Raw genomic sequence first — 140,008 nt, 5'->3', positions numbered from 1 at the left:
GCAGTTCAATATCAGTCCGTTTAACGGTTACTTTAGAGCCATTTCACAGTTGATATAAGTTCAAATTCCATAATTTATCATTTGTTTTAAATAGAAGTCACTGGAATTTTTTTAGATGGATTGGCAGTATTTCAGCTGAGCCACTGGGGAGGCAGTGGTGCAGCTCGGTTATTATCCACTCAGAAGTGAGAGACAAAATATTACATCTTTCAGTATCTGCTCCGTTATGCTAGAGTGCATTAGTATACAAATCAGCACATCTCTGAACTTCAGCTGTCAGCAAATTTTCCTGCAGTATTGGGAGTGTTTGAATCTACTTTTTCAAGTGCTAATTAGTCCTTGCCTGCCAGTGACTAACCTCATTTGCTTTAATACTGTTATATCAGTCTGCTACATCTAAGGCAGAAAATATCTGATTATCATTTGGTTGAGAAAGTGCTATGCACCAAAAAATACTCACTTCTGATGTACTACAGATCGCTGTATTTAGTATTATCAGTAAAGCTTAGTTTCTGATTCTTATTACTGAGTCATTAGGCCAACCAAATTTGAAGACCAGAACTAACTGTTAGAAATGATAGAAATAGAAACCTTCACACATCTACTATATAGAAATTTTAGAGGCCCAAATTGCACAATCAATTCTCATTCCAACCTTGCAGTGTAAACTTTACATTTACTCTAATATTAATAAATAATAATTGTTATTACAATTATTATTGGTTAGAAAGTTTGGTTAGATAAAAATTGTCAAAGCTCTTCACTCTGCAACATGCGCTTTGATTTCACATTAGGTATTTCTGTAACATTTACCATTAATCATTGACAAAAACAAAGATTTTCATATTTCATAGTGCTTTTTGTTTCTGTGAATTTCTGTCTGCTTAGCACAGCAATCTTAACTTACAATGCCACAAACAGCTTAGAAGGTCCGCACTTACAAAACAGCCCTGCATTATTGCATGCACAATGTTGTGCTTTTATGGCTCCCAGGAGAATCCGAGCTCTGTAACAGCATTGGCTGATGGATTATCTATGCTTTATGCATAAATTACATTTTAGCACAGGATTTCACCGTTACATCAGTATACAGTACCTTTATTACCTCTTCACCAGCAGGCTGCAATCCAATAACAGCAAGTTACTTGAGTCAAAAGTGTCAACCAACTGAATAACATAAATAAATAATGCAAAACATCATAGTGCAAAATATGCTGTCTGATCTACTAATTCTATTCCTTTTTCTGAGCTCTAACTCTCTTACTGTCTTAATGAAAAGTGACCCAAGGTCGAGTCCCTGCTCGAGTTCCTTTCCGAATCCTGTTTCCCTCTCTCCTCTCCCATTACTTTGTGTCTAGACTTCTAATTTATAATGCGAATGAAGGAGAAAGTCATCATCGGTTTTGCATTAAGCAGTACCGAGGCTTACGTGCTTAGAGTGTTATTTCTGTGATATGATTCATGAACAGCACAGTATCATTCGTTCCTGCAGACTACAGAGGTTAACAGTACCATTACAGTGTAATGATGTACAGTGCAAATATAAAGGCCTATGTTCATCTTGATTTCATTTCTTGATTGTGTACTTGCATGATAAAAACAATTCTAAGAAAGAAAAAAAAAGGGTTTCATGTCATGTTGTTGAATCAAAGGCTTATGTTTGACCTTAAATCTATCCATAACATGTTGTTATGACTGATCTTATCGTTCATTATAAAACATTTCCATAGTCAAAAGGAATGCTTTTTGGCATATCAAACTTACTTTTAAAATCAGCAATAATAATAATATAATTTTTGGTGTGGTGAAGATTCCTTCAGACTGTGGAAATGCTTAAAACCCCACTAAATTATACTTTGTATCATTCATCTTAATATGTGCTGACACTCTTGAAATTGGCATTTGAGGCAGAAGAGAGGAGAGATGGCGGTAATGAGAGGGAAGGTGTGACCCAGGGTTCTCATCCTCTACTAATCTATTGTGTGCAAATAAAGAGTCTATTACAGATCAATGAATGGAGGGTTAATAGACTGATGGATAGATTAAAGAGCTGAAAGCTGAGGCAGACAGGATCTGTGGTTTGGATTGGGTTCTCATACATTCACACACTGAAACTCAAAACCTCTTTAGCCTGCTGTGATTGCTTTCACTACATAAGAATGCTCATTAGTCTTTTACTTTGACTTTTAATATATAGCTCTTCCAAACACCTCACCGAATACCAGCTTTAAATAATATTAACAACAATAAAAATAATAAAATGATTATAATTATTACCATTATTATTATTCACTGTAATGGCAATTTTCTGTTTCTGTCTTAAATATATCACAACGAGTCCACACAGGTCAAAAGGCAAGTCATCAAGCTAGTGGAGTGAAGATGAGAGGAAGGCGAAGTGGATCTCAGTCATAAAGACAAAGTCCTTTAACACACAAACACAACCACATCCCTCTATACACATACAGACATTTTTCCTATTCATTTGAACCCAATTCTTTCATTCAGGGCATAGATATAACTGCGATTTTCTTCCAGTGGTCAATATAAGGGAATTAAAATCCAGTTTCTCTGTTGGCAATGCTAAAAGCCAAAGTTAAAGAACTGTGTTTCCAATTTCCATTTATAATTCAAGTTAAAATACTTATCTTAACGAAACAAGAGAAAGTTGTCAAAAAGTCATAATTACATTTAAAAGTGCCAGGCTCTGGGCAAAACTTCCCTACAACATATTAGAAAGAAAGAGTATAAGAGAGATTTTCAAACTTAAATATGTTGTTCAAAGCTAAAAACTATTCAACTTTTGTCAAATATGTACAAAAAAGAAAAAAAAAACATCCATTGAAAGCAAAAAACTAAAGGTAAAGGAAAAAACATTTTATTCTCACACAGTCATGGAATTCTGAGCTCATTTATACTGTAGCACACAGTCAACAACTGATATTTGCATGTCATTATTAGTTGAACAGGGGAATATTTTGGTTCATTTTTAAATCAGTTTTATATAATCCCCCATAATTTGCATAAAGTCACAAAGTCAAACAAATGTCATCTACAGTCCATTCAGACACATTGTTTACAATAACTGGAGAGTGTTTATGGGAATCAGAGAGGGTGTCATTTCTATTATTTAATCCAGAAATTTTGCTGCTTCACAGTGAGGACGTCTAAAAAATGTGGCTCTAAAACAAGGCTCGGGATGTGGATGAGAGATTCATAGGTGTAATAGACCCAGAATGAATTGCTTATTAAAAACGGCTCTTTAAATTTCATTCTCAATTTCACTGTTCTCATGTAGACTGAACTAGATTGAAAATTAAATTGAGTCTCTCTCTGTCTAATGCTGCAGAGATGAGGAGAGAGAGAAGAGAAGAGGAGAGGAGAGGAGAGGAGAGGAGAGGAGAGGAGAGGAGAGGAGAGGAGAGGAGAAGAGAGAAGAGAAGAGAAGAGAAGAGAAGAGAAGAGAAGAGAAGAGAAGAGAAGAGAAGAGAAGAGAAGAGAAGAGAAGAGAAGAGAAGAGAAGAGAAGAGAAGACTTTGTACATCAGTGATCTCATAGCACGGCCTGCAGATCCATGTTTATTAGAGCAACTCTAATATACCTCTCTTGCTTTTTCTGGCCATGTACACACGGCAGCTAAATACATTGTCACTCTTCTTCTGAGTGCTTAATCCCATTCTATACCCTAATTCACTCAGGATAAATCAAATGTTAAGACAACTGTTAGTTTAGTGCCTTGACAGTATTTAAAAGGCCAGAATGTAATTTTGGGATTTTGGGAGTGACTCTTCATATCTGTATGAATAGAATCATAATTTCGAGTGAATACCCACATCCATCTATGCAATGTCCTTTCTAACTAGAATTAAAGTCGTCACAGTGAGTCTCACAGTTTTTGGGCAATAAATTTAAGATGGGCAGCAGCAACATTTCTACACCCACACAAATGTGTCTCGCAGAAGCTCTGAGAAAACATTACATGAGATTCAGACACATACACATATACACAAACTGATCACTACAAACACAGACAGAGAGACAAAGTTAGACAGAAAGAAACTACTCCTTCTCTTAAACAGTAAGTCTCTTTATAATAACAACGATAGTATAGACAAGGACAGGTAGCTATATATTTTACGGTGTATTCATAAAAAAGTGCATTGGTACCAAGGTCATGGATTTGGTTATCAACTGACAAAATAACACTTTTGGATGTATTAAACCTAAATGTACACAATTAAAATTATTATTATTATCATAAAACTACATATAATAATTATTAATAAATAATATAGGCTAGCTGTACTTTAAACCCAATATGGCAATAGAAATAGGAAAAAAATAAGTATATCTATATATTAAGGCTGTCAACAATAATAAAAATTACACTTGTTCATATAAATTCACATGAATATTTAATATTTTATATGCATATATAATGTTAACTTATGTGTATATTTCCTATTTTCTCAACATTAAATGTCTTTTCATCTGAATGCCAGTTCAGAGATGAAGCTACCTGCTCAGTCTGGTTTTTTAACCCACAGCACTGATAGTTTGTAAAGTGTAATGATGACTACTTTAAGCATGCTAAATTAGATAGTGTATATAATGATTTAAAAGCAACATTTCTGGTTTGTTCTCCAAAGCAGTATTGAATTAGGTTTTGAGTTTTACTGTGGGGTACTAGAAAGCCTTTAATTTTCATTTGTTACCTAGAACGCTTCCTCATTTGTGGCAACATGGACAAAATCACTATTATGCATGCAGTGTGACTGTGTGTTTGTGTATGTGTAAGCCCAGAGTTGGCGTTACAACTACAAACAAGGTCTGAGCCTTCAAGCCATGGAACATGATATACAAGCTCTCCTTCACACACACACACACACACACACACACACACACACTAACATGCTACCCCACCCAAAATCCTTCAGTCAAAACAGCCCCAAACCTCACATTCAGGAACACTCATGTGAGGAACAACAGGTAACGCTATAGTCCACCAGTGTGAGTTCTCCTCAAAACCTTGCTCTTTCTTTCATTGTGCCAGAGGACTGTCTGTTCCATCATTATACTTCACAATATCTCACACAGTCTCATAAAAATGTCCCTTGAACTGTTAGTGATGGACACCTGCGGCACTGGCAAATCAGCATTCAACATATCACTCTCCTCACACAGCACATATCTGTTATGAGTGTGCTACCCAGCATGCTTTGTGCAAAGAAGGGGAATAAGGACTCCTCTGTCCACACAGGAAACAAGCCCATGAAACATGCCAGCAGAGACCACACTAGCCATTCAGAGACTGAATGATGCTTCAGAGGTGAAAGTGAGCAGCAAAACACCAAAACAAAATAAAATAGAGTGGTATCCTATATTATATCTGAATGATCAGCAGACTCATATTCATACAAATCTCCAGACGCTGGCAAAATGAACAGCAGCGTATCCACGGGTGAAAAGTGAGGCAGCTAAATGAATGCTAATTCTACGAATACTAATTTCACTGATGTACCATTGTTGAAACAAAATCTTTTCCTTTTGGAGATTTTTTGTTTTTCCCCATTAAAAAGATGGAAACTACATTAACCACTTAATTTGTAAAGTCAATTTGGGGCAAATTTATAATAGTAGGCTAATTCGCCATGGGTTTTAACTGAAGCTCTGTGGTTAATACTGCTTGATGACAGTTTTATAATACAATACTAATTCCACCCAAAATGCATACCTTAACCATGTAATTTGAAAACACTGTGAGCTTTAAAATATGGAATGATATTGCAGACTTTATTCAAAAGGCATAATATCTTGCTATTGTTTATAAGGATGACAACAGTTGTATGACTCATCAAAAACACCAGCTCAAAATATTGTGGTAGTTGTCCTTACTTGAACTTATATTTACAGCAGCTTAAAAAAAACTGTGTGCAATTCATGTTGTACAGATCATATTATACTAAATAACAAGAATATTAATAATTAAATGTTTTAAAAAAATGATGAACTCACTAGCTCAAATTTGCAACCCTCACTGGAATAACGTTCCTGCAAAATGATATTGTGTTGGTTCTTGCTCGTTTCGAGACACTTTTTACACAAAAAGCATGTTTAATTTTACCTGAAATTTGGCAGCATTAATTACATCGGTTGTAAGTATTGATGCAGATCTGAAATGAAACGTCTGGTGAGTGGAGCAAAAAGGTTAATGCTCTATCATTTTTTTTTTATAATGTACCACCTTAACTAAACCCCAAGCTAAACCTTACTATTGAACATCTCCATTAAATACATTAAAATAGCTGCCAAATATTTTTATGAAGATGGCCGGCAGATGAAGTTAAAGGATTTGAAGGGAATTAGGCTAAACACAGCAATCGCAAGAAGTCCCAAGTACATTTCTGTACACGTTATTAATAATAGTAATACAGGCAGGAGAACTGCAGCAGCAGCAGATCTTATACCTCTCAGCTTTCATCACCGACACATATCTAAAGTGGAGTTACACAAATAATGCTTGTACTTCAGTTGCATTTAGCATGCTTTTTCTCACAGTTCACAGCATGTGTGTGTATGTATAAACAGTAGCACAGAAGGCAGGGGCCACGTTCTCTTGAAAGTGCACGTTGTCTTCTCTACTGCACTTCTTTTTACTCGAGTCCACCATCCAACTTGCAAACCTCTTTTTAAGTTCAGAGACAAGTCCATCATTCATATTCCATGCAGGATCTCCTTTTCTCCTTAAGACAGGTGCACGACAAGCTTTGAGAAACTTTTTACATTTGAAGGTGAACAAGAACAGTAGTCAAGTTTTGTAACTGTAACTCGGTAATCCCATTGATATTCACAGTACGAGACTGTGGATCTCTGGATGACGCAAGAGAATTTGACTCTTGCAGCTTTGATTATATTAAAAAGTGTTTTGAGGACACATAGTCACACATACCATGTCATTCCCTTTCTTTATCCCTTTATCTCCTCTTTATATCTCATTGGTAAACTCTCTCTCTCACATGCACACACGCGCACACACACACACACACACACACACATACAGTACTACTATTTAGGGCAGCCAACATCCTCTAGAAAGCTATCCTCTCTGTGTGTGTGACATATAAAGCATATTTCTGGGGCACTCCACCCTGTTCACACTGGGAGATTCGCACACACACACACACATCAATATTTGCACAGAACATGGATGGACGGCATTCAAGAGTGAAAACTCTATCAAACGAGATATGAAACTCAAATAGAAAGCATGGCACGTCAGCCATCCACACTTTATATAAAGCACTTTTAATTCAGTCTGTCTGCAAATGACATCTCTGAGTTGATGTCAATTCATTTTTAAGTCAAATTCACAATATTTTAATTCATTTTCTTTTTTCACTCTAAGACATCCATACATACACATTACGTACACGTAATGTTTGGATTCAGTAAATAAAATGTTTTATGGTTTTAAAAGAAGTCTCTAATGGTTTTTGAAGGCTCCATTTATCTGATCAAAATACAGTAAACACAGTAATGCTATGAAATAGTATTGCAATTTAAAATAGCTGTGTTCTGTTTGAATACATTTCAAAATGTAATTTATTCCTTTTATTGCAAAGCTGAATTTTCATCAGCCATTACTCCAGTTTTCAGCTTCACGATCCTACAGAAACAATTTTAATATGCTGATTTGGTGCTCAAGAAATATCAATGCTGATAATAGTTATGCTGCTTAATATTTTTGTGGAAACAAAGATATATTTTTATCAGGATTCTTCTCACTGACTCCAAGCGATAGTGCAAAGCGATTTGTACAGCAAATATGATGCATCTTGTATACATGAACATTATTACTATTAATCTTGCAGGACATTATGTCATATGCACAGATACTTTATGGACTTGCCTGCATATGCATGTGATGTCAGCACAATTCTGACTTGCTAAGGATTTACGTCTTCCAAGGACAATCACAATAAAGTATAAACTCTACTGACATTTACTCAAAAATCCCAGAGGGAATCTTACCAAACTTTAAAACAACACAGCATTATTCCAGAACACTGATGAAAATAATTGAGATAATAGCATACTGTACAAAACCATGTATGTCAGGAAATTAACAACAACTGATGATGATAAATTCAGCCATCTTGACGTACTGTATTTAACAGTGGTGAGTTTATCACCATACCGATAAGAGAAAATAAATGATGGTCAGCATATTTCCCCTGACCAGACTCGATCACGCAGGTTATTTACAACTGCGACTGGCCCATGCCCCACATACTGAGAAGATGCAAGAGCCGAAACAGATTGTAGCCTCTGTGCTTTTGATTAACAGCGGTAGCCTTGGAGAGAGAGAGTTATGAGAATATATGGTGGTTGGCACACACTACATAACCTACTTCTACAACAGTCTGTGAATCAAAAAAACTTCAAAGGAAATAGCCTGGGTCACACTTCACATTACAAGGTAATCTTATGAGTACGTTCTGAGTAATACTAATGAACAACATGATGAAACCGGTGTTGGCTGGTACGTTTCTTTTCTGACTCACAGCTTGGTGTCACAAAGTTGTGTCCTGATCAAAAATCGGTAAAAGTTTACAACAGGGATCAATTCTGTTTACATTTCTTAAATACATTAGTTAGCATTAACTAACAATAAATATATTTCTAAAGCATTTATTAGAATTAGTTCATGTTAATTTTAATATTTAGTACTAATACATTGAAATCAAAAGCTGTATCGGTTAATATTATTTAAAGGACTAACATTAACAAAGATTAATTATCACCGAAACAACTGTTTTGCTCATTCATGTATTAACTAATGGGACTTCGTTGGAAAGTGTTACTTAAAAAATAATTGGTATTATCATAAAAATAAAAAAAAATTAACTCTTTACATTATAGCTTCAGGATTGATTGGGATATGCAGTATAATATAAGAATAGTTAATTCATATTTGATCTTAACATTGTATGCTAAAAACATGCCTTCACATAACACACTCCCCCCAGTAAACATATATAAGGGCCAAACAATATATATATATATATATATATATATATATATATATATATATATATATATATATATATATATATATATTCAAGGGCTGACTCGGACCAAATGTAATATTTTAAGAATCAAACAGTATATACCTGATTGAGACAATAAACATGAAAAAGCAAAAATAGGTAGCATAATAAAATAGCCTACTACTGTAAAATTGGCAAATTTAATAAATCTTGAAAATGAATTTTCATTTTATCCTATAATATCAATGAATAAGGAACTCTGCACTAAGCTTTAATGTAGTAGATAAAAGTACATTTTCATTACGGATTGAGGCTGGATGATGAGGGTCACTGTATATGTACAGGTATCCTGGAGGCAGGTGCACTATAGTGGGACAGGTGTGTTGCATCTCTGACGGCACTTTCAGCGTCCCGCTGGGAAACACTTACAATGATCCAGCTCTTATGTTTCATCTTAATTATAGAGCTTAAACGGGATTGAGTTGCTGTATAAATTCACAACCTGCACAACAAGTTTGACCGTTATGTGATTGAAATCAATGACAGCGATTCCGCTCCTTCTCGAACACGTTACGGATTTTGTTCCGAAACTGCGCTGTTTTCTCTCAGACAAAATGATTAAGCATCTAAAAGATGCTAATTAAACATTAAACATATAGAATAAGCTATTTATAAATATTAACAATTGACTGCAACCTTTTTGCAAACATCACAATAGAGTAACCTACATGCAAAAGATAAATGCTTACCGTGTATATCGTGAAAGAGAACGACAGAGCGTTTATTGTAATTTCATAAAAACAGAGCCGGCGTAACCGGAAATATCCTCGGATAAGGGGCGATGTGTGGCTTTGGTATCCAAGTGAAGGCTCGGCTGAACCTAGTCACTGCAGATCACTGACTGCGGCGTTGTTTCACTATCCACAAGCGATAGGGCTGCCGTCACTGGCGACAGCAGGGTGGGCGGAGCTTCGCGCGCTCGCGCGCTCGCTCTCCGTAGCGCTCGCGCTGCACAGATGTGTACGAGGATTAGCAAGAGCGGCTCCAGATGATCTCGGACAAAATACTATGTAGCTAAAATAGTGTGACAAGTTTACGCTGTGGATTATAAAAATCAAGCAGAGGGTCTGAACTGAAATAGTACGCCTGGACATTAAAGGTCACTGATATAAAAATCTGAGCACTCATATACATCCTTTGAGTGGAGGATTGACGCTTGGTATAGCGAGATGTTCATTGAGCAGTTGTTTCAAAAGTTTGCGAATTTTGTATTAAAACATTGTTGAAAAACATAGCCTAAAAAACAGCCTAAATTCGTCTGCTGGTGTCCAAGCCTGGGTTTAGTTAGGATTTGCGCTGAAAAGTGCCCAGAAAGCCATCTCATGCTGGTTTAAGTATTAAAAGTATATTAACTAGTCTACTAAAGAGAAAATAAATATTAAATTAATATGTATTTCCTCTTTAATAGTCTTTAATCTGTAGTACAAATTAACAGCTGTGTTTATAATCTAAATCTCAGTTTCTCAGTTAACATTAATCCATGAATTCCATGTTGAAACAACATCTTGAGATGAGTTTTGCTGTTAAAAACTGCCTCTTTCTTTTCATACACACAATTCAAAAGCTTGGGGTCGGTAAGATTTTTAAAATGTTTTTAAATTAAAAAAAAAAAGTATCTTATGCTACCAAATTCTCATTTTTTTTTGTTGAAAATAAAAATAAAAAACAAAAAATGGTAACAGTAAAAACAGTAATATTAAGAATTTTTTATGCATTTAATGATTTCTTTCATGAATAGAAAGCTACAAAAAAAATATCCTTGCTGAATAAAAAGTAATCACATAAAAAAAACTCTTACTAATCCCAAACTTTGAACAGTAGGGTAACTGCAAAATTAGACCACATGAAACAACTTTAATCAATTTAAATACTTTAAATACAGAAGAAAGGTATAATTATTCAGGATATTTTATTTACTTTTCAGACTTCAATATACATTTTCGAACTGTTCTCTGATGCCCTCTATTGCTCAGAGTGACTAATTGCAAGGCAGCAGGACCACTGCATTCTCAACTGCATTTGGAAACACTAATGTTACAAATAAAAGATGATAAACAACTGCAAATAAATAATTGCATTTCTTTTCATTTAAGATGGTTATTTGTAGACAACAACAGCATTGACCTGGTGAGATGCACGTAAAATACACATGTATGACGTAGTCATCTGAATGTATCTCAAGAATCCATTTTGAGGCAAACACCAGAACCACATCAGCAGGTCTCAACAAATTCAGATCCTTTCAGCGTCTTAAAAGCTGTCACCTCAGCCTCATGTCCCTTCAAAGGGATTATCTCTGTCCAGTCCGGAAGAGATTTCTATGGACTGTTCACTTTTTGAGATTTTCCTGTACCTCCTTGAAGATCTGTTCCTCTAGGCTGGATGTGTCATACTCTTTCAGCATATCGTACGGCCTCCACGGTTCTGACCACTTCTGAGCGTGCTCCATCATCTCTGGGGTCAAACATAAGTCAAAGCGGATACCCTTAATGTTAAACTTGGGACGCTCCCAACGTTTAGACCACGGCTTTGGCCTCATTTTTACTTTTAACTACAGGAGAAAGAAAGAAACATACAGGAAAGTATTTAAATTTAGTGGCTGAACACTATATATTAGTGGCTGCAGGTATATATTACCATTACAGATGAAAAATGTTTTACTGGAACGTCTTACCAGATTAACCGGAACATCTCCTGTTATCTCATAATGGACAGGTTGCATGTCAAAGTCGAAGGTGCTGTACTCAGGTAGAGCATCTCTCAAGTACATGAGATTGTCGTCCAGTCTCTTCTCCAGCTTCAACACTTCAATCTTGCGCATACGTGGACTGTACAACTCATAACATATCTCCACACCTACAGTCAACAAAAAACCTATTACCATGAAATTCATAACAAAATGACAACAAAAGTCAAAAAGCATTCGACTTTTTTTCAAAAAGTATTCTCATGTTTAGAACAGCTTGGTTCCTGTAGCTCACTTTGTTTCCTCCGCTATATTTCATATGTGTTTTGTCCACATAAATGTATTATTCACTACTGTAAAGTGACGTGAATGGCAGACTTTTTGGACTAATCATTGTAGATCATTTTCATTTTTGTTAATTTATTAGTTGTCACACCACTACAGAACAGACATTGAAACAAAACTAAAATGTAAAAAGTAAAATTAAATGTGACAAGTTTTTTTTTTTTTACCCTGGCCATCGACCACATTCCTAAGTATGAAAGTAGCACCCAATCCTTTTCCAGAACGCTGAATGCAGATTCCAACGAAGCGATTCAAGTTCCCGTTCACATGAGGATCAGTCATGGTCACTGCTAAAATACTGCCTACATGAAACAATAAAGAAAATATTTAAGGAGGAACAGAGAGTGGCATTTTTCAATCACCCTAAAATGGAGGAGTCTTGCAGTGTGTTACAATCATTAGTATTTCTTACCAGCGTAAAACTCTGGAATGTTGAGAACTTTCCGTCTCTGAATCATGTCTTTCCGTTCTATTGAAAATTTGACAGGGTTTGTGCGCTGACGAGGAGGGATGAACTCTGGACTCAAAAACCTAATCAGACATTTATTTTGTGAAGCAACTGAATCATGAAACATTCTACTAATAACAGTTTGAAAATATAAATATTAAACAGCTGACAGTTATGTATAGTGACGCAAACGTTTTATCAAATTTTGCCATTTTGAGTTGGAATCTTTTAAATGGTTTGTGAGCATCTAACTGCCTCTAATAATAATAATAATAATTGAAAAAAAAAAAATATATATATATATATATATATATGCCTTCACTTTTTCTGTTCTCTTACTTTGGTCCTAGCTTTTTACTTTTATGAATGATGTCTGAAATCTTGTATCACAGGCAATTCTCGTGTTTATTACCATCTTATGATACATTGCTTGTTGTATTTCTCAACTGTAAGGATAAAAGTGTCGGCCAAATGGATAAATGATAATGTAATTAAAAATTTTCTAAAGAACCTGTTATATCTCAATAAGCTGGCAAGTGTAAACTAAAACACAATCATATGCATTTATTCCACACCACACATACCGTCGCAGAGAGGCTTCTTTCTGTGTTTTGTCTATGATAACTGGTTTGGATGGAGGGGTGAACTTTGGAGGTCCATCTGACGTTACATTGTGCCTCAGTACAGACGTCGACAGAAGTCCTAGGAATCAAATAAATATTCTTTATGTGTACACATCATTTTAGGTTTCGGTAATAGTTAACTTATTCAATACATAAGTGCTGTAAACATTATAAACTACCCCAGAGTTATTCACTTTAAAGATCGTCTCATTAGTGCTCTTTTCTGTTTTTACAATCTAATATGGTGATGCTAATGGGGAACATAAAACACAATAACATACGTTCATACTGAGGGAAATTTCTAAAAATCCGTAGTAAGCCCATCATTTGTCTCGTCCTCCCTGTGCACCCCGCCATGTTTGAATTCGGACAGGGGAGCGTGTATAGAAGAAACATTCTGATTGGCTGGCCAACCTCGATAACGATGCCTGTGGCTGGCTGGATGTTGAAAACGTCTTCTTCTTCTTGGCTTTTACTGTCTATGTTTTAAAGGCGGCTGGCAACCACCATAATTAGGTGCATTACCGCCACCTTCTACTCGGAGTGTGGAACAGAGAGTTACGTTCTGCTTATTTATCCCGTCCTTTTAAGAAAATTTATGAAATATTTATTTCACTTGCTCATTTTATAAAATATTTAAAATGTACCATCTGAATTCCATTCTTTTTGATTTCAACTATCATATTACTTCTTTCTTCCTCATATTTGTATTACATTCAAGAATGTTTCTTCTGTTTTGCATTGTTCACATAGTCCATTTGGATGCTTCCCCTAATATTTTGAGTATACTATTAAGATTGAAATGTCCCAACAATATTCTAGTATAGACAACCTTTCTTTCCTTCTTTTACCAATGTCTTATTTTTTTTTAACTTACTTTGTTGATTAAATTGTAGAGAAATCTACCCTTTTCGTTGTTGTTTCGTTTATGTGAAAACTAAAATGCATTATACCATATGAATTATTTTTATGTTAAAACTATGGCGCTCTAAATTAATCGTGTATGAATGCTATAATTACAAAAAGTTGCGACCGTCCCAAAATAAACAAATTTGACTGTAAAAAAAAAAAAAAAAAAAGAAATTAAAAAAGGGATTCTCAAAGATGACAAAAAAATTGTACTAGAATACTAAAATGACGAAAGTGTCAGGGGCTAGTGCCCCTCATGTGACAAATCTACGATCCCCTTACTTTTTTATTTGAAGCGGTCTAAATAAATCTTTCATAGGAATAGCTCTCATTTATAATCAGTATGTTCACTTATTGTTTTCTTTTGGATGAGATACAAACAGTAATATTTCTATGGGTAGGCCTACTACCTAATCAAATACAGATATGTGCGCATGCGCAGTGAGGCTGCTCCTTGTGGCGGAAGGTTCGTGTTTAATCCACTGACACACGTGTTACTGTGTGGCGTCTGCAGTGGTCAACATCAGCACACAGTGGACCTTCTCATATCCGACAAGTCTACCAGCGGGCCACTCGAGCAGCCGTCAAGTAAGATACTTGCTTACCATTTGGAAGTAGAGAAGTTATAAACATAATTGTTTTGCTAAGTTACCATTACAATTTTTATTGTAAATGGCTGTGATTTAATATGCACCAAAACAACCTTCTCAGTCTTCAGTTATTAACGTTACTTATTAGTGTGTGACTTAATACATTCACAGAATGTTTGTTGTGATATTATTCATTTATTCATGTGATTTTAATTTAAGTTGACCTTTCAATCTTTCCCATTATCACTTTTATTGTAACTAAATAGGTTACCTCTGTCTAGGCTGTGATTGTCTGCCTTGTGATGCAACCCACAAATTATTTGTTTAACCCGTTCCTTATTTCATCACTTATTCCCCATAGAAGTCAATGTCTAAAAATTTTCTCTTTGAAATAAATTAACCCAGCTTTTATTGCTGATCATTTTAAGGTAAGACAGGAAATGCTCTGCTATTATCCCCCAGTATGTACAAATGGGGGGGAAAAAAATTGCAGCACAAGTTTCTCTTTCTGTCTTCCTATCAGGATCATGCCTGTCGTGCGGTTTTACAGAAAAGAGGAGACTGGTGAGGGTCGGGTCATACGAAGGATTGCACAACTGTATCCAGATGTCACTATATTAACAGAGCTTTGCTACAATGTAGAGCTGGACGGTGAGAGAATGTTGTATGAAATAGCAATGAGTTTGTGACTCTGTGGCAGGTCAAGTCACATTTATTTTATTTGCGCTGCACAATACATATTGTTTCAAAGCATTAATAAACAGGAAAACAGCATTGATGTTGGAATTTAAAGTTCTTCATTTGTGAAATTAATACAATCAGCTGTAAAGCAGGTCTAAAACAGAACAGGTCATTATTCAGCTCAGTTTAGTTCATTAGAATAAGTTTAGTTCAGTGAAAGTGTCAACATTGCAAAGTTAATTTGTTATGACGCAAAATTATTTCAGTTGATGTCAGTGTTGATACAGTTTAGTTCAATAACAGTGTCAGTGTTGCAGAGTTCACCAATTATGAAACAAATTAATAAAGAAGATCTACAGAAGGCAATAGTGTCATAAGCTGGCTCATTTTTGTTCAAGTGTTGTTTTTTTCATCCAGTAGTGTGAGTGCAGCCATGCTGGGAATATTTCTGAATATTAGGTGTGTTTTTCTGAAACCTCAGCGGTGCCTCTCTTCATCTTTGTCATCTCATCAGCATCATCTCTTTCTCTCCCAGGGTCTGACTCTTTGAGTGTGGAGCAGAAAGGTACATTGTGCTGGTTGTTTAGTCCTCCTTATTCTGTCAGCTTGTTAGAGGAGCCCACTCTAAAACCAGCGAATGGTGCAAGGATGGTGGAGATTGGACCCAGGTAACATCTACCACTGCCTTATCATGATGGTATGGCATTTTAATCTTTAATACACATCACATCTTTCAATTATATCTTGACCTTTATAGGTTGAACTTCTCCACTGCTTGGTCCACCAATGCTGTGTCCATCTGCCGAAGTGCAGGTCTGAGCCAGGTGACGAGAGTTGAACTCTCCCGCAGGCATCTGATCAAGGTCACGAGAATGGCTTTAAATAGCTTTACATTTCAGTGCGATTTTTCTTTTTCCACCCATTTTGATTAAAAGCTCTATTTTTCATTTCCATCTAGCCCCAGAAAAGGAATAATGGTGTTTTGAAGGATGGCGAAATGGAGAGGCTGATTTGCTGCTTGTATGACAGTATGACCGAATGCGTTTACTCCCACCCAATCATGTCGTTTGCTGTTGATATCCAGCCACAGGAAGTGTTTGAGGTGGACATTCTAGGAAAAGGTCGAACTGCCTTAGAGCAGGCCAATGATGAACTCGGTAAGAGATGCTTTTGGAGTCTGGACCACTTTTCCACTAAAAAATAAATAAATAATAATAAACTAGCTTGAAGTACCATTGTAATATCTAGTGAGAGGCAGATTAATCAGCCAATAGTTGGTCTTTACAACATTTTCCACCTCATCTGATTTGCCAAATTGTAAAAATTCCCATATCTGTCAAGTACTAGTGTAACCATCTGACGCTATCTCATCATTTTACCATTATATTAGGAGTACAAGGATATAAAACCAGTAGCAGTATCACATGAACTACATGAAAATGACATTATTCTTAAAGACTAAAGACACTGAAATATTAAAAAAATATGACTTAAATTCCTTAAGAACTGTGTGTGTAGGCACTAATCAGTGATGAGATCTGCGCCTCTTTCTTCTAGAAATAATGATCCAGTATTTTAAGATCACATGCGACTTAACATGATTAGAGAAAGAGTGGATGTCACAAGATAAGAGGAGCCATTTTGATTAGATCACGAGGTGTTTGAAAGGAAAGAATGAATGACTGTGTGAGACACAGTAAACCGGTGGGTTACACCAAAGTTCACTGTCTGCATCTAAGATTAGTGAAGGCCTACTGGGTTAGAAATAAAATTACACTGATTTTTAACTGTTACTTTGACATTCAAGCCTTCATTACAAAGAGATCATTAACAGTCCATTAAAATGTAAAGGTATTTCTTATTTGGGGAATAGGTCATAATAGTTTTTCTTCATTGAATTGGACTTTTTTCAAGTCTTACCTTAGCAAATTTTGCCGCATTGTGTCAGACAAGGTTTTGCTCTTTACTGTTGTTCGGCATCATTTAAAAATTTGGGGAATGTAAGATTTTTTTTTTCTCTTAAAGAAATGAATACTTGTACTTAGCAAGGAGTCAAGGCCACATAAAATGTATCAAAAGTGACATTAAACGTTTACATTGTTATTTGAACATTGTCAACATTGATAATAATAGTAATATAAATGTTTCTTTAGCAACAAATCAGCATATTAGAATGATTTCTGAAGGATCATGTGACACTGAAGACTGGAGTAATGATGCTGAAAATTTAGCTTTCCCATCACACAAATAAATTGCTTTTTAAAAATATATTCAAATAGAAAACTTTTAAATTGTAATGATATTTCACTATTTTTACTGTATTCAAAAACATTAAAATTTTATCCTCAAACTTTTAAACAAAAGTTTATGGAAGATCTGTCTGTTTTGATACTGTAGTTTTAACTGCAATTTTATTTCAATTCTTCAAAAAACTCAAAACAAAAAACAAATTGGTTTCTGGGTCACCTACAGTTGCGAGAAATGTTACTCAAGGTGTTTTCCTGTTCAGTAAGTTTATGTATGTTACTATAATAAGTTAATGTTAATTTAATCATTGAAGTGTTGAAAGTAATAGTTACAGTACCATAATAAATGCATTATGAACAGGATGTCCTGTAAAATGGTTATCTTGTCTGAGTTAACAACAGTAACCAAGGGTGGAGGTGCTTAGCAAAGAGGCAGTTTAGAATATTTTGTTTTGTTTTTTGCATCCATTTCTGAGCATCCTTTTCTTCATTCCATGTTTATCTGGTTGCTGTCTGTGTCTGTCTATATGAGCAGGGTTGGCGTTTGACTCTTGGGATCTGGACTACTACACGGCACTCTTTCAGAAAGTGAAAAGGAATCCTACCAGTGTAGAATGCTTTGATCTGGCTCAGTCCAACAGGTGTGTGCTCTCCAGAGAGTAAACACCACTGGAAAGTGTGACTTTTATCTGCAATAACATGTGCAGTGACAGTCTCATGCTCTCTCTGCCCTGCAGTGAGCACAGCCGCCACTGGTTCTTCCGAGGGCGAATGATCATTGATGGAGAAGAGCAGAAGGAGACGCTCTTCAGTCTTATAATGGGCACTCAGCACCATAGCAACCAGAACAATGTCATCAAATTCTGTGACAACAGCAGGTTAGATGCTTGACCGTGAATGTCAACCCTTTTGAATTGCACTTGGACAGAATGTCTCAATCTGTGGTTCTTGTGTGTTTGTAGTGGCATTAAAGGCATGGACCTGGAGTGTATGTATCCCACAAACCCTGCGCAGGCCAGTCCATATAAAAGGCGACATGCTAGCAGACACATCATCTTCACTGCAGAGACACACAATTTCCCCACCGGTCTGATCCTAAATACATTTAACCTGCTTGCTTATTTATTTACAAATGTGGTATGAGAATTAGAATTAAAATAGTTATTACTTACAGCACGATCAATAAGCAAAATATTAATTGTAGCATGGAAATATTCAAATATTTTTGCAAATATTTTAATAATATAGTACATTGAAAAGTGCTATGTTTTAGTAATAATTATATATATATATATATATAAAATTACAATATTCTTTCTTGCATTTATTTTGTCTCGAATTGGCTTTTATTGGTGTATTTTCAATTATTTTAATTTCTTCAAATACTTTCAGTTTTGTCTTATTTTGATTTTTTAAAATATTTTTTTATTTATGTGTAAACAATTGCCAGTTAATTGTTTTTTTTAATGTAATATATATATATGTGTGTAATAATATTTTATTTTACCTTTGCACCTAATGAAAACAATTTTTTTTTGTTTTGTTTTAAGTTAACAATAAAAACAATAATGTTTATATTTGAGTCATTAAATGCTCTTTAATATGTCCAGGTGTTGCTCCTTTCAGCGGAGCCACCACAGGTACCGGTGGGCGAATCAGAGATGTGCAGAGTGCCGGAAAGGGTGGTTATGTAATCGCAGGCACTGCTGGGTACTGCTTCGGCAACCTGCATATCCCAGGTAAACCTCAAATCATTGGGCTCCTGAAAATGTTAATCCATTTGTTCTGTTTGAAAATTAAACCTCAACAACTTAACTGAGTAGGGCCCTAAAACTCAGTTCATTCTTTTGCCATATTTTGTTTTGTAAGCACACTTTTCCATATCCGGATCTTTTTTCTTCTCAGGGTTTGTGCTCCCATGGGAAGAGGACGGATGGGAGTACCCATCCAGCTTTGCTCCTCCACTCCAGGTGGCCATAGAGGCCAGTGACGGAGCCTCTGACTATGGCAACAAGTTTGGGGAACCAGTTCTAGCAGGTTAAAGCTAGCAGGACAATAGCCATCTGTTTATTTGTGTTTTTTTACAGTTGTTTACCTGTTCTTTTCTTCCACATTAAGGCTTTGCTCGTTCCTTTGGAATGCGTTTGGTTAACGGTGAACGGCGGGAATGGATCAAGCCGATCATGTTCAGTGGTGGGTTGGGCTCTATTGAGGACCAGCACGTGAAGAAAGAACAGGCTGCACCAGGTACACAAGCAAAAATATACACCTGATGCACCATAATCTTTTTAGAATTTTTTTTTTTTAAATACATTTATTCCTGTGATGGCAAAGCTGACTTATTGGAAGCAGTGATGCATTTTTCAGTTCAAAAGGAAAGTGTTTATTTGGAATATAATTTTTTTTTTTACATTCATAAATGTCTTTACTGCCAAAATGAATCGTTTAATGCATCCCTGTTGAATAAAGTATTAATTTCTTTAAAAAAAAATCTTTGTCTTTAATCATTACACTGTTTTTTTTTGTTTGTTTGTTTTTTTCCTCTTGTACTTGGAGGTATGGAGGTGGTGAAAATTGGAGGTCCTGTGTACAGGATCGGTGTTGGCGGAGGCGCTGCTTCTTCTGTACAGGTACACAAAAATATAAAAATGTAATTAATATACAAGCTGCTCTGAAGTTCAGGGTTTTTTTGTGTTTGCAGAGTATGTCTGTGTGTTGCATTTTTCATAGACTGTGATGATGTAACTTAATGCATGTGTGTGTGTGTGTGTGTGTGTGTGTGTGTATGTATTATTACAGGTTCAAGGTGATAACTCCACTGCCAGAGATCTTGGAGCAGTTCAAAGGGGAGATGCAGAAATGGAGCAAAAGATGAACCGGGCGCTCAGGGCCTGCCTGGAGCGAGAGGAAGGAAACCCCATCTGCAGCATTCACGATCAGGGTGCTGGGGGCAATGGTAAATTTTTATAAGTGCAGTATTTCCCTACTCAACAACAGAAACATGTTAACTTGTAAAAACATATTGTTATTTGTGAAGGAAATGTGTTAAAGGAGCTGAGTGAGCCTGCTGGTGCCGTTATCTATACTAGCAAGTTTAAGGTGAGATATTGCCTTTAATAAAACATCTGTATCTTGATTTTTATGTCAATGTTTTATATAAATATTTTACCCTAATGTTTAGAGAGGTGACCCCACCCTCAGTGTTTTGGAGCTGTGGGGGGCGGAGTATCAGGAGAGCAATGCTCTCTTGCTTCGCCCCTCTGAACGGAGCTTCCTTGAGAGGGTGTGTCAGAGGGAGAAATGTCCTGTTGACTTTGTGGGCAAGATAACTGGTGATGGCAAGGTGAGTCAAACTACCTTTTTGTAGCTGAAAGTGTATTTTGGGACACTTCCTGACACCTGCTCATGTGAATGTATTTCTCTATAGATTGTGTTGGTGGACGACCTGTGTAAACAGACCAATGGACTTGATAGTGGGCTGTGCCCTGTGGATCTAGAGCTGGACTGGGTCCTGGGAAAGATGCCACAAAAGGTGCAAAAACAATTTTTTTTTTGTAGATTAAACCCTACCAGATATGGTCTGAATCTGCTCAAGGCTTCACTAAGGGCATTGCTGACAAAGAAATTAGAAATTGTGGTGAAGTGCACCCTCTCTTTGGCTGATTTTTGAATTGCAGTGTCTAGACTCCCAAATTTAAATGATCTTCAAATAATGCTTTTTGGATTTTTACTTTTATGTTGCTTTCTACTCAGTCAGGTCTACATCTCTTTTTAGGAGTTTATATTGGAGCGCACGGCTGTGTCTCTACAGCCTCTCTCTCTTCCTGTGGGTCTTTCTGTTCTTCCAGCTCTGGAGCGAGTTCTCTGGCTGCCTGCAGTGGCCAGTAAGCGCTACCTCACCAACAAGGTACAATACTCACTCCTTAGCACATGCATGGTAATTTATTACTTTTTCATGTTTGAATATTGCAGTGGTATGCAACTGGTAGGCCAGAAATAGGTTACAGGTCTGTTCTCAGTAGTGCAATAAAATGTTTAGTCTTGCCATCTTTAATTTATTTTATTAATAATTAGATTAATAATAATGAATTTAAATATTTAATTTAATTAATTACAATATTTAATCAATTAATTGTCTTATCTAATATACAGGCATTACAAAGGAATTTAATTGAATTTAATACATTTTACACACAACCGTGTTCCAGGTTGATCGATCTGTGACTGGTCTGGTTGCTCAGCAACAGTGTGTGGGTCCTCTTCACACTCCACTGGCTGATGTAGCAGTTGTTGCCCTTTCTCCGTTCAGCCTCCAGGGAGCAGCCACGGCGATAGGCGAGCAGCCGATCAAAGGGCTGGTGTCACCAGCAGCTGGGGCTCGAATGGCTGTGGGAGAAGCTCTCACTAACCTGGTGTTTGCAAGAGTGTCTGCTCTCAAGGTGAAGAAACCTTTGCATTTTTGAACATGTTAAGTGACTGAGTGCATGTAATTTGGAAAATAATGTGCGCGCACACACACACACACAGACAAATCACCCAAGGATATCTGTGCATATCTTCACAGGATGTGAAGTGCAGTGGTAACTGGATGTGGGCTGCTAAGCTGCCAGGAGAGGGAGCGTGCCTGTGGGAGGCGTGTCAGGCCATGTGTGAGGTCATGGTTCAGCTGGGAGTGGCTGTGGATGGGGGGAAAGATTCACTCAGCATGGCTGCACGTGTGAGTGGAGAAACTGTCAAAGCCCCAGGTACCAGTGTTATGCATGTCTGGATAAGGAATGGACAACAGTTGATTTTTCTAATACATAAAAAAATGAGAAAGTGATGGCTCATAAATTATAGCATGACTATGTCCAACATGTTTTAAACTCTATTGTTTACAAGTTTGAGTTTAGTAAGATAAAATAGCTACATTTTTAAGATATATTTAAATAGGAAATAGTCACTTTAAATTATAATAATGTTTGGCCTTGGTTGAGAGACTGAAAATTCTTACCAACCGCAAACTTCTGAACAGTAGTGTCTATATCTAAAATGTTTATGTAATAAATAGAATATTTTGTAAGAATTAAAAGCATTTAAAATTATGCATCAATATTGGATGCATCTAAAGGCACATGCCATCAGCTCTCATCACTACATCATCCATGTCACACATCCACCACAGCACCACCTAAAGCATTCAGTTGTAACTGTGAGGGATTTACTGTAGGTGTGGGATTCAATGATAAAAGCATATTTCATGGTTGCTTACAGCAGGCAAAGATAAAGGTACATAATTCAGAGCTAGTTTTACTTAAGTTAACTTCAATGTGTTAACTAGTTGGGGTCACCACTCACCATTAATAGTGAACTAGACATTTGCCGTAGCTGTATGTTATTTATATTTTACAGTAGGTAAAACATTGCTGCGTGCATTTTATGTCATACTACAAACTGCTCTCCTTGTGTTTTAGGCTCTCTGGTTATCTCTGTGTATGCTGTGTGTCCTGATATCACAGCCACAGTGACCCCTGACCTGGACAACCCTGATGGCAAAGGTTGATCCTGGATCTTTACCACTTTTAGCATGTTTAACCTCTCATATGAGTCTTATACTTCTGCTAATGTAATGTATGTGTGTACATCTCTCACACGCTCTCCCATCCCTTCTCAGGTGTGCTTCTGTATGTGCCTGTGAGCTCAGGTAAATACAGGCTGGGCGGCTCTGCTCTAGCTCAGTGTTATGGGCAACTCGGAGAATGCAGTCCAGATCTGGATCAGCCAGACAAACTCTCTGCTTGCTTCAACACCACACAGATATTGATTCAGGGTCAGTCTTTGCTATTATGATTTTTTTGTTGTTGTTACTTCATCTTATATATAAATACATCAGTAATACTATTTTTCCTATGCTGTACTGTTAAGAATAATAAAAAAAAACATCCATAAACTGATCTAGGGATAGTTTTTGCTCTTCCCAAACTCTGCTGGCCCTATTTGTTGATTCTCAAAGCTCAGCAGCATATGATCTCTATACAATCTGTTGATTTTTACTTCATATTTGCAGATCAACTGCTGGCTGCAGGACATGATGTCAGTGATGGAGGGCTCATTTCCTGTCTGCTGGAGATGGCCTTTGCAGGGAATCGTGGGATAAGTGTAGACTTACCTTTAGAAGGCGTTGAAGGTTGGTAATTAAACCATTTGTTAAAAAAAAAAAAAAAAAAAAAAAGTTTTCTGTTAAAGGTACTGGTGCCAGCCACCATAAGCCAGTTTCCATCCACTTTTTCATTACGGTCGGCAGTGAAAATTCCAACATGCATTTTGCATTTTGGAAGTTTTATTCTCATAAAATCACATGCACTCAATTGTTTTGAATTAGCATTTATTTGTAAAAACAAATAATAATTTGTAGATCAGTGTTTTTACTAGTTAAATAGTCACTTACCTGTGTACATCCTTATTTGTGATTTGATTTTGTTTTTTTTATCCTAGGTAAGATGTTGCATTCTTTTATTAATTATATGATTAAAAATACTATTATATAAATAATTATAATTTTTATAATCTTTTTATATATATTATCATAAATTGTTATATAAAAATTGTTCATTTTAGTTTACATTTAAATTCTTTAGTAAAGCTTTTTTTTATGTTAAACTTTTTTAATCATATACATAAATTGTATTTTATTTAAACTGTCAGTTTATGAAAGTGATTTTTGATAGACTTCCTTTCAGTTAAAAATAACAATACTTTTCCAGAAGTGTTTATTTTGTACTCTTGAGCACACAAGGGAGAAATAAATTTGCAGTTTGGATGGAAACATCGCTATAGATGTAATGCCTCATGTCTTTCCTCATTCCTCTCTTTCAGTGATGGAGGCTCTTTTTTCAGAGGAGCTTGGTCTGGTTTTGGAGGTGTGTGAGCGTAATTCATCAAGTGTCTGTCAGAGATACACAGATGCTGGTCTCCTCTGTCACAGAATTGGCAGAACTTCTGGTTTTGGCCCTGATGCCAGGGTGCGTAGAGTTCTTTTCACTTAAAAGCATATGCATGGACTAAAGGAGCTCAGTGGAATATTATTGGACATCAGTGATTTAAAGGATTAGTTTACTTCCAGAATAAAATTTTCCTGATAGTTTACTCACGCCCATGTCATCCAAGATGTTCATGTCTTTCTGTCCTAAGTTGCAAAAGAACGTGTGGCAGAACTTTTTTTTGTGCGAGTGTGCAAAAAAAAAGCGTTCAATAACTGCTGATTTCTTCTCCATACTGTCTTATAGGTCATAGTGAGTGTGTGTGGACAGGAAGTGCTAAATGAGCGTCTACCCACACTTAGGGCGATATGGGAAGGTACTAGTTTTCAACTGGAGCGACTGCAGGCTAATCCACTGTGTGTCCAAGAGGAAGAAGAAGGGCTTGCTTCTCGGACACAGCCTTACCTCAAGCTCACCTTTGACCCCTCCCAAACACCCATCATTAAAGAGCTCTGTGAGACTATGAAGCCATTTCACAATCCCAAGTCTTTCCCGTATTCATACTTGACTTGTATGTTAAAATATTTGGCTTGCGTTTCAGCTTCTGGGAAACCCTGTGTAGCTGTGGTGAGAGAGGAAGGCAGTAATGGAGACAGAGAGATGTCTGCTTCTCTATTCATGGCTGGATTTGAGGTAAAGATACCTACGCAAAAAAAAAAGATGAAAGTTTGTTTTTAAATATATGTTGGAGTTTGTAGTAGGTAAATTTTTTTGATTAAAATAATTTAGGGATGATATTTGTTCACCAATAGCAGAAATGCTGCTTGTTTGCTATTAAAGTTTTTAATTTTAGCTGCTAGCAGGAATGAGTTTAATTCATTTTGACATTTTACCTTTCTTCTTATATGATGTGTAGGTGTGGGATGTCACAATGCAGGACCTGTGCTCAGGCTCCACGACCCTTGACCCATTCCGAGCCGTGGTGTTTGTGGGTGGTTTTAGCTATGCAGATGTGCTGGGGTCAGCTAAAGGTGAAAATCACACTATTGCATGTTGCAGCAATCTTACATATCACTGCTGAACTGTATGTAAATTCTGCAATCTAATGATAACCAGCATTAACTCATCCCCACCATTAAATGTATATATTATCTTAGATTTGTGACTCAGATCATAGGTTATCTAGAACTGGACTTGGCACTCTGCATACTGAAATTGACTGGCTCTTAGCACTTGTTCTCGAGCTGATAATCAAATGCTTTAACGTTTTCTTATTCAGGGTGGGCTGCCACAGTGACCTTTAACCCAAAGGCTCGTGAGGAGTTTGATCGCTTCCGCAACCGGGATGACACGCTGAGTCTAGGAGTGTGTAACGGATGTCAGCTTATGGCTTTGCTGGGCTGGGTGGGTGAAAGAGAGGATGGAGGTGAGGAGATAAAGCTTTCAGTTTTATTTAGTCAATATCAATCATAGATTTTTCATAAAAAATTTCACTCTTAACTACTCTCACTGTATTTTATTTAATTCATTTTTATTGTAGGTTCTGATGTTACTCTGACCCATAACAAGTCTGGTCGGTTCGAATCGAGGTTTGTGAGTGTAGGTATCCTGCCCTCTCCGGCTGTCATGCTTAAGGGAATGGAGGGGTCTGCTCTGGGCATTTGGGTCGCTCATGGAGAAGGTTAGAAATATGTTCACTGTAACACTGTACTGTACAAGTGCATTTACTTCCAAAAGTCTGAGTCCACTAAAAAAAAAAAAAAAATATATATATATATATATATATATATATATATATATATATATAATTTAAGAATTATTTTCTTCATAAATAGATCTTTAATTCTAAATAAAAGAAAAATATTATTTTTGCACACATATATAATTTTTATTTTTATTTTTTTTAATCCCAAAACTTATGCACTGTATGTTTGTTAGGTGTATTGTTAGAGGCATCATTTTGGCTTAGTTATATAGTTATAGTTAGAAGTATACAAAGGCAAAAGCTCTGTACTGTGTGTTTTTTCCTCTTGAGTGACTTTTTAAAAACCCATCTCTTTTGTTCCACAGGTCTGATGCAGTTTCGTGATCCTGAGGCTCAGAAGAAACTTATTGGTGCCTCTTTGGCTCCTCTGCGTTATGTGGATGACTCGGGGACCCCGACTGAAATCTATCCTATGAACCCCAATGGTTCTGCACAAGGTGTGGCAGGCCTCTGCTCAGCAGATGGTCGTCACCTGGCCATGATGCCCCATCCAGAGCGAGCTGTGCTTGGCTGGCAGTGGGCTTGGGCCCCTCAGCACCTCAGGGGATCCCTGGAGGCCTCACCATGGCTTAGCATGTTCCGTAATGCAGCGCTCTGGTGTCGGAGCTCATAGAGATATGCTAATGTACAGTTGTGATAGACAACTAAACAAATAGGCCAACTTGATAAAGGGATGTTCTTAGACTTTTTGAAATCTTACATTACTACATACAGCTCTAGTTTGTATTCAGGTAGAATTAACATGTAGAGTCCTGCTGAAAACACATACATGCCTCAACACATACATGTCTTAATTCATAATGGGCTCTTTATTGAGCATTTTTGAGATATAATAAAACATTAATGGCCGATTATCTCCATTTTTTATTTAAAAATAATAATTATATATAAGAAAAGTTTGATGAAACACTACACTCTAAATTTGTGCTATTTGAATTGCATTATTAAAAAAATGTAAAGAAAGCTAAATATACATTCCTAACATTATCATTCCACTAAAAGTTTTATTGATGAATCACTGCAAACACATTTCAAAGCATTAAATTCCAAGGATTTAAAAAATTCCTGATTATAAAATGTTTCTGTTGTGTGTGTGTGTGTGTGTGTGTGTGTGTGTGTGTGTGTGTGTGTGTGTGTGTGTGTGTGTGTGTGTGTGTAAGGCATAATGCACAGCATTAAAAATCGTTTAATGCACAGCTAGCAATAGATTATCTCTTAACTAATCCATACCTGCCAGCCAATAAGAATTGAGTATGCAGACAGACAATGGCATTAAAAGGCAAATAAACAATATTTATATAAATATTTATTAGAAACTTGCATATTTACAAAACCACTTTACATTTATTATATTTTATATATATTATATATATTTTATATATTTTATATATTATTTTTGAAACATCAGAACTCCTCTCATCTAGTGCTGTATGTGTATTCTAGACACATCATTGAAAATCCATGTTCAAGAAGACCAAAGTGCAGCAGGTCATAACACTGTTAACCTTTGCCAACAAGGTTGATTAGTGTCATTTCAACATGCAAGTAAGCACATTATCACAGTCTTCTATAAGGAGTCGGTCAGCACTCCCTGTGTGACCGAGTGCGCTCTTGTCCTCTGCGGGCCCATCTGCTGGTTGATGTTAATAATGCAGATAAGAAGAAGGAAGACCACTACAAAATCATCCAGCATGCCCAGCACACTGCTCAGCGGCCCAGGAAGTGACTCCAGTGGAGAGGCCAAGGACATGGCAGCGCCAAATCCACAGACAGCCACCCTCAATAGAAACAGCCACACCAGGCCACCAATGTTCCCCAGCCATCGCACCAGAAAGAGCAGGAAGAGAGGTGTATCGCACAAGTAATCCTTTACCTAAAAAAAGAAACATTAGCATATGACCTAGCACGTGGGATATCAGTGTGGGACGTGTATCTACAATAAAAACATGTTCTTGGGTGTCTTCCAACTGTAGGAAACAATGCCATTCCTGGTCTGAGGTTTCACAACATTTGTGGCATCAGGAACTAAAATAGGTGTGGTGATGTGATATAGTAGTCAAGTCAAGTCTGCTCTATTACAGAGCAAATAAAATGATAAACACTGCAGAGAAGTAATAATGGTACTTGTATGGATTTATTGGGAGCGGCACTAGTTTATCAACAAAAAGAATGGTTTTATGATGTAGTTTTTCAAGCCAGCCGCCATCTGTTTTTCTGAGCATGGCATGTACAGTGCAATGTCCAATTACAGTAGCTACAATAACATTGTCTGTCAGTCTGACTTCACAAAAACCAAACTGGTATGATTTCAGTCAAAGCAAATGTTTGTACCTGTCTTGGTGCTCCAGAGTAGCGCTTGTTATAGTCTCTGACGTGTTTTAGCACTTCTGTCTCTTTACAGTCAGTTCTGGTCTCGCTGAAGAGATGACACATCTTATTCACCTGAGAATAAAAAATAAAAGACAACAAATAAAAAGAGAGCTTTGTCTTCTCTGTATGTTTAGACATATATAGACAGTAAAACAGTAATTATGAAATATTACAATTTTTTAAAACGTTTTCTATTTTAAAATCTTTTAAACTAGTGTATTCCTGCTATGGCAAAGCTGAATTTTAAGCAGCCATTACTCCAGTCCTCAATTGGGGTAAGTTAAAAAAAAAAGAAAGAAAGAAAGAAATAGTCTTATTCAGAACTTAAATGTAAAAAAAACATCAGATAAAATGCATTTCTTTTTTTCTTCAGGAAGCGTGCATCAGCTAAGAAGGCTCTTACCATCTGTCTGCACAAAGGACAGCTGATGGCATCTAACCAGGAGCAATGTTTCCAGTAAGATATCAGGCATGGTGCTGGAGAGGGAAAGAGACAGAAGACAGATTAGCGTGGGTCTCTTCTTTACCATGTGCCAGAAATGTGTTATTTTCAATAGTTTATTCTGAACAACAGCGTTTATCAGCTAGATCTACACAGAAATGCATTGGCTTTGGTGACTCTGAAATGACATTTGGATTCCACCATTCACATTATGTTAAAACAACACAAAAATATTGTTTGTTGCTCTTTATTTTTAGATTCAGGTATATCTGGTAAATCATATTCAATGGAGATTTTCTCAAAAACAATTATTTAACATAAAGTAGCTGCTCAAGTTCACTATATATTTGGTAGAGCTGATGATTAGAAGGAATAATACAAATTATAGTAGGTATTGCACAGATAATCAAATCTGAAAAAGACATGCATGTGTATCAGCACGTTTATTTTATTACTAATTTTTATTGCTTGTATTATCTTATCTTATTAATGTGCTTGCTTAAAGCACCTGCGGTGGAAGAATTACAATGTAATGGAACAACAGTTTAGAATTTTGTTTTAATCTACAAATATTCACTCTTTTAGTGTGTATTCACATGATCTGGGTCTGGTGAGAGGCATGGCTATCGTAACTATGACAACAGAATAATATTAAACTCCATGCACAACACTGTAGAATCACATGACCAGGTAAGTGTTGAGTACTCGCAGTGTAAATGGCCACCACCATCTGCTCTCTCACAGTTCGCCAGTTACACTAGTATCTTTTTTTTTTTTTTTTTTGCAATGATGTGTTTTGAAGTAGGTTGACGCACCACAGAAAAGATGCCCACAGTTGGTCTCTACAGGATAGCTGGCAATCTGTAAACACACAGGGCAGTGATTGTCCCTGTTGCCTGCTGGTAACCATATCTTAGGCAAATCCTGCAAGCATGAAAATAACATTATTATTTTGAATTAATATGAACTTTTCCAAGTTCTTAGAGAAATACTGTTTTAAAAAAAGCAATAAATGATGATTAATAAAATTTTATACTATGTATTTCATGGAAATATTGCTCTATTGCATGTGTCATTTATTTCTATGATAATCTATGACATTATATTATTGCAGTATTTCACTGAAATATACATTTCTAATAAAAATGCTACATTTAATTATACAAAATTAAACAAAATACACAATATAATAATTTTACTGGTACACTAGTTTACTAGTAGGCAAGTGCATGTGTGTGTAGGAACGTGTATGCACCTCTCTGTTGTTCACGTGAGGATTGTGTGGCTGGCCTTGACTCCTTATCTTTGAGTGTGGAGAACACCTTCAAAAGTGAGAGATGCAGTTATTAAAAAGCAATAGTGTGGATTTTATTCCTAGCCATTTTGTCGAACTGAGAGACTAAAGTGTAAAAGGAGTTTAAAAGGTCACCGTCATTATATGTGAAAGATGAGTTAAAACATCATCATTAAAGTATAATTACAGTTTACAGATTTTCTTTTGAAAATCTGAGTTAACTGTATTGGAAAGTACCTAATTACTCTTCATTAGGTTAAAACTGTATTTATCTCAAGATAAACCCTGGTTTATTTATTTTTGTTTACAAAATGTATTACACTTTTTATGTGTTTCTGGACAGGAAGAGTCTGGAAGAGCACGTACAAAATCTAAATTTAGCTGTCTGACACACCTGTGTGTTTTACTCATACAAGATAACATCAGATAGCCTTAACGTTACATCAATCTTTGACAGTACTGAACTAATTTGCCTTTTATATGAAAATAACTATTTGCATCTTATATCATGCAGCTATGTTATCTCATAAAGCTAAACTGTCTGTAAAAATACACAACGTGCTCATGATCCCATGTAAAAGTATTTGAGAATTGTAGGACTGTGAGTTCAATTTAGAATTGAATAAAGTTAGATTGACATGACTGAACTGCCTGATGTCATAATATTTAGTATCTGTGTGGTGCCCCATATTTATTGTCCCATAATACCATAACACAATTAATATGCAGTCTCAGGACTCTTCATCATAACATGTATATTTTAAAAAGATTCTGCGTACCATTTAACTGCTTAAAACAGCATCTATAATATATATTAATGTAATTTCCCAGTTACATAATTTGCTTTGTTCATAATAGCGTCATTTTAACATTCAGTTTACACAGCAGACAGTTCCAAATTGGATTAAAAATGTGCATAAAATGTATGTTTAAATATATAAAAGTTTGTCTCTCTCACCTGTTGTGGATGCTGCGACTTGTAGGCATTTCTTTTTTGTTTTTTAATTCAGTTGCTTTCTCTCGTGGAAGGCAGAGACTGGAATGCTTTCTTACTGCTTCAATGCACACAGTAAATTTGACAGACAGGTTAATCATTAACCAGGGCATCAGTTCTCTTTTCTTTTTTTTTTCTTTTTTTTTGGAGATTAAGCAACTAGACTTTTCCTGTTGGATTTCTGAAATTCAGGAAACTTGCTTGCAATCTTACGGGCCTCTACAATATGTTAATGCATGTTAAAATGTGTTGATTGACTACATTTGCACTGAACAAAGCCATAGCCATTTCTCGGTCTCCAGTGATATATTTTTTGTCATGTGACCACTATCACAGGTTCAAAGACACAGGTTGTAAGTCTTCTCAAGTAGGTTAGGTGTCTGGTAAACCTGTCAATGGTTTACTGTAAGTTTACACAATCTACAGCTGCCCCATAGTAATGACCAAAGAAAGGCATTTCACTGGGATGCCTGGAATAATCATATCCAGGGCAATCCAGCAGATTAAAATAAACTATACCCAATAGGCTTATTATATTAAACATGTCGACACTTAAATAGAGTGCATTATGTGTGGGTTATTTATAAGTTTCTTATTTCTATCAATATTCATTATCGATAAGAGAGCTCTTGTGACTTAGTTACCCAACTTCCAAACTGGCTCCATATCAGTGCATTTGGTCTGGAGATTTCTGCTAAAAATTGCTCAAGGTAATATTTACCTTTCTCATTTTAGCCTGAACTGCAAGGTTATAGTGGCTGAAAATAGCAGCTGTTGATCCACATGGGCCTTGATGGCACAGGGGTGGATTAAAGACCAATAGCCCAGATGAGAACCCGAAGGCTGTCATGGTTTAAAGTCCAGTGTCATGTCAGTCAAGGATTACTCCCACCATTCACACTCTCTCAAGTGTTCTGGTTAACAGGTTGAAGATGCAATAGAACATTTCTTTTCGGCTTATTTTTGGCATGTCCATTCAGCTTTATGGTGAAAATATTAATTGAGTTAATAAAGGAAAGAGTTTATTTAAACTTTAATGGAATGCAGTTTCTCTATTTGTATTTATTTCTATTCTACAGTTGTTTGCAATAAAGGCACACATGTGTCTCTATTTTGTATATGAAGTATTCCCACATGTGCTCTTCCCATACTCGATAAACGCATGTGACTTTGCGTCACAATCTTATCTTATTTTTTTATTACAAAAAAAAAGGTAGGCATCTTGAGAGATGTTAATGTGTAACAACAGAAAACACAAATCAATGTAAATCAGTATTAAATATGTAGCCTACATCCTTATTACAACTCCATTTTACTTCTTTTTTATTTCAATAAAATTTCTTTTACATTTTTTTTTTACTGAGTAAAGTTAATTTGAAGGTTTCAATAGTTACCTCTGTTCAGTACCATTAGTTTAACTGCTCTATTATTTTGTGTAAGTGGCACTAAATCGCTACTTTAAAAAATATATTGTATTTGAAAATTCCTAGCTGTCAAATAAAAAAATTAAAAAAGCACTTAAAATGCTTAATTTTGATTTAACGAATTTTTATTTATTTATTTATTTATTTGGAACATGATTGAATGTTTTCTGGCTGATCATAGCTGTGGTTTCCATAGTGTGGAAACCAAACGATTAAATTACACCAGATGATCCGTGTTCACTGCTCTGCTAGTCTCCTCGGATCTCTGTTTTGATTGGCTACACGGTGTCCTGAACTCAATACACCATTGGTGTTTTATTTCTTGCTGTTGCGCTCTTGATCCCTTCAATCCCCCAATCCTTATCAAAGGAGCACGCGTTGTATCCGCAGCGGACATTCACGAAGCCTTTACGTATCTATTAGTGCGTAGACGCAATAGACGTGAACGTAGCGCTGCTGAGCGCTAGTCAAACACACACGCAGGTGGGGAGGGGAAGCGCATTGTTGACAGGTGGACGGAAATATTTGTCCGATCGCACAGAGAAGATATGGATTTAAATAAAACGGTGCTGTGCGAGAGCCTGATTATTTGGGTAAGATCCTGTCTTTTAGTTTAGCTCTAAGGTCCTTGGAATCAGGAATCGTTTATTTATCTACGATCAGATTTTTGAAGATAGCGTTACCTGCCGCAGGTAGTCGTTTCCTTTGGACACCATGGTCCAAAAATACCGGAAATAAGACATGATGTGTGCACTTGCTCTTGTAAACCAAACGGGCCCGGCGGTGCATCATTACAACATTAAAAAGCGCTAATTTCTCCAAACGCAACCCATCCAACACGCGACACCAGTATATACCAAAATCATAACGAAAACAGACTCAGAATGCTGTTAGACATGTAAACAACACCAACAGTCACCGCCAACTCCATCCTCATCCGATTTAGGCGTCAAATCTGGTTAGCTAGAGTATTTGTGGAATGTGTCTTATGCAATCAGATATTCCCTGTCTCAGTTGAATATGATTGCGTTTTGATTTTTGATCGCGGTATGTGACCGCATGCGGCGCGTGCTCGCGCTCCTCTGCATTTGATCCATATCTGTGTTACACTGCGTTCACACTAGGTCCTCTTCCGAATAGTTTTTTAAAATGACATAAGATGCAAAAACAAACTGTCTTTCCTGGATCATATTCTCTAAACTTGTGGTGTCTCTATAATATAATATTGTCATTCATAATGCTGCAATGAATGATATGTCCATGCTTATAATGATTACCTGAATAGATGATTACCCATATTTTAAATCCGTTATTTGTTGGCTAAAATCCCAGAGTCCCATTTCTATAGTGTTTTCTAAAGTATTAGAGCTGCACACCCAAATTTGCATAATTTTATATATATATATATATATATATATATATATATATATATATATATATATATATATATATATATATATATATATATATATATATATATATTATTTATAAGTTACTGGAGTTTATTAAAAAATGTAATGCAGTGCAAAAGATCTTTATTGAATATAAACCTTAACAGCATGATGGAGCATTTTGTTCATGTTAACTGTATTCTTCTTTAGTGAAAATGCCTTATTATATGTCAAAGCAGATTGGATGGCAAAACTGAGATGTACAAAACATCCGGGATTTTCAGTTAAATATATTACCCTGTTGCACCAGTTGAAAGCCTTTATTGTAATAATAGAGGGTTTTCCAGGTGAGGATTGACAAGTTAATGGGAAACTAATAATTAAATCAAATGTAAAATTAACCTTTGAGCTGTGCTGAAAATCCCTTTTCCAAGTTTGTTGTTCCCAGTCAAAAATGACCAGCCTTTTAAAAATTGCTTGGATTTAATGTTTTTGTCACCTTGGATCTTGGATCCAATCAATTATTATTATTTTTTTACATTAACATAAGCATGGGGAAAAGCAAATCCTCTCTGTGTCAGAATGACCGCACAACAATTAACCAAAAATGAACAAAGCTTTTTTATTAATTACAATTAATAATAATATGACTATTATTAATGTGTTGTTAATTTGTTTTATGTATTAAGAATATCTCAGTCACTGTAGTGTATGATTGTTAATTATTATCCTGTATACGCTTGTTTCTTTTTTTTATGTGTGGCCTCAGCTGCAAACCTTCAAACCCGCAGCCCCCTGTAAGACAGTAGAGGATCTGACCTCAGGGGCAGCCATGTCTCAAGCCCTGCATCAGATGTGAGTGTGTTTACATTTACTTGACATTTATTCAGTGGAAGATGCTTTTATCCAAAGTAACTTTTATTGCTTTCATTGTATTTATTTGATTATAACCATGACTTTGATGTTGCTAGTGTCATGTACTACCAGTCGAGCTGCAGTGTTTCTTTGACTCCTTCATTCACACTTTACTGTGTTTTACATTTCTCACTCACCCTTATTTTGCCTTTCCCTATTTGCTGTACTAAATCAGATTAGTTTTTTTCCAGGTCAGCATTACAGATTTATATCTCAGCTTGTCAGTGTGTGAATATTTTATGACTTGAATTGAGTTGTGGGCAGTCCGCAGAGTCATATTACCTGAAACGTTTTTTTGATGTATATATTTTTTGCTGAATAAACATTCAAGTGTAGAGAAATTTAGAATATGTTGTTATCAGACAGTCTGGAGAGCCTGAGAGTGTGACGTGATTCTGATCACATTAAAGCAGGATGGGATTGGAACAAAATGTATTTGATTTGATTCGACCAACTGATTTGAATGAAAGCATCTGAAAGTTTCTGAATTAGATGAGACTGAACTGCACTGATCAATATATTTCAATTACAGAGATCCTTCATGGTTCAGTGAGAGCTGGCTGGCCCGCATTAGAGAGGATGTTGGAGATAATGTGAGACTCAAGGTAAATATGTTTTTCTTTTAGGCCCTGGTGCTTAAATCTAACTTGGAGAACATACAAAATATAATGTGTTAGTCAATGCTAAAGTCTTTGATTCTCTTCATTTTTACAGATGAACAACCTCAAAAAGATCCTGCAGATGATGGTTGATTATTATAATGAGGTGAATGACACGCTAAGGTTTGGTTTATTAAAATGCTTGCCTTTCATCAGACACAAAGCATTCTGAATTCACACATGCCTACAGTCAAATCAATTTCTAATTCTTGGGTGGTATAATGATATAACTGTGTGAATGCCTGCAAATTTGCTCATTTTTTTTTTCAAAGATACAATGACCATACCTAATCTGATTAATTCTAATAATGAATATGTGTTATAATCACTCTGTGTTCAGGTTTTGGCTCAGAAGATGACAGAATTCCCTCTGCCTGATCTGGTGCGTGTGGTAGAGCAGTTTGATCAGGTAGAGCTGGGACGCCTCCTACAGCTCATCCTGGGGTGTGCAGTCAAATGCGACAGGAAACAAGGTAGTTAGAGGGATAGTTCACCCAAACCTTTAAATATTATTTGTTATTATAATTAACGGCTGTTTTCCCTGTGATGAGTGTATATATAATCATTTTAACCCTGTGTTTTTTGTTTAGAGTATATCCAGATAATCATGACCTTGGAGGAATCTGTACAGCATGTGGTGATGACTGCTATTCAGGAGGTCAGATTCATTTTATTCAGCTTTTTTCATGTGGTCATATGTATTCTTTCATTTATAATGAACAAAAAGGAATTTCAAAGCTTTTTGTATTGGTTACAGCTTATGAGCAAGGAGAATGTGTCTCATTTAGGAACAGAGCATCTTGGAGATGTTGAAGAACAGGTATGAAATACAGACATATAACATCATCATAATGTCAGCTGAGAACGGAAGAGTATTGATATTGTTGTTAGATGTAGTATTCAATGCTGCTGTTTTTGGTAGTTAAAAAAAGCCTTGGAGGATCTGAGTGAAGTCATGGCAGAGAGAGAAGAGTTGGCACAGCGCTGTCAGGAGCTCGATGTCCAGGTGAGATTCCAGTTTCAGTAAAACAGCTGTCAAGGGGTTTTGCATTAATCAAGATACAATAATATTATGAATGTTAAAAGTCAAGTCACATTTATTTATGCAGCAGTTTATATAATACAGATTTCAAAGCAGCTTCACGGTAATACACAGGAAAATAACAGTGTTAAAAATGTATCAGTTATGAAATGACTCATTTGTAAAGCAGCTCTTTAAAAAACAGCAGTGTCATTATTCAGCTCAATTTAGTTGACTTAATTCAGTTCAGCAACCATGTCATTGTAGCAAAGTTGATCAATTATGAGCTCAATTCCACTATAAAGCTGCTCTACAACTGTAGATACTTTTGTTAAGATTGTGACAAAAAAATTTCATGCATAGAAACCAAAATAGCATTCTATTATTATTACTTGATTTAGATATGAATATATACAGGTGCTGAAATATTTACAAGCTGCCTACATAAAGGCATTAGTCAAAGAAATCCAGAGACAGCATTAGTTTTTGTGGCTATGTTTGCAGACAAGTGTCAGCATCTCTGTTTTCTGCTGCACCATCGTGGATGAACAGATTTTGCCTTTGAGTGCAAGTGTTTTTTGTTTGTCTCTGCAGAGGTTGATGTGTTTTTAGCTTTACCAAGAGGTAAAGTAATTTGTCATGTACAGTGTTTTATTAAATATTTTTGGTATATATTTCCCTTTTGGAAATTGTGGTAAATTTAGTACATTTAAAGGTGTTAATTTTCATGTGCACACAAATGGGTTAGAAATTCACGTGTTGCTGATTCTTGACAGATTGAGTTGTAAAAGTATCCATGACTTTTGAGAGGTAAGTCTAAACAAATGCATGATAACCTAGCCTAACTAAAACTAAAAGACTGCGTTGCCACTAACCAATCTAACCACTGAAAAACTGGTCTTATCTGGGGGTTTTGTGTGGCAAAAAAGGTCATGGGGTCAGTGCTGAAATTACTGGGTTATATATTAGCACACACTCTAAAACGAGAATAAAATCCATTTGCTGTTGGGGTGTGAAAGATTTAACATACTTAACATGAACAGTGGATTTGTTTGACTTAATTTGCAAATTAAAAAAACAATGAAAGTTTTTTATTTTTCTTTAGCTGGTTTATTTCCTTTTTTGGTAAGTAGTTGGGCAGCATTTTTTTTTTAATTGCAAATCTCTTATAATTCACAAAATAATGAAAAAAACTTTACATCATGCTCTGTACATACATTACTATTCAAACGTTTGAGGTCAGTAAGTTTTTTTTTTTAAGAAAGTCATTATTTTATTCAGCAAGGATGTGTTAAATTGATTTAAAAAATTCATTTATAATGTAAAAATGGATCACATTTTCCACAAAAAATATTAATGCAATATAAAAAAGTGTTTCTCAGCATATTCAAATGGTTTCTGAAAGATCGTGTGACGTGAAGGCTGGATTAATGGCTGTTGAAAATACAGCTTTGCCATCAAAGGAATAAATTGCATTTTAAAATAAATTAAAATAGAAAACATTCATTTTAAATTCTAAGAATTCTTATTTTTGATCAAATAAATGCAGCTTTGGTGAGCATGGGATACTTCTTTCAGAAACTTAAAAGATTTTACTGACCCCAAACATTTGAACGGTAGTGTAGATCGTACAGTACAACTCTACGTACAATTCTATGTATGTTCAAATATGTCGTATGTAGGTCATACATGCCTTGACACATTAAACATCAGGCTTTCCAGAAAGCCCTGATGTTTGACCTTTTGCCCTTTGAACAGGTGACAATGCTACAGGAGGAAAGGAACAGCCTCCTGGCAGAAAACGACCTCTTGACTGATCGATCCAGTCAGCTTGATATGTTTGATAACCCCAGCACTCCATCAGGGAGGAAGCACAGCCAACTACAGCTACAGCTAGAACAGCTTCAGGAGGAGAACTTCAGGTACAGCTTTATCTGACTACAAGTTCCATCATTCTCCATATCCAAACTAACTGGTCAAATATTATCTGCAACTTGCTTGATATTAACCTGCTGATGTTCTGAATATTGTTGTGGATGCATAAGTAGACAAGCATTGACATAATGAACCAAGCCTGGGTAGAATGCCTCCATTTAAAATAGCTTGCAGTATAAATAATGAATGTGTAATAACCAGACTTGAGGCAGCTAAAGATGATTACCGCATCCACTGTGAAGAACTGGAGAAACAACTGGTGGAGCTTCAGCATCGTAATGATGAACTGACCAGTCTGGCTGAGGAGTCGCGATCGCTTAAAGATGAATTAGACATATTAAGGTTTGCGCTAGATCATACATATCTTAACAAGTCGTTTTTACCAGTATCTTCTTTTGGTGTTTTGGGAAGTTTTATGATTGATTTGTGTTTGTTTAGGAACTGCTCTGACCGGGCAGTCAAGCTAGAGGCCTCTGTTGAGACGTACAGGAAGAAGTTAGAAGATTTAAGTGACCTCAGACGGCAAGTCAAAATTCTGGAGGAGAAGAATATGACCTATATGCATAACACAGTCAGCCTTGAAGAGGAGCTACGCAAAGCTAATGCTGCAAGAACTCAATTAGAGACATACAAGAAACAGGTATAAACATGCTAGCAGTTTTATTTTTAAGAATTATGAGAAAGATTTTTTTATTTTTTTTTAACCATCACATCATGTTTTTTTAAGAAATAATAAGTTTATTCGAAAGGATGCATTAAATTGTTCAAAGACTGGAATAATTGCTGCTGAAAATTCAAAAGATAACCATTACATTGTATTTGGAACTTCAGGGCCAGGAGCTCCACAGGAAACTGTCTGATGAGTCCCGTAGGGCTGATAACCTGGCGTTCGAGATGAAGAAGTTTCAGGAGAAATATGATGCTTTACTGAAGGAGAAAGAGGTAGACCGGCACATTCACCCTGCAATAACTCATACAAATGCCAAAACCTTGGGATAATTGTGTTTCTGTATGATTCATCAGAGGATCAGCATTGAACGGGACACTCTCAGAGAGATTAATGAAGAGCTGCGATGCACACAGGCCCAACAGGACCAGCTATTACAAGCTGGTATGTTTGCAGACCCCACACCTAGAAATGTTGCTCATGAATCGGAGCAGGTAGGCTCTACTGAGTGCGAGTGCAGTTCCTCCACTACTGAGGAGCGTTTGGCTTAGCCAATTTAAATTCAGTCAAATCTGCTAGTTCAGAGGCAGTACAGGCTGTTACATTGATATTCCAACCACAGTGCAGCCTTGAACCCAGCTCGAGTGATCTGTCTGGGTCACTTCACAGCTCAGTAAACACAGACTAAAAAAGTCGTTTTGAAGATGGTATGAAACTTGAACTTGTGTATATTTCACGCTTCACAGGAAAGTATCAAACAGGAAGTCCAAACCATGAAAACCTGGCAGCTGAGATGTTGCCCATTGAGTACAGGTATGATATATATATATATATATATATATATATATATATATATATATATATATATATATATATATATATATATATAGGAGGTAAATCATAAAGATTTATTTCTGATTTAATATGTTTCAAAATGTCATTTATTCCTGTAAGGGTAAAGTCGATTTTTTTTAACATCCATGATCTTTCAGAAACCATTATATTATTCTGATCTAGTGCTCAAGTAACATTTGCTATCAATATTGAAAACAGTTGTGCTGTATAATATTTTTTGTAAAAACTGTGATAATGTTTTTTAATTGAAAGTTGAAATAAATTGTGTGCTGAAAAGTCTTCATAATTGGTAGTCTGATCAATAATGAGTTAAGAACGAGTTGTTAAAATGGTTATTACTACTGTTTTAATATCAATAGCAAGACTAGCATAGTACTGTAGCATGCCATTCTGAACCTAATGCCTTTGTGATTCACATCTTTAGTGCATGGAAAACCATTGAAGGACTCCTTTATTTGTGTATGCTGATTGTATATGTCTGCTTCTCCAGGGAGAAGTTCATCCGTCTGCAGCATGAGAACAAGATGTTGCGATTGCAGCAGGAGGAGTTAGAGAACGAGCGTGTAACTGAGCTGCAGGAGCAGCTGGAGGAGGCCCGGCGCGCACGCAGCCAGCTGGACACTGAGAACAGGTACAGATTGTCATAATACATCAAACATAAACTGACCATACTGTGCAGTAGCTTTTCTACATATAAACATGCCCGTGTGAGAATGTGTTGTGTTGTTTTATATGTATTAAGGTTAAACAGAGAAAGAATTAGTGAGCTCCAGCAGCAGGTAGAGGATCTGCAGAAGGCCTTGCAGACGCAAGGAACCAAACCTGAAGATGTAAGTGTGTGTTTGAGCCACTTGGTAGTGCTGTGTTTGCACATTTTTGGTCAGTGCTGCATGAACATTTAATTTGCTAAATGATCTGGTCTTTTATTTCTTTCTGATAGTGATGATACTGATAGTGATGGTGATACTTTTCATTAAAAGCCACGTTGCTTGTTTCCTTTCATACAGTCTCATCTGAAGAGGAAGCTGGATGCCCATATGTAAGTTTAGCCATTTAAGCAAATTTGTTTTCTTTGTTGTTTTAGCTATGTTTGAGCATCTTATGCTCTTTCTGAAATTGATGGTCCTTATGTTATTTTTTCCCCCCTAGGGTGCAACTGAATAAGGCACAAAATGAAATCATGAAGAAGAAAGAGCTGTTGGAGGACCTTCAGCCAGACGCTACTCAAACCAGTTAGCTTCTTCATTTTGACCTAACCCAATATTTCACCCACATTGCTTTATGCTTTTCATAACCTCATAGACAAAACTGAGTCACACTCACCCACTCAAACCATCAACTTTACATCAAACTGTAAACTTTGATGCCCATGATCTAGAGTGATGTTATGATCCTCTTTGAGTAAGACACAAAATCTTTAAAGTTCCTCTCAATTTTAGAGATAAATGTCACTTTTAGGTGTGAAGATGGATGAACTGATGGCAACGCTGAAGAAGAAAGATGAAGACATGAGGGCGATGGAGGAACGATACAAGATGTACCTGGAGAAAGCCCGTGATGTACTTACATTAACTTCAGCTCTTAAATACTTACTGTCTATTTTTTCTTATGCTCTGGTCTGTGTTACCATTTTGTAGCCAGGTTTCATCAGCCAGTATATGTATTCTTGCCTAATTGTAAGCTCTTTTACAAGCTCTGTTATATAGAGAGTTATTACCTATATGTTCCAATGATAATACATATCATGTGTTTCTAAGGTGATTCGAGCTCTGGATCCTAAGCTAAACCCAGCCTCAGCAGAGATCCAGTCACTGAAAGTGCTGCTCTCTGAGAAAGAGAAGAGGATCATTGCTCTGGAGGTAGAGCAGCCATCACTTCTCTGTTTTACATGTTATTTACATCTAGCAATTTCAGACTTACTTTCTCACTCACATCTCATTCTTTTTGTTGTTTCTTTCTCTTTTAACTCCTGTCCGTTCTCATCCTCCCTTCTTTACTCAGCGGGATTGTGAGCAGGCCAAACTGAGGGAATATGAGGAGAAGTTAATTGTGACAGCTTGGTATAATAAGGTATGATGACACGCTTATAGTGCATGGTGTCAATACATGATGCTGTTTTTTATTCAGTTAAATTAAAGATCCTATAAGCTATTTATTTGTTAAAGATTCTGCAATCTATTTGCAATCTATTTATTTATTTTTTTGTTTGTTTATTCCAATTAAAGATGCTGGATTAAGCTGTCAATTAAATATGCTATTTATTTATTTTTTCATCTGTCAATTATAGATGCTGTAATTTAGTTAATTATGTCAGTTAAGGATTCTGCAAGCTTTTTTGCAATAGAGAACGCTGCAATATTTCATTGTGTGTTGGTTGATTAGTAAAGGAATGTTACTCAAAAATGTTCCTATTGAATTGAAAACTGAATTAGTTGTTTTGAAACATCTATCTCAGTCATAAGTGTACACTCTGTAAAGTTTAAAAGAAAAAAACTTTTTTTCTTAATTGCCACCTTGCTGAAAAATCAACAGTTAATTGCTTTGTGTTCACAATAATTGTATTTTATTTTTTGTCATATTGTGAAAAACATACAGAGTTTGAATTACCAGAAGTTGGCAATGGAGTCACGGCTTAGCGGGCGATCCAACTCTCTAGCGCCGCCCGGCCAGTCCTTCCTGGCTCAGCAGCGGCAGGTGACCAACGCCCGGCGCACCATGTCAATCAACGTGCCTGCCCCTTCTTCCAAGTAACCTTGTCCTGAGTACCTCCCAAACTTCCTGCTCTTCTCCTCCTTCCCCTCACACTTACACTCAAGTGACCTTAAGTACACTTCTAAACAAGGGGACAAGCATGCCATGACGAACGTTAGCGTGTCCCCATGTGATCACTCTCTACACTTACACATGTATAATAATGTACATAAGGGGCTGAACTCTGATGAAAGATATTCATTCAGTACACTATGACGTACAGTAGCAGGCTTTTTCACTTTCAGTACTAAACAAGCACCTATAACATTCTGCAGCAGGGTCATTTCTGAACCAGCATCTATACTAAAGGTCACAGATCCATCTTTGTCAAGCTCACCCAGACTGTGCAGGAACAAATGCATTCAATGCGTCCTGTAATGGTAGCATGCATGCATTTGCTAGAAATGACTTCCAACTATACACTATGCAGCCGTGGAATATATTTGTAATCACGCAGGTATGTCTTATAAAACATTGAAAGTATATGCAGACTGCACATTTTGCCCTAACCAATCAAAATATTTAGATCAGGATGACGATGTGTCTGGTGCTGGACACCAGATTTCTTAGTTTGTTCCTATTACAATGACTTTCTCAAACAACAACAACATGCATCGAAACATTAAAACATTTAAAAAGACATGCATAATAATCACTTTAATTGATTAAATCTGTATCCAGGTGCTTCATTCGGCCAGTTATGGTATTTTATATTCAGTTGACTGTGATAGGACTCTTGCATGCTCTTTTAACAAGCAGAGGGGCCTTTTATAATGTGTCCGGTCTGTAAAAAAAGACCTCAAGTATCAGGATTTGAACACCAGCACAGAATTATATCAGGCCATAGGTAACTGCTGTGACTGCTTTGAATGTGTTGTATACCACTCATAAAAAAAAAACATGCTTGACTTGAGAAACATAGCTGCATTGTGAAATGGCTTTTGCTGTATTGTGAAAATCTGCCCCTGCTTAGGTTGATTGAGTTGTATGCTAATAGACTAACCGTTGCGTTTTGAAATAAACACTCTGTTTGTGTTGGGAGATAATAATAATTCTGTTTTAAATAGTAAGGTTCATCATTACGGTTCTGATTTGTCTTTTCCGGTGTTTTATTCTACTAGGCTTTTTTGGCCTGTGATGGGTAAATGCTGTTGTTTTTTGAAATGCTAATATGTATGTATGGTGTGTTCAAAGGAAGAAATCTTAAATCTGTGTTCTCAATTTTATGACCACTGTCATTGTTTGTGTGAGATGATAAATAATAAGAATGGATTCATATGGTGTTAGAGTAATATTTGGAGTTAAAGAGCACTTGCAGCCTTCATTTATTTGTTATGAATAAACAATACTGTTTTGCAGTACAGCCTTGCTTGCATGTTGATAACCCTACCTTTTGAAGTCTTTACTCATGTCTCACCACTAGATGGCGACTAATTTAAATATTTCATCAATTTTGCAGTCCCGCAATGTCACTAGTGGTGCTGAAAGAGGACACAAAAAAAATCCAACAGGAACATATTGTGACGTGACTATGGATTTCAACATTGTTTATTATCATGACAAAACCTTGTTTATGTGTCTTTTGTTTCTGTTGCTATGTATTATCTGTCACCTTAAAAATCTTGAACTTTATCCCCTTGACCCCACAATCTGAAATTGGTTCCAACAGGTAGATGATTCTATAATGTTTAACTTGTTCCAGTGACCTTTTCTCTATTTTTTTCTAGGGCAATGTAATGTTCATCTATCACGCTATTAGTTTTTATAGACTAGGCATTACTAAGCAGGTTTATGCATGTTTGACATATGGGAACTAAATATGTATTCTCTCACACCCATTAATTAATCGAGAACTACTGAAATTTTACTGAGTCTGCAAAAGAAAGGACATCATCTTCACTGATGTTAAACATACATTGTCATATTCAATGACATTAGTATTAAATTGGTTTATAATATTGTTGATTTATTGGTATAATAGAATCAGCGTGCCGTTGCATGGATCTTGAAGGGGTGTGGGGTGCGTGTTACTCCTATCACTCCATCAAGATTGAGTTTCTCACCCTCTGCTGCTGAAAATCGAAATTTTCTGAACAAACTGACAAAGAAAAGGAAGAGTTCCATTCTCGCGAGCTGCTCCCCCAAACAGACCCTCTTTCCTGTGACAGAGACACAGTAGTATTTATTTATTTATTATAATTATTTCTTTATTTATTTTCTTACTGACCCCAAACTTTTGAATGTTAGTTTAAATAATTAATAATAAATAATCTTTTGGTTCTTGGTATTTTCAATTTACCTGCAGAAAAGGGCATGAATGCGTCCCGCCTCACAAACTTGCCCTCTTTGTCTAAAAAGTGCCCAGGATTGAACTCGTAGGGTGTCTCCCATTCATTCTCATCAAAGAGAACAGAGTGCAGTATGGGTAAAATTGCTGTACCCTGGTTGAAACAATAATGTGACAAAATACACCATTGATCCTTTTTTGGGAACCATTTTTGTCAGTCAGCCAAATTAATAACTTTTGGAAGTGATTACATTTTTAAATAGGAAAATATTGCTGATTTGAATTCTATCTGAATAAATTAACTGAGTATCACTAACCTTTGGGATGAAGCTCTCTCCAAGGGTTGTGTCTTTGTCAGCCATCCGCAAGCCATTCATTGGTACAATTTCTCCGAATCTCAGGATCTCGTGGATGACAGCCTCAGTGTAGGGCATGTTAGCCTTGTCGGCTATACTCGGCTCCTTTGAGCGTCCAGTCACTCTGTCGATCTCCTCCTGAACTTTTTCTACAATTAACACCATATATTAAAATATCAGTTACGTATGAGTTACTACTTATATGCTTAGTTTATTTAAATTCACCTTGTACTTCTGGGTAAGTGATGAGGTATATGAGACCCCAACATAATGCAGTGGATGTAGTTTCGGTCCCGGCCAGAAACAGGTCTAGAACACATGGAATGATGTTCTCTTCATCAAAACCATCTGTTGTTTCATGTGGCTTCTGGTCAGGGATGGAAGGAGTAAAATAATTTGCTGTATTCCTACAAATACATGCAAGTTCAATAGGCTAGTTTGTAGTTCTCCTGTCATTTTAATAGTTGTATTACCTTCATCATCTCAATTAGGAAGCTGTCGATGTAGTCTCGAGGCTCTGAGGGATCCAGTTCAGCCTTGTGTTTGACAACAACCTCTTTAACGAAGGCTTGCAATAATTTGTAGTTACTGAACATGTCATTGTGTGGCCCAGGAAGATGCTTCATGATGGCGGGAAATGCTTCATAGAGCTGAATGTAAAACATTTTTATTCACTCATGTGTCTGTACTAGTGCTGCATGACCAGAATTAATTACGAATAGATATTTGAAGGAATAGCTCACCCAAAAATTAAAATTGGCTCAAGATTTACCCAACCTCAGGTCATCAAACATGTAGATGAGTTGGTTTCTTCTTCTGAACAGAAGAAGAAGAGTTTTGAAACTAGGTATCAGTTGCTCACCAATGGATCCTTCTAACGGCACCCATTCACTGCAGAGGAGCCACTTGATAATAAAATACAAAATTTCTTCAAATCTGTTCTGATGATGAAACAAACTCATCATGGACTGAGGGTGAGCACATTTTCATTTATTTGTTTATTTAACAAATTTCACGAAGACAGTCTTGTTGTTGTTTATGGCCTTTGTGGTATTACATAAAGGACAATTATCAGAAAGAAAAATTATTTATTTACCTGTCCCCAAATGGACCCCTCTAATTGAATGCTTTTAGATATGTATTTTAGCATTGTCCTGAATTGGTGGTTTGCATAATCAAATCTCTGGCCGAACACCATTTGACAGATGATATTGGAAACCGCATTGTTGAACAGGATTGTTGGGTCAAAAGCGCCTCCTGAGAAGGACAAAAACTAAATGAGTCCTGTTATTTACCTTAAATTGATTCTGATACATGCAAAGCTTTGTGTACCTTTCTGTTTGTCAATCTCATCTAGTAAGAAGCGGCTCTCTTCACAGATGGTCAGCTCCATTGTTTTCTTTCCCAACCCAAAATTCCTCAGTGTTGACAGAGCAAAACGTCGTTGCTTCTTCCACATTTCACCATTACTGAAGAAGAGTCCAGCTGTCCGGACACGAAAAATCAGTATATAATCGGGTTTCATAGGATACTGAAAGTTTAGGACCTGAAACTTTTTTTCCCCAAAAATAATCAGTGAAAGTATGTATGTAAATGTCAGAAGATGATGATCTTATAATCTAAATATTAAATGAGCTGTGTTATTTTCTATATATTTTATGCCATTTTTTGCAACCGTTATAGCAAGCTTTAGGACGTCTAAACAGTTTGGGACTATTAAAAATACTTTTTTAAATATTTATTTTAGAAATATATAACAGATCCAAATTATGTAACTATTTGGGTTTCACAATTTAAAGGAATGTTTATTTAAATGGACTTTGGTTCTTCAGATTCACAATAAACAATGCTTTTTCCTGAACTCTTGTGATAGGTCGGTATTATTTAACCTACCATTGCCCGAGTAGACTCGCCATTGTACTGGACTGTAGGGCCGATCCACAAAGTTTTCAGCTTGAGTCACCAGGGCCTCCTTCACCAGTTTATAACCAGTGATGAAGACCACTTTGTCTCTGCCTAATCGCAGACTGAATATATTGTTGTAGGCATGGCCTAGCTGTGAGAACAACAACAATGCAGAAGCTTGTGAGTGTAACTAATGCAAATCATTGGGTTCATAAATATTTTTTGTCAGCAAACTGCAAGCATGATCTAAATGTCATAAACACCATATCACGTAATCTCTTATCTCAATATTGTATATATATATATATATATATAGAAATAAACATTGTCCTGTCCTATCAACCCAGAAGTGTCAATATTGTCTGCTCACCTTTGTCAGATATATATGCGGCTCCTTCGAGTTAACGTTGAAGACATTTCCTAGGAGTGGAAGAGAGAAAGGGCCACGTGGGTAATTTGGTGGGTTTCTGTTCTTCACATAGTCTGCCACCAAGAGAAATGCCACTACGGAGAGCAGTAGTCCTCTAAAATCGAGAATCTCGAGAACTGAGGTTAGCACCATGACAGGCGAAGAAGGAAAATGTGAGGTTTGCAGAGTGTATGTTGAACAGGCAGCCTTTGTCCATCTGTTCAGCCTGCCACTCCCCTCATACTTCTCTCAATAGATGTAATGTTTTAACAGAAAATGGTCTCGGAGTTACATAACTTCTTGATGGATTAGATTATTCTTGTTGTGTCAGAGATTTTTGAGTGTCAAATGTATGTCAGCTAATATGTTCATTAATTTTAATGGGGCATCTTCCTCAGATTGCGTTATTATCTGCAGAATGATTGAGACAAGCAGTGAGGTGGACTATTGGAGTTTATACCTTGCAGGTTCACTTTTAACCGTGCTTAACTTTTGCCATAGTGTTAATGATTGAATCCTCCCCACTCTCCCACATTCATTCAGTGCTATATTTGCTCTTTGATTTGCAGTGTAAATAGGGGACAAAAGATGTCAGTGCAAAACACATGATCCTGATAGTTCCAAAACACTTTCCATACAAAGCTGGCAGTACCAGTTCATTTTTTATAGCTTTCAAATCAATCAATAAGGTGCACTAATGTTCACTCAGAGAAAGTTTATGTGTTGGTTTGAAAATGAGATGTAAAATTGCAAAATCAGAAAGATACATGACTTTATGAATTCTTCAATACAGGCAGGTTAAAGGTAATAAAACAACAGAAAACAACTATGTGTCTCCGTGTGTGAAGATGTTTAATGTTTTTTAAAGAAATATCTTATGCTCTCATAAGACATTAATTTGACATTTATTGGATAAAAAAACACATTAAATGTATCAAATTAGCGTAATATAATTATATTTACACAGCACACACACTAAGCAATCACAAAGAAGAGGGGAAAAACACCTAGTCATCAACCATGTATATCGAAGGTGTGGCACCCTACAGAAGTAATAATAGACTGGCAAGAACAAAAAACGTATGCATAATCAATAGATGTTGTAGGAGGGAAAGAAATAATGCATAAAGAGCTACAGTAAACAGAGGTTCTGAAAAAGGTTCCCACATTTTAACAACTGTTCTGTTTTCAGACAGAACAAATTATTTTCTTGTGTAGACAGGAAGTAAGTGTTTAAGGCCAAAGCACATTTCCTTGTGTTTATAGTACAGATCATAATCTATATAATGGTGTTACAGTCTGGCAAAAAAAAAGAAAAAATTTACATAATGTACACTTTAAATGATTTTGTATTTGTATTATTTATATATGCATATAAAAAAGTCCCAAATAAACATAATGAAGCTGTGGGGGATATTTCTTGCATAAAATTTGCACTGCATTCTCAAACAGTAGGATTTAGCATCTGGGGTGAATGCAGAGCTTGTATGGCAGAGGGGCTTGTGTGAAGCCCACCTGGCTCTCCAGACTGGTCTCCTCACCAGGAGGCTAGGGTTAAAAGACGTCTGGGGTTTCCCACTCATGTTTGTCATACAGCACTGATGTCAGATTAGTGATTATATCACGGTCTCCTTAGTTCAGCACAGGGAGTGGTTATAATAATTATAGAGTGCTATTTAAAACATAATAAAATGTAAACATTACAATTTTAATGTTTAAAACATTCAAAGACACAATTTTTTTTTTACACTTTTGGTTTAAAATAGCTTCCTAGCTTTTTGTCCTTTATTGCAGTTCTAGCCATACTGAAAGACACAAGGTTTGCTTTTCTGAGCTTTCATGTAAGCAGAACTGCCTTTGAATTTTGATATTTTTTCTAAGACCATTGGCAAATATCTGTTCTTGTTTCATTCATAAACTCACCTCATTTTGATCAATTCCACAAAAAACAAGGCTTCTTATTTTATGTCATTTTGCTTTTCAGTCAGGGGTCAGCGTCAAAGACAATGGAAGAAAATTGTGTTTAGACCGGCTGTACAATCAGAGAGGAAGTTTTTCTTTACATTCAAAATAATTAGCATCCGTATTTTGCACCTATTGAGCAAGACTTTGCTTATCTGCAATAAAACTATATAAAATAATCACCAATTATCTTGCTACTTTAATTCCATATATACAGTAGCTATATTATAAACAAATATTTTGTGTTTCCTTTCTTTAACACATTGGTTGTCTTATTGCTATTGTTAGAGTTACTTACCTCTGCCTTTTTCAAATAAAGGTGAAACAGCGCAGTCAGTGAAGGTTTCCCCTTGAGTGATTAAATATAGGAATAAAAAAATGATATTATTAAAGGTCCTGGTGTAATATTTGCTGGATTTTTATGTCTGTAAATCTATAAGCAGCAGCAGTAAACAATCACAAACAAGCAGCTTTTCAAATCCAGGCACTCATATAAGGAATATAAAACCATGGCTGAGTCTATGGGCTGCTGATTCCTCTGAGGTAAACCAACTTATTTTAGACAGGCTGTTGTGAATAGGGTGTGTTTGTGTGTGTGTGAGAGAGTGCACGAGTACTATTTATCTGAAAAGAGAGAGTTAATGTGGGTCTCAGCACCAAGAGACCATTTGAGCAGCTTGGGAGACCTTATGTAACCCTGTTACGTAATCAATGTTTATGCTACTTCATGCTACTTCATGCTATAGTTTCCAACAAAAACAGAGCCTCAATTCAACCTCATTGTGAACCTTCTGCATTCCAAATGAATCTCTACCAAAAACACGTCATACATAATGACTAAATTACACAGCTGAAGTACAGATAAGAACTTCTGTGCAATCATGACAATGCTAAAGTGTTTTGCTTGGACGACATGTTTCTTAATGCATAACAGTACAGAACACTCCAGCTAAAACATGATATAAACGTTTGAATATTTTGGGTTCTTGCTTCCCCAGGGCTTTTTGTTCCTGGGTAGTCAAGAGGGTTGGGGAGGTAATAAGACACCCTTGTTTTGCTCTCTTCCTCTATTCTCTGCAGAGACTTTGTAAAATGTAATGCATGCCTGATATGTGCTGCTCCATTTTCACAGTCTGAGAAGTTTGTAAATGTAGATTTTATCACAATGTTTAACACTGGGTAGAATTAACACACTCTGAGATTTGAAATAAAGGAAAGAAAAAGTAGAAAAATTACCATTTCGGTCTTTCTACTTAAACATGTTTAATTAAACGTGTTACTTGACATTTATTTGTCATTATTTCTGAAATGTACTATCAATTTTTGAGTGGAAATTGTTTCTACACCATTTTTTTTAATATTCAGAAATAAGTGTTGATTGAACAAACAAACTTGTTAAAAATTGACAAATTAATGTGTACATCAGAGAGGGACATTTGTCCTAAAAGCACACACATACAATCTAAAAAGGGATTTTGTCCCTGCTATGTGTTGACTGTACACTCAGTGTTTCAGACTTCAAGAGGAAGAGGCCTTTCATAGTTTTGGGGTCGCAGGAAGTTACATAATACCCCGGCTGTTGTTAAGCAATGAATCTGTGACATTCCTTTACTCAGTAGTTAAAGTAACTCAAAGAATCTGTCTTTTTATATGAAACAATTCTAGTCATCTTTATTGTATTTTTTTTGCATGAAACAGAGATGTAGGTGTAATTTATTTACATGACAAATATGATTATTTACACATCCGTAAATCATTTAGACAGAGCATTAATTCATGAATCAATACATATGCATTTGTACAGTACATCAAAATCATTAATACATGTATTGATACATTTACACGTATACATTAAAATCAAGTGTACAACATTGCAACAATAAAAAAAAAATTAAAAAATTGTGGAAATGAAATGCTAACTTAAAGATAATCATCCAGAAACACATATCAGAAAAAATACTTTGTCTTATTTTACTTTGTTTTGTCCTAACGTGAGGACACACATATACGGTAGGGAGCAGGAGCATATGTGAACCATATCTCGCCAAGTAAACTGGGTTCCTCTCCTGGACATTTGGAGATGGTGAATTGCTGCAGCAGGGAGGTGAAAAACAGGAAGAGCACCTGACGAGCCAGCTGCTCTCCCACACACGCTCGCTTACCTATAAGCAGATGACATAGAGCAAAATTAAAAATCATATTGTGGCATTGCCAAGAGAAATCCTGGCAAGTAACTAACTACAACTATTGTGATATTATATAATGTAAATTTTGGTATTTTTGTTGTATAACAGCCTGAGACTTAATTCATTCAAAACCACTCATTGTTTTGTAAAAAAAAAATGTAAATTATACATTATTGCATTAGTTTGTTTTTTATTAATTTATAAAACCAAATTACCCTGTTAAAAGTGAGTGTTTGTTCTTCTGTATTTAACACTATTCCACACACAAAAAATAAAAAATCACACACTGAGAAGTTATATGTAAATGTTTATAAAACATTACCTGATGAAAATGGCATGAAGGCATTTCTCTTCCGAAACTGGCCATTTTCAGTCAGGAAGTGTCCTGGGTTAAAGGTGTCTGGTGTCTCCCATTCGTTTGGGTCATGCAGGACTGAAGACAGGATTGTTGAAACAGCAGTGCCCTAATAAAGAGAGAATGAAAACTGCTGATCTGGGTAGCAACAGACAATGGCTGATTGACATAAGAAATGTATGCCGATATGAGATCATTGTCTATATGTTTTTAAATGCATGTATCTTCCAATCAAGAATAGACTAGACTAGTCTTGAATAGAATAGAATAGAATAGAATAGAATAGAATAGAATAGAATAGAATAGAATAGAATAGAATAGAATAGAATTCCTACCTTTGGAATGAAGTATCCTCCTAGTGTTGTGTCTTTAACAGCTTTTTTAGGGAATCCCATTGGAACAACATCTCCAAGTCTTTGCATCTCATGGATTACAGCATCAGTGTAGGGCATATTAACTCTGTCAGCCAAACAGGGTTGACGCGACAGTCCAATCACCCTGTCTATCTCTTCCTGGACCTTTCCTGAATGGGAAATACAAGATAGTTGTAAAGTGGTGACAATATGTCTATTCTTTAAAACTGACCAAACCAAACTCACTCTGTGTTTCTGGATATTTGATCATAAAAAGAAGACCCCAGCGTAATGTAGTAGCAGTGGTCTCTGTCCCGGCCTCAATCACATCCAGGCAAGTTATCACTAACCCTTCTATGTTAAAACCAGCCTGGGGGTCACTCTTTTTCTATGGAAAAAAAAAACATGCTGAATTATTCAAAATTCATATTCAAAAAGAAAATTCCACCTTTAGCCTACTTACTGCACCTTTTCCATCTCAGTCAGATAATTGTCTATTAAGTCACGGGGGTTTGAAGAGTCCCAGTCCTCTCTGTGTTTAATGATTTCTCCTCTCAGGAAATTTGTGATCTTCTTATAGTTGGAAAAAATTGTCTGGTGGGGGCCAGGTAAATATTCCAATAGCCGAGGAAACACATTGTACAGCTGTAAAAGATGACATTATAGGTGATGAATACAGATTTTGAATAATAATTAACTCACAGGACGTTAAAATATGAAACTAGTGTTTAAGGATGCTATTATGAATCAGTACCTGTGCTCTAGGAGAGCCCATTAACTGAACGCATTCAGTGTCAAGACGCAGGATACTTTGGTAGCATTCATCATGATACTCAAAGCGTTGACCAAATATCAAAGAAGCAACCGTATTTGAGACAGCACCGTTTAAGATAGCCAAAGGGTTGAAAGGTCCTGTTTGAGAGAAAAAAAAATGGATTTATATTAAATTGCAAATTGGTGTCATTCTTCTTTGCCCCAGTAAACAAAGATTCTCCTGTTAGTAAGATATTTACACCATACCCTTTTCTGTCTTAAAGGCATCACAAAGGAAGACACACTCTTCCTGGATCCTGTGCTCAAGGCTTTTCTTCCCCTCTCCAAACATCCGCAAATGGAAGGCAGTGAACTTCCTATGCGACCGCCACAGGTATCCATTACTCATTGATATACCTATATAATAATGAAATCTGATTATCATTAATAAAACATCACCATCTCCTTCTGAGAATAAAAACTGGTACTAAGCATTAAGGTCATTGTGGTCAGTGCACTTACCAATTGCCTTGAAAACTTTGTGAAACAGAGGGACATTTGGACGCTCAACAAAACTGTCAGTCTGAGTAATGAGGGACTCCTTTACCATTTTATATCCAGATATGATTACCATTTTCTCACTGCCCACTCTTAAGCTGAACACCTTCCCATAGACTTCAGCCAACTGAAAATTCAAATTTTTTATTTTATTTATATCAATCAAGTCCAGAAACAAGACAATAAATAAAATCATCATCTAAAATTGCTTTAAATAGACAAACATGCCAATTAAAACCATATGAATTGAGCTCCCACCTTAGCCATGGTCCTAAAATCCATCTTAGTGAAGACAGTTCCCAGGAATGGCAGAGGCCAGGGTCCTGGCGGGAAATTGGAAGGATTCTTGTTTTTGATCATATTTACAAGGAGCAGAAATACAAAAAGGAAAATGATCCAGCTTTTAAAATCAAAGCTGTCATATATCAAGTGCAGGATCATGGTTGTAGAGGAATGGCAGATGCTCTTTGTCTTATTTGAGCTCTGTGGTTTGTAAATGATCATTGGTATAAATACTTTTGTACAGGACTGGGAGATGTAAATACTGGAAGGGAGGAGTAGAGAGATATTACATATCTCTCCCTGAAGGTGGAAACCCTATGGAAACAGGTTTATCAAAAGTAAAAGTTTGATGATAAGCACAAAAGATATTACAAACACATTGACTACATCACAGTGTGACCTGACATGTTGGCATCTGCACTTGAGGTTTAAAACTACGTTAATACTTTAATGTTAATACTATGTTAATTTTTGCAGCTTTGATTGTACATATACATATAGTAACATAATTTGGCTGATCTTCATCTTTTTCCATGTTTTCATATACAATACATTGGTACAATCTTTTTCCATGTTTTCATATACAATACATTGGTACATTTTAATATGTACAATAATTGCAAGCTCATTGCTGAGTTCAAGGGTGAACATGAAGAATTATTAACTTGAATCTAAGAATGACATGCATGACTACTGCAATGACATTGCATTTTTAAAACTGGGTGACAGAGATATTTATTGCGACAAATGGTTTGCCCATTTGTAGATCAGAACAAATAGGCATTGGTATTAAAACAGTGTGAAGATAAACCACCACTATAAAGCGTACTTAATGGTAACAAAAATAATGAAATCTTACATACTTGGTTGTAGGTATTCTATCATAACAGATATCCATAAACATGCTACAAAAAAAATTGTACACTCTAACGTGAGGACACACACATGCGGTAGGGAGCAAGAGCATAAAAACATATCTCTCCCTCCAAACTGAGTTCCTCTTCTGGACATTTGGAGATGGTGAATTGCTGCAGCAGAGAGGTGAAGTATATGAAGAGCTCATGGCAAGGGAATCCCAGTGGAACAACATCTCCAAATCTTTTCATTTCATGGATAACAGACTAGGGCATATTAACTCTGTCAGCCAAACAGGGTTGACACAACTGTCCAATCATCCTGTCCCAGGGGGAACTCGAAGGATTCCTATATTTGATTGTATCTCCAAGCAGTAAAACAATGCATAAAATGATCCAGCTTTTAAAGTCAACGCTTTCATTTATTAATTGCAGGTTCATGTTGAAGAAAATGGCACATTCCCTTTGCCAGAGAATGTCAGAGTACTGAATAGGCTATTTGCAATTTATTAATGCTAATGCTTGACTGGGAAACATGGTCATCGTTTCAAGTAACAATGCAACTGGCAGTGAAACCAGGCCCTGCCTTTCACAGAGCGACCACAGACTTCATACCTCTCCATGCTTAGGAGGCCCTGCTGAAAAAAAAGTAAGGAAAGGAGATGAGAAATATCCCAGGAGGGTAAAACAGACTCTTACTAATATATCAATATTTTGAACGCATACGTTTTTCAAAAGAATCTTTCATAACATTGGATAACCCTTATGAAAATTAACCATGGTTTTACTACAAATAAAACCAAAAACCATGGTTATATAGTTAAACCATGGTAACCACAAATTAACCATGGTTTTGCTATATTAACCATAGTTTAACCATGGTATTTGTAGTAAATTTGTAGTACATGCTAAAAAAACATGGTTATTACAGTTTTACTATAATTAAACCATGGTTAATTTTCATAAGGGAAATTAACCTCATACCTTGTAAAAAGATATTAAAAAAAAGATAGGCTATAGACCCCTTAATCGCCTACGTCACTGTGACGCCCCGCTCTAGCTGGAGGCAAAACATAAGGCAGAACTCATAGCAGGCACGCTAAAAGTTTGAGGTTTTGACTTTAAAATGTCGTCTTGTTGTGTTTTTGGCTGCCAGAATAGAAGGAACAGCACTTTTGGTTTAAAACTAAAGTTTCACCGGATCCCGGCCGACATTTCTTCACAGAAATCAAGAAGACAATTGTGGTTGAATGCAATACGGCATACAGACTGGACGGAGACGATCATAAATAATGCTCATGTTTGCAGTGCACACTTCATATTAGGTAAAATAATCTATGCATATGTACTGGTGTGGCCTTAAAATAATCCACATTGATAATCATAGTTAGCCCAGCAATAGGTTACATTAGATAATAAGCCTTGACAAAATTCCCCAAACCACCCGAAAGTAATTCATATGTTGTCTAGGAAATATCCAAAACCTGGTTAAAATGTTTCCAATGAGAACAATATACAAGAACAACACCAGGTTTAGCTTAAAAAAAAAGTAGCCTACTGTAATGTTATCCACTCGTCATTATATTTTGGTCAGTTAACCAGTTTGGTCAGTGAACTGAGTGATCAACTTAATTAATTGATAAATGTATGCTAACTCCCACTTTTTAATTATTATTTTTTTGTCACGGTCCCGCAGAGTCAGTTACTGTACATATTCGGATAGTTCAGAACCTTCTTCTGCATCCATGTTTAATAAATCCCTCCTAAAACGTGCTAGTTTACGCTTGTCAACATTGCGTCCGCGCCTTTTTTTGCCTCCAGCTAAGCCCCGCCCACCCGGGGGACGTTGCAATGTTTACAAACTTTTAAGGGGTAGCGTCCCACAAACGAAAGCAAAGCAGTTTATGCATTTTTATTTTATTTTACTTACGTATTTACTTTATTTATTTGGTCAACCGCTAGAAATGAGTTATAACATGCTATTTATTTATTTCAGTACACCTCGCAGAAACATCTAATCTAGCATGAAGGGGGCGGTAGTTCAGTAGATCCAATAGAAAGCTCCTACACAGTTTGGACTAGAATGCTATTTGTTCTCGCTAGTGTCGGTCGTTCAAAGATGAAAATCGGTTGTTACATAAGGAAGATTGATTCGGTGTACAAAAATATGAGCGCTTTGACTGGACGATTGGTTTACCTTTTAAAAAAATCATTCAGGAACACCGATTAGTTCACGAGCAGCTCTCTTTCGCATATCCAAATGTTTATTGCAGGTTATTGCACGTTGTAGAAAACAGAAGTGAACCAGGAAGTAAACAAATCAAAGCCAAATTTTTCGCGTAGGCTCGTTTCTCAGTGCAGAATAAAGGGGGTAAGCGCTTGAAAATGGTCTTGGAGAACATGTTGTTGTCTTTAGCCTCAGTGCAGTGGACAGATGTAGGGACAGTGTTACTGATGTTTGTCATCTTTCTGCTGATCTCATACCATCTGAGAAACAGAAAGCCTAGAAATTATCCCCCTGGACCCACACCTCTCCCCTTTATTGGGAATGTTTTCAACCTGGATGCTAAACAACCACATATTCATTTAACTAAGGTAACTCACAGCCTATTGTTGTGGTTTCTAAGACTGACTCTATAAAGTATTTCAAATGAGGCTTGATATCCTAATCCCTGTAACCCTGATTATTTTTCCCATATATGTTGTCTCTTTCCCTGCAGATGTCAGACCGTTATGGCAACATTTTCAGCTTGCGTCTGGGAAGCTTAAACACTGTTGTTGTGAATACCTACAGCATGGTCAAGAAAGCTCTTATTGATCATGCAAACATTTTCACAGGCCGCCCAACCAATGATGTGCTCAAAAGAATAATAAAATGCCAAGGTATAAATCAATTTTGGGAGAATAACTTTAAATGATATTCTAACACTCTCTAAATATCACATCTTTCATGTAATGTCTGGCAAAGGTGTAACCTTCAATAATGGCTACAGCTGGAAGCAACAGAGGCGGTTCACTCTTAGTACTCTTAAATACTTTGGAGTGGGAAAGAGGAGCCTGGAAGTCATCATCATGGAAGAGTACAGATTCCTTCACCAGACCATCATGGAAACCAATGGTAAGTACAGTAGCAGCATTAATGTGATGATAAAAAGCAGAACCAGACTTATATTTAAGTTTGTAATGCTTTTTAGTTTGTTATTGTCAGAATTCTGCATTTTATATATATATATATATATATATATATATATATATATATATAATGTGTGTGTATATGTATATGTGTGTGTGTGTATGTATGTGTTTGTATTTTTCTCCCACCAGATGACACCAGTCTGTCTTCCATGCATTGAATTTTAAATACATTTTAAGTTAAACACTGATTGATAAATTTTTAACTTAAAAACTGATTACATTTTTTCTATTACTTGTATCATTTTATACAGAAAAAATGCTGCATAGATCATTTGTGGTGAATATTGCATATCACCATGAAATACCCTCAAAATACGAAATATAAAGGAACACATATTATTTAAAAAGATTTGTATATTAGTTTTAAAAAAAGTCAAACTTATTGTGTGTACATGTTTAAACCCTAAGTAAAGAATACCAGAGATTTATGTAGGGACCAAAATATCATAGAGACATGCAGAAATTGGGGGGGAGGTGTTGGGTAGTTGCATAAACATAGCCGCTATGTTGAGACTCTGTCTTATTAACAATTTTAACCAACCAGCAGTTAACCTAGTGGTATTCAGTCTTACTTTTTGGATTAAATTAGACCAATCTGCATTTTTATGTAACTGACTTATGACCATACTTGAAAAAAAAAAAATTTAGATGACTGACTTGAAAGATTAGTCTTAAGAGGTTTATGTGACCAGCACTAGGACCACTAATCTATAACAGAGAACAGTATAATAAGAAAAATATAAAGAATAGTCCTATATAGATCAGTGACTAGGACTAGTTCCTTAGCAACCTTAGCAAAAATCTACTTTGAAACCCAAACCAGCTTCACCTGTCATTCTATTTTATTAGGGCTGCCATTCGACCCTCATTACTTTATTAACAATGCTGTCTCCAACATCATCTGCTCCATGGTATTTGGGAGGAGGTTTGAGTACACTGACCAAAGGTTTCTGAACATGCTCAGTCTGATGTCTAAAGCCCTTAAACTACAAACTTCTGTGTGGATACAGGTACTGATATGTTCATTCTTATGATGAGATGAAAAGATATAGTGATCTGTCATAGGCCCTCCTAAATTGCAACTAAAGGTGCAACAAATGCATTATTTGAAAACCAAACTAATAAATTAAAGGTGCCCACCCAAGCTGACCTGCTACTTGTCCATTGTAGCTTTACAGTGTTTTCCCTTATGTTATGGACCTCCTCCCAGGACCTCATAAAGACCTGTTTTCCTGCTTCCATCAAGTTTGTGCTTTTATTAAGGAAGAGGTGGACAAGCATTGTGCAGACTGGGACCCTTCCTCACCCAGAGATTTTATAGACTGCTATCTCACTGAGATCCAGAGGGTACGATCTCTCTCTAACACAGCCTATGAAAATATGGCTTTTTATAAACATATTATGCTTATGTTGGCAAACAACATATCTGATAAACATGTATAAATATTCCACTCATTTAGACTATCCTGCATATGCTAATTGTAATGCCGCTGTGTGCTTTAGAGGAAAGATGATCTGGAAGCGGGATTTCATGAAGAGGGTCTGCAGTACGCTGTACTTGATTTGTTTGTGGCAGGAACTGAGACCACATCTACCACTCTACTGTGGGCCTTTGTATACATGATGAAATACCCAGAAATCCAAGGTAAAACGCTCCAAATTACAAGTCAACTGTAAATAAAATTTTGTCCATGTAAACGGTTCATAAGCCAGTTATACTTTACTATGTTGTTATGAAGTTACATTTGTTAAACATGTTATGGAATTTTAACATTGAATGTCATAATTTAGAAAAGGTTCAACAAGAAATAGACAAAGTAGTTGGACGGTCGCGTCGACCCAACATAGATGACAGACCCAGCATGCCGTACACTGATGCGGTTATCCATGAGGTCCAGAGAATGGGCAACGTTGTGCCCCTTAGTGTGCCAAGAATGACCAATGAAGACACAATATTGGAAGGATATTATATTCCAAAGGTGAGATGAATGACAAAACTTAGTAAAACGTCATAACAATTACAGAGCTGACTTTTCATCAACATACCAGATACTTACTATATCCACTGAAGCCTGTTTCCGCCACTGAACAAAAAAAAGAAAAGGTTATTGTGAATGTGTATCTTACATTTCTGACTTTTTTTCACAGAATCTTGAGATATAAACTCAGAATGGGTGGGGGATGGTGGTGGGCTGGGACTGATATGTTCTCAGAATTGCGTAATACAAAAAAAAAGTCTGAATTGTAAGATGAAAACATCACAATTGCCTTTTTTATTTTATTTTCAGTGACAGAATCGGGCTTCCATACATTCCATACATCCTTGAGTAATTTTAATGTATTTCATTTTATTCATACAACTCTTGGGTAATTGGTAGTAACACAGATCCTGTCTTGAAAATAGCCTCAGCTGCCGACATTTCATTTAAATTTGAGCTTACAAGCCACCTACCAACCAAATCAAACTGCTATGTTATTTTTATCATGTTGAAATCATGTTGAAAAGTACATTATATGTAACATGGAATCTTTTATATTAACCCTTTGATTGTTTTTTTTATTTTACTTCAAGGGTACACAGATCATTCCTAACCTGACCTCAGTGCTCTTTGACCAGACCAAGTGGAAATCTCCAAATTCATTTGAACCACAGAATTTTCTTAATGATCAAAGTGAATTTGAAAAACCTGAAGCCTTTATTCCTTTCTCGGCAGGTGAGCAGTTTTTTTTTTTTGTCTAGGTAAATATTTTATTACACACATACAGAAAATACTTCACAGTTGTGCATATATACACATTAAATTATGAGATAATCTTGAGGCTTGTTTTGAGATTTCATTTCGTCCTCCCAAGGAAAACGATCTTGTCCAGGAGAATCGCTTGCCCGTATGGAGCTCTTTCTCTTCTTCACATCCTTTCTACAATCCTTCACTCTTTCTCCTCCAGGGGGAAAGCAAACAAGCTTGGACTTCAAATTTGGAATGACACTCTCCCCAAAGCCATTTAAAATAACTTTCACTCCTCGTTGATTGTTTATACATTTTACATCAGTGCACAATATTTACAAGTGGAATTGTGCTGTTGCTGCAAAATGATCTATAACCATGTAAAACTGCAGCTTCTAGTAGACAAATAAAAGTGGGTTACCTTTAAAAAATAATCTCTTATTGAGACGAAACCACTCAATCATAACATCAAACAAACAAAAATGAGAAAGCTAAACGAGGAAGTAAAACGGTAAGTAATTTTTAGTTATGTTCTAAAATAATATAATTATATATTTTTAATCTGAATATTAATATTTTCCATCAAGGGCGTAACTTTGGGTCTACCATTGGGGGGGTTAAACTCGCGGCATATTTATTAATTAATTTATTTGTTGAATAATTTTCTTGTGTAAAAGATAACATGCTAATTTGCATAATTTAATTATGCAATCCCCCCCAAAACGGGTGACTGTATTGGAGCAAACAGCAACTTAAAGGGTTAGTTCACCCAGATAGCAAAATTATGTAATTAATAACTTACCCTCATGTTGTTCCAAACCAGTAAGACCTCCGTTTATCTTTGGAACACAGTTTAAGATATTTTAGATTTAGTCCGAGAGCTCTCAGTCCCTCCATTGAAACTGTGTGTATGGTATACTGTCCATGTCCAGAAAGGTAAGAAAAACATCATCAAAGTAGTCCATGTGACATCAGAGGGTCAGTTAGAATATTTTGAAGCATCGAAAATACATTTTGGTCCAAAAATAGCAAAAACAACGACTTTATTCAGCATTGTCTTCTCTTCCGTGTCTGTTGTGTGAGAGAGTTCAAAACAAAGCAGCTGGATATCCGGTTCGCGAACGAATCATTTAGTTCAACAAATCGAACTGAATCGTTTTAAACGGTTCGCATCTCTAATACGCATTAATCCACAAATAACTTAAGCTGTTAACTTTTTTAATGTGAGTTCAAACAAACCAATATCCCGGGGTAATGCATGCACTCAAACAATACACTGACTGAACTGCTGTGAAGAGAGAACTGAAGATGAACACCGAGCTGAGCCAGATAACGAACAAAAGACTGACTCGTTCACGAGTCAAGAACCGGTTGCATCGGTTTTCGGATCACCAGTAGTTCTTTCGGACAGTTCGATTCAATAAACCGGTTGAAGAAAACTGTTCACCGGTTCTTTTGCGCTCGACGTAATGGCGTCATTTGCGATGACTGCCCTTGAGTCAAGCCTTCGGTTTACCTGCGCTCATAACACTAGCACAGAATCAGTTCAGAATCAATCACCAAAAGAATCAGTTCGGTGCAGGCGCTCTGTTTGTCAGTCTGCTTCACGCTGTATCACACATGCGCAGTATCATCAGCTCCTTGATTCTTCTTATCTGGCTCGGCTCGGAGTTCATCTTCAGTTCTCTCTTCACAGAGGTTCAGTCAGTTTACTGTTTGAGTACATGAATTACTCTGGGATATTGGTTTGTTTGAACTCAGAGGGAGTGTCAGCCACGTTAAAAAAAAGTTAACAGCTTAAGTCATTTGTGGATTAATGCGTATTAGAGATGAGAACCATTTAAAACGATTCAGTTTGATTTGGTGAACTGAATGATTGGTTCGCGAACCGGATATCCAGACTGCTTTGTTTTGAACTCTCTCACACAACAGACACGGAAGAGAAGACAATGCTGAATAAAGTTGTCGTTTTTGCTATTTTTGGACCAAAATGTATTTTCGATGCTTCAAAATATTCTAACTGACCCTCTGATGTCACATGGACTACTTTGATGATGTTTTTCTTACCTTTCTGGACATGGACAGTAGACCGTACACACAGCTTCAATGGAGGGACTGAGAGCTCTCGGACTAAATCTAAAATATCTTAAACTGTGTTCCAAAGATAAACGGAGGTCTTACGGGTTTGAAACAACATGAGGGTAAGTTATTAATTACATAATTTTGCTATCTGGGTGAACTAACCTTTTAAGTTACAATTCATTGACATTGGTTTTACACAGTCCCTTGCACCCTCTGGCTTTACCTCATAGGACACTGGCAAACGAACATCTAGCCAGCCAACTCCAGTCAACAAAACAAATCTTTGTATTTACAAATTTACAAATGTATTTACATTTACATTTTCCAATACATTTGTGCAACGTTTGGTGCAAAATGAAAAATGAAAATTAAATTACATAATTTTCATTTGCCATTTCATACACCAGTTTTAATATGTAAAATGAATACTAATTTAACGCTTTATAAGTTGCAAAATTAAAATGTATTACAGAAACGATTAGATATGTCTAACATGTTCAAGCATAAACTGTGGCAAAATTATCATTTAAATGCTATTTTTCTTAAATGCATTAACACTCACAGTCAAGACACTTACGATTGCATTTTGCACCAAACGTTGCACAAATGTATTGGAAAATGTAAATACAGAAATGCATTGTCATTTTACATATTGCATTGTCATTTTGCATATTACATCCCAAATTGAATATTGTTACTCATATGCTTCCATATCCCCAATCACCCCAACAAAAGTTTAATAAACTAGGCTTAAAGTTTAACTGTTAAAATGTTTTTTCAACATCACATTTTAAAAACCGAACATCAAATAACAGCATTAAAAACTTTCAAATAGAGAAAATTAAAGTGGAATTATATTATCACTTTGCATGAAATAAGACTCAAAAGTAGATTAAAAAAAATGTGTTTGCATTTAGCCTCTGATAACATCAAATTCAGAAACTGAGAAAATATGGACTAACGTTAGTTAGTTGTGCTTTGATTCATTTTGTCACTTTACAAACTCCATGCTACGATCGATAACGGTCGCCTTGAAAAACTTTCACTTACTGTGAAAAGGTTAAGTAAGGCTCTGAGAAACGCTGAGCTAACTTAACAGGTCCCTTTGTTTGGTCAGGATTTTTCTTTTATTTTTTCTTCTTTTTTGGCTGGTGTCGACAAACAATGAAAAATCGTTATCTGGCTGCCTTTCATTGTCCTTTTCATCTTTCCGTCAGCTTTCTACAACCATTCATCCTAGCGACTGCGCAAAATAGTGAACAAACTTGGTAGAGAAAGCTGGTTGGGTAATACCAAGTAGTCGGTGCGGTGGGCGGGGGTACATTACAGATTATTTAAAATATGATACTATCTTTCTTGCTGGCAAATGAAATTAATAAAGAAAACGAACAAAAGTATTCATTCTGAATATTTCATATTTATTTTAATCTGAATGATGTGATGATATTGGGGGGGTTATATTAGCTTGATATGATTTGGGGGGGGGGGGGGGGGGGGTCATGACCCCCGTAACCCCCGTGCAAATTACGCGCATGTTTTCCATGTAGAGCATGTCCTGGCGTTTTTATTTTTATATCAGTGAATGTTTTTCGTTTGTTTTTCCTGGAGTGGGAGGGTCTTGGGGGAGCTTTTGGTAATCGACGACGACCTAATCTGGCAATACTGAGACCTGACCATGGATCTGCTGCGTCTGTACGAGTGGCTCGATGTCAAGACTATTTTGATATTTTCCTGTGTTTTTTTATTACTGGCTGATTATATAAAAAATAAAGCGCCGAAAAACTTTCCTCCTGGACCATGGTCTTTGCCGATTATTGGAGACCTTCATCATATCGATCAAAAAAAGATCCATCTTCAAGTGGAAAAGGTAAATACAAACCGTATTCATGTTTGGATCTGTGACGGTATGCAGTTCGAAACATCTTCAATAATTCTTTAACGATTTAGCAGAATGACAAGAAAATACTGCTTTATAATAGTTTATCCGCCTTAATGTTTTTTACTGGTAAAAAATACTGGTAAAAAATGAATAGCACTATAATTCGCTTAAAGCGTCGCTAAATGCATAAATGTACATGTAACTGATAGACCTTTTAATGTAAAACTGCAGGGACCGTCTGCAAAGTGCAAAACGAAGAGCAAAAAGCACAATTATTCCATATAAATGTTTCACTTGTGAAATTTATAAATAATAAATCTCAGATTTAAGGGGTGTATTACTGGTTTATAAAAGAACATTTAGATGTTTTTTTATTAACAGAACTGTAGCACAACAAAAGTTATTGAAATGGACAGTTGAGAAAAAACTTGCAAAGCATTAAAAACATTGTGCAGCTTACCACCCCCTAGAGGAAGATATTACACTTGTTTTGACCAAGTTTGACATTCTAAAGTTTAAATAAATTAATTTAGAATGCACACAATTTGGTATGGAGTGCGTCTTGTTACTTGTTCAGAGAACAATATTTACATCCATTTTTTTCTATAATATGTAAATTGAGATGCTCGCTATCCACCTTTTTCCTCAATGTGGAAGTAAGCCTATGGGTAAGACCTCCGCTTCATTAGCTGCTATAGGTAAATAACAAGGAAAATAACAATGTGCAGTAAATGGTAAAACTGTTTGCAGTACAAACCAGTGTGTTTTCTTAAGGTAACAGATTAAAATAATATGATAGAACACATCAAATATCAAGGAGCAAAACAAACTGTTTTGTACATCTAAAAATAGCTGTACGCAAATGAGACCGGAAGCTACACCCATAGAATTTACAAATGGCAGCGGCCATTTTTACAACAGGAATAAGGTGTATTGATTTAAAGTTGAATCTGTTAACACATAGATTTTTAAAACATATAAAATGGCTCATTCTAACATACCCCCATGTCTATGTCAGGATTTGGGAAAATTTGCATAACGGCCCCAACATGTTCACACAAAGAAAGAAGGCGTAGCTTTTATTCTCCATGTTGCCACCAGCACCATGTTGTGGAGACACTATGTGTTTCATTGTGCAAGCAAAATTACTTTGTTTGGCCTTCCAAAAGAAGACACAACTAGAATTTATTGGTAAAGTTGTATTTACAACACTGTTCCAGAACAGTGCAACCCAAATATTCAGATGTGTGCTGTGCATTTTATGGAGGATGAGGACTGTTTCCTGAACCAGTAGCTTACAATGCGTCTTTGGCACAAAGGCTGTTTCTATAAAGTGGGGCAGTTCCAACTTTGCAAGGACAGTCTGGTTCTTCTAACTCAGCCTGTAAGTATTTTTTTATATTTAAATAATTTACCAATGATTCAAATGCGAGTTTTGAGCAGTATAGAGTAGGCTAGATTTTTGTCATCAATAATCACTCTGGCTGCGCTGCCAACAATGCTGTAGAAAGATTTGTGGACACTCCGACGCTCTGACGTAGCCGAATGCTTCTCTTTTGTATTTAAAGTGGCCGCAAAGCAAACAACCTTGTTGATCTTGTTGAATCAGTCTACTGCACAACCACTGGATTATGGAATGTTAATGATTCTTTATATTGTTTTTCTTTTATTAATATATTTATTAATAGTAGCCTAATAATATAATAATAACCACTAATTAATAATAATCACATATCTTGTTTACAATATTTATTTAAATTCAAGTGAGCCTTATGTGTTTGTCTTTATTTCTTTCAAAGACTTTGGTGCACAAAAAAAAAACATTGGGTGGGAAAATATTAATCGTTTTGTCCTTTACATGTACTTTGTAGACGGTCCCTAACCGGTCTAAGCGCTAGCGTGCTGCTGTGTTGCAACCAGTGACAGTCTATGGTTGCAACATATCAAACAAATAAACTGCGATGTGTGTTCAGTTGTACATTTTAATGCTTTTCAGATAAGACACTTTTTATACAATTATACTCATCCACTAAGATTGAATATCTTTTTCCGCTCTGAATATCTCTCGGTATCATTGCGAGGACGGGGATCGAAGTGAACTAATATTCTACAGTATTTAAATTATTTCTATAGTACATAAGATCATTTTCAAATCATATTTTCAAGTTTGCAGAAAAATATGGAGACATTTTAAGCATTCGATTTCTTGGACCAAGAATTGTTATGTTGAATGGGTACAAAAGAGTGAAGGAGGTCTATCTACAACAAGGTGACAACCTCGCTGACCGACCCATGTTGCCCATGATTTATGACATAGCCGAAGACAAAGGTCAGTCTTGTAAAAATAATTCAAAATAGTGAACGGTGATTTCAGTATAAACTGACAGTAGTGAGTTCAAACTTACAGGTGCATCTCAATAAATTAGAATGTCGTGGAAAAGTTCATTTATTTCATTAATTCAACTGAAATTGTGAAACTTTTATTTAACTGTATTAAATAAATTCATTGCACACAGAATGAAGTAGATTAAATGGTTCTTTTAATTGTGATGATTTTGGCTCACATTTAACAAAAACCCACCATCTCAACAAATTAGAATGATGACATGCCAATCAGCTAATCAACTCAAAACACCTGCAAAAGTTTCCTGAGCCTTCAAAATAGTCTCTCAGTTTGGTTCACTAGGCTACACAATCACAGGCAAGACTGCTGTTCTGACAGTTGTCAAAAGGATGATCATTGACACCCTTCACAAGGAGGGTAAGCCACAAACATTCATTGCCAAAGAAGCTGGCTGTTCACACAGTGCTGTAGCCAAGCATGTTAACAGAAAGTTGAGTGGAAGGAAAAAGTGTGGAAGAAAAAGAAGAAAAAAGCCACAAACATTCATTGCCAAAGAAGCTGGCTGTTCACAGAGTGCTGTATCTGCTTTAAAGCTCTGCCAGGTAAACATTTCATTGGAGCTCTTTTCTCACATGATGCACTTTTTCTGAGCGCGTATGTCAGAAGTATGCGCGCACTGTCAAACAGCGCCAAACTGGATTTTTGTTAGGTAAGACCCATGTGCTAGCGATGGAAAAATATGCTCTTTTACATTTTAATTTATCATCAGAGGGACAGATAATTTCTTAGGGGAGGCAGGGCTTATCCTAGGGGAGGCACTGTCTCCCCCTAGACAAGCCCCTGCTTAGGAGGATTGTCAAGCGAAATCGATTCAAGAATTTGAGTGAACTTCACAAGGAATAGACTGAGGCTGGAGTCAAGGAATCAACAGCTTGTAAAGGAATTTGCTCAACCACAGACAACGTCAGAGGAGTCTTACCTGGGCTAAGGAGAAGAAGAACTGGACTGTTGTCCAGTTGTCCAAAGTCCTCTTTTCAGATGAGAGCAAGTTTTGTATTTTATTTGGAAACCAAGGTCCTAGAGTCTGGAAGAGGGTGGAGAGGCTCATAGCCCAAGTTGATTTGAAGTCCAGTGTTAAGTTTTCAAAGTCACTGCACCCGTTTACCAAGAAATTTTGGAACACTTCATGCTTCCTACTGCTGACCAGCTTTTGAAGATGCTGATTTCATTTTCCAGAAGGATTTGGCACCTTCCCACACTGCCAAAACACCAAGTTGGTTAAATGACCATGGTGTTGGTTTACTTGACTGGCCAGCAAACTCACCAGACCTGAACCCCAGAGAGAATGTATGGGGTATTGTCAAGAGAAAAAGGAGAAACAAGAGACCAAAAAATGAAGATGAGCTGAAGGCCACTGTCCAAGAAACCTGGTCTTTCAAACCACCTCAGCAGTGCCACAAACTGATCACCTCCATGCCCCGCCGAATTGAGGCAGTAATTAAAGCAAAAGAAGCCCCTACCAAGTATTGAGTACATGTACAGTAAATTAACATACTTTCCAGAAGGCCAAAAATTCACTAAAAATGTTTTTTATTGGTCTTATGAAGTATTCTTATTTGTTGAGATGAGATTGGTCAAATGTGAGCCAAAATCATCACAATTAAAAGAACCAAAGACTACTTCAGTCGGTGTGCATTGAATTTGTTTAATATTCAAGTTTAATAATTTGACGCGAACTACTGAAATAAATGAACTTTTTCTTAAGAAACATTCTATTTTATTGAGATGCACCTGTACATTGAGGCATATGCTGCTTGAGAAAAATAACTATTTAAGTGTTCTCTTCGAATAGGTTTTTCATAAAAATGCTCTGAGATGGCAGTGAGTGAGTATGGAAAAGTCTTATTTAAATGTGTTGTGATCAGGTTTAGTTGGTGCCAGTGGATATAAATGGAAACATCAGAGGAGATTTGCACTCTCAACTCTTAGAAACTTTGGATTGGGAAAGAAAAGCCTGGAGCCGTCTATTCATCTTGAATGTCGCTTTCTGAATGAGGCCATTTCAAGTGAGAATGGTATGTACAGAAGTCTGTGGAATTTAAAGAACTGAAACTAACCCTGTTCTACTTACATTTAGGAGTGGAAGCACAATGTGATTAACTTTACAGTTATCATGGTAACATTTCCAGGTCGACCCTTTAACCCTCAAATCCTGCTAAACAACGCTGTCTCAAATGTGATCTGTGTGCTTGTGTTTGGTAATCGATTTGAGTACAGTGACAATGACTTCCAGAATCTGTTGAAGAACATCAATGAGGCCATGTTTCTGGATGGAAGCATCTGGGCTCAAGTAAACATTTTCATATTTTAATATATTGATTTTGCTCTCTTTAGCATCTTTGTTGTTCAGCTAAAGCCTTTTGTTCTTCTTTCTTTAGATGTATAACATGTTCCCATGGCTCATGCGGCGAGTGCCTGGACCACACAAGAAATCGTTTGCTCTGTGGCATAAGGTGATAGACTTTGTTCGAGAGAGGGTGAATGCACACAGAGTGGATTATGATCCATCAAATCCTCGAGACTACATTGACTGCTTCCTTGCCGAGATGGAAAAGTAAAACTCTTTCTTAGGCAGGTGTCAGTAAGTGGAATGCTCTAGTTATAATATGACTGAATTGAAATAACCTCTCTCATGTTGTTTAGCTTCAAGACAACACAGCTGCTGGGTTTGATGTGGAGAACTTGTGCATCTGTGCTCTGGATCTGTTTGTAGCAGGAACTGAGACCACCTCCACTACTCTGTACTGGGGTCTTCTCTACATGATAAAATATCCTGAGATTCAGGGTGAGAGTTTGTTATAAGAAATTGCATTTTTATGCACAGAAAACAAAATATATAATCTCTTTACTTTGTGTCTTCAGCCAAAGTTCAAGAGGAGATTGATCGTGTTGTGGGAGGGTCACGACAGCCATCTTTATCAGACAGAGACAACATGCCCTACACCAATGCTGTTATTCATGAGATACAGAGGATTGGAAATATTGCCCCATTGAATTTGCCCCGGGCTACTGTGGAAAACACTCAGATAGGACAATACTCCATTCCAAAGGTATAGTAGCTGTACAGAACTGTATATTTATGGAAATTGGGACAGTTAAGGCTGTCTGTGATTGACTGATAGATTAAAACAGTTGCCATTGGTCCTACATAAACATTTTGATTCGTTTTGATTTAGGGCACGGCTGTGATTGGCAGTTTGACATCAGTGTTGTTTGATGAGTCTGAGTGGGAGACGCCTCACTCTTTTAACCCGGGTCACTTCCTGGATGCTGAGGGGAAATTAAGAAAGAGAGATGCCTTTTTACCTTTTTCTCTGGGTATAGAACTCTGCTTTCTAGTAATCAGTTGATATATTTTGACAGTTTCCAGTTGTGCTGTAAATAGCTGAATTTGCGATAGCCCTACAAAAAGTTACTCTTTTTGAGTGAAACTTTTTGCAATGTTATTTTCCATAACCATGGCGCTTTTAAGGGCTCAGTAGAAGCATGCTTTCGTGGGAGATTTGCATATTAATATTTAACTTTTTTCTTCCATACGGCAATATTTAATATTGTAATACATTTAGTTCCATAATTAATCTAATTAGGTTTTTTTTTTTCTAATTTCAGGAAAAAGAGTGTGTCCTGGGGAGCAACTGGCACGAATGGAGTTGTTCCTCTTTTTCTCCTCTCTGCTGCAGCGCTTCACTTTCTCTTCACCAGGAGGTGTAGAGCCCAGCATGGATTACAGGCTGGGGACCACTCGATGTCCCCTACCATATAAGTTGTGTGCAGTGCTACGTTAAGACAGGCAATTCACACAAATATGTGATCATTGATTGTTTGTGTTTATGAGACATTTACAGAGAGAACATGTATCCATTAATTTTTAAAAAGTTGTGGAAATGGGTGAATTGGCACAGTGGGTAAAGATCAGGGCTGGGAATCCATAGGTCTTTGATTCAAATACCTTAAAGGGGTCATATGATGCTTTTATAAAGATCATTATTTTGTGTATTTGGAGTAACGGAATATGTTGACATGATTTAATGTTCAAAAACACATTATTTTTACAATTCACATGAGCCAATATTTTATTCACAATAGAACATAGATAACATAGCAAATGTTTAAACTGAGAAAGTTTACAATTTTATGCACAAAATGAGCTCATTTCAATTTTGATTTCTGCTACAGGTCTCAAAATAGTTGGGACGGGGCATGTTTACCATGGTGTAGCATCTCCTTTTTTTTTCAAAACAGTTTGAAGACGTCTGGGCATTGAGGCTATGAGTTGCTGGAGTTTTGCTGTTGGAATTTGGTCCCATTCTTGCCTTATATAGATTTCCAGCTGCTGAAGAGTTTGTGGTCGTCTTTGACGTATTTTTCGTTTAATGATGCGCCAAATGTTCTCTTAGGTGAAAGATATGGACTGCAGGCAGGCCAGGTTAGCACCCGGACTCTTCTACGACGAAGCCATGCTGTTGTTATAGCTGCAGTATGTGGTTTTGCATTGTCCTGCTGAAATAAACAAGGCCTTCCCTGAAATAGACGTTGTTTGGAGGGAAGCATATGTTGCTCTAAAACCTTTATATACCTTTCAGCATTCACAGAGCCTTCCAAAACATGCAAGCTGCCCATACCGTATGCACTTATGCACCCCCATACCATCAGAGATGCTGGCTTTTGAACTGAACGCTGATAACATGCTGGAAGGTCTCCCTCCTCTTTAGCCCGGAGGACACGGCGTCCGTGATTTCCAACAAGAATGTCAAATTTGGACTCGTCTGACCATAAAACACTATTCCACTTTGAAATAGTCCATTTTAAATGAGCCTTGGCCCACAGGACACGACGGCGCTTCTGGACCATGTTCACATATGGCTTCCTTTTTGCATGATAGAGCTTTAGTTGGCATCTGCTGATGGCACGGCGGATTGTGTTTACCGACAGTGGTTTCTGAAAGTATTCCTGGGCCCATTTAGTAATGTCATTGACACAATCATGCCGATGAGTGATGCAGTGTCGTCTGAGAGCCCGAAGACCACGGGCATCCAATAAAGGTTTCTCCAGTTTCTCCAGATTTCTCCAGTTTCTCTGAATCTTTTGATGATGTTATGCACTGTAGATGATGAGATTTGCAAAGCCTTTGCAATTTGACGTTGAGGAACATTGTTTTTAAAGTTTTCCACAATTTTTTTACGCAGTCTTTCACAGATTGGAGAGCCTCTGCCCATCTTTACTTTTGAGAGACTCTGTTTCTCTAAGACAAAGCTTTTATAGGTAATCATGTTACAGACCTGATACCAAATAACTTAATTAATCACTAGATGTTCTCCCAGCTGAATCTTTTCAAAACTGCTTGCTTTTTTAGCCATTTGTTGCCCCCGTGCCAACTTTTTTGAGACCTGTAGCAGGCATTAAATTTTAAATGAGCTAATTAAGTGGATAAAAGTGTAAAATTTCTCAGTTTAAACATTTGCTACGTTATCTATGTTCTATTGTGAATAAAATATTGGCTCATGTGATTTGAAATTCCTTTAGTTTTCATTTTATTAAAATTTAAAAAAACGTCCCAACTTTTCCGGAATTCGGGTTGTAGATCCTCTATGCCCCGCCTCTCTCAAATGCATAGTTTTCTACAAAGTCCATCCTTCTGACAAGCACAGTTTGCTCTGATTGGCCAACTGACCCACTGCATTGTGGTCAACCAAACACTACAAGCACTCATCGGAAAAGTAACACCCCATTCCATAATCGCGAGCTTCATCTTTCAAAATAAATGTAAAGACAGTTAATAATGTCCTTAGTTTTACCATCAGTTCAAGCCTGAAAGGGGAACAGAGTGGTGTGACAGACACAGTGATGAAGCTCATATGTGTTTGCAGTACACAAGCCATGACGGTTAAGACTCTCTCTCTCTCTCTCTCTCTCTCTCTCTCTCTCTCTCTCTCTCTTTCTCTCTCTCTCTCACACACACACATGCGTGATGTGTAAAACTCTGGATTTGAACAGTCAATAGCAAATATTTAATTAAACTAATAACAAAACATACTTACAGTAGCTGATTCAGAAGCGCCAGATTGTCATAGCATAGTCAGAATTACCTCCTCTCCTAGGTTCACAAAACAGTTATCCATAAAATGTGTTGCTGTTCTTTTGTAATTAATATTAAAGATTCCTAAATGCATCTACTTTCAGAAGGATAAATAAAGTGCTATTGCTTTCGCCTAGATCGCACAGCATCTCCCTGACATGGCTGCTTCAATATTAACTGCGGTTATAGAAATGACGCCTTCTTTCTTTACGTTAACATTTGGGCGGCATTGCGCAAATATTTCCACATATATGACGTAGACATGTTAGCGGGGGCATGGCAGTCTTAACTTTGATAAAGTATATCTCTTTGGGTTTGAGACTTTAGTCTTTGCAACTTTACAGATATTCTTTATGTGCCAAGAGCTTGTAACACTCCAAAGAGAAAGGAAAAAATGAAATCGCATTTTACTGTTTGTTCAGTAAAATGTAAATTAGATCAATTATTTGATACATTTGTGATGCAGTGTATAATATTTTATGCTTTACAATGGACCTTAGTCAGGCTAGCCCTATATTTAATTATTGACAGGAATGAAAACAAAGCTGTGAGTGATAGAAGTACATGCATTCAGTGGATTGTACAACATACTAATTGTTCAGCTGACGGGAAAATAAAACTGTTGACAAAACCACCATAAAACCAGAAAATTACAATATCTACAGCCTGTGTACAGTGTGTAGCAATGTAAAGACTGGCAGTCTATTCCTCACAGCCAAGTTGTTATCCATGTTAAATTCAATAAGGCATCTAACCTAATTAACGTCTGTGTATAATTGGATATGATACCTGATCTGATCTCAGTATGGTATTCCAGTATGTATTTGACAGATATGTCAACAGAACTCCTTTTGAATTACGATAATTTGTCTAAGCCCATGGGCAAATATCTGTTCTTGTTTCAATCATAAACTCACATCATTTTAATTAATTAACTAAAAACAAGACTTCTTATTTTATGTCATTTTTCTTTTCAAGTTAATATATCTTGATTTAAGGATCTTAAGACATTTGCACTGGAAAACAAGGAAAACAGGACGAACATCACTGATCAGAAGTATAATATTTTAAAGTACTTGTACTTTATACATTATTTCCTTTTGTTTTTGTCAAATGAATTTTAACATAAAGGAGATATGTTGGACATTGTACTTTCAGACTTTAAAGTGTTGCAAAAAAACACTTTTTATATGTGATACAATTGATACAATTTATATATGAAACTATGTGAATGATTTATTCCTCAACAAAACACTATGTAATTGTCTATTAGCCGAAATAAAATTAAATATGTTACATTTAAAATGCATTCCAGCAAAAAATCCAGTCAGCATAATCAAAGCTTTATTGGCCTAGCCAAAAAGAGATCGCATTGAAGGGATTTTTTTTATAAACGAATATAAAAACCATAAACTATAAAAACATGGACGTAGTGTCCACAACGTCCGCCGTAGACTCCTGAAGTGTGTTTTTGACAGGGGGGCAGGGTTTCATATTTTTTTGAAGCACTGGGCACCGCCATTGGCTAGCGGACCCCCACCTGCTGTTAGTATTCCATTGACTCCCATTCATTTTGGCGTCACTTTGACAGCGAATAACTTTACATCTGAGGCGTTTAAAGACTCCATTTGTCCATTAATTATTTCTAAAGAAACACGAAAATGTATAAAAGGAGTTGAAATGAGTTATAAAAAAATTCACCCCCCCCCCCCCCCCTCACAGTTGTCATGAAGGGCAAAATTAGCTATTTAGACCAAAATCATTTTTTGCACCACATTTTGCACGTTTTTTTCTGCTGTAAAGTTGGGCATTTTAACATGGGGAGTCTAAGGGACTGACTCCCTTTTGCAGCCAGCCTCAAGCGGCCAGTGGATGAATTACAGTTTTAGTCACTTCCTTATTGGCTTCACGAGAGAGAGCGGGAGGTTGGCGCTTGATAAAAACCCATAATAAATAACTAATAAAACATAATAATAATAATATACCAAAATTACAGGGAAAAGACGATCAGTTACTGGACTTACAAGACTGTAGGATGGATAAAAAAAATTTCTTGTAGGTATATTTTATATTATGTACTTTATGTAACATTTATTCATGATAATCGCATGTAAATACAGCCCGGCAGCCAGTGCCTATGGTTACTATGATAAATTTAATAATTAAATATTTTATATTATAAATAATAATAATTTCTTTATTCAAAATAAAATATTAATGAAGAAATCTTTGATTAAACTCGTGGCCACGAGAAATGGATGTCTTTACCTCAACAAAAACTAAGTGAACAGATGTCTCCTTATGGGCACCATAATTGCCTAATGACGTTTCAGAACGTGAAATTGTGCCAAGTCCAAGGACACCAAAATCAGACAACGCAACGGGTGGACCATGTTAACTGAAAAATAATTCTCGATTATAAATTAGTACTTAAGTTAATTAATTCACATACTGAACCTTAACAATCCAAAAACATTTCCACCATGGACCTGCTTCATCTTTACGAATGGATCGATATAATGAGTATTTTGATATTTTCGTGTGTGTTTTTATTCCTGAGCGATTATATCAGAAATAAAGTGCCGAAAAACTTTCCTCCTGGACCATGGTCTTTACCGATTATTGGAGACCTTCATCATATCGATCACAAGAAAATTCATCTTCAGTTGGCAAAGGTAAATACAATTAGTTTTCTTGTTTGCATGTGTAAACGGTCATTTCAAACGTCCACTTTGCGAAGATGAAAGTGTACTGAAATGAAACAGTATTTAAACTATTTCATTTAGTATGTGTTTATTTTCAAACCATATCTTTAAGTTTGCAGAAAAATATGGAGACGTTTTAAGCATCCGATTTTTCGGACTAAGAATCGTTGTGTTGAACGGGTACAAAAGAGTAAAGGAAGTGTATGTACAACAAGGCGAAAACCTCGTAGATCGACCCATGTTACCTATGATTTACGACATCTTTGGAGACAAAGGTCAGATTTGGAAAATCTAATTACTTAAGTGGTAGTTTAAATTTAATAAGAGAATAAGAAAAACTTTCTCTCCAAATCCTGAAATCAGTATACTGGTCAAGATAAGTTAAGAATTGATTAAGATAAGTAGGAAATGCAAAAGTCTTATTTAAATGTGTTGTAAACAGGTTTAGGTAGCTCCAGTGGATATAAATGGAAGCATCAGAGAAGATTTGCACTCTCAACTCTTAGAAACTTTGGATTGGGAAAGAAAAGCCTGGAGCCGTCAATCCATCTTGAATGTTGCTTTCTGAATGAGACCATTTCAAGTGAGAATGGTATGTACAGAAGTACGTGGAATTTAACGAACTGACTAACATTGTTATTCTATAAACACAAGCATGGTGTAATTACATCACAGTTATGGTAACATTTCCAGGTCGACCCTTTAACCCTCAAATCCTGCTGAACAGTGCTGTCTCAAATGTGATCTGTGTGCTTGTGTTTGGTAATCGATTTGAGTTCAGTGACAATGACTTCCAGAATATGTTGAAGAACATCAATGAGGCTATGTATCTGGAAGGAAGCGTCAGCGTTCAAGTAAACATTTTCAGCATTTTGACCTCAATTTTCATCTCTTTGGTATGGTGCCCGGGAGAAAGCATTGTTGGTTCAGTTAGTTTTGCCGTGGCCACGAAATAATAATTTGTAGGAACGTGATAATATGTCGTGGCCACGAGATCATTTTGATGAGGTAACGACATCCTTTTGTTGTGGCCACGACTTCTTATTTTGAGGGAACTACATGTTTTTCTTGTGGCCACGAGTTTAATGCGTAAACAAACCTGCGTGACCATAGCAAACTGGGATTATCAGAGATGTATTCATTATAATATTTTAATTAGAATTAAGAAAATATATTATTTATTATAAAAAAAATATTTTATTACTTATTATAGAAAATATTTTATTATTAAATTAATATATTAACCATATGCCTTGGCTACAGGAATTTATTACGTGCCAGTGGCAGCGCTGGCCCCATCAAAAAGTTGCTTAGCCCCTAGTTTCATTTGTAAATGAAAACACAACTCATTCATTTATCATTTATCTGACAGTTATGCAAATAAAGTTTTGACATGATGATAAATGAGCGTTGTGTTTTCATTTACAAATGAATCTAATAATAATTTTGTAATTCAAAATAAAATATTAATGAATACATTTCTGATAATCCTGGGTTGCTATGGTCACGCAGGTTTGTTTACGCATTAAACTCATGGCTACAAGAGAAACATGTCGTTCCTTCGACATCAGAAGAAATGGATGTCGTTCCCTCAACATAGCATCTCGAGGGCACAACATAAGGATGTTATCTCATCAAAATGATCTCGTGGCCCCAACATAATGACATTACCACGAGTTAATATGACGTTCCCACGAATTAATATTTTGTGGCCATGACATATTATCATGTTCCCACGACAAAACAAAGTGAACTGACCATGTCTTCTCCCAGGCACCGTACTTTGGCATCTTCACTGCTCATATCTTTTTGTTCTTCTTTCTTTAGCTGTATAACATGTGTCCATGGCTCATGCGGCTACTGCCTGGACCACACAAAAAAATGTTTGCTCTGTGGCAGAAGGTGATTGACTTCGTTAGAGAGAAGGTAGATACACACAGAGTGGATTATGATCCATCAAATCCTCAAGACTACATTGACTGCTTCCTTGCCGAGATGGAAAAAGTAAGACCCTTTCATAGGCGGGTGTCAGTAAAGCCCCTTTCACACTGAGATTCCAGATAATACACTAGTAATGTGTACCAGCAATTGTTCCTGGATCATTAGTTTTTGGTTCGTTCACACTGCCTGTTATTTCCCGGAATCTGTGCATGCATTCACACACAACCCGTAAAGGTCCCGTAATGACACGTGACATCAGGATGTGACGTGTAATGTACTAGTCGAAAACACTAGGCACGTTATCTTTCACTCAAAGGGTTAGTTCACCCAATAATCAAAGTTATGTAATTAATAACTCACCCTCACTAACAAACCAGTGAGACCTCCATTTATTTTCGGAACACGGTTTAAGATATTTAAAAAAAGTTAACAGCTCAAGTCATTTGTGGATTAATGCGTATTGGAGACGCGAACCATTTAAAACGATTCAGTTCGATTTGGTGAACTGGTTCAAAAAGATCCGGTTACATCGAATGATTCGCTCGCGAACCGGATATCACAAACTGCTTTTTTTTTTAACTCTCTCACAACAGACACGGAAGAGAAGACATTGCTGAATAAAGTCTTAGTTTTTACACACAGTTTCAATGGAGGGACTGAGATCTCGGACTAAATCTAAAATATCTTAAAATGTGTTCCAAAGATAAACGGAGATCACACTGCTTTGAAACGACATGAGGGTGAGTTAATAATTACATAATTTTGATTATTGGGTGAACTAACCCTTTAAGCTGGCGAATGATCTCAGCTTTAGTGCGGATGGTGAGGAACTAACTGATCTTCATTACAGTTTGCACATATTTTTTCATACTGAACATTGATCTGCCTTCTAAACAACCGGTAAAAGAGTTGCACGATAACATGTGTCATCACTACGACACACCCTTTACGCCATTGGTTCTGGCTTTTATTCACACGGAGCTCGTTCCGGGACTGAACCCTGCAAGGTCACTCGGTCCCCAACCCGGAATCAATTATGGGACGTGCTTGCGTTCGCACAGAAGGCACTCTGGCCATTTTTCGGGAACAACGTGCAGTGTGAAAGGGGCTTAAGTGTGCTGTTGAAGGAATGCTGTGGTTATATTAATGTATGGCTATTGAATTGAAATACCTCTCTATCATGTTGTTTAGCTTAAAGACAACACAGCGGCTGGGTTTGATGTGGAGAACTTGTGCATCTGTACTCTGGATCTGTTTGTAGCGGGATCTGAGACCACCTCCACTACTCTGTACTGGGGTCTTCTCTACATGATAAAATATCCTGAGATACAGGGTGAGAGCTTACTGTGAGAAACTGCATTCATGTGCATATAAAATGTGGTATATACTCACACTCTTATGGCGCTTTTCCACTGCATGGTACGATACGGTACGGTTCAGCTTTGGCAGGATTTTGCACTGGGTACAGTACCTGGACTTTTTTCAGTACCACCTCGGTTGAGGTTCCACGTGAACCGTACTGTTACCAAAACGTGAAGTTTAAACTATGCTGATATCTGATTGGCCGGAGAGAATCAATCACTATTTGCGTCACTGTACTTACGACACGGACACACAACAGAACCGCTAGATTTCAGCGCAGCCAGCGAAGGTTTGAATGCAGCTGTTTTGAACGAGCGCATCCATTTTTTTAACAGCCAAAAAATGGTTGTTTCGTTGTCTGTTGAGGAAGTACAGATGTTCATCTTATTGATAGCAGAAGAGCGGATCCAGCAAGAGCTTGATGGGGCAACGCGGAATGAAAACGTTTTTCAGGAGTCACGGCAGTAGAGGCGGAGCAACTATAGCAACATGTGAATAATCCTGCCTACTCTAAAAAGATACTAAACTGCAGTGGAAACGCAAACTAAGCCGTACTGAGCCGTGCTGAGCCAAGTCGTACCACGCAGTGGAAAAGCGCCATTAGTTTTGTCTTGGACTGTCAATACATTGTATATTCAGTCAAAGTTCAGGAGGAGATTGATCGTGTTGTGGGAGGGTCACGACAGCCATCTTTATCAGACAGAGACAACATGCCCTACACCAATGCAGTCATTCATGAGATACAGAGGATTGGAAATATTGTCCCATTAAATTTGCCCCGGGCTACTGTGGAAGACACTCAGATAGGACAATACTCTATTCCAAAGGTACAATAGAACGAAGTGTAAACCTGAACACTGAATGTCTTTAACTCAAATCCAACACACCTTCACAAAAGTTTATAGTAGAACGATTCCCAACCATATTCCTGGAGTTATGCAAGACCCGGATTAGCTAGTTTAGGTGTGTTTAATTAGTGTTGAACCTAAACTCTGCAGGACAGGAGCAGGATCGGACACTGCTGATTTAAACTGACTGATTAATAGACTAAAGCTGGTACATAGCTACTCATCCTTAATGACCATTTTTATTCTTTAGGGTACAGCTGTCATTGGCAGTTTGACATCGGTGCTGTTTGATGAGTCTGAGTGGGAGACACCTCACTCTTTTAACCCGGGTCACTTCATGGATGCTGAGGGCAAATTCAGGCGGAGAGATGCCTTTTTACCTTTTTCTCTAGGTATACAAAAACTTCTTTCACACCACAATGTTGGAATACAGTTATTTCCCTATTTACTAGAACTGCAAAACATATACAAGGTAATTTTCTCTTCTTTCTGTTTTCAGGAAAGAGAGTGTGTCCTGGGGAGCAACTGGCACGAATGGAGTTGTTCCTCTTTTTCTCCTCTCTGCTGCAGCGCTTCACTTTCTCTTCACCAGCAGGTGTAGAGCCCAGCATGGATTACAGGCTGGGGACCACTCGATGTCCCCAACCGTATAAATTATGTGCATTGTCACGTTAAGACAATCTATTCATACAAACAGGTGTTTGCATATTGCTTGTGCCTCTGTACAGTATATATGTACCATATATGATTTGATAAAGTAATAGAATGTATTCTAATTTACTTTGGATAAGAAACCATTTGGAAAATATGGAATAATACAATGTATGAGTTGATAGGGTATGAGTCTTTATATAGGGTGACCATACAAGCCATTTTCCTAGGACGCATCCTTGCCAGGATTTCTATATTGCCTAAAACATCCAAAGTAGTTTGACCAATAACATGTATTGTACATAATCAACCAATCGTGACGTGTGAGAAGTTGAGATCTACTGAGAACGATCAAAGCAATGCAAATACACGTACATGTTTCAGTCTTTGTTTGTTCGTTCCACTTGAAGCATCGCTGCGCACCGATCATTGTATGACATTGTATGATTGTGATTCGAATCCATAAGGAGACGTCTGCTGTGCTCTCTATAGCTCTTAAGAATGTTATACAATAATCGATCTGCACAATGCAAACAGCCAAAACCTGGATATTTTAGGCAATATAGAAATCCTGGCAAGGATGCGTCCTGGGAAAATGGCTCGTATGGTCAAACTGTTGTAGGCTGCTTTGGTGTAATTTGCATATAGGGTGAATTCGGGTAATCAGTGAAATTTTTAGCAATTTTGATTATGCAATTTATTTCGATATCTATCTGACATTAGATCAACACATTAGACTTTTCTGAAATCCATAAGAGGATTTCTAATTACACCAGAAGAAAGAATTTTGATATTATACCAATCTACTGTGTTGATTCATTTGAAGTCATTTAAAACTATTTAAATTGTTTAATATTTGTTCAACATTGTATTAACATTTTAAAGAATCAACTAAAATGTAGGCAACAGCAAGCAGCAATTTGATTAATGGATTATTCAGTCAGTTATTCAAGTTCTCCATTCTATTAAAATTGGGGCTACTCTGGGAACTGCCTCCACTAGCTCTTTGTACTCCGCAATAGCTCCCTTCATTCTACTCTCATTCCATTGTTTTAGTTTCTTCCTATTTCTCCCATTTTCCTTTCTCTTTCTCACCCTTTCTGTTGCCATCTCTTTTCCTGAAGCTGTGGTGCCATTGTATTCTGTAATACATTTCATTGAGTTAAAGGCCATGGATATTTTCATATTTTTATGACCTATGACTCTGTGGGTGTGTGCACTTTTCTGTGAAATCACCCCCATGAAGTTATGTGATTTCAGACACATGACATCCATGCTAAAATTATAGAAAAAGTAATGTTGGCTAAATTTTGTTAGAACAGGAAATAAACACACTAGAGTTTAGATGTCCCAGATTACCCAGTGTTCCACATTACCCAATTTACCCACATTACACCCTACATATTTATTTCTGAAATGCTGGAAAGTATTTAAAAGAACAATACTTCATAACTGCTCCACCACAGCGTCTGGGAGCAGAAAGAGAAGAAAAGTAACAAGAAAAAAGGGGTCTTTTTATTATGGCCACAGCAGGTTTTTTTATTATGTGTATTATTATAAAAACGATATAACAGGAGATTTAAATGATAAAATAATATATAGGATATGATATAATTTGTAGGATGTTTAGGGTTAGGTTAGGGGTTAGGATTATTGAATAGGTATCCCTTAGTTTGGCTTGCTGAAGGTAGCAACCCTCGTTTTGACTAGCAGATTAGTTGAGCAACTGTAATTGTAACACAAAACTCCTAAATAATAAGCTGAATTTATTGAATTAAATATATGTCCATTAAAAGTATTTACCAGGCTGTTATGTTTTTCCTACATGATGTCTGTATGTGGCACATCTGGCTTTTTTGTTTCTATAATATAATAAAATAATATAATTTGTGTTCCTGTAGCTCAATTGGTAGAGCACTGCTCTATCAAGCGCAAGGTTGGGGGTTCGATTCCCCGGGAACACATGATAGTTAAAAATTGATAGCCTGAATGCACTGTAAGTCGCTTTAAAAGCATCTGCTAAATGCAAAAATTTAATTTAATTTAAATTTAATATGTATGAGTACTGTGTATATTTATTATGTAGGCCATATATTAGTATACAAACACATGCATGTATTTAAGAAAAATGTTTATATATTAAATATATTTATATAAAATATAAGAATATAAATGTATATACATGTAAATATTTTCAAAGTGTGTACTTATATATATATATATATATATATATATATATATATTTTTTTTTTTTTTTATTATTTATAGGCTACATAATCATTAAACAGTACACATAGGCCTACATATATTATGTAAACAAAAACTTTATTTTGGATGTGATTAATCACGATTAATCGTCTGATATCACTAATATATATACAATAATATATGCATGCATACATTTCTTCTGAAGATGCCTGAATGTTTTGTCAAATTTTAACATAAGTACAAACTTTGTTTAATGCATCTAGACTTAATTACGTTGCAGACATAGGCCTACATTACATTGCATTATAAAAAGCCTGTGTCAAAGTCAAGCACACTTCTGAATGGTTCGTGTTAGTTTCATAAAGCACTTTAGAATAGTAGACATCATAATGGTTTGTGGCATCAGTTTACTCAGTTTACAATTTAGTGCCTCTCTTTTCTAGAGGTAGAAAAGCTTCATTCTCCTTCCTATCTAAACATGGTACTATAAAAGAATGGATAACTTATTTAAAGTGTATATACAGTGTAGGCCTATAGATTATTTTGTTTCTTTTAATAAATCTTTTATTTAGATAAATACATTGCTCTATGAAAAGATGTAGGCTAAGTTACGTAACCAACGTGTAGTGTCCCCATATTAACAACCCATTTAGACCAGACCGTGCCCACTTCGAGCTTCCGAGCTCTTCGCACTTTAAATGCGCTAACCTACCCAAGAAATCCCAGACGTGTCAGTCATGGACCAGTTGGACCTTTACGAGTGGATTGATATAAAGAGTATTTTGATATTTTCGTGTGTGTTTTTATTGCTGAGTGATTATTTTAGAAACAAATCGCCGAAGAACTTTCCTCCTGGACCATGGTCTTTGCCGATTATAGGAGACCTTCATCACATCGACAATACTAGGATTCATCTTCAGTTCTCAGAGGTAAATACAATTACAGCTATAGCTAAATCAAATAAATATGAAAATTCAAAGTAGAGGTGAGTGAATGCAAACAGCATTAATCTCGTCGAAAAGCTTTGTATTTAACTACGACACCGAAAAGAAACTTATTTTCATGAGCAGGCCCGTCGCAAAAAGGCAAGCAAACCAAACAATTGCTTGGGGCCCCGAGCTGGCCTGGGGCCCCAAGACAACGACTGGTTAAGAATAAATGCAACGACACTGTGTGAGCGCCCCTTTGATCGTCTATGAAGTAAAGTGCAATGACACTGTTATCGGGATCACCCTCAACGAGCCCCTCTCAGTAGTCGCTGACAGCAGCCAGCCAACGTGATCTCTGCTGAAGAGGAGGATAAGAAAAAACAAGATAGTGGTAAGTGATAAATTACACTGGATAAAATAGCTCTACTTGTCAGTCTTGTACAAATTGTGTAATTTTGCAGCAGGTAGGCTAGCAAAAATATGTTTATGTTAGCTACCTGGCTGACGGAAAATGCTGCTTGTAACGAACAGTAAATGGAACTTTTTTTTTCGAACGGACGGAATATGTTTACTGTCATATGTTTTTTAACGGGATAAGGAAGACGCAGATCTGTTCCAGAATCACCAGTCACTTTTGCCCATGGACATTTCAGAATTATTAATATACAGTAGTGCTTGTCAAATTTCTAGGTGTCAGACACTCACTGATGCATTCTGTACCTGAACAGATGGATTATATTAATAAAAACATTATTTTTCCCCAGCTACACCGTCAATACCATCTCTCACAGTGGAAGACACTGCACCCAGAACAGAAATTGAGTTTGCACCACTTCCCAACACTGAGGTTTCCTCTACAGCTCAAGGTACCACAAGCACTGTCATTATAGCAGATGACCCTGCGCAGTGGCCAGCAGTCCTGACTGATAGTGTGCGCTGTCAAATTGTTAAAAAAGGACCAGTACAAGTCACAAACATTGTTTTCCCCCAAAATTCTGAGAATCCACCTCGAAGATTCACAAATGACAATTACATGAGAAGCATGAAAAACAGCTTTCCATTGTTCTGAGAATAGTCAATTGCGAACCATCTGTGTCCATTGCAGAACATTTCTTTGGATTTTTAGATGGTGAAAACACAACTGGTAAAGCCTGACTGAAGTCCTGCTTGACCACCTGCAGAAACACAGCCTGAGTCTTTCTGACTGCCGTGGTCAGTCTTATGACAATGGCAGCAATATGATTGGCCATAAACAGGGTGTTCAGGCAAGAATTTTGCAATTGAACAGCAAAGCATTTTACATTCCATGCAGCAGTCATACACGTAACCTGGTTGTGTAAGATGCTGCCAAGTCCTCAGTGCTGTCCATCTCCTTCTTTGGTGTGTTGCAAAGACTCTATAACTTATTCAGTTCCTATGTGCAACGCTGGGCAGTTCTAAAGGAACATGTAAAGCAGTTCACTTTAAAACCTTTGTCAACTACAAGATGGGAAGCTCTGATTGACTGCATGAAGGTGGTGCGATACCAGTTACCAGAGATCCTGGATGCATTGTCTGCACTCCAGACAATTGCTATACAGAAGGGGGACTCAGAGACCATGTCCACTGCTAAAAGCTTACATGGTGAGTTGAAGACCTGGTCTTTTCTGCTTTACAATGTTTTGTACCAGATCAATCACGTCAACAAGCTGCTACAAAGTCCAAATGTTTCCATGGAAACACTTAGATCAGAAACAGAAGGAGTAAAAGACTACCTTGAAGACTTCAGGGAAATTGGGATTGCTTCCTGTCAAACTGATGCAAAAGACATTGCAGAAATTACCTTTCCTGAGAAAAGGCAGCGTAAAAAGAAAAGACAATCTCTATATGAAGGTACAGAGGAACCTCAGTCTACTCCAGACGAGACTTTCAGAAGAGACTTCTTTCTGACCATGGTTGACACTGCCCTCAGAAGCCTAAGTGACAGGTTTTCAAGATTGAAGGGTGTTAATGACCTTTATGACTTTCTGTTCTCAAAGGACAACATGAAGCAGACAATAAAGAATGGAAAGCTTCATGAACGATGCAAAAAATAGGAACAAACCCTCCATGACATTGATGCTGATGACTTGGCACTTGAGATCAATTCATCTCTCTACACTTTTCCAGACCATGTAGCCACTTCCCCATTTGACATGCGTAATTACATATACAGTGAGAAGCTACTGGATTTGTACAGTAATTTAAGCATTGCTTTGCGTCTACTCCTGACACTCCCTGTGTCAGTGGCCTCTGGTGAGAGGAGCTTTTCAGCTTTGAAGCTGATAAAAAATTACATGAGGTCCACCATGGGCCAAGAAAGGCTCACAGGACTGGCACTTATGTCAATTGAGCGTGATTTTCGCCAGTCTTTGGACATGGAGGACATTGTGATTCCCTTTGCAGAAAACAAGGCTCGCAAACAACAGTTTTAGATAATTTGCACATGTTTGTGAGAACTGAAAAATGTTAATGTGAGTGTGTGTGTGTGTGTGTGTGTGTGTGTGTGTGTAAGTATGTTAGATTTAGTTATTGTGCACTTTTTAATGTATATTTGATTTTATGGTACAGTGGTGTTTTTTGCAAATGTTCAATTGTTGAAAATGTTCAAATTTCTAATATTTTTTCAAGCAGTATTTGCACTGTAAACATTTTTTATTTATGCACAGTATATGCAACAGCAGTATTTGCACTGTAAACCTTTTTTATTTATGCACAGTATATGCAACAGCAGTATTTGCACTGTAAACCTTTTTTATTTATGCACAGTATATGCAACAGGAGTATTTGCACTGTAAACTGTTTATTTATATAAAGTGTGGGTGAACTTAAACTGTATGGCTATGCTGTGGTTCCTGTAGGCTTTGCGTGTGTGCGGGGGTTCGGGGGGGCCTCCATGTTCATTTTGCTTGGGGCTCCCAAATTCCTTAAAACGGCCCTGTTCATGAGCGTATTATATCCACATTGTAAAACGATGTTTTAGTTAGGACGTGTAACTCGGGTTTGTGATTGTGACGCAGTTGCTGGAAATATTCTTGTGTTCCCAGAGTCTTATGTTTCCCATTTTATTGCAAATAATGAAATATAGGTCGGTAGCTCTGGGGAACATACTGCCATTGTAATACAATAATATCTTAAACGTGTACAATTAATCCATCTGAATAAAGCATAAAGATGTTAATTTCTTGATTATAAACATTAGTATGCTTATTATATCATTTCTGGAGCTCAGGTTCTAACAACAAATCATATTTTACAGTTTGCAGAAAAATATGGCAAGATTTTCAGCCTTAGAATTCTTGGACCAAGAATTGTTGTGTTGGATGGATATAAACTTGTGAAGGAGGTGTATTTACAACAGGGTGACAACCTCGCTGATCGACCCGTGTTACCTTTATTTTATGAGATAGTTGGGGACAAAGGTAAGTCTAAAATCTGAATGTTAAACTGGTACTTTAACATTTCACCAGTAATGATCAGTAATCAATAAACAGTAGAGGGTCTGTTTTGTGTTCAGGTTTAGTTGGTGCCAATGGGTATAAGTGGAAGCGACAGAGGAGATTTGCGCACTCAACTCTTCGGAACTTCGGACTGGGAAAGAAAAGCCTGGAGCCATCCATCAGTGTTGAATGTTGCTTTCTGAATGAGGCTATTTCAAATGAGCAAGGTATTTAGTAAGGTTTGTTTGGCAAAAACAACTGAAAATGACATTGGAAATCAGAAGTACATTGTTATTAATAACTTATTTTCCAGGTCGATCATTTGACCCTCGTTTACTGCTGAACAACGCCGTCTCAAATGTGATCTGTGTGCTTGTGTTTGGTTATCGATTTGAGTACAGTGACAATGACTTCCAGAATCTGTTGAAGAACATCAGTGAGGCTGTGTATCTGGAAGGAGGCATCTGTGCTCAAGTAAAAAAAAAAATTACATTTTTATGTTAACTTTGTTCTTTTTCCCTGCTCAGCTGCTTCTTCTTGTTCTTTTTTAGCTATATAACATGTTTCCATGGCTCATGCGGCTACTGCCTGGACCACACAAGAAAATTCTTACTCTGTGGCATAAGGTGATAGACTTTGTTCAAGAGAGGGTGAATGCACACCGAGTGGATTATGATCCATCAGATCCTCGAGACTACATTGACTGCTTCCTTGCTGAGATGGAAAAAGTAAAACCCTTTTGTAGGCAGGTGTCAGTAAATGGAATGCTCTGGTTATAATCTGTGGCTAATGAATTCAAATACTTTTCAATCATGTTGTTTAGCTTCAAGACAACACAGCGGCTGGGTTTGATGCGGAGAACTTGTGCATCTGTGCTCTGGATCTGTTTGTAGCAGGAACTGAGACCACCTCCACTACTCTGTACTGGGGTCTTCTCTACATGATAAAATATCCTGAGATTCAGGGTGAGAGCTAACTGTGAGAAACTGCATTCATGTGCACATAACATGTTATATATACTCACAATCTTAGTTTTGTTTTGGACTGTCTCTACATTGTATTTTCAGCCAAAGTTCAGGAGGAGATTGATCGTGTTGTTGGAGGGTCACGGCAGCCATCTTTATCAGACAGAGACAACATGCCCTACACCAATGCAGTCATTCATGAGATACAGAGGATTGGAAATATTGTTCCAATAAATGTAGTCCGGGCTACTGTGGAAGACACTCAGATAGGACAATACTCTATTCCAAAGGTTGGCCTAGTGATGTTTAATGCTCTATAAGATTGTCAATTTAAAGGGGTCATATGATGCTTTTTTAAAGATCATTATTTTATGTATTTGGAGTAACAGAATATATTGACGTGCTTTAATGTTCAAAAAACACAATAATGTACAGTATTAGAAAAATTATGTAAGTCTTCTATGCCCCGCCTCTCTCAAATGTGTCATTTTCTACAAAGTCCCTCCTTCCAGCAAGCGCGGTCTGCATTGATAAATAAATGTAAAGTCTTAAATGTCTGTCTTAAATGTAAAGACAGTAAATAATGTCCTTAGTTTTACTATCAGTTCAAGCCCCTAAAGAGAAACAGAGTGATGTGACGGACACAGTGATGAAGCTCGTATGTGTTTGCAATACACAAATCAGGACTGTCAAGCCAGCTGACTCCACTGTGACCCTCTCTCTCTCTCTCTCTCTCTCTCTCTCTCTCTCTCTCTCACACTCACACACACACACACACACACACACACACGTGCGACACCCAAAACTCCACATTTGAACAGTCAATAGCAAATACTTAACCTAATAACAAAACATACTTACAGTAGCTGATTCAGAAGCACCAAAGTCAGAATGACCTCTTCTCCTAGGTTCACGAAACGGTCATCCATGAAATGCATTTCTGTTCTGTTGTAAGTAATCCTTTAGATTCCTAAATGCATTTACTTTCAAATAAAGTGCTTTTGCTTTCGTCTAGATACACACAGCATCTCCCTGACATGGCTGCTTCAGCACTAACTGCGGTTACTGAAACCATTTCTTTCGTTGCGTGAATATTTGGATGGCAATACACAAATATTTCTACATAGTGACGTAGACATGTGGGTGCATGTTTGAATGAGCCATTTTAGTTGGGTGTGGCAGAGTCTTAACTTTGATAAAGAATATCTCTCTGGATTTGAGACTTTAGTATTTGTAACTTTACAGATCTTCTTCAGATTGTAACACTCCAAAGAGAAAGGAAAATTTGAAATCGAATCATATGACCCCTTTAAGCATTTGCATTTTTGTAATTGACATTTATGTTTAGAACCCATTAATTTAAGCATAGTAAGAGTATAATTATACTTTTGCAGGGCACAATAGTGACTGGCAATTTGACATCGGTGCTGTTTGATGAGTCTGAGTGGGAGACGCCTCACTCTTTTAACCCGGGTCACTTCCTGGATGGTGAGGGCAAATTCAAGAGAAGAGATGCCTTTTTACCTTTTTCTCTAGGTACAGAATAACTTGTTTCCTTGAAAATAATACAAAGATATATGCTGACAGTTCTTTGAAAGCCCCTATAAAAAGAAACACATCATGATTACCCATATTTATTTTTCAGGAAAGAGAGAGTGTCTTGGGGAGCAACTGGCACGAATGGAGTTGTTCCTCTTTTTCTCCTCTCTGCTGCAGCGCTTCACTTTCTCTTCACCAGCAGGTGTAGAGCCCAGCTTGAATTTTAAACTTGGGGCCACTCACTGTCCCCAACCATATGTATTATGTGCAGTGCCATGTTAAAACATATCATTTTATAGAATTATTTCACTAATCAAAAAAAAACATATATGTTTATAAAAAAAGATGATAATGCATTTTAGTTGGCTGGTTGGATACAGACTGGCCGTTGATTGGTTTTATTGTTAATTAGTGGTTCAGAAAGTGGTTTATTTTTATAATAAAAATAAATATATGATATTAAATTATTTCTTTAATTAAATTATACTCTAAATAATGGTGGTAGTAATGTCTTAATGATTAAGTCATCAAGTCATTTATTCATTCGTTTGATTCATTCAAATGGCTGATTCATTCAGGAGTGAAGTAAATGGTTCTTTATGAATTGTTCATCGAATCATTAGGCTTGCTCGACTTGTTCGAGCGGATCATCACCATCAGACCGATCGGTGTGTGACATCAAAGAACAGCAAGAGCTTAGAGAGCAGACGAGTCCTTGTGTTTTTTTAATCACTCTCGCGGTACTTTGATGTCATACACCGATCGGTCTGTGCAGCTTCACTTCAAATCCAACGCGACTATGGCCAGTGGTTCAACGCGTCAAATGGTTCACCAAATTCGTTCAAAACGTGTATTAAGAAATGAAAGGCAGCTTTGGGTTGCTCGGGGATGAACAGTTCTGATTTGTCTTTATATTTAGGTTGGCAAAATTGAGTAAAACAGACAACATTGTGTCTAAAATAACACAATATTAACTTCTTAATGAACTGAGTATCATATTTGTACTTGTGTTATATTGCACTTACTGACTAAATTCTGCACTCTGGTGAATTAATTCTCTCATCAGAAGCAACGAAGTGCAGATGTGCGTACAATTATTAATTTCACAATGTAAACAGTTTCAGTGATTATAATGGTTTTGAAAGTTCTTGAACTCTGGCTAGACTAAAGTCAGTAAAACTATGTTCTTTGCTCTCTTTCTGTACAATGAAAGTGTTATAAGTATAGTAACACCCATATCTAGTACTTAAAGGGATACTCTTCCCCAAAATGAAAATTTCATCAATCACTCCCATGTCATTCCAAACCTGTAAAAGCTTTGTTTGTCTTCGGAACAAAATATTAGATATTTTGGATGAAAACTGGGAGGCTTTGGATTGTCTCATTGACTGCCAAGTAAATTACACTGTCAAGGTCCAGAAAAGTATGAAAGACATTGTCAGAATAGTCCATCTGCCATCAGTGGTTCAACCTGAACATTATGAAGCGTTGAGAATACTTTTTGTACCGAATAACAAATTTATTCACCAATTCCTCTCCTCCATGTCTCTCCACATCACCGTAGTGCCATTTTGGAGAATATCCGCTGGACGCAAGCAACGTAAGCACTTCTGTATTCATCTGTTTCTCTGTTCCACTGTTTCTCCATCGGATTGTTTCTCCATCAGGGCTCCTATGTCTATTTTGTTTCGTTTTTTATACTTTGTACTTTTGGTTAAAAATAAATGTAGTGCAGTTGAATACTTAAAAGTTTTATTTTACTCAAGTAAAAGTACCACAATTTAATTATACATAATCTATAAAGGTGCAAAATGCATACTTACACATATTTGAGAATCAAGATATTTCATGAGATATAGTTAACATGTTCGGGAATATTTTGAATGAAAAGGAAAAAATAAACAAAGCATCAGTTATATAGTGCTAAGCAGGACGAACACCCCCCCCCCCCATTCAAGCAAACACAAAAATAATTAGTGCATTACACTACAATACAAAAGTATTCGTCAGATAAATTAAACATGATGAAACATTAATTTGAGTTTACATGACATGGTGAAAAATGACTGAATGAATAATACTGAAAGTACCGAAATACTGAATTTGAAAACCGTGCCCTCTAAAAGCAGAAGTGGCCTCTGCCTGGCCTCCCCACTGCCACTACATTTCAGTTGAATTATTTTGCTCCAGATTAAGAAAAGAATGAATTTGAATTGGACTTCCCATTGATCTTTTGTTGCCATCTACAGTGGCAGTCAACTGAGTCAAATCTGGGCCAGTTGATGTTTAGCAGGCAGCCCCTGTAAATCGAGTGAAAAATCTATAATATGGATATGTTAATGAGTCGATTGTCTTTTCCGTTTAAATAACAATGAAACACCAACATAGATGTAATCGACTTAAGCAGTGTTATGCTGAAAGCCGTAGACTTAGATGGTGCTATTCACTAAGCATTATAGGGTAGGTATTTGAACACACTTCGTTTTCATGGAGATGGGGTCCATTTTTCATATCTCGCTTAATAAATCTGAGATTATTTGAAAGATGCCAGATCTTCTAATAGTTATTAATGTTCTCTGGCTAATTTGGTTCTTCTTGTCTCGTAAAGGGCAGATGTATCGTTCATAGATATACATATCTATGGCATTGATACTTAAAACCACTGTCAGCAATGCAGCGATTAGCTGGTGGCAAGACAGCATCGCAATGACATCATATAATTAAATTACAAATCCGATTCCAAAAAAGTTGGGACTCTGTACAAATTGTGAGTAAAAAAGGAATGGAATAATTTACAAATCTCATAAACTTATATTTTATTCACAATAGAATATAGATAACATATCAAATATCATTTATCACATATCATTTTGAAATGTCATGCCAAATATTGGCTCATTTTGGATTTGAGAGCTACACATTCCAAAAACATTGGGACAGGTAGAAATACCTGTCCCATGTACATTAACTAGAAAAGTTAATGTACATATAAGGAACAGCTGGAGACCAATTTGCAACTTATGAGGTCAATTGGCAACATGATTGGGTATAAAAAAAGAGCTTCTCAGAGTGGCAGTGGCACGCCAGAGCGAACTGCAGTTTATGAAGAACAAGGGTCAACACTGTAAATATTGACTATAAAAGCCTTTAAAACTGATATGCTCATTATTGTTTTTCAGGATACCATAGAAATGTGGAAAAATCATCTACAAATACTGAAGCAGCAAACATTACAAAAACTAAATGCATGTCACTGCCAAAACTTTTGGCCATGACTATAGTATTACAGATTACACAACATTCTATTATATTCATATTCATTTTTTCAATTAATATTTAAAAAAATTTGTCCCTGGATCAGTAGGGAACTCTTATAATAATCATCATTCTCTGCACAGGAGACGCATTTTACGGAGGATTTCTTTTTTTTTTTTTATGTTTTAGGAAAGTGTTTATCACACCCTTGGCGTTTATTGTTTTAATATTTGATGAACAACCACCACCAAGACAAAAGTAACTGAAGAATGTTTATTGACGTAATGTACACAAGAAATGGTATTATTGCAAATAAGCTCTTAGTCACATTTCACATAGGCTTGCTTGAAGACAAAAATGTAAGCATAAATGTAGTGGTTGAAGGGAATGAAAATGCTGGTTTATCACAGGCTGCACTCTTGCAGCTTCTTGTCAGCCTGCTTCAGGGAGATCCAGGTGTTCAGCATGGATGCTCGAAGTTTGACCCAAACCAAATGGTCATTTAGACCCAGAATCTGAGCTGCAAACTGAGCAGCAGCTTCTGGAGAAAGAACCGTGGAGCAACCCAGACCTGAAAAAGAAAGAATGAGAGATTATTTAGTATTACACTTACAATACCACTGCAATGTACACTACTACTCAAAAGTTTGGGGTCAGCAAGATTTAAAAGAATAATGACAATAATACTACTTTTATTCAACAACAACACATTACAATGTTACAAAATATTTCTATATCAAAGTTGAATTTCTCTATTTTCTTATATAATTTAACAGTTCTTTTCAATTGTAATAATATTTCACAATATTACTGTTTTTAATGCATTTTTGACCGACTCTGTTGTAGTGTGCAGATAATCACATCATGTTTAAGGACAGTTAAATCTATCTGTACCACTAGGCATTCGAAGAGATGACCATATGTCCTGAGCACCCCAGTCAGGGGTAATGGGAGGACAGTTAATAACCGGATACGCAGTGTTTCCTGACATCACGGGACCCAAGCCATTACTTCTGCCCGCCACTGCAACAAAGATGGTGGGTATGCCATCACCTGAGAAAGAAAAAAATAATAATATTCAGATTTAATTAAGTACTGAATTATGCAATAAACTCACTCTACTTAAAGCATTCTGGATTAAAATATTGATGTTTGAAACATTAACCACTGTAGCTAACACTAGTAGGTTTTTTTAATATACATTTTATATAAGATAATAGTCTGCAGAAAAAGGACATTCTGTTCTTAGTGTTAGTTATGTAGTTGTGTTTGGTCATACCCTCGTATTCAGCTTTGATGCGGAGTGTCTCATCAGGGCCTTTATGGGCAGAGGTGACTCTAAGATGGCAGGGAATACCGTAAGAGTCACAAGCCTTACGGATCTTCTCACAGTGAGCCACATCTGAAGTAGAGCCCATCAGAACGACGACCCTTCCTTTCCCCTGTGACTCTAGGAGCAGCTAGATTCACACACAAACATTTTCTCATCAGACTCTAATGTCTCAGGCTCTTCCACAAAAATAGCCTTATTGTGATATTAGTTATATGTCACTGACAGCAGAAAAACATCAACAATAATCTGTTTGATCTATTAGGAATCCCATTCTAAAGTGAAAAGTTTCAGGCAGGAAAGGTGGTGATGTTCATTCAGACTGGGATAATTCATTTAGCTGTTGTGCAAGACTTTACTGGAGGAGAGGAACGGTGGGGGCATTGCGGTCTTCAGAGGTTAATGGCGCGAAAGCCTGATCCTGGAAGCATGAGGATGAGTAAATGATGACAGAATTTTTCATTTTTGGGTCAACTATCCCTTTAAGGCTACAACCTCTCTGAGATTTGCCACATTTGCAAGTGATAAAAATGCTTGAAATTTAAAAATAATTTCATCCAGAAATCAGAAAAGGGTGCAAATTAAATAGTTCAGTGAAAAATATGTTTGCCAACTATTAAAATGCTATTGACATAAAAGGTTTTAATATCAAACCTAAGGTAGCATCACACACACAAACAGATTTAACTGATTTCTTTCACAAATTTCATTGACTGCTCTAAAATATAAGACAAATAGTTCAGGAGTTTAGGACACAGAACAAGACACGTACACATATTCGATAACTGTTTTATTTCTTATTATTTCCAGAATGATCTCAAAGTAAAAGTAGGTGCTAAAGTCAGATTTTGTGGTGGCTGTGCTTTGAAATGAAATTAAGTGATGAAAAATGTTGAAAGTCTGACAGTAATCAGTGTCGAGTACTACAGTAAGGTTAACCCTGACCTGCCAGATTTAAATGTTTGAAAATTATTAACGTTGGAAAACATTCATTCGAAATTTAGAAAAGCAATTGAAATGTAATCAGAAGTAATAAGTAACATTACTTTAATAAAGTCATTGAAACAGTAACAATACTCATTACATTTTAAATACGTCAACTTGCAATTTGTGACCCATTACATTTCCAAAGTAACCTTAAGCCAACAACATGCATTTAAAAATGAGATAAGGTGAATTTCATGTTAACTTGTGCAATTTTAATATGAATAGAGAAAAAAAAAAAAAAGAGTGTGACTTGTATCCCTATATTACAGGAAGTGTAAAAATTTAAGTTTTTGTAAAATGTTGTACCTTGACTCGCTCTGCAACCCACTCAAAGTTCCTCTTCACCATCTGCATGGCCTCAGGAGTGACTTCTTTCAGGTCACGGTACACCTTCACAGAGAACACCATTTAAACTGACAGTCACAGTCATATAGATCATACTACAGGTTGATCAATTCTCTCTAATCAGTGAGTTTCGGGAAAGACCACGATCATAGCAGGACATCTGCTTCCTCAGAATTAATAAACTCTTAATGGTGGCTAGCTTTACTACAGTGAAGAATTTTAGTGTAAATCCTTTTCATGTCTGACATGTATAAGATGTTTTGCTATTTACCTGTTTGTCTTTCTGCTGGCTGCGATCCCCAGCAGGCCAGAGTCTCCACGAGTCGTTGTCAATCACATCAGCCAGAACAATCTCTTTTGTTGTCACGTTCACACCAAATTCAATCTAAAATTATGGTTTATGGGTATTAAACATTTACCATAGAAATCGATAGTAGCAACGATCACTACCACCAGTTACACTAACAGAAACGTCCTTTAAAAGTGCTAGTTCAATACACTCCGGTTTCTTACTTTCATATCCACCAGCGTGCAGTCCTGTGTGGCCCAAGCCTTCTCCAGGACTTCAAAAATGGCCACTGTGCTTTTACTCATGATGTCCACCTCACAGCGGCCAATAGTCAAACCTGCCAACTCAAAACCAGCTGCCAAAAGCTGCTCCTCTGACCACTGAGGATCGTTATTGGCATCATCCTGAAAGATAGAAGAAAAACTGAGGGCATCAATATATAGGAAATATGTGAAATGTGATTGATAAAATGCCTTCTCAACAACTTTAATTCTAAATAACAGAACCTCACCTTAAAGAACATCTCCATTTTAAGAGGAGAGAAGCGGTAGCCCTCTTTGACCCCAGGGTTGCGTTTGAGGAAGGAGCCTGTGGCTATCCGTCTGCAGACCCACTCAATGGGTATCATCTCACATCGGGACGCCACAAAAGCAGTCTCAGAATGCTGCCTGACAAATGCCGTCTTGAACCCTGAAAGAGAGTGATAGAGTCATGATTCACAATACTGTGTATAGAAATGATCAAATTATTGGTCTAGTACATTAATGGCATTTACAAGCAGAGAACAGATATATACTGACACTGACTGTGAGGAGTATAGGTATGACAGACAAAAGACAAATGCTTTTACACAGTGAAACTGGAAAAGCAGTTTTAACAGCCTGAACACAGCAAGCATGCATTTCATTTTCAGTTTAATTAAAGGAAGCATGGCTGTCACATGGCAGTCATTTCCCCAGAGTAGCCTATACACACCAACTTTAATTCACTAAAATTGCTGAGGTTGTACGAACTATTTTAAATGTAAATGCCCTCTTGGAACTTTGAATTTGGGCCTCTCTTATGAATGTTTTCAACTAGATAAAACGTTTGAGAAATACTTGTTTGCCTGTTTACAGCACACCACCAATCTTTTGAATGAATATTGTTTGTGACAAATGTGCAAATAAATTAACCAGCTTGTCAAAAGACGAAATAAAAACAAATCAACAAAGGAAATCTCACCAGCATCCTGTAAAAGTTTGAACACACAGCTGGTGGTCTTGTTGGCAATGGCTGCCTTGCCCTCCATTTGATCCTTCCGAACCGCATTGCCCGCTGTGATCTGATCTTTAGACTGGACCAGAACATGACCCGGCTCATCCACAAGCTCAAAGATCTGCTTGGTCTTACCCTCATTCAGTTTTTGACCTAGTTTCAGTTCTTCACATAAAAACCAAGGCAACCATGCATGTTAATTGATGTAAGTGTATGTGACTTTGAGATGTAAATCACTGCAAATTATAGTGACACAAGTGCAAATGGGTCTGACATTATGACAATAAATATAGCCATAAGCAGTTTTTCAATCCATTATTGTATTAATATAATAATATATAATACCAATAATATTATATATTTTTTAAATTGTACACCAAATCAAAATCAGAATAAGCAACATGAGGGAAGCCATTTTTCAGAAAAACATAAAACAATAAGGTCTCTTCAAGTCCCTCACAATGGCTTGGCAATTTTATTTTATTTTTATCAATTTATTTAATTTTAAATGTCACATATTTTATCTTATTATGAAAAGATATGTTGTTCTGAGGAAAAAAATTACGGAGTCTAAGAAAAATTTGAATACTATTTGATTAAAAAAAAAAACTTACTTTGTAAAAACAATTTTCTGAGAATTTCTTTAATAACAAAAGTCTACGTTTAGCAACAGAGATATATTTTGTAAAAACTTGTCACGTGATTTAAATTAGATTTTAAAACATTAACTTTATTATTACAGACTTGTCATTGACCCATATTCTGATTTACCTCTAGTAATACTCTAGCAATATTACCGATCGTTAGACAAAATAACTGAAGTATTAACTCATGCCATATAGGTGCATTTTATTCAATACGCAACTGCACACAGTGCACAGCGGTAAAACATGGTAACAGAAATAATCAATTAGACAAATTAAATCAAACTTACCTTTTGTGTTCGCCATTACTGTTGATCTTCGTTTTTCCTGCAAAAATTATTAGACACTTGATTATTCTATGTTGCTGGGTTTCAACCAACGTTTCAATAACTACTTGTAGCTCAGAGAAAGGCTAAAGTATGTCGAGGAGGAGAATGAAATAACTCATTTATTTTCACGAGAGCAAAGCGTTGCGACACTCTGTCGATTCATAAAAACCAATCAGAGTCGTGCCATCTTTACCACGTGGGCAAAATCTTAATCTGCATACTTTAAAAGACAAAATACTTATCTATTGAACTGAAGGAAACAATCTTACTGAATCTTTACAAACTACAATTGAATGCTGCGTTGCGAAAGACATTAATCGCATTCGTCGCAATTTATCCACCAGACTTTGTACGTTTTCAGTTATTGGTTAGACAAAACTTGCTCTTTTTTTCCCAACCAAACTTTTCTATTTTTTTTCCATCTTCTCTAGCCTGTGCTTCAAAGCTGGCGTTTTTGTTCATTGTGTTGCCAGATCCTCTGCCGCATGTTCCGCTGTGTGGCGAAACACGTGCTTCGAGTGACTCCAGCCAGTTTGGAAATACACGCTTACACAACAAACCCATTCAGTTCGCTTTAGAAAGGAGGATATGGAGTTTGAGGAGTCGGGCATTGGGGAGGAATGCGGGGTGTTCGGCTGCGTGTCTGCGGGGGAATGGCCAACACAACTGGAGGTCGCGCAGATTTTGACACTTGGACTTGTTGCTTTGCAGCACAGGTAAGTGTGCTGCTAATGGACTGTTCTCTTACGAGAGCTCTCTCGTACTGCGTCTTAGCTAAGACGCTACGGGAAAAGTCTCTTTTCACGAAATACTGAAGCAAAAAATTATCCTTAATTTTGTATTTTTGTAAAGCGCATTTGCAGCAGTACACAGCCATAGGCGAGACGGCTCGCTCGCTCATTGGCTTATTCTGCGGCAACTGCACAGCCTATCGAGCGCAGGCTGATGCAACATCAGACCAATAAGGGCGCTTCGCGCCCTTCTTGCCAGTTCCCGCCGAAACGGGTGTGGCCCAACCTATAAAAGGAGCTCGAAAAGGCTGACTCACCTGATTTTTCATCTCTTCAGCGAAGCTCACGCATCGCTGGATCACGAGGAAGCAAGCGCCGTCTGGAAGAGCATATCAGCAGGACGAGCCATCCTGAAGCCGCTGGCACTGCCGCCTTCCACTGCCGTTCCTGCTGCGCTATCCGGCGCCCATATCCTTTATAATCCTTGTTCTGTGATATTCTGTGTGTGTGTTCGCCCTGCGACGCACATTCACAAAAGAGCTGCGTCTTTTTAAAGATGCCTTCGTGCGGCTCGTGCAGAACCCCGCTCAGCGAAGGAGATCGTCATGTCATCTGCGTCTCCTGTCTGGGTGAAGACCATGCAGCGCTCGCGCTCGCTGATGGCGGATGTCCTCATTGCGAGTTGATGCCTATGGTGACTCTGAGGACTCGCCTGGCATCCTTCTCGAAGCCTGCATCATCCGCTGCGCCGCAGCGCCGTAAGAAGCGCCGCTCGCAGCGCCTACCAGAACTGCCTCCAGCTCGGCCGAGCTCGCCGGTTCCCTCCGCTTCGCCGGTCTCCCCTGCATCGCTTCCCGATGCTCAGCGTCCGCTGCTTGCCGACGCGTCATCGGAGGAAGTGGATCTCAGGCCCGCGTCGGAGGAAGAAGACACGTGCTCTCTGCTTGCTTCGGGCAGTGAGGGTTGGGCGAGCTCCGTGGATCTCGCGCCCGCTGCTCAGAGGCCCAGCAGACGGGGGGATATCGATAAGGAGCTGATGCGTGTACTCTCGTTGGCCGCGGCGAGCCTCGGCCTCGAGTGGTCTGCACCAGCGCCCCCCTCACGTTCCCGGCTGGATGGTAGCTATCTTCCAGATGAGCGCTCTTCCTCAAGCTCAAAACACGCCCCTTTTCTTCCTGAGCTTCACGAAGAAGTGGCGAAAGCTTGGGACGCTCCATTCTCGGCGAGAATCCGCTCATCTGTTTCGTCAGCATTCTCCACACTGGACGGTGCTAAGAACAGAGGCTACTTGTCACTTCCGCCGGTGGAACAGGCTATAGCAGCGCACCTTTGCCCGCCCTCTGCTGGACGGCGGACTAAGGCAGCGTTGCCATCCAAAGCCTGCCGCATGACGTCATCGCTGCTCGCACGGATATTCTCTGCTGCTGGGCAGGCTGCGTCTGCGTTACACACCATGGCGACGCTACAGATTTTCCAGGGTGATCTTCTCCGCAAGCTGGATGAGATGGGACCTGAAGCGATCTGTCTCGCGGATCTGAGGAGTGCTTCGGATCTCTCCCTCCGCGCTACTAAGTCCGCTGCACAGGCCATGGGACGGGTTATGGCTTCCGCTACGGTGGCTGAGAGGCATTTGTGGCTGACGCTTTCTGACATCAAGGAGTCTGAGCGCGCTGCGTTTCTTGACGCTCCGCTAACTCCTGCCGGCCTCTTTGGATCTTCCGTCAACGAGTTTGTGGAGAGATTCGCCGAGGACCAGAAAGCTTCACAGGCGTTCAAGCACTTCTTGCCGAAGCGCTCCAGTTCTGCAGCTAGCCGCTCTAGACCGGCCCCACAGAGCTCTCAGTCACGCCCACCGCCTCCTGCTGCGCCATCACGACAGCGTCAGCAACGCAGCTCGGGACCCCGTTCTCGCTCTTCGAGCCGTCGCCCCGCGCCGCGGGAGCCGCGGCAGAGGATTGCGGTGAAGCCAGAAGCCCGAAAGCATCCTAGCACTGCTGGGAAAGCGCCGGTGTTCGAGTTCCGCTGCGGCCGAGCTCTCACCCAAGCGCGCCGCTGTTGCAGTTCCAAGAGTTGCGACTGCCTCAGTGTCTTCTGCAATGCGCAAGCCTGCACGAGTGCCCGCTTGCCTGCACACAAAAGCCGTTATCACGGCTACCCAGATGTTTCACAAAAACAGTGTTTTTTCTGGTGTTCCGGCCACGGCCGATGGTGCTATAAATGTTGTGACGATGCCCACTCCTCAGTGCCCATCTCCACATGTAAGCACAGCCCTACACACAGGGCCTGCGCTCATAATGTCGACTCAAGTCGGTCGCGCACACTACATAGTAAACGTGCCCACCCCTCAGTGCCCACAATTACTATGTCACACGCGTCATGTGGTTTCTGTAAAAACGAAACCCGTGCACGCTCGTCCGGCCACGGCCGATGGTGCTTTAAATGCAGTGACGATGCCCACTACCCAGTGCCCATCCCCGCATCTAAGCACAGCCCTGCACACAGGGCTGGCGCACATAAGATCGACACAGATCGGTCGAGCGCGCCGCATAGTAAACGTGCCCACTTCCCAGTGCCCACATACACTATGTCACTTACGGCGCGGGGCTTCTGTAAAAACGAGGCCCGTGCACGTACATTCTGCACAGGCAGACGGCGAGTTGGAAGTGGTAAAAGTGCACACATGCAGCCCACGGTTACTCGCAGATATATTGAGTCCCACGGGACCCGCTCAGCCTCCCTCCAGTCGGTTAAGCGCCGGAACGGGGTCGAGGATGAGCGATCTGCCCGCTGTGATCAGCGCGCTCCCCGCCTCAGATGCGCAGCACACTCGAGCGCCGCCGTTGCCCAGTCAACAGAGCGCGTGTCACATCCAGCCCTTAGCCATTCATGCAGATGCATGGTCAGCGCTTCCAGGGGTTTCGGATTGGGTGCTAGGCATTATAAAGAGAGGCTACTCGCTACAGTTTTCTCGGCGCCCACCGCGCTTCTCAGCGCGCGTCGAAACTACGGTCAAAACAGAAGTAGCACACATACTTCGGGCCGAAATATCAAAACTGTTGAGCAAAGGGGCTGTAGAGCCTGTGTCTCAAGCTCAAAGCGAGGGGGGGCTGTACAGCAGATACTTTCTGGTGCCCAAGAGAGACGGGGGTCTCAGGCCCATACTGGATCTAAGACAGCTGAACAAGGCATTGATGAAACGCAGTTTCAAAATGCTCACGACCAGGAAGCTCCTCGCGCAGATTCGCGGAGGGGACTGGTTCATGTCAATAGATCTGAAGGACACGTATTTTCAAATACAGATAGCGTCAAACCACAGCCGGTTTTTGAGATTCGCCTTCGAGGGCCAGGCATACCAGTTTGCAGTCCTGCCATTCGGCTTGTCCGTAGCTCCTCGTACGTTTACGAGGTGCATGGATGCAGCGCTCGCTCCTCTCAGACTCAGAGGCATACGAGTGCTGAATTATTTGGACGACTGGCTGGTTCTGGCCCAATCACGAGCGGAGCTCGTGGACCACAGGGCCGTTTTACTCGATCACCTCGAGAAGCTCGGCCTCAGTGTCAATTGGGCGAAGAGTTCGCTGAACCCCAGTCAGACGATCCTGTTTCTGGGTATAGTTCTGAACTCGTGTTCCATGACGGCGCGACTGTCACCACAGCGCACGATGGGCATTCAGCGCGCAGCGAGTTCTTTCCGCTGCGGCGCGACTGTGTCGCTCAAACACTGTCAAAAGATGCTGGGTCTCATGGCCTCAGCATCTCCGGTTCTGCGGCTGGGCCTGCTCCGCATGCGCCCCCTGCAGTTCTGGCTGAAGGCTCGGGTGCCGCGCAGAGCGTGGGCGTCTGGCCGGCTGCATTTCAAGGTCGATCAGAGCTGTGTTGCGGCTCTAGCACCTTGGACAGCGAACGGCTGGTACCGATCAGGTGTAAGCCTGGGGACTTCCCCGAGTGTGAAAATGGTGTCGACAGACGCCTCCACTTCGGGATGGGGAGCGCTGCTCGAAGGCAGACCGTCCTTTGGCCTATGGTCAGAACGGGAAAAGCTCCATCATATCAACTGCCTGGAAATGCTGGCAGTGGAGAACGCGCTGACGCGCTTTTGTCCCCATATCAAGGATCACCACGTCGTAGTCCGTTCGGACAACATGTCCGTGGTGTCCTACATAAATCGCCAGGGCGGTCTCGGGTCCCGAAACCTGTACAGGCTGACGGAACGCCTCCTGATTTGGGCTCAACGCAACGTGCGCTCGCTGAGAGCAGTGCATGTGCCTGGGCTGCAGAATCTGGGTCCAGATAGGCTGTCCAGAGGCAATGTCCCTACGGGCGAATGGTCTCTACACCCGCAAACAGTTCGGGAGAGTTTTTGGCATGGCGGAGGTGGACCTCTTTGCGTCCCACGAAAACGCTCACTGCCCCGCATTCTTTTCCAAGAACGAAAGCGCGCTGTCACGGAAATGGCCGTGCTGCCCGCTTTATGCGTTCCCTCCCGTCTCCCTCCTTCCGCAGGTGATAGAACGGGTGAGAGAAACGAGATGTTCAATACTGCTTGTGGCACCTCTTTGGAAGAACCAACCATGGTTCCCAGATTTGATGCAATTAGCAGATGTCGCCCCATGGCCGGTACCGTTGAGGAGAGATCTCCTCTCGCAGGCCAGGGGCTCGATTTGGCACCCTCAACCGGAGTTGTGGTCCCTCCATGTATGGGCACTCAACGGTTACCCGCTGATCTAGCAGTGGGAGTGCTAAATACCATCACTCAGGCTAGAGCTCCGTCGACACGACGTCTGTATGCCTCGAAGTGGTCGGTGTTCTCCAGCTGGTGCACAGCTCGAGGTTATTCACCCCTTAGTTGTGAGGTGACGGAGGTCCTCTCCTTCCTACAGGAGCTGTTGGATAAGGGCAGAGCCCCATCCACGCTCAAAGTTTATGTGGCGGCCATCGCTGCGTTTTCTGAAACGGCGTCCGGTCAGTCAATAGGAAGGAACGATTTAGTCATCCGGTTCCTCAGAGGAGCTAGGAGGCTGAATCCTCCCAGACCTCCGTCAGTCCCTATGTGGGACCTCGCGGCGGTTTTGGAAGCCTTGAAGGGTCCCCCTTTTGAGCCTATCCAATCGGTTAGCCTTCAGCATCTGTCGTTCAAGACAGTATTCTTGTTGGCTCTCGCTTCTGTGAAGCGTGTGGGGGATTTGCACGCGCTCTCGGTGAGCCAGTCGTGCTTGGAGTTTGGGCCCAATGACTCAAGGGTCATACTCAAACCTAGGCACGGTTATGTGCCGAAATCCCTCAACACACCGTTTCGGGCTCAGGTTATTGCCCTGTCTGCCCTGCCGGTGTCAGGGGAGGATGGAGACTCGAGTCTTCTTTGCCCTGTCAGGGTTTTAAGAGCTTATGTGTCTCGCTCTGCTGCCTTTCGGCAGACGGAGCAGCTATTTGTCTCGTTCGGTGGACGTTCCAAAGGAATGGCTGTTTCGAGACAGACTCTATCCAGATGGATAGTTGACGCCATAGCGTTAGCTTACGTTTCCAGGGGCCTTCAGTGCCCGTTGGGCGTCAGAGCACACTCCACAAGAGGCGTCGCCTCGTCGTGGGCGTGGTCTACTGGGATCTCCTTGCAGGATATATGTATGGCGGCGGGTTGGGCCTCGCCGTCTACATTTATCAGGTTCTATAACCTGGAGGTTCCCGCCTTGCAAGCAAGGCTGCTGTCGGTATAGAAGAATCAGGGCCCTGAGGGGAATTCTGAATTCATGAGCGCTATGCGCTGCCGACTGTTATATGGGCAGTATTGCGTAAGACCCGCATTGCCACATTGGTCAGGCCTTGCCTCGGCTGTGTGATGTCATATTGCCGCATCTACGGATGCTGCTAGATATGGGACGGAGGGCTTTCCCCCTTTTCTGTCCCGGACTCTCTGTGAGTCCCTCAGGTGACTGTGCACTGTAAATCCTGGGCGTTGCTTCAGGTTTATCGGTGTGTGATCCCTGCGCGCACGGCGTTTTACATCGGGTTCCCGTAGCGTCTTAGCTAAGACGCAGTACGAGAAAGCTCTCGTAAGAGAACGTACTCGGTTACTAAACGTAACCTCGGTTCTCTTTAGAAGAGCGAACGAGTACTGCGTTCTCTGCCGTGCGTACGATTCACTCTGGTTCGCTTCGGCGATGAAATAAATCAGGTGAGTCAGCCTTTTCGAGCTCCTTTTATAGGTTGGGCCACACCCGTTTCGGCGGGAAGTGGCAAGAAGGGCGCGAAGCGCATCAGCATCATGTTGCATCAGCCTGCGCTCGATAGGCTGTGCAGTTGCCGCAGAACAAGCCAATGAGCGAGCGAGCCGTCTCGCCTATGGCTGTGTACTGCTGCAAATGCGCTTTACAAAAATACAAAATTAAGGATAATTTTTTGCTTCAGTATTTCGTGAAAAGAGACTTTTCCCGTAGCGTCTTAGCTAAGACGCAGTACTCGTTCGCTCTTCTAGAGAGAACCGAGGTTACGTTTAGTAACCGAGTACGGTTCCCATAGAGGTGACTTTTATTCTGCAGTTTGAGACCATGAACAAACATTTTAAGATCATACCTGCTGAAAAACATAACTTGCTGGTTTCCCAACATGGCCAGGCTGTGAAGTGGGAGACCATGTTCATCTATTTGACCTAATTTGCACACATAGGGACTAATCAAATAAATAGTGTTTAAATCAGGGTTTTTTTTTCAGCCTGTTTGGACATAAGGACCACCCACCCCGACCCCTGTCCTCAGTCCCCAGTCAATTTAGGTAACCCAATATTCAATAAGCTTGCTTAATCATTATATTCTATAATTCTTAACAGATTGTAAGTAAGTATACCAAATTTAGCATTTTTTTTTTTTTTTTACAAAAAAACAAAATATAAAAAATAAATCCAATTATATATTATTTATACTGTTATTTTGGATTTTAAAGCATATAGGATACATTATTTCCTATATGCTTTATATATCCATCCTAGGGAATAGATGTTTCATCTAAGCTGGTTTGCTTGTTTAAGCTGTTCTCCCAGTCTAGTCAGGCTGATATTTGAGGGGTTTGGCCCAGTTTTTAGCTGGTCAAACTGAAAGACTAGTTTACTCCAGCTAAAACCAGCAAATAATCTTAGGCTGGGTTATTTATGTTTTATGTTTTCCCAGCATGGATCTCCCTGAGGTTAAAAAAAATCTTCCCTGAATGACAATACTGAAATTAAATGCACCTCTTGTTTCACATATAGTTTGGATGGTGTACATACTAATAATGTAGTGTTCTTAATTTATGAACATGAATAATTCACTGGTGCAAGTTTTGCAATGGCCTAATCTGTTTTCTTAAAGGGGTCATATGATGCTGCTAAAAAGAACATTATTTGGTGTAATGTGTTTATGCAGTTTAAGGTTAAAGAAGCGTATAATTTTCCACATACTGTACATTATTGTTTCTCCTCTATGCCCCGCCTTCTGAAACACGTCGATTTTTTTTACATTTTCAAAGCGTTGTGTAAATGTTACACTCCTTAACATATTGTGATCGAGTCTGGCCGGAGCGACGAGACATTGACATAAAACCCATTATAAATGTGATATAAACATGATTTCCAGTCGTGTCCGCTTTTGGAAGGCCAAACAAAGTAGTTTTGCTTTCTCAACGAAACAGTGTTACAGACCCCGGCCTTGAGTGAGCGGAGGCCGGAGGCCGGCTTGAGTGAGCAGAGGTGGGCCGGATTCTATGAAGGAGCTTGCGGCAACCACTTGTGAGGACCCCGGGCTGGACCCGGCTTAATCTACAGTGAAAGCCAATCCAGTGATCCACAGTGCAAAGTTGATGTATTTCCTTAGAGACCAGCACAGATCAGCTCCAGGCATGACGAAGCGGATATCGCGTCCATATCTTTTGGAAGGCCAAACAAAGTAGATTCACTTTCACAGTGAAACACACAACGTCTTTACAACATAGCGTCAGCAGCGGCAACAACAATACTACAACGAGAATAAAAGGTATGCCGCCTTTCTTTGCGAGAACATCTGGGCGGCGTTATGAAGATCTTCCCACAGTGACGTAGAGATGTGGGGGCGTGTTAGAACGAGCTGTCTTAACTTTTATAAAGAATATCTCTTTGGATTTGAGACTTTAGTCTTTGAAACTTTACAGATCTTCTCTATGCACCGAGAGCTTGTAACACTCCAAAAAGAAAGGAAAAATTGAAATCGCAAAATTGAAATCGCATCATATGACCCCTTTAATGTTATAAAGCCTTACGAATGCTGATGAAGCCCAAGGAAATGATAATAATAGTTTGCAATAGCCTGCAGCCATGCAGTTGAATCACACATCAATAGACTTCCATTGTCCTGCCGTCTCACCGATTGTTCAGACGTGATTGCATTAGATGCCATTGAACAGATAGAGGTGATCTCCATGATCGGAATGTACGGATCCTCCTCTTCTTTGCATTGGAAGTCTATATTCTCAGACCAATCTGTGCTGCTTTCTCCTTCATCAGTGCTCTGATGAAACTGTTTACAAAGCAAACGATCCCCTAAACACACAAGATATAGTGTTATATGGGTCAAAGAACATCTTTGTTCACTTAATGACAGTTTCTTAATATGATACTTCTGTCAGAATCCATTATCTATTCAGTAATTAATATTTATTTTATTGTAGTGTAATGACTCTTAGTTCCAACCCGAATCCCTTTTATTTAGACTTTCAGATGACGAAATAGTTCAGGATTGTTTGCCACTGATGTATGTAAATTAAATCGCATCTGTTATGAAAAGCTGTCTATCCTGTAAATGTGTTCTTATTCCTGTCCTGATTCTATTAGTCAAACTGAAGTCACATGATCAACTCACACCTGACTCTCACTCTGCTCATTACAAATTTGAGTTTGTCTCTGTATTGAGGAGAAATTAATGCAAAACCTTCATCTGCAGCTTTCCTCTTTCTTCCTTTGGTAGCCACTGCATGCTCTCCCCTTGTGTATGATGGGTCACTGCTGTCTACATTGCAAATGTATGCACACATATTGAGACAACACAAAACATTTCATTTAAAATATCATGAGTCAGTGGTTCTTAACTGGTGGGCCGTGAGCAAAAAAAAGGGTTTGTTCTGATAGCATTGCTACCAGCAGAGGAAGAAACGATACTAAGTGCAAATAATTAAATGTAACTTTCTGTAATTATTAAAGGCCTTTCTGCATGTTTAAAGGAGGAATATCTTGTGTTTTCCCATATCTTGTGTTGCTGACGTCAAAGGCTTTGTGTTTGATCAAACTGTTATTTTACAATTTCATTTGTCAGAAAATGCTACATGGACTGATTGCATCATCCTCAAACATGCCCTCATTTTCAAAATCAATGAACAAAGAATTGCCAGTTAAAATAAAATATAACTAAAATAAATATTGATTCAAGAATTGAATCAGTGTATCGATGCAGTGTGTTATTGTCTTAAAAATATTTATTTTTTAAATTATTACAATTGTTTAATTGTAAAATCTTTTTTTTCCCCATGATATCAAATTTGGTCATGCTTTGGGCCACCACATATCTAATTTCAAATTGGATGCGAAACCAGTTGAGAACCACTGGGATAATAATTTTATTACCTGGATTCCTTCTGTAGCTATGAGTGTCATCGTATATGGAGTCAGTGGAGACATGTTGTTCATATTCTATCTGAGGACTGCCAGTTGACCTCACTATCCTGGCATTCATTTCAGGCATCCCATATTCAACATCTGACACTTCCTCTGGTCTTGTTAAAATGCTTTGGGTGTCAACTTTGTTCCGAAAGACCCTTGCAGAAATGGCAGGAGATCTCAAAGCGGCCTCATCCATGGGTGATTGGTCATATCTAACCGCAACAATGTCATTGTCCTCCTGTGGAAGTCCGCCCATGAAGTGCTCCTCAAATGATGGTGGAGTGAAGATCCTGGAGTTCCTCGGTAAACTATTTGTGTCGGAAAACTCAGTGTAGCTCAGGCGACTTCTAGGAGGCTTGGACAAAAGGGCATCCAGCTGTTCGTAAAATCTCATGACACGGCGAGGATCCCCGATATCTGCTTTTCCTCTCTGCAGAGAGCGGTAGAGGTACTTCAGGTTTTTGTACTTGGTGCGACACTGTTTCCAGTCCCTTTCCACGCCCTGCTGAAGAAGCCTTCGTGAAATCTGCACGAATATGTCTTTGTTTCTGGTTGAGCCCTGTAGCTGTCGCTGAATGCCTTCTTCAGCCCAGATCTGAAGCAGTGCGGCCACCTCTTCCTCACTCCAATTTCTGCCCGAGTCGTGAACTGTGATAATGTTCATCTCGTTTGCTGCTGCTGTCGCTGAAAAAGAAATTAGTTTTTGTTAAAAAATTGAAGATGTTGAAACATTTATGTTTATCTCAGAACTCACCTGCCTCTCTTGCAATCAGTGTTTGAGTGGCGGCAGTCATTATTGTTTGCGTCTCTGCCAGACTTTCATCTTAAAGAAATCATGAACAGATGCAGATGATGAACTTGATGGCGATCTTGTACCATCACTGATTTGTTGTAATTAATAACACACATCTTACCATCGTCAATCTTGATCACCTGTTCTTCGACAGGTTCACACCTCATGGCCACCTGGTGCCTGTCTGGTATGTTCCTAGACGACTCATTCTCTTCAAATCCACCCTCGATGTCTTTGCCCTGCATTATAGCATCAAGCTCAGCAAAGAACCTTATCGGCCGGCCTTGACTCTTGCTGACTTTGTAGTCATATTTCATGTTCTTATATTTGGTGCGGCACTGTCTCCAGTCTCGCACCACGCCGTGTTGGCGCTCCAGACGACATGCCATCTCCTGGAAGATGGCCTTGTTTCTGTGGGAGCGTTGGAGCTGCTTGTGAACCTCCTTGTCGGCCCAAACAGTAAGGAGAGCCCGAACTTCCTTGTCGGACCAGTGCCTCCCTCCTTCCAGCCCTAGAAGTACATTGGTTCTCACTTAAAAACAGGTTTGGCAAGATTAGGCAGAGGAAAATTTAGTATAAACAATGGGGTGGGATTTTCACACCCACCAGGTGGGTTTTTAAAATCCACTAGGTTTTTGTTTTGACTTTTCGACTACAACAAAGTTTGGCCATATAATATATATATATATATATATATATATATATATATATATATATATATATATATATATTTTTTTTTTTTTTTTTTTTTTAGCTAAATTATTTATATTTATAAATTATAACTAGAAAAATGTATTCATAAAAAAACGCTCATGGAGTAAGACAAGTTTTTTAAGACCATGGAAGTCCTGTTCTCTTCAAAGAAGTCATGGTGGGGGAGGGACAGTTTAATGCTTGTTTTTGTCTTGTTTTTAATCAAGTAATTGTGTGGCCCCATAGTGGGCACTGGCTCCTGGTTGAGAACCACTGTTATAAGAAAAAAATAAGTTTTATTTTATAAAATTGTTTTTACAAATATTATATATATTTGTAATTAATTATGCAAGCTATACACAAAATATAAAAAAAAGAGCAAATATCCAATTGGAACTTGAATGCTTCATCCAAAAATGAAGCATTCATGATCGTAGCTTTGTTATCATGTGAGTGTTACCTTCCTGAAGACCTGGCAGTGAAGCAGCCTCCTCTCTTCTGGCAGCCGTCGGCTCTTCATCTGCCATGTAAGGGCTTTTGGTCGGTGGCCTGCTATCTGCCGAAGAGTGTTTGTAGTTGGTCTGCGTAGGCCTCCAGTCTGGAAGAGCCATGCTCCTACTCTGGGCCTTACAGTCAATCCAGTCTCTACACACCCCAAGCTCTCTCAGACGGCTTGAGATAGCCTCATACTTGGCCCTGTTTTCTTCCTCTTCCCAGGCTTGTCTCTCCCTCCACACGGAAAGCAGTGCTTTCACTTCCTCCCCTCTCCAGTGTCCAGGTGTGTCTCTCTGCCTCTTGTCCTCCCCAGCATACCTTTTTTGTTGGTCTGTTTCAGGCTCCATGTTTCTAAGCTTGCCTAGAAATGGCTTCTGTTAGTTCGCCTCTGCCTTTATCTTCTCTGCTCCCCCTCCCTGTTGACTTTAAGCTCAGTGTCCAAGGCAACCAGACGACTGAGCCAGTTAGGAACAGCCACGTGACAGAGAACAGCCACATGACTGGCTTAAGCTGTGTGCAGCGGGGGAGGGCCAGGGGAGAAATGTGAGAAGTGGCTTGGCGAATGAGCTGCACTTGCTGCATCGATCTTTACTCAGTAAGACACGTGAAATAGGCTCAGAGGCATTTGGCTGTGCTAACACGTCTGTTTCGAATGTCTTTTGTGTTTATTTGGTCACATCTTTGGGATGAACTGACAAAGCTATCCCTCATGCCTTCCATCTCCTTTTCCCTCATACACACTCACATACACTCTCTCTCTCATTCCTCCTCCCCCTCTTTCTCATTGTCAGTCTCTGCCTAACCGCTTCACATAAACCAGTTTGATCTGCTTTAGTCACACACTGTGCAGTCATTCACTCATTGAATCAGAATTGGTTTGATTTTGATTCTGTTGGTGTAAAATATCGGGAAAGAATGGGAGGGACACATTCTATATTCAGACTAATCTTGCAAAGACATGTTTTCTAAGATTACCACATGCAATATCAATTCTTCAACAAACACCATCAATGTGTCCCAATGTTTCACGCCAGATTGTAAATGGATTATTTTTTCAATGTAATCAGTAACTGAAAACTTTTGTGTAATGCCTCCTCCAGGTGTCACTATTTGCTACTTTTCAAACTGCTTTAATGTCTATCAAAAATAAAAGGTTTTCTATTTGACTTTATGCATATTTTGAAATGTGATTTATTCCTGGGATGGCAAAGCTGAATTTACAGCAGCCATTACAACCATTACAAGCCATTTTTCAGGATTCTTTTGATGAAGAGAAAAAGATCAACATTTTTCTGAAACAGAAATATTTTGTATCATTATAAATATCTTTACTGTTTTTTTTGTTGTTGTTTTTTTAGCATTTTAATGTGTCCCTGCTGAATAAACTAATTGACAACACATTTTGATTGGTATGTATGTGTAAGAATGTATAAGACAACTACTAAATCTAAAAAACCTAAATTTATTGTAGATCTTTAATGTGAACAAAAAAAAAACCCCTTTACCGTACTCTTTGTTCAATAGGGGTCAGAAGAGTGCTGGGATTGTCATCAGTACTGGAAAAAACCCACCAACATACACCACCCTAAAGGTAATGTAGGAATAACAGCATTTCTATGCATACAGCATCTGCTTCTTACTTAAAACATGATTTGTTCCTGTCCCTTGAGCCAACACGTCAACATACAGCAATGAATGCAAGATTAGGCATGCCTGACATAATTGCTTCTCACAGGGCATGGGTTTAGTGAATACAGCTTTTAAAGCAGAGGATTTACTGAAACTGCGCAATGGTAACCTAGGCATCGGACACACACGTTACTCCACCACGGGCATCTCAGAGCTGCAGAACTGCCAGCCTTTTATGGTAGACACTCTGCATGGCAAGATTGCAGTAGCACACAATGGGGAACTGGTCAATGCCTCTGCACTGCGCAAGAAGGTGGGCTTTGATTCTTTAGGATTACATGAGAATCCACATACAGTTTCAGGAGAAGGGAGGAGGTTTTTTTCTATTTTATATAAAGTATTTGTTTGTTGTAGGTTATGCGCCATGGCGTTGGCCTCTCCACCAGCTCAGACAGTGAAATTATTACCCAGCTCCTAGCTTTGACTCCACCCATGGAGGAGCTAGACACTCCTGATTGGGTGGCTCGGTAAGTTGTGCATGTCCTACCCCGTCCCAACATCTGATCAACATTTCTTAAACCCTGTCAGTATTACTGATTGCCAGTGGTGGACGAAGTACACAAATCAAGTACTTGAGTAAAAGTACAGATACGTATAATAAAATATTACACCAGTAAAAGTACTTTTTAATGTACTCAAGTTTGTACTCAATGTACTCAAGTACTGCAATTTTACATAGGCTACTTGGTTTAATTTTACAGGAGCACATATTTTTTAAATATAATCCTACTGCTCAAAATACTAGATAATAGATTTTCCCAAAATAACCACTATATGGAGTCAAGATATATTTTTGTAGTTGTTATGGACTACATTGATGTGAGTGATGTAGTAATGTTTACTGTGAAGCTTACACTGCGATGTACATGAGAGAAAACAGATTTGACCATCTGATTTTAACCAATAAGAAAAAAGTGTTTTAAAGTTTGTTGTTTTGCAGAACATCACAGTTATATATGACATTAGAATAAGACCAGAAGTTAGGAAGAACATTTGAAGGGAAATATAATTATATTTTCATAATGATTTTTTTATTCTAAAACCTTGTCTGTGGTGTAAAAGCACCCCTGGCCAAATGCCCCCAGAGCATTTTATATTCCCACTTTGATCATTACTGTAGTTACCATGTTCTGAACATCACACCCTTTCTTTTTCTCCCAGATGTAATCCGTCTGGGTGGTTGAATAAAAATATTTGGACTTTATATCTAAAAATTATCTAAACTTACCAGTGTTGGGTAAGTTACTTTCAAAAAGTAATTAATTACGAGTACTGATTACATCATCAATAGTTAATTTAAATTACTTTACTAATAACTGTGTCCATAAAGTAACTTAGTTACTAAATAAGTAACTTTATTATTCAAATCGCTAATTAGGCTACAACTTAAAATCCCTATAAACCTTAATAGAAATTAAACTCTTTATTCTTTCAATTTGAGTCAAACATAGAAAAGTTTAGCATTTTAGCTTAAAACAACTGTAATACTTTAATTTTTTTATAAAAATGTAACCTTCTTTCGTTTACAGATAGAAATACTCTGAATAACAACATATCTGAATAACAAAAAAGCTTAAGAAAAGTTAAACAATACATTTCAGTTTGGCAAGTTATTTAAGGTTTCTCTGTGGATCAGGAAAAACTGAAAACGCTTCATTCAATTTTATGTTTAGACAGTAAATTTAGATTTCAAATTCAATATTGATTTTAGATCTGTTAATATTATTTACTGTAGGTAGCGCAAGTACTTTATAAGTAACTAATTAAATTACCTAAAAATGAGCAGTAATTCCTTACTTTACTTTTTAAGTGGATAAGTAATTTAATTAAAGTAATGCGTTAATTAGTAAAGCATTACACCCAACACTGCTGGAGACTTGCGAACTAAACGGTTCATTTGAATCAGTGAGTTGTCGACTCGAGCCGAATGCAATGGGATCATTCTAATTTGTTTGGTGCGATTTGCGAACCATTTAAAAAGGTTCATTGAAAATAATCAGTTCATTCTTGAATTAGACACCGCTTCTGCGTGTCGGAGCACTGATACATTATAAGGAGTAACGATATGTTTTATGAAATGTAGTGAAGTAAAAAGAACGATATTATGCTTTAGAACATAGTGAAGTAACTAAAAGTTAATCCAAATAAAACTACTACAGTAAAGTACAGATACTTGAAAAATGCACTTAAGTACAGTAATGAATTAAAGCTACTCTGTTACTGTCCACCACTGCTGATTGCAAAGTAAAGTCCACTTCTGCAGTCTTCAATTTTATGTATATTTATTGTTTGTTTTTCTCAGTATAAAGAATCTGATGACTGAGACGCCTACTTCGTACTCACTGCTAGTGATGTATAAAGATGAGATCTATGCAGTGAGAGACCCCTATGGAAACAGGCCTCTTTCTATTGGACGTCTAGTGCCCATCTCCAGACTGCACAGCTCAGGTGTGTGATTCAGCAGTGAGGGAAAGGGTTTGAGGTCACATCTCCGCATCTGTCATGAGTTTTGGTCACTTATATATTTAAGAATTTCCTATATTTGATGTCAACACAACATATGCTTTAAGTGCTGTTAAGGGCTATAAATATTGGTATTATAAATATTGGTTTTATAGTTATAATGTAAAATCAAATAATTAATTATTTTCATTATTGCATTGTGTTAGTAGTAGTAATAATAAAAACAACATTTATTATCTGTGAATAGCTCTCACACACATCTAAAAGGTACAACATGCTACAACTGGTAATCAACTTCTGAAACCTACATGGACACAATCATACTACAACAGAGGCAAAGGCCCAATTATAGTGTCAAGACCATCAATTTAGATTACAATGTTATGGAGTGTGACTGTTGAGCTTTCATTTTAGTATTTTAAATTTAGTAGCTTAATTGTTTATCTCCATGATTTTTGAGGGCTGTTAAGAGGAATATGTATATATTCATATAAAGTCTGAAGTGGTGCATGTGGCCTGTCTGTGCGGTACATTAGGTCTAGAATGGTGCAAAACTTGTTTAATTCTGTAGGTGCTGAAGAAACAGACACTGAAGGCTGGGTGGTCTCTTCTGAGTCCTGCAGCTTCCAGTCCATTGGAGCAAAGTAGGTTCACATCATTCTAACAGAAACACTTTGATTACTCTTTTTGATTATCTATACATTACTTTAAAGGAGTTTCCATCCCAAAGCCTGCACACAGTAGCTGCTACATAGTTTATCATTTAGTTTGTTTATTGTGGATGTGTTTGAATTTTTCTGTTGTTAGGTATTATCGTGAAGTACAGCCCGGAGAGATCATCCAGATCTCTAAAAATGGAGTGAAGAGCCTGAGTGTTGTCCCACGGCCAGAGGGAGACCCTCCTGCCTTCTGCATATTTGAGTATGTTTACTTCGCCAGGCCAGACTCCATATTTGAAGGTAAGTTCATAATGTTTAAGATCATTCTTATCTTTCGAGTGAAAGGAAAGATGGAGATTAAACGGTAATTTTTGGGTTAAACCAAATGATTGGGGTTAGTAAGATTTTCAGCCACCTTGTATTGTTACAGATGTTGGTAGTATAATGTGAATAAAGAGCGTGTTCACTTTCTCCATATTACCTGCACTCAGATCTCCCCATTTGTTTTTCAGTTAAAATCTGTTTTATGTTAACTATTTTTGTTAAAATTTCGGGTCATGCTTCTACATTTTTGTATCCCAGCTCACAGTTAGTCTGATCAAACAGAGTGAAAGTGAAGAGAAGTGGAAGTCGTGACATTTGCCAAGTATGGTAACCCATACTCAGAAGTGCACACACACACAGCAGTGAGTAGGGAACACACACACACAGTGTGATCACACAACCGGAGCAGTGGGCAGCTGTTTGTTCCAGTGCCTGGGAAGCAATTATACCTTTTAAGTAAAAGGGAACAGCACAGGCCTTTTTCTCAGTTTTCTCTAGTCGCCTACTAAAAAAAACAACAACAGAAATTTTTAATTTAAAACCTATTTTGTCACCAGTGAATTAACCCTTTAAACTGCACAAAAGTGAGTCAAGACAGTAAGCATTTTAAGATTTCTATTTTAAACCACTACTGTACTTATGTCTGTTCATCAAAGAATCTTGAAAAAACATATCCTGGTTTCCAATAAAATAATTAAGCTTCACAACCAGTCTCAACTTTGATAATAATAATAAATGTTTCTTAAGCAGATCAGCATATTGGAATAATTTTTGAAAGATCATGTAACACTGATATTTAATATATTTAGTTATAACATTTATTAAGAATCAGTTCTTTCAAAAACATTAAAACAAAATCTAGGTGACCCTAAATTTGGAACGGTAGTATATATTATGTAAAGCAGTGATTCTCAACTGGTGGGTCGCAACCCAAAAGTGGGTCGCAGACCTGTTTTGGGTGGGTCTCGGTAAGCTGGTCAAAAAAAAATAAAAATTTAATGTGCGTCTCATGTTTGATTGGTCTTTTATTTTAAAAAGGGTTTATTTTGACAGGCATTCGTCAGAGACGTGCGGTAGTTTACTATGGTAGCCATGGTAACCATCGCCATGGTAACCATCCTGTGTTGTTTTGACATTCAGATTCGAGATGGCGAAGCGCACATATGACCCAAACTATTTAAAAATTGGATTTTCGTACATTGAGGATAAAAATGGACAGAAACCCCGGTGTGTGCTTTGTAGTGAATTGCTTGCCAATGAGAGCATGAAACCATCCAAACTGAAGCGCCATTTAGAAACAAAACATCCTGCATCGAAAGACAAGCCGGTGGAGTTTTTTCAAAGACGTCTCCAGGAGCTGAGGGCATCACAAAAGTGTCTGACAGCGTCTTGCTCCAAACAAGAACAAGCTCTTTGGGCATCTTACCTAGTAGCTCACCGCATTGCGAAGGCCAAGGAACCCCACACAGTAGCCGAAGAGCTCATTTTACCTGCTGCAATGGATATGGTAAGAGAGGTGCTGGATCAGTCAGCGGCAGGATAAACTGATAACCATACCACTTTCCAATGATACCATAGCTCGGCGGATTGAAGACATGTCTGGTAACATAAAACAACAGACCACAGCCCGCATCCAGGCAAGCCCTTACTATTCCTTACAGATGGACGAATCGACAGATATCACTAACCATGCCATTTTATTGGTTTATGTGAGGCATGTGTGGGACGGTGATTTGCAAGAACAATTTCTCTGCAGCAGAGACCTCCCTACCACTACAAAAGCAGAGGACATTTTTAACACCCTGGACTTGTATTTGAGCTCACTGGGCCTCAGTTGGGAATATTGTGTGGGAATCACCACTGATGGAGCTGCCTCTATGACCGGGAAACATTCCGGTGTGGTGAAGCGAATTCTGGAAAGGGCACCTAACGCGACGTGGAACCACTGCTTTTTGCACCGAGAAGCGCTGGCGGCTAAGAATATGGTACCTTTACTTGATGAAGCTTTAACAAATGTCATCAAAGTGGTGAACCACATAAAACGGAGTGCAAAAAGTAGCCGTTGCTTTTCACATCTATGTAAAGACCTGGGCTCTGAGCACATGCAGGTGCTGTATCACTCAGAAGTCCAAAGGCTGTCGAGGGGCAAGGTGTTGTCACGCTTTTACGAACTTAAAACAGAAATCGCCACATTCCTCTCAGAGACTAACTCCCCATATGCAGAACTGTTTGACAACGAAATGTGGCTCGTACGAGTTGCATATCTTGCTGATATTTTTGAGCACCTCAACACATTAAATGTATCGATGCAAGGGAGAGGACACAATATATTTGAACAGTCAGACAAAATTGCTGCGTTCAAGAAAAAGATCTCACTGTGGCTAAATAATTTATCCAAAGACAGACTGGACATGTTTCCCAACTCTTATTATGAAGCACAGCAGCTGGACAGTGCGGCCAAAAATAACTTGAAACAAACTTTAAGGGCGCATCTCACTAAACTTCAAATTCGGTTTGACGACTACTTCCCAGAGAAACAAACAACCATGGACTGGATACGCGACCCCTTCGGTATCAATGTGGAAAACATCACGTTGCCAAGCAACGAAGAGCATCAGCTGGTGGACCTGTCATGTGACCTGACGCTGAAAAAGAGATTTGGTGAGGTAAGCCTTTCCCACTTCTGGTGCAGCGATGTGATGACTGAGTATCCATCCCTCGCCACTTTAGCAGTCAAAACGATCTTACCATTCAGCACAACCTATTTGTGTGAAAGTGGCTTCTCTATCTTGGTCCAGCTCAAGTCAAAGCAGAGAAACAAATCGGACACTGAGCATGATCTGAGAGTAGCTCTGTCTACTGTCACCCCAGACTTTGAAACTCTTATCAAGAGTAAAGCACATCCCCAATTGTCTCATTAACTTCCACAAATGACCTGGTTAGGTGAAAACTTTATTTTGAGTGATTTTGACATTGATTTTATTCACTTTTGTACATGCAGTTGTCATGGTCCTCCTTAGTTTCTTATTAATTTGCTCATAATGCAGTGAAAATATCTTGTTTTTGTGGCCTTGTTTATTTTGAGTGATTTTGACATTGATTTTATTCACTTTTGTACATGCAGTTGTCATGGTACTCCTTAGTTTCTTATTAATTTGCTCTGAATAGAGTAAAAATATCTTGTTATGTGGCCTTATTTATTTAATTAACTTTTGTACATGCGGCTGTCAGGGTCCAGTTACTTATTAAGCTCTGAAATGTACGTTGTATGGGATAATATATGTATGTATGTAGGGTTATGTTTTTAAAAAGATGATATATTAGTGTTTTCAACAGTTATTTTTGAATAAATAAATTTTGTTGGTTGAATTCTAAAAAAGTGGGTCGCGACTTAATGACCATGGGAAAATGTGGGTCCCAGGGTGGGACCAGTTGAGAACCCCTGATGTAAAGTGTTTTAATGATATATTTATGTAATACTAGGTGAAATAAGTAGTATTTTTGTGTGTGTGTTACAGGTCAGATGGTATATACAGTGAGGCAGCGCTGTGGACAGCAGTTGGCCATTGAGGCTCCCACTGATGCTGATGTAGTGAGCACTGTTCCAGAATCAGCCACACCTGCAGCATTAGGATATGCACAACAAGTGAGTAAAAAGGATGCTGTACACATCTGCCATAATGCTTTATTGTTTCTGATCAATTACAAAGTGTTACATTCTGTCACTTTCTCAGTCTGGCCTTCCATATGTAGAGGTGCTGTGTAAGAACCGCTATGTGGGCAGAACATTCATTCAACCAAACACTCGCCTACGTCAGCTTGGAGTTGCCAAGAAGTTTGGGGCGTTAACTGATAACTTTGCTGGTAAACGAGTGGTGCTTATTGATGATTCGATTGTGAGGGGCAACACCATCTCCCCTATTATTAAACTGCTGAAGGAAGCGGGTGCCACAGAGGTCAAATCTATTTGAATCAGTACTGTATGTTTGCTGCTTTGATCTATTTTCACCGACACCCTGTTTTTGTCTTGTCACATGACACATCACAGGTCCACATTCGAGTTGCATCACCTCCAATCCGGTTCCCTTGCTACATGGGCATTAACATTCCTACCAAAGAGGAGCTAATTGCTAACAAACCAGAGTTTGAGGATATAGCAGGTTATATTGGTAAGTCAGGAGCAGATTTGTTTAATTGGTAAGGTTTTGTAATGAATACACAAATTATGAAAAGTAATAAAAACACTTCCCATCTGAAAACAGAAAATTTTAGTTGATAATTATTTTTTTCTTCGCTTTGAGCAGGTGCTACAAGTGTCCGTTATTTGTCAGTTGAAGGCCTGGTATCTGCTGTTCAGAGTGGGATGGAGTCACATGGGAAAGATGAGAGGATCAGCACGAAGACTACTAGATTTGGTCTTTGCACAGCCTGCCTCACTGGAAAATACCCAGTGGAGCTGGAGTGGTGAATTTCGTCCCTCCGAACTGATATTCACATGTCATTTCTGTATAGAATAGGTTTTTTTTTTTTTTTTTTTTTTTTTTTTATCTTTTGTTAATATGACGAAAACCAGAATTAAAGCTGTTGTGCTGCTTTAACAATTGTAAATGTCATTAAAGCCAGGCCAAATACCGTGTGAATTAAGATAAAACATTAAATTTTTCCTATTCTCAAACATTCCTTTAAGAGTTGCATTAAAAGCATTCCTGTTGCTGTGAGATTTTAAACCACTACTTGTAAATATCAAAACTTTTAAACAATCTGTTTCAGTATCCTTGTAAGCTTCTGGACTTGTTTCTTACTTTTGAATCTGTGAGCTTTAGAAGGCATGCAATTGTTTTGCTTTTCTGTTAGTCCTCAAGAATGCACAAAATGAAACTACGTGAAATGCACATATTTGTTTATTAAAAAGTACAAAAAAAAACAAACTTGAATTATTAACAGATAAACATTACATTCATCAAGGCACACGTAATTGGACACTTATGAAAAAAGCAATACTGGGTTCCATTAAAATTCATAATATTAAAACAAGGGTATTTCAAAGTGAAGGAAATATATTTACACAGCAAAATTTTAACAAACTGCTGCATTTACAGGTACATAATATTTCAAAAAAGAAAACGGAAAAACTGAATTTTAAGCACTAAGTCCCATGCTTTTTCACTAAGGGGAACTTTATATATTCACAATATACATGTTTATCCCACAAGGGGAAATGCAGGCTCTGGGATGCGTACAGGAAAGCACATCACTGCAGAAGACCATACTGCAGTCGCCTCCTGGAGAGACTGAAGAAAACAGATTCTTAATCACCATGTTAAATATCTGATCATTCACAAAAAAACTATTTTTCAGGAATGCACAATATATTATTACCATGTTGGTTCTTGGCCAATATTGCAGATTTTCACTAATTCATTATTTATAGCACTTTTAAAAAGTTAATCCTTTTTTGGTTAAAATTAGTTTTATATCTTATTTATGCAAACTATATTAGAATTTTAATATTGGTACATCCCTAGAAAAAGTCATTTATGGACTATTTAAAATGAAAGCTGTGAGAAATGAACAGTACTTTGTGCAGAAATTACCTAAGAGAGAGTGGTGAGGTACCCTGGTTAAACGGTCTCATGGGCGATACAGCTGTTAAAAATAAAATATTGATGAGTTAACATTTTGTAATATCTGTAAGCAACATACAGAGGCCATGATGATACAGAGCAAGTATTTTTAGACATTAAAATGTGACTACAAACCCTCCACTGTATGAACTCTGCTTGGGGCATCTCTCTGCAAAGGAAGCGGAGAAACCAATGGTTTACTCTTGTTATTGTTAAACTATTAAGAATAGTTTTTGTTAACTGAAATACTGTTGAAGTAAAATATTAGATCAAAAACCTGAATGGATATTAGAAATATTGCCTTGGCAAGTAACTGAAATAAGTTGAAGTACAAAAATGACTGAATGGCAATTCAAAATAATAAATAATACTAAAACAACTAATAACTGCAACTATATATTTTTCGGACTATAAGTCACACTTTTTTTCATAGCTTGGCTGATCCTGCAACTTATAGTCAGGTGCGACTTATTTATCAAAATTAATTTGACATGAACCAAGAGAAATGAACTAAGAGAAATGAACCAAGAGAAAACATTACCGTCTATGCTCCTCATAGTCATATCGTTTATGCTCTTACCCAAGACATATTTAATTTAGCCTCCCTGATTCTTCTGAGGTTTCCAGTGCCCATGAGGAACCGTGGACTGGGGCACTGTAGGAGGACAGCTCTATCCATGGTGTGTTTGTCTTCAGAAGGTTCTGACATGCCAGGGGTGATATAGCTGTCTCTCAGCTGGAGATGTTTAAGTGGAGAACGACTCTCTCTGAAGCGTTTGAATCGGAGTGACTCTTCCACTTCGGGCTGACGGCGGCGTTTCTTGAGCTTGGCTCTCAGGGGAGTTAGAGCGAGAGCAGACATGCTGGAGGAGGAAAAGCTCGGGCTTCGGGACGGCTCCTTCATGTGTCTCTCACACAGGTGACAGTGGGAGGAAGGACATGGCGATGATGTTCCACGACAGATGAAGTGGTGATACAGCTTTCTGAACTCAGCATCAATCTGCAGTTCACTGAATGAGCAGGTGGACTGAGGGCCAGAAAGAGAGTGTTGACGGTTGGAGAGAGTAAAATGGGATTTCTCCACCTTGGATAAGCTTCGGTCAGGGTGGTCGTAAACAGACCACCGGGGTGATGACAATGGCACCTGTTTGGCACCATAAGGAGATCTGAGGACCTCAGAATGGGACAGATGGTGGACAGGAGACCTTCGCTTTGGACTTGCTGCTGAGTTTATTTGTCTTTCCATGTTCAGCACACCAGGTCTGAAGCTACTTTTTCCACTAGGAGATAAAACACCAATGAGACCACAGTGAGGGGAGGGGACTGGAGAGTGAAGGCGGTCTCTGAAACAGTCTTTATCCAATGAGGAAGGTCGGGAGGTGACTGATATTCCTCTCCGGTCAATAAGAGACAGATCTGCTCTGCTCTGTCGTGGAGACATAAGAACCGATGAGGCTGGAATAGTATTAAATGTTGGTCCAACATCATAGGTTTGATCCAGATCTGGAGATTGGTCACTACATGAGGGAGAACCAGTATATGCAGGTGTGGAGAAATCAATCACACGCGCAGGTTTACTGGTTAAATGCATATCAGTCCATGAACACTTATCAGTCACACCGCTCACATCCACGCCGTTCCTCCTGGGTGAGTAAAAACAGGCACTGGCCTCATAGGATGAATTTTTGAGTGGCGAAGACCTTGATTTGTTCTTAGGCAAATGTTTAAGTTTGTCAGTGCTCTTGAAACAGTTGCTAATGTTTCTTTGAACTGGACTTTGACTGGTAAATGAGATCTCTGTTGTTTTGTTCAGCGTGCAGTTGTGTCTCTTCTTAATGGATGCATTGCGATGCAACAGGCCACCTTGCCAGTGTTTGTGACGGTACTTCTGCACCACGGCCCTCGCCGTATCAGTCACGTGCTGTCGCCGGTATGCCTCGCCGATCTGGTTGAGCATGCTGGGATAGACATCCAGGAGGGTACTTCCATGGCTGCTCAGTGTTTTCTCCAGTTCTTCATCCTCTTCCTCAGGCTGAGATGGCTCACCCCACAAAGAATCAGATGTGTTATTCAGATTCATAGAGAGCTGGAATGAATCACCTCTGTGCCCTAGAAGATTATAATTGAGACATGATTGTGATGGCAGCTCTAAATATAATTTTGTATTTCTTCAGTAAATGAATGTAAGAGCATACAGTGGGTAGTTCATAAATAAAAAAACTCAAATGTTTATTTTGTGCTTATAGATATATAATTTCTATATACTCATTGCTTACACAAATTTTCACCGTTTTCCTTTTGACTTGAGCCATTAAGATCATCCTCAGTGATCCCTGACACATCCATCTGAAACTGGTGGAAATAAAATAAGTAAAGAAATATATATTATTTTTTTTTTTTTTTTTTTTTTTTTTTTTTTTTTAACTACCTGATCATTCTCCTGGTCCTCAAACTCTATAAAATACATAGGATAAAAAGATTAAACATGAAAAATAAGGATAAATGGCATTATACTTAAAACAACTGATAGAAATTACCCAAAATCACAACATTTTGTTTCTTACCCCTCATCGAAATGTCTGCTCGAACTCGAGTCTGCATATAAGAAAAGAAATCATCTTATTTGCAGGGGGAATTCATTATGTCAATGAATATTAATTAAACAAAATGCAAATATTTCAGAAAACATTCACTTTAGATATGACTCTCACCTTTAATGCTTCCAACTCACGTTCTCCCTCTACACTGTCAATGGGCACAGAACCTGCAGTCATTTAATACACAAACTCAGAAACAAATCTTAATGTTCAGTAAAAAAACAACACAATATCTATTTATTTATTTGTAATAGTTCAGTGAGTAGAAATGCTTAGATATGAATGTTTAATTTCGATATTTTAGCCTACCTCTACCAGTCTTGCAGGTCATTGTTTTCAGACAGACGTCTATCCCAGGATCATTCAGACTAGAATACTATAAATAACGTAACAAAAAGGCTCTGTTAAAATTACACGTTTACACATGGATTCGCTACAGTTTTTTAGAAACATAACATTTGGTAAAACATGCGCCAATACATGTAACGTTACTTTATCTGTAACACTACGTACCTTTTGAAAAATAGCTTCCATTGCGTTTCTAAACACATCGTCGTTTTTCTTGAATTGATCTGCATATAAAGAATTTGCAGACATGTTGCATTAACAAAATCTATTGCAAAAAAAAAAAATTACCAATATAAATGGAGATTTTACAGCAGCAACACGCATGAACTTTCAAATTTCTCCCCGAGTAAAAAATTCGAGCTGTGATTGGACGTTCTTTCAAGCAACACGAAAACGTCATCTTGAAGCGCGAATTTGTCAAATAGGCTGTCCGAGTCATCTCCACGAATCGGTTCTTTCGAGCAGTTTGCAGGCACAAAAGAGTAATTGCGTATCCACATGGTTTGCTGCAATTTTATATGCAAAAATGGCTTTATTTTTCGATAACGTTATTATTATTATTATTATTATTATTATTTATTTTTTATTTTATATACTTGTTGCAGAGATTCAGCACATTAAAATAATTTAGTCCATATTCGTTGGTTAACTTTTACATCATACAATACAAAATAAATAAATAAAATAAAATAATTACATCTAACGCGATTCAGTCTGATTCTTGAATGAGTCGTTCAGGCCTTTGCGAACCTGTTAAAAAAGTATTGGTTATGGCTAGTTTGCAAAAGAGGCGACCATTAACTGCTAGACTGGAATTAATTGTACGTTGCAATTTCTGAAATGTAATTTTCGCTCAGATACGACAGCAACATTCCTTCATGAATTGGTGCACGAGGCGTCTGTTTGACATTTTGATTGACATTTTGATGAAGTTATTTATCTCGCAAATGAATTAACTGGACACTTCCGCATCTCTGTCCAGAAATATGATTACATCATAGGGTTATTTTGTCATGCAGTTGTCCGCCTTCCTGCCTGGATTATTTGGTACGATTAATTGTAGTTGTGTGTACTACATGACTACCAGGTTATTCTAGAAGCTAATTATTGCACTAAACAACATTTTGTAGTTTAGTGCATATAATTCAAATGTTTTTGTCTCTGAACAGTATTCTGCAGTTTCCTTCTGCATCACCAACTTTGTGCAACCTGAGAATTATATAAAAGTGCAGACTGATCTTCTGCTTGATACAAAACGAACTGCTTAATGTGGGTTCATTATTATTCTATTATATTAGTAATTATATATTATTATTCATTTTAAATGTGTGTTACATTGTCCTCACATATGCTCAGTTTAGTAAAAATACAAAGTGAGCAGGATGCAAACATTTAAACGACCCACCTGCCTTCTAACTCTGCTATGATCAAATACATCCAACAGAGGGAGCCTTTGGCTTATGTTTTGCCCACTTCCGGAACAGACTATGTGTAAATTTTTTTACCTGACAGCTATAGCAAAAATATTACATTAGAGTTTAACTAAAAAAAAAAACCTACATTGGATTTAAAACCAAAATTATAAACACAACACATGAACCCCCCCCACACACACATTTTTCATGAGCTGACCTCAAAGACCTAAAACTTTTTCTATGTACACAAAATGCCTATTTCTCTCAAATATTGTTCACAAATCTGTCTAAATCTGTGTTAGTGAGCACTTCTCCTTTGCCGAGAAAAACCATCCACCTCGCAGGTGTGGCATATCAAGATGCTGATTAGCATGATTATTGCACAGGTGTGCCTTAGGCTCATGAAAAATGGGGGCAAAAACAAGTGTTGCATTTACAATTTTGTTCAGTATATATATATATATATATATATATATATATACACACACACACACACACACACACACACACACACACACACAAATCTGGCTATAAAATGACTGCAGAGGATGTTGTGTTTCTGTCCTCTCCGTTAACCTTTGACCCCTCTGTGAAGCAGGTAGTTGCAGGCTTGCAAATATGTAGTTTAAAACGAAACACAACAACAGTCTTGCAGGCAAGTGAGTTTATTCCTCACCGAACCATCAGTCGTGAGCCTTTGTGACAGCTTCTAATTAGAGATTTTAATAATAAAACCACTTCATCTCTCCATTAATCTTTCTCATGAATGTGCACACGCCGTGAAGAGATGATGATGGTGCTGTAATCAACATTAGTAGTGGGAGTTGTGAGTTGAAATTTCTGCATTATGCAGATTATAGAGATAATGACTGTGTTCTTTGGCCTTTGTTAATTTATCTACATGCATGCACCAACAATTAGTATTTTAGAGTAACATGTTTTGCATCACTCAGAATTTCATTTCACATTCCAGTCCTTAAAGGGGCACTCAGTTGTTTTTCCTCAAAAAGTTTATACACAAAATGTTTAAAAGCATGTACATTAACAACAAATGTAGGATAGTTAAATCAGTAGCCTAATAAAAGTGGTTTTATTTTATATGGAGTGGGTCTGTTCATGGGGACAGCCATGTTGAAATCACATGAGTGTTCCAGTACTACACTTTATCTTGGTAACTGACCCTTCACAAAAACCCACCCTTCTTAGTTACTATTGCTATGTCCGACAAGCCATGCCACTCTCACACTACACATCATGTTCTCACACAGAGAAAAATATAGTAACATTTATAATTACGAAAACGCAATGACATCATATAATAAAAAAATACACCTGATGAAAAACTTGACCAATTTCTGGATCTTAATAAGGAAACAGCCAAGCGAATAAAACTACATAAATGTTATGATAGATAAATTAATTAATGATAAATGTGCAGTTTTTTTTTTTTACATGATTCCCAATTATTTATATTCACGATTACTATTATTTGTACATATTTGTAATTATTTTTTTAATTATTAATTGTAATTATTTTTTAAGCAGATTTGTTATGTGATAGCATTAATTAAAGTTTCTTAAGGGTCAAGATCTATTTATCTGCATTGCTCCATCAAGCCACTCTCCTAATAGATGTCAGCAGTTTCAATGCAAGACTCAGATTAACTGTAAAGCATGCGTGTAAGACACTAATAAAATTATAAAGTACTTATTTTTATCACAAATAAGTCTTTCAATTAATAAATCTGGCTGTATCTACAGTATTATAGATTACAAAACATTACATTATTATTTTCAAATACATTTTTCAATTATTATTACTTTAAATTATTGTCCACAGATTAGTAGGGCACTCTAAGTAGCAGTGGCTGGGATAGATTTTAAATATCAATTCCACTTAAAAATATGCAATAAAATCCTGTTTACATGAAATAAACCTGCTTCCGAACAGATTTAAGTTTATTTTCCGAAAACAATCCCAAATGATAACCTCTCCAGCTTCTCTCACAACTATAATCCCATGGTCCTGCTCACTGAGGGAACTACAAAACCCACTGTGCTTTCTATAGCATTCACTGTGGTCATTTCATTTTGTTGTCTTTTAGGTGAAAATATAGAGCCTGAATCATTCAGCATTCTTTATAACTTTATAATATATCTCAGGAAAATCCTGACAGAGCTCCATGTTCCTCAAAAAGTTACCAAGACATTTCCTGTCTCTGATAGCCCAGGTATGTGTAAAGGTTCAAGGGAAGATCTTCCGATGTCCTGTCGCTGGGCCTGCGGATCCTCTGGAGCTCAGACACGGGCAGGTGTGTGGATGCATCTCCAGTGCTGCTGGTGGGTCCTGATAGGACCACCATTGGAACTCACTCGCAACTGGATAAGTGTATTTTTATGGGTTACTCCCAAAAGCACCTATTAAAAAATTACATTGATATATTTAGTATGCATTGTACGTATATATATCCTGCAAAATACATAAATGTTTTTAGCATTGATGTTCATTTTTGTTTTTGTGCAAAAACAGGAGTTTCAGTCCACCAAGTTCAAACAGCTTCCTTTAATTTTTTCAACATATTTCATAACATTGCATCACTTTTTCTGTCATGGTTTTTTACTAAAGTGGAACAAAAAAAAGTGTAATTATCAACAAACTTTTTGTTTTATATCATATACAACACTGTTTACGCTACACTATTGCACACGAGCAATGAAAAAAGTGACGTGACTGCAGTTCAGGAGATCTCCAAAGGAATGCAGTCTGCTTCATTTCACTTCTATTACATACATACATTACATACATACAATGTTACATTAGATAGTGGAGTCAGTGGCTCTGCTGAGAGATCAAGGTTTCGTTTTTAATAACCTCCATCATTTAGCAGACACTTTTTTCAGAGCAACTGCACCTACAAGGACAATACCCCCCGTAGCAATCTGGGGTTAGCTGCCTTATTCAAGGACAAGAGGTGATGTCCGTCAATAGTCCTTTCATTCACTCACTGGAAATGCTCCTCTTTATTTGTAAGGATATTTCCATTGGCTAGACCTCTTGTTCGTACTCTCTCTTCACAGGACATTAGATTTGAAACACTGATCTCCCATCACTTAGCCGTGTTGCAAGTTTTGCTAATTAGTGGTAAAAGAGATGCTAGCACACGCTATGCCAGGATAGCATTGTTTATGTTACAGCGAGCAGGCGGTTCCAGGGCAACCAGTTCTACAGAAACTGGCGGGTATAGACACTGCAAGAAGTAGATTTTTCATCAATTGACAGCACGGTTCAAGTGCATTGTATACTATGTTGTCATGGAAACTTGAAGGAAAAATTCACTGTTAGTTGATTACATGTGTAAACAGTGCTGATGTGTCATTTATGATTTTTAGCAATATTTAAAATAACAGTACTCACAGTTGTCACGGACACAGTGAAGATCTTTTTACTTTGCCAAGATATCAAATATAATAAGAAATAAAAAAGTTACAATGTCCGTCCATAGGCAAGGTCTGTGAGTGGCAACTCATTTGAGTGCATACATGGAAAAAGAAAACTAGAAAAATTATTAAACAGTTTCTCTGATTTACATGCTTGTGGGAGCGAGGAGTGACATTTGTGAAGGTTGTGTCATTATTATCCCTTGAATTTCTTCCCAGAATTGTCACCAAAGCAACAACATACTTTCTTGTTTTACTTGACATGATGAATTTGTACTTAATGTGAACCAGTCATATTGTTTTAGTGATATCTAGAATCAACAGTTTGACATGCATTGTGTATATACACTGTTAACCACTGGCAACTTTAAAGATATGAAGGGCTGCAACTTCTTTGAAGATTCTAGGGCTTGTTTGATAGACTGTGACACAAAATGAGTAAATACGCTTTTGATGCATGTAATTGCAATAATCCTGTGTATTGAAAACCAGAGTGGCAGATTGATGTCATTGTCTAAGTGATCATTTGATAAAATCCTTAGTGAATCTGAATATTGGTACAATATTTAGTCACTAAATTACCAAATATTTGAAAATACCTGATTGCTCAAAAGTAAATTATAGACTTTTTGTTCAGAGGAATAGGTGTGCTGGGGTGCAGTGATGGCTAAGTGATGTGGATGAAGGAGATGCCTTGTTTGCTTTTTCACTGCTCAGAAGTAATGGATCACTTGATGATCTGTGGGCAGTCGCTCCAGGCTTTGGCCTTACGCTTTGCTAGGACAAGCCAGGCAGGCTCGGTAGAAACCTGGGTAGTGTCACCAGGAGGGAAGCGTTTTGTCACATCTTTTGTAGCTGGCGGAGATGGTGTAGAGCCTGTAATTTCAACTGTCCAAAGAAAAAAAGAAAATCACTATAAAGACTCTAAAGATTGCTCTTTTATGTTTTATGTTTTAAAAGCATCACATCTAGATGGGAACCATGTCTTAACCCTCAATCGGTCCTTGGGGTCTATATGACCCCAATCGACTTTTCATTAGTTAAAAAAAAGGATTCCCTTCATCTCAGAGGATTAAAATTTTGTGACTTTTCCTACATTATCTATCTATACATACACAAAAAAACTGGGCTTGATTCGGTTGTTCTGAAGATGTGTAAAAAAAAAGTTGCTTAATCTGGTCATTGGGGTCAATATGACCCCAATTGAAAATGAATGGGAAATGCAAAAAAACGTGTTTTTTTTCCATTTGTCCCCCCAAAAAATAAAATAAATGCAACATAAATCTGAAAATTTTCACACAGAAATTAAGGCCTGGTACTTGAGCACAAATGCAATGTAGAAAACACATGCTCACACACACACACACAAACACACACACACACAAACACACACAGGTATGCCACAGAGAGCATTTGTATAGAATTTGGCAAATACGATTTGTCAAATAAAATCAGCCACACATGCAGAAAAAAAGATATAAAGGGGTGAGACCTAATGTGCACACACAAACACACACACCTACACAACCACACACACACACACACACACACACACACACACTCAGAAAGAGACGCTCTCCACTCTACACGCTCTCTCTCCCTCTCTCACACTCTCTCACTCACTCACTCACTCACACACACACACACACACACACACACACACAAACACAAAAGACACTTACACTCTCACACACACACACACACACACACACACACACACACACACACACACAAAGACACTTACACTCACACAGAGACCCAGGCACACTTGCCCTCTCTCCCTCTTTCTCTTACTCACACTTTCTCTACATCTCTCTCTCTCTCTCTTACACACACACACACACACACACACACACACTTACACTCACACAGACACACAGACACACACACACACACACACACACACACACACACACACACACACAGACACTCACACAGAGACCCACGCACACATGCTCTCTTTTGCCCTCTCTCTCTCACACACACACACACACACACACACACACACACACACACACACACACACACACACACACACACACACACACACACACACAAAAACACTTACACACACACACACACACAAAAACACTTACACACACACACACACACACACACACACAGAGAGAGAGACACACAGGCACACATACTCTCTCTCTCCCTCTCACTCACTCTCTCTCTCTCTCAAACACACACACAAAGACACTTACACACACACACACACACACACACACACACACACACATAGAGAGAGAGAGAGAGAGACAGATATAGAGAGAGAGAGAGAGAGAGAGAGAGAGAGAGAGAGAGAGAGAGAGAGACACAGGCACACATGCTCTCTCTCCCTCTCTAACTCACATTCACTCACAAAATGTGTATGGAATGATTATTTTATGTGTTTTACACCATGTATTTCACATATTTTTTGGTAGTTTGGTATTGCTTTTATGTTCAGTGTTCAGAATGTCATTGTAAAAAAAAAAATATTTGTTGTAGGCCTATACTTTTACTCCTGTTTATTTCTGGATATTGCTGTTGGTTATTTACACTTTTTTTTTATTTTGTTTACATTCTAAAGTTATTTTTTTATTTTATTTTTTATGCATTTGAATCATTCAAATGTTCAATAATATGCAACTACAGTCTGACTCAGAGTTGTGTCCTTTAGGTGTGACCTAGGTGGCATTTATGAGCAGTTGGCCACATCCAGTAAAATGAATGGCTTTCAATGGCCCTCTGGTGGTCAAAACAAGTTATTGCTTAAATACTAATCTCCTTAGTTTTTTCACTAACCTCCAGATGGCAGCATTCTACACATAGCACCTAGATCTATATCCAGAAACAGTTTAAAATAAATTTAAATAATAATTTAAGTGATTTTTTAATAAAAAAATGATATTTCACATGCAAGCTAATGGTGTAGTTGCAGATTTGTGTGTTAAATGGGTACAAAAGTACTTCAAATCTCCCAAAACACAGCATAAATGCATAGTTGAGGAGTAAACAAAAAAAATTATATATTATTTGTATTATTGAAAATGTATATTTTTTCTACAATTATGCTTTCAATTTTGGGGTCATATATACCCCAACGACCAGATTCGTTAACAGGAAATGAGGACCCTTTTAGGGTTAATCCCACCCTCATGTCAATTTCAGTTCAGCTGGGCCAGGGGAATGTATATGAAAGAAATACATAACAAAGCCTACATAACAATTGAGCATAAGACTCAAAGTTACCAAAAACAACCCCAGTATAAAGCTAATGAAGGGAAATTTAATCAAATAGTTTATTTATTTTATATATATATATATATATATATATATATATATATATATATATATATATATATATATATATATATATACATATATATATATATATATATATATATATACAATTATTTATTTTTATTTTAAATTTTTTACCTGTGACTGAGCTGGGCAAGGTATTTGCTTTCTTCAAGTTGTCACGTCGTTCAAAACGGGCCAGGAGTGTGTCTTGTCTCTTATTCTCATCTGCTGTTTGAGGCTTGAGAGGTCTGGAACTTCCATTGCCCTTATCTTCTGTGGGACTGATCATTCCAGCCTTTCAGAGACAAACAGCACCATATTGTAGTTATATGTAGCAGGATTTTGGACCAACAAGAATTCCTAAAGGACAAGGTTACCCAGCACAACACCACAAAAACAAGTGATGAAAAAATTGTTACTTGTTGTGGCTGGTGAAATCTATATGAAAGAAAAAGTTGTTATTGCTTGTTGCATTATACTGCATTTCAGCTGGTTAAAACTCACTGTTATTGTAATTTTATAAATAGTGCCAAACTAGCACCTAGTTAATGATAATAAATTTGTGTGGCTAAAGGCTATATTTATATGGGCCTACATACACTATCTTTGTCCCTAGCCTGTTTCTCAGCCAGCTTAGCTTCTCTCTGGCTCTTCCTATCCTCTCGGGTTTGCTGCTGTTCTCTGAAGCCTTTCTGTTTTTGCAGTGCCAGAGTGATCCAAAGTGGTCCTGTCTCTTTCTCTTGTGTCCGTGAGCTGTCCAGAGAGTGCCTGGCCTGCAGAGAGGGTTTTTCTGTAAAGGAGAAGAGATGCAGAAGGTGTCAAATTGACAAGAAAGATTAAAAAACATTTTAGAGTATTTTGTTCTGTTCTTGTTCTACTATTCTTCTAGAATAGTATCAATCTCAGTTTTCTGTAGGAAATACCAATGCTCATACAGCAGGTCTGGAATATTGTTGACGTTTTAGGAAAGTTTAGGCTTCAGGCATTTGTTCTGTGTATGATTTGTATGAATCAACACAAATCTTCAACTCAATTTTTAAGAAAAATAAGTAAATTGATGCATTGCAATAATTCTGAAGTTCATGCAATTATAGCTTTACAGTGCTTGAGTATTTCCAACCTTTTTTAATTAGTTCTGTCCTACGGTCTGTTTTTTCTCTCCATGGGATGCTGATGGATGGAAAAAATGACTTCTTTTCTTTAAGCTCCTCCTCTCCTTGTCCATTTTTCTGGGATGGTACAGATCCTGCAACTTCTTCCTTTTGATCACTGCTCTGCTCAGCATCTATCTGTTCTGCTTGCCCTGTCCTTAGTGAAATCATTTCCCCTGAAGTCCTTCTACCAGGTTTAGGGAGAGGAGAGGGTGGAGGTGTGGCACCTTCAGATGGTTTGGGGGAGGTAGCTGGTTTTTGGTAAAATGGAGGCTTGGGGACAAAGTTGTCGGCTTCAGTGCATGCCAAAGGAAGAGTATTTCTGCTAAATTTACTTCGAGATTCTTTACTGGGTGCTGTAGTGGTTTGAAATCCGGTAATCTCTAGCTGAGGAGAAACAGGGCTAGACTTTTCAGAGAGTGTAGAAGTGTCAGAATCTTGGTCAGTGGAGGTGAGGGGCACTGGGACACCTTCAAAACTGTCTCCTGCACTGTACCTTTTCTTCCTCTTCTCTGCAGATTGTTCATTGTGGAAGCGAAGAGAGTAGTTGGTTCTTCTCAACTTGATTCCAAAAGGTGAGGGCCGCTCATCACCACTCTGATCCTTCTGATCCCTTTCATCCTTTGGATCCAAGTCTTCTGATTCTGCCTGACTTGGGGATCCAGTCTCGGATCTCTGTGATTTGGGAGATCCATGTGGTGGACTGGGAACAAGGAAGGAGGGGAGGTCTTTGGCAAACATGCATTCTTCAACACTATCTGCAATGTGGACAACTTTGCTTCCCCTGCTCTGGATCTTGGTACCTAAAGAGGGCAATTCAGATTTTTGTACAGAGGGAATTTCCATAGATGGTGATTCTATTGTCACACCTTCTTTGTCTTCCTGACCAAAACTCTCTGAGTTCCTGTTGGAATCAGTAAACTTCATTCTGGCTGGTATGATGGAAAACTTAGCACTGGCTGACATGGTTTTACTGAGGTTGCTGTGAGAGAATGGCACTGTATTTAGATCCTCACTTATCGGCCTGCGACTCTGATCCAGGTATTCAGGATATTTTCCATCCTCAGCACCTTTAAAAATTTTGGATCGGATACTTGCCCATTCTGCCAGGACAGCAGAATTTGATTGGTCTACAGATAAGGAAGACTCATATAAGGATTTGTTTTTTCCAGATTTACGATCTGGTGAAGACCTGCTTTTGGTTGGAGGAGTGCTCATGGCCTTTTTGCCTTCCGAAAGGCCAAGTAGGGACTTGCAGGCTGTGTCCTTGATCTGATAGAGATTGACTGCAGTTCCACAAAGTTGGGCTCCTGTCACAAGAATTGCAGTATGTGGGACATAAAGAGATGAAGATAGAGTTGGTGAATCTGTGCATCCTGGTGAAGAAGCTTTGGCTCCCTCACTGGTTTCAGCTGTTGATTCACCCTGTTGGCCAGTTGACAGAGTAACAGGAGTGAGGTTGACCTTCTGGAATAGTATCTGCTTCTCACCTGAAGAGACCTTGAAAGTGAAGGGCCTCTGTCTCTCCTCCATCTCTCTCCATCTCAGTTCCTTTGCTTTTCTTTTCCATTCTGGGTCAGTAGCTCCAGCTTTCTCCTCTTGCTGTTGCCACTTTCTTTCCTCGTTTTCCTCTAGTCTTTTTCTCTCAGCCTCCTCTTGTCGGCTTCTTTCCTCCGCACGGAGGCGTTGCTCTTCCTCTCTTTGCCGTTTCTCCTCTAACTCTTGAATCTTACGTTGTTCTGCCTCCTCCTCCTCTTTTCTCCGTCTCTCCTCCTGCTCCCTTTCTTTTTCCTCTTTCAGACGAAGATGTTCTGCCTCAAGTTCCTGCTGCCTTCTCTCCTCCTCTGCTCTTCTTCTTTCCTCCTCCTCTTTCAACATTCTTTCCTCCTCTTGCCTCTTTCGCTCTTCCTCGCTTTTTAATCTTTGCTCTTCCTCTTCTCTCCTTCTTTCTTCCTCTTCCTTTTCTTTCCTTGCCTCTTCCTCTTGTTGCATCCTCTCCTCTTCCTCCTTTTGCAGCCTATCCTCCTCCTGTCTGCGCAGCTTTTCTTCTTCTAGCCTCTGCTCCTCAATTCTCCTCTGTTGTTCCTCCATCTTTCGCTCTACCTCTTGTTCCCTTCTCTGAAGCTCAAGGCGTTCTAGCTCCTCCTCATGAAATCGTCGCATTGTCGATTTCTCAGTGGGTTCATAATCCTCTTTGCTCCAATGGATAATGTTATAGTCCACTCTTGGCAAATCAAAGACTTCTTCGTCCTTTTGTGTTTCAGACTGCTTTTGCATTTCAGAGAAATCCTCTTCCTGAAACTCCTGAAATAAATTAAAGTTACAGTACTTATTGCTTTTAGAGTTATAATCTAAAAAGTAATTTTTTTACAATTTACTTCAAAATCTGTATGTCTTTCTTCTGTGGAACACAAAATAAGATATTTTGAAAAAAAAATTTTTTGTCCATGTCCAATGTTGTTTTAGACCACACTGACTTTCATTACATGGACAAACACAGTTCAAACATTCTTCAAAATACTGTCTTCTGTGTTCCACAAGTCATATGGGTTTGGAACAACATGACAATTGTTTCTGTGAACTCTTTAACACATCTTCGTACATAAAAACTATTCCAAAAGGCTGTTCACATTTTGAAGAACACCTTTCCCTTTACCTGTGTGAATATTCTATGTTTGCGTGACACCCTCTGGTTCTTCGGTTTGACAGACAGTTTATGTTTGGCAGCAGTGTTGTCCAAGCGTGGGACAGACTGAGGGACAGCATCTAGATTGATGGACTCAATTGTGCCAGGGGGAGGTGGGCGCTTATTGCGTGGGGATTTGACTGGAGTTCTGTGATCGACCGTGTTGTGGCTGCCAGCCTAATTATAAAGCAAAAACACAAAAAAATTGTGACTATTAGACAGCAGGTTTCTAAAAAAATATATTATATATGGGGAATAAGTGTATTGATAATATGACAGTTTTCCCAGTTTCCTGCAGCTTAACTAGAGCACGCTATTAACAACAAGGTTATCTGTCTTACAACATTACTCTCTGAAATTTTTTTTTGTTGATGTCCATTTAAATGGTCTAATCTAGTGTATCAACTTTGACTGACATTGCATTTATTTAGCATTTAAGTTAATCATTTGAAGATTAACTTACATTTTCCTTGGCTTCGGTCTCTGGTGGCTCATTCTCCACCTGAGCAAGAACCCTCAGTGGACTTCGTGGCATTTCTTCTTCATCTGAGCTACCTTCATCTCCCTCACTCTTTCTAAGTGAAGGAAGTCTCTGACCAAATTTGATATTATGTCCAATTTGCCTCTGTCAACAAAGCATATAGAGTAAAATGTGTGTTTGTTTGTTTTTGCTGCCTTGTGTACATATGAACAATTATTACTGTTTGCTTATTATTATTGATTATACTGTGAAAATTCTCACCTGAATGTTCCTAACTTTGTCTGAAAAGTTCTCCTGGGACATTGTCTGTCCTGGATATGTCTCCTCTGAGTCCTCTGGGATAAATACAATCTCGTGAGAAAAAGCTCGGGACTGTAGGGTGTTTAACTCCCTGTGAACGCAGATATGAATGTTTTCAGTATACAATTCTAAAAAATAAATAAACACCTTAATAAATAAAAGCATCTAAAATAAAAGCTATACATTTTGTATACATGAGAAAAGGCAGACCCATGGTTAATGGTTATAAAGTACCTTAGATACTGATCATTCTCCTCAATAACTGAGACAACCCATTGCAAACGCTGTCAGTGGAATGGCTAGGTTTAAGTTCAGATCCCGCAAACCCACGTTCTGCTTCCCTCCTTTTGTTCTTCCCAAATAGACGCCGGAATGGCTGGAATTTGCCCTGCCGTCGCCGCTCTGGTAAAAAGCGGGGTCGTTGGGGGCAAAGAAAGGTGATAAATAGTCAACAAGTAGCAATAACCATACCGTATGTTTGACAGTATGTACAAAAATGTGAGCATTTTTAATTGATGTCCATGAAATGGAGTATCAGAACAGGCTATGGAATCAGATTATACTGGGGGTAAGCCTTTGTTCTGAGACAGGCTTTCATAATTATGGTGAACAGATGACTTGTTTAAACATTCAGTAATGTCGAGGTCCTCTAAAGCCCTATGATCTTGAAAAGACATCACAGAAAAATATAATTTTTATATAAAGCTCAGTATCATTAATACAAAGTTGTGGGACAGTTGCATGCTTTACACTTATGAAAAGTCTAAATGTCCTTCAATATGCATTTAAGAAAGATAGCAATCCAGCCACTCAAATGCATACAACGTGTGATCACAGGGGGATGTTGTAGGTTACTCTCAATCTACTTAAACATCCCAGCTTGCTCACTGGAGAATTTGTTAGGCAGCATTCTTTTTTAAAGCAAAAATTATATATATGTATTGTGAAAGTCACTACACATATAATTTAAACTATACTGGGTTGAAGGTTTTTCTTAATGTTAAATAAACTTCTTTCTTTCCCAACCTTTACTTATGTTGACAGCATAACCATTGAGGATATAATCATGACCAACAATCGAACACAAAGTTAAAACAACTAATTCCTAATCTGTAAAAAACAACCAAAAACAATCGTAAAGGAAACATTTAAAGAATAATTCTCATCCTACCAATTATATTGTAAGTCTGCAGGTGCAAAGTGTCTCTGGCATGACTGACTCATACAGTTCCCATGTAATGACGTTTAACAAATGATAAGGCAAGGGACCTTTGGTTTGTAACGAGTGCTCAGGAGAAGTTCCACTTCCAGAAACTAGAAAGTCATTAGGAATCATAAACACTACGGAGATAAGAGTAGCTCAAAAAGCACTGTTTACAGATAAAATTACATATTAATTTGGTTCTCAAGGAACCATTTTTCTTATTAATGGTGAAAAAAGTTGCGCTGCTTAAGATTTTTTCAGGAATCTTTGATGAATAGAAAGTTAGCAATTTAGTTTAGTGAATATAGTTTATTACAGCCTGCAGGTCCCGTCCTGGTCCTTCTGAATGGTATTATAAGCACACCATAAGCACTCCGCCAACCAAGAGCAAAACATCTCCAGACTGTATTTTCTGTGTTTATGTATGTTTGTGTGTATTTATAAGGCTCAAAAGTGTGTGTGACTGACTCCTGTGTTGTAGGAGCCCCAAGTGAAATGGCTGGGGTGACAGGGCCACCATACACCACAGAGTAGACAAATTCAGCTAAAGATCAGCGTGGATCTGTTACAGGCTAAAAGCGGAAAGCAGTGTGGAGTTACACAGTAAGTGTGTTGCTGCTCAAAACACAACAGCACAATAACAAAGAAAGTAAGGCATTTGGTACCTGCCGTCAGTGACAACTTCTGTTGTTGTTCTGGTGCAAATTCCTGAAGTTATTACTGTTCCAGAGTTTACTGCTTTACAAGCGTATATGACTGGATTACTTTATGATTTCTCATATTTTGTCTTGTCATTTTCCTCTTAAAGCCTCATCCAAGTCCAAGTCTCTTCCCAGCTGCTACTCCATATCTCTGGCCCACAATGCAGTGCAGCAGGCGCCCTCAATCACTGAGGCATATAATGTGAGTGGACACCACTCTTGATGTGTCTCCCTTGTACTCCTCTATACTACAACCACTATACTCAAACATGGCCTTTCTGTTCCTATGTGTGTTGGTACTGCTAAAGAAAAATCACTCAGACCTGACTGTTCCTCTCACTTCTTCACAAAAGCTAAAACACACGTCCTTCCCACTTCACAACATAAGAATACTCAACCTTGCTCTGCACACTTTGGTCATACAATGCTTCTCACTAGTGCATCAAAGCCAATAACTTGTTTTTGTCGCAGCAAAAGAAATGCCCACCTGAACCTACTTGTTCCCCTCACACTCCAAATTTCAGCA

At 38.0% G+C, this 140,008-nt stretch overlaps 14 protein-coding genes and 1 pseudogene across 25 annotated transcripts in view; 7 read left to right on the top strand and 8 right to left on the bottom strand.

Moving 5' to 3' along the window:
* Positions 1–10,027, bottom strand: part of LOC132092503 (intersectin-2-like) — a 36,953-nt gene extending 26,926 nt beyond the window's left edge. Inside the window, exon 1 of the mRNA XM_059498755.1 lies at positions 9,867–10,027. The gene's annotated coding sequence lies outside the window, so the exon portion shown is untranslated. The remainder of the gene's footprint in view (positions 1–9,866) is intronic.
* A 975-nt stretch (positions 10,028–11,002) lies between these two features.
* LOC132091887 (large ribosomal subunit protein bL19m-like) lies at positions 11,003–13,673 on the bottom strand. Its single transcript, XM_059497971.1, has 6 exons — positions 13,494–13,673; positions 13,174–13,291; positions 12,554–12,672; positions 12,309–12,443; positions 11,785–11,966; positions 11,003–11,661 (listed from the first exon to the last, which is right to left on the bottom strand). The coding sequence occupies exons 1-6, from the start codon at positions 13,606–13,608 to the stop codon at positions 11,440–11,442; spliced, it is 891 nt and encodes a 296-aa protein (XP_059353954.1). The 5' UTR covers positions 13,609–13,673; the 3' UTR covers positions 11,003–11,439.
* Positions 13,674–14,587: 914 nt separating this feature from the next.
* Positions 14,588–27,032, top strand: LOC132092502 (phosphoribosylformylglycinamidine synthase-like). Of its 2 annotated transcripts, none has more exons than XM_059498753.1 (29): positions 14,588–14,709; positions 15,235–15,362; positions 15,928–16,060; positions 16,150–16,255; positions 16,351–16,549; positions 18,174–18,279; positions 18,376–18,516; positions 18,601–18,725; positions 19,249–19,377; positions 19,544–19,675; positions 19,757–19,885; positions 20,195–20,268; positions 20,438–20,594; positions 20,676–20,737; positions 20,820–20,981; positions 21,066–21,170; positions 21,414–21,545; positions 21,847–22,077; positions 22,203–22,383; positions 23,092–23,175; positions 23,292–23,447; positions 23,685–23,804; positions 24,494–24,639; positions 24,904–25,111; positions 25,199–25,290; positions 25,514–25,628; positions 25,877–26,023; positions 26,138–26,278; positions 26,668–27,032. In XM_059498753.1, exons 2-29 carry the CDS (start codon positions 15,239–15,241, stop codon positions 26,973–26,975), a joined length of 3,945 nt encoding a protein of 1,314 aa, XP_059354736.1. In that variant the 5' UTR covers positions 14,588–14,709; positions 15,235–15,238; the 3' UTR covers positions 26,976–27,032. The 2 variants fall into 2 exon arrangements, with proteins under 2 accessions (XP_059354736.1, XP_059354737.1); XM_059498754.1 differs by lacking the exon at positions 14,588–14,709 and adding an exon at positions 15,117–15,139.
* A 714-nt stretch (positions 27,033–27,746) lies between these two features.
* si:dkey-183n20.15 (RING-HC_RNF170 domain-containing protein) lies at positions 27,747–31,556 on the bottom strand. Of its 2 annotated transcripts, none has more exons than XM_059498752.1 (6): positions 31,427–31,556; positions 30,445–30,496; positions 29,990–30,098; positions 29,136–29,209; positions 28,694–28,804; positions 27,747–28,235 (listed from the first exon to the last, which is right to left on the bottom strand). In XM_059498752.1, exons 1-6 carry the CDS (start codon positions 31,453–31,455, stop codon positions 27,930–27,932), a joined length of 681 nt encoding a protein of 226 aa, XP_059354735.1. In that variant the 5' UTR covers positions 31,456–31,556; the 3' UTR covers positions 27,747–27,929. The 2 variants fall into 2 exon arrangements, with proteins under 2 accessions (XP_059354735.1, XP_059354734.1); XM_059498751.1 differs by having other exon boundaries at positions 27,750–28,235; positions 30,430–30,496; positions 31,427–31,555.
* Positions 31,557–33,319: 1,763 nt separating this feature from the next.
* On the top strand, positions 33,320–44,438 carry LOC132092497 (protein Hook homolog 1-like). The gene is made up of 22 exons (XM_059498748.1): positions 33,320–33,479; positions 35,047–35,132; positions 35,725–35,797; positions 35,907–35,957; positions 36,192–36,324; positions 36,442–36,509; positions 36,609–36,671; positions 36,774–36,857; positions 38,631–38,794; positions 39,009–39,149; positions 39,246–39,447; positions 39,639–39,749; positions 39,831–39,918; positions 40,221–40,287; positions 40,820–40,960; positions 41,072–41,159; positions 41,337–41,368; positions 41,479–41,561; positions 41,788–41,888; positions 42,087–42,188; positions 42,331–42,399; positions 42,925–44,438. The coding sequence occupies exons 1-22, from the start codon at positions 33,435–33,437 to the stop codon at positions 43,078–43,080; spliced, it is 2,148 nt and encodes a 715-aa protein (XP_059354731.1). The 5' UTR covers positions 33,320–33,434; the 3' UTR covers positions 43,081–44,438.
* A 158-nt stretch (positions 44,439–44,596) lies between these two features.
* Positions 44,597–48,308, bottom strand: LOC132092498 (cytochrome P450 2J2). Its single transcript, XM_059498749.1, has 9 exons — positions 47,999–48,308; positions 47,617–47,779; positions 47,056–47,208; positions 46,820–46,980; positions 46,197–46,373; positions 45,949–46,090; positions 45,685–45,872; positions 45,380–45,521; positions 44,597–45,239 (listed from the first exon to the last, which is right to left on the bottom strand). Exons 1-9 carry the CDS (start codon positions 48,188–48,190, stop codon positions 45,064–45,066), a joined length of 1,494 nt encoding a protein of 497 aa, XP_059354732.1. The 5' UTR covers positions 48,191–48,308; the 3' UTR covers positions 44,597–45,063.
* Positions 48,309–51,978: 3,670 nt separating this feature from the next.
* On the bottom strand, positions 51,979–54,665 carry LOC132092499 (cytochrome P450 2J2-like). Its single transcript, XM_059498750.1, has 9 exons — positions 54,463–54,665; positions 54,169–54,331; positions 53,914–54,063; positions 53,648–53,805; positions 53,362–53,538; positions 53,140–53,281; positions 52,876–53,063; positions 52,508–52,649; positions 51,979–52,161 (listed from the first exon to the last, which is right to left on the bottom strand). Exons 1-9 carry the CDS (start codon positions 54,643–54,645, stop codon positions 51,986–51,988), a joined length of 1,479 nt encoding a protein of 492 aa, XP_059354733.1. The 5' UTR covers positions 54,646–54,665; the 3' UTR covers positions 51,979–51,985.
* Positions 54,666–57,454: 2,789 nt separating this feature from the next.
* Positions 57,455–61,652, top strand: LOC132092495 (cytochrome P450 2J2). Its single transcript, XM_059498747.1, has 9 exons — positions 57,455–57,935; positions 58,061–58,223; positions 58,309–58,458; positions 59,385–59,545; positions 59,706–59,882; positions 60,039–60,180; positions 60,327–60,514; positions 61,108–61,249; positions 61,389–61,652. The coding sequence occupies exons 1-9, from the start codon at positions 57,726–57,728 to the stop codon at positions 61,562–61,564; spliced, it is 1,509 nt and encodes a 502-aa protein (XP_059354730.1). The 5' UTR covers positions 57,455–57,725; the 3' UTR covers positions 61,565–61,652.
* A 3,340-nt stretch (positions 61,653–64,992) lies between these two features.
* On the top strand, positions 64,993–71,521 carry LOC132092496 (cytochrome P450 2J4-like; annotated as a pseudogene).
* A 4,545-nt stretch (positions 71,522–76,066) lies between these two features.
* Positions 76,067–82,718, top strand: LOC132092492 (cytochrome P450 2J3-like). 3 transcript variants are annotated; one of them, XM_059498744.1, is made up of 9 exons: positions 76,067–76,377; positions 76,520–76,682; positions 76,850–76,999; positions 77,101–77,261; positions 78,235–78,411; positions 79,540–79,681; positions 80,350–80,537; positions 80,809–80,950; positions 81,058–82,718. In XM_059498744.1, exons 1-9 carry the CDS (start codon positions 76,186–76,188, stop codon positions 81,231–81,233), a joined length of 1,491 nt encoding a protein of 496 aa, XP_059354727.1. In that variant the 5' UTR covers positions 76,067–76,185; the 3' UTR covers positions 81,234–82,718. The 3 variants fall into 3 exon arrangements, with proteins under 3 accessions (XP_059354727.1, XP_059354726.1, XP_059354728.1); XM_059498743.1 differs by having other exon boundaries at positions 76,850–77,011; XM_059498745.1 differs by lacking the exon at positions 76,520–76,682 and having other exon boundaries at positions 76,166–76,377; positions 76,850–77,011.
* Positions 82,719–84,103: 1,385 nt separating this feature from the next.
* On the top strand, positions 84,104–91,318 carry LOC132092493 (cytochrome P450 2J4-like). The gene is made up of 9 exons (XM_059498746.1): positions 84,104–84,346; positions 87,624–87,786; positions 87,882–88,031; positions 88,118–88,278; positions 88,356–88,532; positions 88,628–88,769; positions 88,872–89,059; positions 90,164–90,305; positions 90,415–91,318. Exons 1-9 carry the CDS (start codon positions 84,155–84,157, stop codon positions 90,588–90,590), a joined length of 1,491 nt encoding a protein of 496 aa, XP_059354729.1. The 5' UTR covers positions 84,104–84,154; the 3' UTR covers positions 90,591–91,318.
* A 2,504-nt stretch (positions 91,319–93,822) lies between these two features.
* On the bottom strand, positions 93,823–111,470 carry LOC132092489 (multifunctional protein ADE2-like). Of its 3 annotated transcripts, none has more exons than XM_059498736.1 (15): positions 111,074–111,470; positions 110,042–110,431; positions 109,882–109,950; positions 109,092–109,811; positions 108,403–108,480; positions 107,839–108,014; positions 98,706–98,742; positions 97,739–97,936; positions 97,026–97,204; positions 96,739–96,918; positions 96,497–96,610; positions 96,187–96,270; positions 94,843–95,023; positions 94,458–94,616; positions 93,823–94,134 (listed from the first exon to the last, which is right to left on the bottom strand). In XM_059498736.1, exons 1-15 carry the CDS (start codon positions 111,453–111,455, stop codon positions 93,968–93,970), a joined length of 3,114 nt encoding a protein of 1,037 aa, XP_059354719.1. In that variant the 5' UTR covers positions 111,456–111,470; the 3' UTR covers positions 93,823–93,967. The 3 variants fall into 3 exon arrangements, with proteins under 3 accessions (XP_059354719.1, XP_059354720.1, XP_059354721.1); XM_059498737.1 differs by having other exon boundaries at positions 109,092–109,805; XM_059498738.1 differs by lacking the exons at positions 107,839–108,014; positions 108,403–108,480; positions 109,092–109,811; ... (1 more) ...; positions 110,042–110,431; positions 111,074–111,470 and adding an exon at positions 99,305–99,370.
* On the top strand, positions 99,333–120,772 carry LOC132092491 (amidophosphoribosyltransferase-like). Of its 4 annotated transcripts, none has more exons than XM_059498740.1 (12): positions 99,374–99,460; positions 112,467–112,525; positions 112,640–112,699; positions 112,844–113,050; positions 113,152–113,264; positions 115,100–115,245; positions 115,832–115,904; positions 116,068–116,219; positions 119,762–119,889; positions 119,978–120,199; positions 120,292–120,412; positions 120,548–120,772. In XM_059498740.1, exons 2-12 carry the CDS (start codon positions 112,520–112,522, stop codon positions 120,709–120,711), a joined length of 1,392 nt encoding a protein of 463 aa, XP_059354723.1. In that variant the 5' UTR covers positions 99,374–99,460; positions 112,467–112,519; the 3' UTR covers positions 120,712–120,772. The 4 variants fall into 4 exon arrangements, with proteins under 4 accessions (XP_059354722.1, XP_059354725.1, XP_059354723.1 ...); XM_059498741.1 differs by lacking the exon at positions 99,374–99,460 and adding an exon at positions 109,560–109,575; XM_059498739.1 differs by lacking the exon at positions 112,467–112,525 and having other exon boundaries at positions 99,333–99,460; positions 112,633–112,699.
* A 354-nt stretch (positions 120,773–121,126) lies between these two features.
* On the bottom strand, positions 121,127–125,189 carry LOC132092488 (uncharacterized). Its single transcript, XM_059498735.1, has 10 exons — positions 124,978–125,189; positions 124,774–124,840; positions 124,579–124,631; positions 124,432–124,462; positions 124,296–124,321; positions 124,144–124,219; positions 122,448–123,976; positions 122,003–122,036; positions 121,838–121,889; positions 121,127–121,534 (listed from the first exon to the last, which is right to left on the bottom strand). The coding sequence occupies exons 1-10, from the start codon at positions 125,059–125,061 to the stop codon at positions 121,495–121,497; spliced, it is 1,992 nt and encodes a 663-aa protein (XP_059354718.1). The 5' UTR covers positions 125,062–125,189; the 3' UTR covers positions 121,127–121,494.
* Positions 125,190–128,772: 3,583 nt separating this feature from the next.
* On the bottom strand, positions 128,773–138,966 carry LOC132092487 (capping protein inhibiting regulator of actin dynamics-like). 3 transcript variants are annotated; one of them, XM_059498733.1, is made up of 9 exons: positions 138,749–138,966; positions 137,812–137,979; positions 137,539–137,668; positions 137,260–137,421; positions 136,767–136,973; positions 134,080–136,414; positions 133,559–133,749; positions 133,095–133,254; positions 128,773–130,553 (listed from the first exon to the last, which is right to left on the bottom strand). In XM_059498733.1, the coding sequence occupies exons 3-9, from the start codon at positions 137,578–137,580 to the stop codon at positions 130,393–130,395; spliced, it is 3,258 nt and encodes a 1,085-aa protein (XP_059354716.1). In that variant the 5' UTR covers positions 137,581–137,668; positions 137,812–137,979; positions 138,749–138,966; the 3' UTR covers positions 128,773–130,392. The 3 variants fall into 3 exon arrangements, with proteins under 3 accessions (XP_059354716.1, XP_059354717.1, XP_059354715.1); XM_059498734.1 differs by having other exon boundaries at positions 137,539–137,705; positions 137,812–138,966; XM_059498732.1 differs by having other exon boundaries at positions 137,812–138,966.
* Between the last annotated feature and the right edge of the window lie 1,042 nt (positions 138,967–140,008).

Source organism: Carassius carassius, chromosome 18 (assembly GCF_963082965.1).
Source record: "Carassius carassius chromosome 18, fCarCar2.1, whole genome shotgun sequence".
Classification (NCBI taxonomy): domain Eukaryota; kingdom Metazoa; phylum Chordata; class Actinopteri; order Cypriniformes; family Cyprinidae; genus Carassius; species Carassius carassius.
Note: the sequence above shows the minus strand (reverse complement) of the source record. Positions and strands in the feature narration are given on the sequence as shown.

Bases quoted from the DNA above. Each gene is read 5' to 3' on its own strand.
- LOC132092498 (XM_059498749.1), bottom strand. From the start codon at position 48,190: ATGGTGCTAACCTCAGTTCTCGAGATTCTCGATTTTAGAGGACTACTG. The intron at 47,209-47,616 runs GTAGGTTAAATA...GTGTCCGGACAG, and splicing joins GCGAGTCTACTCGGGCAATG to CTGGACTCTTCTTCAGTAAT. The intron at 45,240-45,379 runs GTAAATTGAAAA...TCTCTGTCACAG, and splicing joins ATTCATGCCCTTTTCTGCAG to GAAAGAGGGTCTGTTTGGGG.
- LOC132092492 (XM_059498743.1), top strand. From the start codon at position 76,186: ATGGACCTGCTTCATCTTTACGAATGGATCGATATAATGAGTATTTTG. The intron at 77,262-78,234 runs GTAAACATTTTC...TTCTTTCTTTAG, and splicing joins AAGGAAGCGTCAGCGTTCAA to CTGTATAACATGTGTCCATG. The intron at 78,412-79,539 runs GTAAGACCCTTT...CATGTTGTTTAG, and splicing joins TCCTTGCCGAGATGGAAAAA to CTTAAAGACAACACAGCGGC.
- LOC132092502 (XM_059498753.1), top strand. From the start codon at position 15,239: ATGCCTGTCGTGCGGTTTTACAGAAAAGAGGAGACTGGTGAGGGTCGG. The intron at 18,726-19,248 runs GTCTGATCCTAA...TAATATGTCCAG, and splicing joins GACACACAATTTCCCCACCG to GTGTTGCTCCTTTCAGCGGA. The intron at 19,886-20,194 runs GTACACAAGCAA...TTGTACTTGGAG, and splicing joins GAAAGAACAGGCTGCACCAG to GTATGGAGGTGGTGAAAATT.
- LOC132092487 (XM_059498734.1), bottom strand. From the start codon at position 137,580: ATGTCCCAGGAGAACTTTTCAGACAAAGTTAGGAACATTCAG. The intron at 137,422-137,538 runs GTGAGAATTTTC...CTTTGTTGACAG, and splicing joins ACAAAGTTAGGAACATTCAG to AGGCAAATTGGACATAATAT. The intron at 136,974-137,259 runs GTAAGTTAATCT...CTTTATAATTAG, and splicing joins AGACCGAAGCCAAGGAAAAT to GCTGGCAGCCACAACACGGT.
- si:dkey-183n20.15 (XM_059498751.1), bottom strand. From the start codon at position 31,455: ATGCCTACAAGTCGCAGCATCCACAACAG. The intron at 29,210-29,989 runs GTGCGTCAACCT...TTCCCTCTCCAG, and splicing joins CTGTGGGCATCTTTTCTGTG to CACCATGCCTGATATCTTAC. The intron at 28,236-28,693 runs GTACAAACATTT...TTCTTTTTTTAG, and splicing joins ACTCTGGAGCACCAAGACAG to GTAAAGGATTACTTGTGCGA.
- LOC132092497 (XM_059498748.1), top strand. From the start codon at position 33,435: ATGGATTTAAATAAAACGGTGCTGTGCGAGAGCCTGATTATTTGG. The intron at 33,480-35,046 runs GTAAGATCCTGT...GTGTGGCCTCAG, and splicing joins GCGAGAGCCTGATTATTTGG to CTGCAAACCTTCAAACCCGC. The intron at 36,858-38,630 runs GTGAGATTCCAG...CCCTTTGAACAG, and splicing joins GTCAGGAGCTCGATGTCCAG to GTGACAATGCTACAGGAGGA.
- LOC132092493 (XM_059498746.1), top strand. From the start codon at position 84,155: ATGGACCAGTTGGACCTTTACGAGTGGATTGATATAAAGAGTATTTTG. The intron at 84,347-87,623 runs GTAAATACAATT...CATATTTTACAG, and splicing joins TTCATCTTCAGTTCTCAGAG to TTTGCAGAAAAATATGGCAA. The intron at 88,279-88,355 runs GTAAAAAAAAAA...GTTCTTTTTTAG, and splicing joins AAGGAGGCATCTGTGCTCAA to CTATATAACATGTTTCCATG.
- LOC132091887 (XM_059497971.1), bottom strand. From the start codon at position 13,608: ATGTTTCTTCTATACACGCTCCCCTGTCCGAATTCAAACATGGCGGGG. The intron at 13,292-13,493 runs GTATGTTATTGT...TTTGATTCCTAG, and splicing joins AAATTTCCCTCAGTATGAAC to GACTTCTGTCGACGTCTGTA. The intron at 12,444-12,553 runs GTAAGAAATACT...TGTTTCATGTAG, and splicing joins CATTCCAGAGTTTTACGCTG to GCAGTATTTTAGCAGTGACC.
- LOC132092489 (XM_059498736.1), bottom strand. From the start codon at position 111,455: ATGGAGCCTGAAACAGACCAACAAAAAAGGTATGCTGGGGAGGACAAG. The intron at 110,432-111,073 runs GTAACACTCACA...ATGTACTTCTAG, and splicing joins ACTGCCAGGTCTTCAGGAAG to GGCTGGAAGGAGGGAGGCAC. The intron at 109,951-110,041 runs GTAAGATGTGTG...GATTTCTTTAAG, and splicing joins GGTGATCAAGATTGACGATG to ATGAAAGTCTGGCAGAGACG.
- LOC132092491 (XM_059498739.1), top strand. From the start codon at position 99,333: ATGGAGTTTGAGGAGTCGGGCATTGGGGAGGAATGCGGGGTGTTCGGC. The intron at 112,700-112,843 runs GTAATGTAGGAA...TGCTTCTCACAG, and splicing joins CAACATACACCACCCTAAAG to GGCATGGGTTTAGTGAATAC. The intron at 115,905-116,067 runs GTAGGTTCACAT...TTCTGTTGTTAG, and splicing joins TTCCAGTCCATTGGAGCAAA to GTATTATCGTGAAGTACAGC.
- LOC132092488 (XM_059498735.1), bottom strand. From the start codon at position 125,061: ATGTCTGCAAATTCTTTATATGCAGATCAATTCAAGAAAAACGACGAT. The intron at 122,037-122,447 runs GTAAGAGCATAA...CTTCCTTTGCAG, and splicing joins CTAAATTAAATATGTCTTGG to AGAGATGCCCCAAGCAGAGT. The intron at 121,535-121,837 runs GTAATTTCTGCA...TGTTTTCTTCAG, and splicing joins ACCTCACCACTCTCTCTTAG to TCTCTCCAGGAGGCGACTGC.
- LOC132092499 (XM_059498750.1), bottom strand. From the start codon at position 54,645: ATGATCCTGCACTTGATATATGACAGCTTTGATTTTAAAAGCTGGATC. The intron at 54,332-54,462 runs GTGGGAGCTCAA...TTGAATTTTCAG, and splicing joins ATTTTAGGACCATGGCTAAG to TTGGCTGAAGTCTATGGGAA. The intron at 53,064-53,139 runs GTGAGTTTGGTT...TTTCCCATTCAG, and splicing joins CAAATATCCAGAAACACAGA to GAAAGGTCCAGGAAGAGATA.
- LOC132092495 (XM_059498747.1), top strand. From the start codon at position 57,726: ATGGTCTTGGAGAACATGTTGTTGTCTTTAGCCTCAGTGCAGTGGACA. The intron at 58,224-58,308 runs GTATAAATCAAT...TGTCTGGCAAAG, and splicing joins AAGAATAATAAAATGCCAAG to GTGTAACCTTCAATAATGGC. The intron at 60,181-60,326 runs GTAAAACGCTCC...GTCATAATTTAG, and splicing joins GAAATACCCAGAAATCCAAG to AAAAGGTTCAACAAGAAATA.